Source organism: Nuphar pumila, chromosome 9 (assembly GCF_984573655.1).
Source record: "Nuphar pumila chromosome 9, dmNupPumi1.hap1.1, whole genome shotgun sequence".
Taxonomy (NCBI): Eukaryota; Viridiplantae; Streptophyta; class Magnoliopsida; order Nymphaeales; family Nymphaeaceae; genus Nuphar; species Nuphar pumila.
Window position 1 is genome coordinate 125,802,582 of NC_143257.1, and position 135,928 is coordinate 125,938,509.

Below are 135,928 nucleotides of genomic sequence, written 5' to 3' on the forward strand. Positions count from 1 at the left end.
TGGGCTAATTGGATCTAATAATCACCGTAATTGTATTAGAAAAAGTTAATGGCATTTCTCTCGTGAGAAAGATGTGATGTTTGTCAGGATCGAAAATACTCCACTCTACCAAGTACCTGAGGTTTCAAAGTATCTTAATCATTTCCAGGTCTATACATGGAACTACTCTAAGTAGATCATAACAAAGCCACTGAAAATGAAGGAGACTTAAGGCGGTCCTACTTGAACGTGCATTATTATTGACTAAGACATCCGATAATGTCATCTCTCTCTCTCTCTCTCTCTCTCTCTCTCTCTCTCCTTGATGTGTATGGGTGTGGAAGTGTTTTGGGCTTAGCATCTTAAGAACCATCATGACTGACCCCAGATGCAAAATATGCAAAATTTTCTAGTAGTGATCGCTGTATGGCTTTGCCAGCAGCCTGGTCAGAGCCTGACAGGCCTAAATCTGCTATGAAGTATCTCTGATTCATGATCCAGTCCACTAGTTCCATATCCAAACTAAATATATGTGCTATGCATCTTTTTTTTTGCATATGAAAAAACGATTCCTAATTAATTTCCTACCTTCTGATTGCACATGTTTGCAACACCAGTAATTTTGTAACTTTCAAAGGTTTTTTGTGATTCTGAATCACATTTTATAACTTTCATAGAGGTATTGCAAATTGAAGCCTCAAAACTTATGAAAGTTTTACACAAGTCTGATAGTGTATAAAACTTTCAAAAGCATTAATGCTTAGCTGTGAATGTGTTAAAGTAATGACATGACACGACACATTCTTACATGATAGATTTTCACACGTCAGATTCACAACCTAAAAGCAAACATGATAAAGTTACGACTGAGTGTGAATCACATAAATCACTTTCACAGCTACAATAACCTGTAATCAAAACAAACATTCCCTCAGAATTCTCACCTTTTTTTGTTTGAATAGTCGGGTAGCCTTAACGGTGTGTTTGAATTGCCTCATATCTTAAATCAGAGACAATGAATTCTTGGGATCTCAGAATCCCTGGTTTTCTCGCCCAACCTTCATATCAATCAAACCAGAAAACTGGGATTTGTGTGGTTTTCGGGATTTCAGGTCCTTATGTCTAGGATCCTCTGTCTGCTTGAGGGCCAGATCTGGGGAAAGTCCGTCCTAAATCCCATTTCGAGCCAGGAGTTTAGAAGATCTGCATGGTAATCAAATGCCCCCTAAATAAAGTTTTAGGGAGCTTTTTGTATGTGGGATGTAGAAGACCAGTATGGCTATCAAGGGCGGAACTACGATGGAAAATTCCGTCAATAGGGGTGTCAGGTCAAGGTGGGCACAACCTAGGTCCCCCTCTCTTTTGATACCCGAGTCAGGGCCTCAAGCTCACCGCCTGAACCATGCATCCTACTGTTTGCCATCCAGCCGCTTCCCTGACAAAACAACATGCTATTCTTGGTCTTCTTTTTGTAATTTTTTTTAGGATTTAAGGTTTTTGTATTTTTTTAATTAGCATTTAGGTATTGATTTTGGTTTTTTAAATGACATGAATGTTTAATTAGGTATTTAAGTGTTTCTTTCTTTTCAATCAACATTAAACAAAATTTCACATGCATGATTTTAGTTAGAAACTTAAAAGTTTAGCAGTTTTATTTTTTTCAATTAGCGTATATATGAATGATGTTTATTAGGAATTATGATTTAGGTTTTTATTTGCTTTTTTTAATAGCATGAATATTTAATTAGTTTTTAGGGTTTTTTGTATTTTTTTTACAATTACCATTTAGGTCTTTGATTTTATTTTTTAATAAGATTAATATTTCATTAGGTATTTCTATTTTTTTCAATCAACATTAAACATGATTTCACATGCTTGCTTTTAGTTAGAATTTTTGGTGTTTCATTTTTTTCAATTAGCCGTATATGAATGGTGTTGATTAGGATTGAGGCTTTTTATTTAGTTTTATAAATAGCATGAATATTTAATTATGAATCCTTGAATAATTAATAATGAATGCTTAATTTTAGTTAAAATGTTAAGTTTTTTATCAATTAGAATAAATGCATAATTTTTAATATTTGTATGAATTCGTGTTTTAATTTGGTGTTTTTCAAAATGAAATTATGCTTTTAGTGTTTATGTGTTTTTCTTTTTCAATTATCATTAACTATAAAACCATAAAGAATGAATACTTTATTTTGGTTAGATATTAAAACTTAGAATATTAAGAGGTTTGTTTGTTATTTTAACAATTAGCATAGATGCGAGATCTATAATTTTTGTTAGGATTTAGACTTTTTGATTTGCATCATTGCAAATGACATGAATTATTAAATTAGGGTTTTAATGAGTCTTCGTGATTCTATTTTCTATTTCTATTATGATTTTAGGATTTTTTTTGGTGTTTTTTCTGATTTGTTTTAGTATTTGATATATCTATATTTTATTGTTTGACTATTAAAATATATTTTCAATGTAAACGTTGGATTGATATTTCATACTTAATTTTTTATTAGTAATTAATTTTTTCACGGTAGTCGACCCTAGTTTAGATTCATGGTTCCGCCCTCATGACAATCAAATGCACCCTAAATAAAGTTTTAGGAAACTTTTGTACGTGGGATGCATGTGTTCTTTTACAGCTTAACGGCTATATCACAAATATTCGTGGATTAGAGCCATGTTTGATTTGCAAGCTTGAAACTTTTTAAAAAATGGGACATGAAGACACATTTTTTTTCATTTTTTAGCCAATGAAAGCTATTTTTGATCTCTTTTAATATTTGAAAATATTTTTATTGAAATATTACGAAAGAAGTAACAACAAATCCTAAATCTTAAATATTATAAAAGCGGGGTGGTCGTGGGGCCTCACCCGGGGTTTTCCTCACTTTGGGAAGGGTTCCTAATCATAAAAAAAATAATAATAATAAATATTATAAAAGCAGAATTAAGGGCAATAAGTACAAAAAATTAGATGCTTTGTAACTTTTTCTCAGTTGACAGTATTGTCATATGTTTTGACAATGTAATTAAAAATTTGTTTGGGCATTTTCTATATGGCTTTTCAAAAACCAAAGTCTTAGTTACATGGCATATTGTAATTTTGCACAATCTCATGAGTTGCCATTTATAACGCACACTTTCTCTAGAACGTTCCTCTTTCTGTGTATCAACAGTTGCCAAAGCAAACTGGTCAGGAAAATTTAACATTGCATGAGCCAACCAAAGGGCACTTCCCTCTAGCCAGCCCCATGCATAACACCTATTTGACCCCACGATTCACATTAACCAATCTCTTTCTCTCTCAGAAAAGCACTCATATATGGTATTGTCCAAGGGACGTCCATTTATCATTAATCCTTAATGCAAAATCAAACGGTACATCTAGCATAATGATTTTTCAATGCACATGATTGAGATTAATTAAAAGTTATGCTGTGATTTCTCATCTCACGTACTTGACACCCTCACACAAACAATCAGAAAATATAATCTTTTAAAAGGTAAGTATCTTTGTCTTCTGCATAACATTTTTAAAATTTTTATCATTATTTCTTATTTGATTAATGCTCAAGTGAGAAGGTCTATATATAATGGTGTTTTTGTGTGTATTTTTTGTTTATATAGTTGCCCATGTTTTTTCTTATTACGTACATATTTTTTTTCCTTCTCTAATTTTCAGGTATGAAATGTGCATATTAAATTAAATTAAAAAGGTAAACTTTTTCTTTATCTAATTTTTAGATATGCGATGTAGCTCAAAAAGAATTTAGATATGGGATGTACATATTTTTTCTTCTCTAATTAAGATAGTGTTTTGTAATTTTTTCTCAAACAGCCTTTGACTCTTTTTGGTTGCATGTTTTGACTTAAAAATAAATCATGGTGTGTTAATGAGGTCATATTCGATGTCTATTTACCTTATTAGTAAAAAAAAAATTAATTAATAACTTTTAGGAGTATTTTAATAAAAATAAAAAAGTAGTGTATGAGACAAATGTATGCATTTCCATTAGGGTCATATTCTATGATTACGATTTTACCAGATATGTTTTTAATTTGCATATCCATACATGTGTATGTGTGTGTGTTTTATTTAATTATCAAAGAAGATTAACATAAACATGATTTATTTAGGCCCAGCCCATCCATATGGCTGTTAAATTATGCTTAGTTTTAAAATAATGACCATACGAATCAGTATCTGAATGATCAGCGTGATGTCCGCTCATGTCATTACGGACACGCGTACGTGTCCCCTGTGACAGCCTAAACGCTCCTACTTACCACGATTATTTATGGGGAATTTTACATTCCATAAAGGGACCAACGCCATTAATGCCATTAATGTCATCTTCAAGCTTACTGTTCGACCATATCTTATAAATTATACACTTCAATCATGCAAACGCATTCTTTATTCCATGAGTTCTTATGAAAGAGTTACTAGATAACAATTACTTGCTCTTCACATATATATAAAATAATAATAATAATATATACTGTTTTCTACCATGCAAATTGTTGAAAAAGGAAAACTATATTATTCACTTAGCCTTTATAGAACTTGGACATAAGGGTGTCAATGGGTCGGTTTAACCAGACCTGACCAGTACCAAACCTTATACGGTTAGAGTTTGGTGAAAGGTTCGATTAGAATCAGGGTCAGATCCGAAAGATCTAATTAATATATGGAGTCAGGTATGGTTTGTGAAATTTCATAAGTCCCGGGCTTGACCCTAGTTCCGACTAAGATTCACAAATTTTTAATATAAAAAACATAAAAAAAGTATTATTTTATCAAGGTCGGGGTCTAGTTCATGTAATCCTTATAGGATTCGAGTATTGTTTCTCTTATGGTGAGTCCGATTAACCCAGATCCAGATCCGGTATCAATATCCCAAATCATGTCTGGGTTTGGTACCATCTGAATTTGATCTAAATCTGACCCGATGACACCCCTACTTGCTCATAGGGGTGTCAATGGGTCGGGTTTGATTCGGATGTAGGTGGAGCCAAACTTGGACCCAATTTTTGGTTATGGTATTGGGTCCATACCTGGGTCGAATCGGGTCCACTAAAGGAGAAATTATACCTGGACTGGATAAGAACAAAATAAACCAGACTCAGACCATACCCGCTAAAATAATATTTTTTTATCATTTTTACATTGAAAAAGTGCAGGTATTAACTAAGATTGGGCCTGGGTTTGGTATAAAATTTCACAAATTATACCCAGATCCATGTATTAATCGGACTTTTGGGTCCAGACTGGGGTCTTTGTCAGGTCTTCTTATTTATCACAGTGCTCGGACCGTATAGGGTTTGGTCTGAATCGGGTCCGGGTAAACCCTACCCGTTGTCACCTCTGCTTGCACTTCAAGGCAAACATGATGAATTAATGATAAAATGCTTACATCTACCACAAACCAACTTTTATCAAAAATGCTATTTCCTCGTTGAATTGTGAGGGAGAAGTGGCCCTGTCATTGGAGAGCACATAAGGTGATCTGTCAAATCACATAAAGTGATTTGACATCTTCACGGTCCATTGATTCATTACACAAGGACCTCATGGTACATTGTGGACGGTGAGGATTCCAAATCACTTTAAAGTGATTTGGCAGATCACTTGATCGGCTCTCCTGTCATTAGCTGGTGACTGTAAAGTGGTGGGATGTTAACAATGATTATATCCTCTAACACGAGAAATACGTGGGGTTGAGAGGGGGGAGGGGAGAAGGGTGTGTGTATGTGTATACAATAGTTGGTGTACCCTTCAATCAAATGATCAAATGGTAAAAAAAAAGGTCAATTTACATGGTTTGTTTTACAAAAATAAATTATATATAAATTCTCTGCTAAAGATGTGTATACGGTGTCAATGAGTTGAAATGACCAATATCTTAAAGATCATGTTATTTTAAGCTAATTTAACCTTATAGATATGATCTAGATGGTCTGTTTGGCGAGAACCCCGACTTTTGAATCACGGAAATCTGGTGTATGTACATGATTTTTTAGTGATTAAAAATCTAGTCATAAAATGCACCAATTTTTTACGGCTTTAAAATGTATTTTTTCAAAATAAATATGATCCAAGGGTCGATTTTTGACAAATTAACCATGTTGAACACATCTGAAGGGTCAGATTGAGTCAAAATGACTTACACCTATGAGTTTAAACTAATTCATACGGTAGGCACATTAGCACCATAGACTTATCCCACATATATATATATATATATATATATATATATATATATATATATATATATATATATATATATATATATATATATATTAGCTACAATTTTAGTACCACACTCTCCAGCTAAATTTCATAGGTGCAAGCCTTAATTGATGAATCAAACTTTACAAATGCATTCAGCATGGTCCATTTATCAGAAAACACACTTTAGGCTAAGTGGTTTCGACATAAAAATAAAATATTTGATTTTGTTAATCACAAAATTTTTAGGCATTGTGGACCATTGAATTTTGCAAAATTCAAAATATAAGTTTATACAACCCGATGACCAAACAAACCATATAGATCATTTTCATAATCTTGATTGAAAAAAAAATGAGAAAAATTGAGCTGTTTCTAATAGAGTGTACCGTATACTCGAAGGCGGCAACTATGAGAGAGAGAGTGTGTGTCAAAATTCACGAGGAGCCAGTTGACACCTCAAATAGATCCTGCATTATCTCCCGCACGCTTTCTACATACATAACTCTTCCCATTCCCCTCAGAATTCAGACCCCACGCTCCGCTTCCAAAAAGCTAGTCAGCTGCAGCATTTAATTCTCTCTCTCACTATCTCTCTCTCTCTCTCTCACTATACCCACCACCTCCGCCACGTTTTCTCTTCCCCCTCCTCTCCCACCACTCCCCTTCCTTCTTCCAGTCTACCACCACCACCACCCACCTCTCTTCTTCCTCCTACCACCACTACCTACATCTTCTCCTCCTACTACCTTCACCAAATGTCAAAATCTCTTCGCCTGAACCTCCACCTCTGCTTCCCCCGCCCCAAGAAATCCCACCACCACCATCGGAAAACCACCCCACCCACCACCGCCGCCACCACCACTACCATCCCCTTTGACTCCGACTCTGATTCCCCTCCGGAGTTCACCTCCAAATCCGCCACCACCCACTTAAGCACCTCCTCCTCCCTCGCCGATCTCTCCCTCGACCTGGCCAGCGCTCTCTCCTCCCGCCGCTTCTTCTTCTCCTCTGGCCGCTCCAATTCCCTACTCGACGACGCCCCCCCTCCGGTAGAGAAGCTCCCTGCGCCGGACAAGATTCCGGCATCCCCTCTGCTGGATGTCGTCGACGGCAGCGTTGCCGTCCTGACCTACTCTCCGGACCCCTACAGCGATTTCCGGGCATCGATGCAGGAGATGGTGGACGCTCAGGATCTTGACATCTCAGCAGACTGGGGTTACCTCCAGGAGATGCTGGCCTGCTACCTCAAGCTCAACAGCAAGAGGACCCACAAGTACATCGTCGGAGCCTTCGCCGATCTCTTGATGAGCCTCATGATGGGTCGCCGGAAAAATGGTATCTCCGGCGGGTATGAGGTTCTCCTGTGAGTTTGATTGGTGAGATCCCCTGATTCTTTTCTTCTGGTGATGGGAGCTTGCTTGATTTAACTAATAGTTTTGTTTTGTATTTTTCTTAGGTTTTGGGATCTTGGTTGTTTTTTTGGTGTATAATATATGGTTCTTGTATTGTACTCTGTACAAATCCAGATCTTCTGTTTTGTGGATTTTGTATTTTTTTGTTTGTTTTGTTTGGCTTTTGGTTTTTTGTGTTTATGTTGAACATGCAAATGAGTTTTTCTTAGTTGTCTCATTGATCTTGTATTATTGTAATTATTGATCATTTTTCAAACCAAACTTTTGTCCCTTTAGCACGAGAGTTTATGAAGGTTTATCTGACATGTTTTGTGGATGCACCTATTTACCTTTAAAAAAGGAAGGATATGGTGCTTGTTTTTCTGTTGTTTTATTTATCCAAAAAAACAGGATAAATTGGGATAATTTTCACTTTAGAATGAAAGTAAAACTACTATGATTCTTGTTTTTTGAATTATGATAGATGTATCCTGAAAAATATGATAAATGTGAAAACTGTGATGCAACTCCTCCAAAGAGGGGTGGCAAAACCTGACCCGACCCGCCAACCCGCCTCTTAGGCGGGTTCGGGTTGGGCTTAAGCCAACCCGTTTAATAAACGGGTCGACCCGCCTAACCCGTTTATTAAACGGGTCGGGTTCGGGTTGAGGGTATGCCAACCCGCCAACCCGGCTGACCCGTTTAATAAACGGGTTAGGCGGGCAGGTCAACCCGACCCGCCAACCTGAGAACCCGTTTACCCAACCCAACCCATTTATTAAATGGGTTGGCGGGTCGTGTCGGGTTACCCGTTTATTAAACGGGTCGGGTTCGTGTTTGCCACAACCGACCCGTTTAATAAACGGGTCGGGTTCGGGTTGAGGTATGCTGACCCGCCAACCCGATTGCCACCCCTAGATGTGATAGGGAGAGTTTTGAGTGCCCAAGCATTTTCTTGTGTTTGAAAAGTTTGCTTCTTAATAGAACCACAAATTCCAGAGGTTTGTGGTATATAGGGGTGGAAAAATCTGACACGACTCACCAACCCGCTTCTTAGCCGGGTTCGGGTTTGGCTTAAATGGGTTCGTGTCGTAAACGGATTGACCTGCTTAACCCGTTTATTATATGGGTCGGGTTCGTGTTAGGGGTGTGCCAACCCGCAAACTCGTCTGACCCGTTTAATAAATAGGTTAGACGGGCGGGTCAACCCGTTTACCCGAACCCGACCCACCAACCTGATCGGTTTATGGCAATATTTTAGTCATGGGTTGGCATTCTCCAGCGGCGATTGACATCAACCCTGTCAGAAGCAGCCCCTTCTCATCGTCCTTCTCTCGATCTCCCACCGGCACGCCTCGAGCTCGTCGAAGACGGGGCAGTAGCCGGCGAGCGTGATCTTGTCGTCGAAGGCGGCAATGAAGCCGAACTCAAAGACGGTAACGATGTCGGGCCTCGACACTTCCATGACACCATTCATCCCAGGGACCTCCTACTCTCCGGCCAAAATCCTTACCGAAAAAACCCTAGAAACCCCCAAAATCTCCTTCATACAAAAGAGTACAAAACCAATAACCCACCCCGAAGCGACACCGACCGTTTAGAAGACCACCCAAAACTGTTGAGGGTTCGACCCCGCAGAAGACAGGATCTCCCACTGTCACGCCTCGAGCTCGTCGGAGATGGGACAGTAGCCGGCGAGCGTGATCTTGTCGTCGGAGGCAGCGACGGAGCCGAACTCAAAGACGGTAACGACGTCGGGCCTCAGCACCTCCATGGCGCCATTCATCCTTGGGACCTCTTGCTCTCCAGCCGCCGTATCCATCGCAGGCTTCTCTGTTTTCCGCCCTTCCTTCCCCTTGTCGTCCTTGGACTGTGGCGCATCGTCCTTCCTTATGGAGAACCACCGGCACCACTCCGTTTTCGCTCTCCCTAGGGGTTAGGGTTTTGGTTGGGGGGAGAAGTTAGGCGGGCGGGTCAACCCGATTACCCGAACTGCCAACCCTTCCGCTAACCCGTTTACCCGACCTGACCTGTTTATTAAACGGGTTAACGGTGTTGTGTCGGGTTACCCGCTTAATAAATGGGTCGGGTTCGTGTTTGCCACAACCGACCCATTTAATAAACGGGTCGGGTTCGTGTTGAGGTATGCTGACCCGCCGACCCAACCCGCCAACCGGACCCGATTGCCATCCCTAGTGGTATACAACTGGGTACCAAATTGGAGGGTCTAGTTGGAACTTCCATAACCAAATTCGATTTTGTGCCAAAAGGAGCCGTTTCATGAAGTTCAGCTTGAAGGAGTAAAGTTGGTTTGCATTATGTTTTATCCTTTACATTAGCTCTTGCTTGGGCATCCATCAAACCAATGAGGATAAAGGGACTAAAAATGAGTAGATTTTTTGCTTGAGGACTGTGTTGATTGGATATTCAGGGACATAATTTTAAGAATTGATTAACTCTAAAGTTATAAATGGAAGGTGTAAATGGGGCCTGTAGAGGACCCAAAGCGATAACCCTAGGCGCATCCTAGTGGAGCTTAAGCCTTTTTTTTTCTTTTTTTCCTGACAATGAGAGTTTTTCTTTAGACAGAGAAAGCTGGGGTTTGGCAGACCCCTTAACAGTTATACAACCATATCATTGGGATTCGAACTTTCAGCGCCCCCAACACAAGGTGACGTGCACTAAATGCTCCTGCCAGACAAGTGGAGGTGACGTGCACTAACTGCTCATGCTAGACAAGTCGAGACCCTATTGGAGAGAGAGAGTTATTGGATCAATGAAATGTCCAGCACAGGGTATTCAGGTGGAATTTGCGAATACGGATCCCACTGTGGATCCCATTGTTTGACATAAGATGGGTTTCATCCCACAGTTAATCCTAGTGGTCCAATCAATGGCTAGAATTGACCCACATTCTCACCTGGATGTGAACTGATCCTAGTCGTCCAAATGCATCAGCTGGATCGCTAGGAAACGATGTAGGATCCTGTGTATCCTATGTCAAAGGATCGGATTTTTTTTTGGGAATTTGCACCCATGCATAATCATGGCTCAATACAAACGCCGGTGATAGACAGAATCAAAAGAAAACATGAGACTGTGTGGGTCCAGGAGAGCGGAGGAGGTCAGGGGTGCACCCGACGGGGTCCCTCAGATGCCTTTCATCCATGCAATGGACAGCATCCGACTACCACGCTTGTTTTAGACATTGCCATTCGTCAAGAGCATGAATGGCTCCAGATGAATTTATGGGACCCATCCTTGACAAGTTGACATATGCAACTCATCCATGGTGGCTAATAAATATAGACCCGGTTCTTTTGCTCCGCTCCTCTATCACTTTCTGACAATCGAATATAGGATCTGGATTTGAGCAAAGCATCAAACTCTGGGTTCAGCACTAGGTCCAACCTGCAGGAGTCAATGCCTAGGTCCATATATGAATCACATACAGAATGCCAAAGGAAGTAGAGCACCAACTAATCTAGTAACCCTGAACTAATATCCTTTTCCAAGCTGTATAAGCTCTGGAGATGGATCAGAATGGGTCTAACTGCTACAGTTTTGGATCCTAGCTTGCATAAACTTAATAGAACTCATTATTTGGACCTTGTCTTTGAGGTTGCTGGATTCTTGATGGCTAACAAATATGTTTGTTATCTGGGACTTATGATAGTAGCCTTAACCTCTGTGACAAATATCGCGATATTTATAAAAATATTGCCAATGTATCACAGAGAAATTGCCTGAAAGTTTAAAACAGCAATTTCTTGCGAGATTTTCAAACTGTGAAAAATTTTGTGAAATTTATATTTTTAAAAGATATTTATCATGAAAACCCCCAAGATTTTTATTTTTAAATGTGTTTTATTTATATTTTCTTATAAAAATGTTTTTTATTCCCAAGATTTTGCCCAAAAAAGTGCGAGATTTAGGAAAATTTTCAAAATCTCCCAAGGTTTTTGCCTGACTAGATTTTTCCGTTTTTAACTTTTGTCACTATGGACTTAGAAATAATTGTAGATAACTATAAAAGTTAAGTACAGAAAGACCTGGAGTTGTAGGTGAGTCATTTAAGCCATTAACATTCAATGAGAGAGAGTTGTAGGCGAGTCAATTAAGCCGTTAACATAGCCTTTCAAAAAATATTAAGCCATTAACATTCAATGAGAGAGAGAGAGAGAGAGAGACTTGATGTCCTTTTGAGTGCTGACAGCAATTAAAATGTTAATTGTTCCTGTAGTCTAGACTCTAGACATCGTAGCATTAGGGCCACTTTTTAAGCTGAACATCTTAGAAATTAAAAATATTTTCTGAAAAAGAATATGGACCGATGCATGTACTGATAAAAGAATAAACAACACAAGGCCAATAAAACTCCATAAATGGTCAAGGCTTGATGATAAATGGATTCTGAGTCCCCTTGTTATTCGTTGGCCGTATCTTAGCTTAGTGTCATCATAAAAAGGGCTGGAGTTTGTTTTCATCGGACTCGTTTTTGGCCAATTTGAGCTCTTGGTCCCGTATACAAGCCATCATGATTGTTACGGGGCGACGTTGCCTCCATAGATCTTAACATGGCGGTCCAGAACAATGATAATTTTGAGTATTATCCCCGAAAGAAATCACAATATTTACAAGTCCATCTATGTTGAAATATCATGGTATTAACCACCGCCATCATGAGGCCCCCTAACATTATTTTCGTAACTTGCTTACTAGCTTCTCAATATAATAATTAGCAGTTAAAATCAACACTTTTTGAAGTCCAGCACCTACTGGTCTATTTTCAGAATTTCCAATTTCTGGGGTTCGCTAAGAGAATCTGACAAAAAGTTTAAAAATTAAAAATAACAAAACAAAACAAAATTTAAATTAAGCAGAGAAGACCAAAGTTTTATTCTACAACACCGCTCATAATTGGGCCAGTAGAAACATGATATATTCAACATATCACTATTTTAAAGGAGTTAACCGCTATCGTATACTGTGTTCTCTTTATATTAATTTTTTTTTATAACATCACCCGTTTATGATTATGGCTGAACAAGCCGCACTGAGTACTTTATCCTGTGGCCCATTCGCTCACGGTATTCATAAAAACCGACAGTTCAGAAATAGGGATGATAAATGAGCCGAGCCTGAGCTCGTTACAAGCCGAACATGAGTTGGCTTGCTTTCTAAAAAAAATTGCTTTCAAGTGTTTTTTTAAAGCTTGATAAGATTAAAATATATAATATATGTATAATATATATATATATATATATATATGTATATTGATGATAAAAGAAAACCCTCACCCATAACCGGGCGATTAATGAGCGTCTCTCTGCAAGGAGCATTAATTGCCCCAACTGTAATAAAGCAACAACAGCTCCCATGCATGCACCAATGGGTTTTGATCCTCAGCCTTCAAAATTGAACCGAGCTCAATTTTGAGTTAGATCTGAAAGTAGGGGATGGTTCAACTCATATATATAATGAAAGAAAACCCTCACAAAAAAATGGGTCACTTAATGGGACCGTCTATGAAAAGTAAAATTTTAGGATGAGGACATGACCATCAAGCCATACTTGCCACAACTGTGTTAGAGCAACAACAGCTCCCATTCAGCAACAAAATTGACGGAACCTCGCTGATCACATGGGTAACCACCACTGTGGTCATGTATAAAATATATATGTAAAATAAAGCTATACGAGCCTGTCATGTTCGTTGGATCATTTACCTAAACGAGCAGCCTCGTAGCTCGGCTCTCTGGGCTCAGATTCTGAGCCGAGCTGAACCGCGAGCTGACCTACTGTCAGATCTAATCCAAAAATGCATGGGTCAGAGCCGGGCAATTATGTCCCACCCACATGACAAAGGTCATCACTTGTCAATACAGAAAAAGGAACGGGTTGTGCTGTCATTTACGTGCTAAGAAACCAACCCTCAAAACCTTATCCCCTTCCACTTCTTAGTTCTGAGAGAGACGTCCTTCACCTTACGCCTCAAATTTTAGAGAGAACCAAATTACACTACACAAACCCTCTTCATCCTTTCCTCCAAATCGAGTGAGAGACCCCAAAACCATTCTCACAGAAGACCAATTGGAGAGAGAGAGAGAGATGGCCACCCATCTATTTTTACCATCTTTAAAACCACCCAACCCTTCCTCCTTCATCCCCACTGCACCCACCAGGCTCAGGCTCGGACTCAACCCGAGAAGGACCAAGGCTGGCCCCTTACCGAGCGTCAAGGGCTACAAGGTGAGGATCGAGCACAAGGGGACGAGCACGACGATGGAGGTGGGCGAGGACGAGACCATCCTGGCGAGGGCGCTGGAGGAGGGGATGGAGGTGCCGCACGACTGCAAGCTCGGGGTGTGCATGACGTGCCCGGCGCGGCTGGTGAGCGGGGACGTCGACCAGAGCGAGGGGATGCTCAGCGACGATGTCATCGAGCGCGGCTATGCGCTGCTCTGCGTCTCCTACCCGCGCTCCGACTGCCACGTCCAGACCATCCCCGAGGAGGAGCTCCTCTCCCTGCAGCTGGCTACCGCCAACGACTGACATCTGCTGCTTCCCTTGGCTTCGGTCGCTTCCTTTTCTTCTTCATTTATTTGTCTTCTAAGCTTCATTGATGCTTGTTTGTTGGCTGCACTGTTTGGTTGTCTTGGTTGAGAGAGAGAGAGAGAGAGAGAGAGAGAAATTTTGGTGTGCTGATAAGATTTTGGTTCTTTACGGTTGATATTTAGTGCTTTTTCTTTTCAGTTTTTAAGACATGGATAATGTCGTCGGTTATTTGGTGGCTCCCCCTTGCCCAAATATGAGAGTCTGGTTCTGAACCAATACTTTGATGGTTCTCCACCGCCAATATAGATGTGGAGCTACTCCTGTTGTCTTCAGCAAAACTAGTTGTCGGGCTCTTTACAACAGATATGGTGACCATTTTGAGTGCATAATTGCCCGTCTAATGATATTGAGGGCATTTTCTTCAGATTGACCAGAGAAACCTCCCTCGTCTTTTTCTTTCACCTATAAAGTTCCAATAATGGTGGCACTCAAAAGGCAGTTCTCCAAGGAAATACGTAGGTCTTGAAGAAACAATTAGGGGTTTTCAATTGAACATTACAGAGAATTTTCGAATAGTTTTCCGAACAAGCTTTTAATTTGGTAGATAATATAAAAGAAACTACAGCGAAGGCTATGAACTTAAATCTGTGTACTGACTCCTAATAGAATTATTTGGATTCAGATATGAATGAAAACATTTTATCTACTGATAGCGACTAAATCAGAGTATTATCAAACGCACGCCCCTGTTGCCACGGCCATAGATATTGGTATTTAATGAATACGCCTCAACGACCAATATTTAACATGCCAAAATTGCCAAAAGATAGTCGTTAAAAAAACAAAGCATAGTTACCCTTTGTAAGGTTCCATGATAAAGTCATGTTCATAAACTTGACCGTACTAATGACATGTCTAATGCCTAGATAAACCTGGCAGAAGCAATTAGGGAACTTCACCTTGTGTTGAGACGTTGCAAGTTTGAATCCCTAAGGTAGTTATATCATTGGTAGGGGTCTACCTAACCCCAGCTTTCTCTGTTAAAAAAAAATAATGTGGCTATAATGAGAAAATAATTCCTAAACCTACACCAACGGGGACCGGCTCCTTTGGTAGGAGTTGTTAGTGCACGTCACCTTGTGTTGGGACGTTGCAAGTTCAACACCGAATAGTGCCTTGTATAACCGGTGGGGTCTGCCTAACCCCAGCTTGCCTATCAAAAAGAAAATCCTAAACCTATCGATCATGAACCGAGTTCCACTACGTTGGCAAAACTTCAGCAACACGCACATAAACTACGGGAACTTGAGCGTGTACTACTGCTGTGATATCCAAATTACCCAAGAAAAGCAAGAAGCAACTTGAAAGGTTAATCTAAAACCAGTGACTGAAATATTGCAACCCACTTTGAAATGGACCGGCCGTTACACGTTACATAAGCCCTGCAGATTTTGCATTCGTTATCCTGCAATTTGTGGCATCCCTTATAAAAAATAAAACCCTCGAAAGGCCACTCAGAAGGATGGAGTTCTCAGAGTACCTTCAAATGCAGCAGTTTGAAGGACAACTATGTGGCTATTATGGTTAAGACGATGGCCGGTAATCTCTTGTAACAACAAACCAAACAGGCTCCCCAAGAATCAGAGTTTCTGAGCAACTTACAAAAAGGACCAATGGATTCCAAGACTTAAGATTCAATAGTGCTGGAGGAACTACTAGATGCATAATGACTACAACTGAAATTGAAGCTTTATCAAGAACTGTAAAAGAAGAAATTGAACTCCCTTTTTCACAAATCCCAATTATTCTCACAATTTAGATGGTAACCTTCATTTTTCTAGCAGGAAATACACATGATTTCACAATCAGGAAAAGAAAAACTAGTGAAGAAATGAAGGGAATTTGAACTTAAGTTTCCCAAATTCCCCCATTAATATTATGGTATTCTACATTCCCGAGAATTGAACTCCATAATCCTCATCATAACCAAGGTAAATTAAAATTACGAAAAAGAAGAGAGAACCAAAGGCTAAAGTATGAAAATCATGCAAAGCTTTTCCAGCTTAAGCTATGACTAATATCTTACCCAGGCTGGTCTGCAAGCAGTCCACTTAAAAGTCGGATACAAACTGGCCAGAGCACTGATACTACAGCAACAAAGCACAGGAAGAATCAAACTCCTTCAAAACATGATATCAGAATCTTTAGAAGTCCCAAGCAAAATGAACTTGAAAAGAAGAGGGTGGGCCATTGAGAGGCAAATGCAGCCATCAGATAAAAGCAAAATGTATTCAAAAAGGGGAAGGACCGCCATTGAAAGGAAAACACGACCATCAGATAAAGCTAATCATCTAACAGAGCCCCACCAAGATTGATTTTTGCAATGGGGTACAAAGGAGCAGCAGGGTATTTTGAAAAAACAAGACACAATGGAGAAGAGAAACCCTAAATGCTAAGCATCTTCCCAGTACCCCGAGATTCCAAAGAAAAGAATACTTCAATGATGACCACAAATCTTTACACCAAAATACTAAAAATTTCCTGAAGGTTACATAACATCGAAGTAAATGATAGTTTGAGTGACATAAGAGGAAATGACAAAAAGTAGTGATACTTATGCTGAGTGTTTGGTGAAATAAACGTCTGGGTGGTGAACCCCCAGAAGCCTAGGGTTCTAATTTCACAAGGGCTTAAAACAATAAACAAATAAACAAACAAAAGAGAGCCATCCCAAAATCCACCAAGCAACTCATGTTCCTTTACATAGTCCAAAGCAAATCTGCCAAGGTACCAATTAGAGATACATGCATTTCTAAATAATTTAAACTGATCTATTAGTGAAGTATATCTGGCAAAATTTTAAAACAAGGCTAATGGTCTTATAGTGCTTAGGATCAAAAGCATCATTCCCTTACCCCCACAATCAATACTGACCATCAGTCTGATAGATCAAAATCACTTCTGCTCTTGATCACAGCCTTCTTCCGAAGATCAAAATCCACTTTTTCCAAGTCAAAAGCAGTACCAATGTACCCATAAAGGACACGCTTCTTCTCACCAGTCCGTTCATCCACTTTCACAAGCTCAGGATTCTTGTCATCATCGCCACCTGAATGTGACGCCTGTACACGTAACCACGCCCTACGCCCATGATTCTCTTTATCAAAGAACTCAGCAAGGTGCTCACACTCCCTCAGCCCTGCTGGAGTGGCAGCAAATTTCACCAGTGTGACACCAAGATGGCCATCCTTGCCATACATGGACTTTGATTTTCCACCACCGAAACCAAGTTCTAGAATATCAGAATCACAAAACTTGCATTAAACTACAATCAAGTGAAGACAGATAGACTGACCAATGCCCAAGAAGAGTATAACCGCAACAAATGATGCAAAGTAAATCATTGAGAAATGGATTCAATTTATGCAACAGAATGTAATGTCTCCAAAACAACCCTTCTCTCATGTACTTACTGCAGACTCCTGGGAGATGGCATTTCCACAAACAGTTAAGAGTGGAAAGATGGATGCCAAGGTTATCAGCTATCTTGGCAAGATGCCTAAAGATGCAGGGACACCATGACAGGTTTGTCAATATTACAAGGTGACCAAGGATCCAGAGACACTGACAAGATTGTATATAGTATATACCTAGAACTTAGCATACTATCATACCATTGAATCTTCACCTTGGTAAATGTATATAACTGTATATTTTGACATACACCATGTATTTGAGTGTCCAGTTCTGGAGAAAGGGAACCAGTTTCCTAAAGACCATATTCCAGCAGAGATGCTAGGATGATCACATGGTGACTCAAGGCAGACCATCTTGACCACACTGTAATGTGAAAACAGAAATTTAACTGCAAGACGTTGCTCTATGCTGAAAATACCTCCCAACTCAATTCGCTTTGTCCAACAGCGAAGCACTATGTCGAGTGATGCAATAAGTGACAGCCACTGGTCAATAACTGATTGCATTTATTTGCTTCATATATTCCAGTATCACAAAGTGGACTGTGCAAAAAAGGACATGCTGAAGCAACACTAATGGCAATCACCATCACCTAATCATTGGCTAATACGAATTGAAACATGCAATTCCCACAAGGACGAGCCCCTTATGCCTACAAATAAAAAGGCAGCAGGAACAACAAATGACTGACAAGGTCAAAGACCACTAAGGCAACATCACTCTTGCAACACTCAGGCTTGTTTATTTTCCCTATTTCTTTTGACCAGAATTTGGCAATCTTTGGAAACGAGCAGGATTACAAGATGGGAGCCTGCTTCATCTAAACTTGGAACAGAGTAAAGTGAAATGAAAAATTATATGCTGCATATCTGGTATTACAGATAGTTCCTACAGCAGATAACGGAAGTCAGGAATAATCATATATAGGATTCCTGTTCTAAAAACTCTTAACAGAAAATGAAGATGATTGACTAGGTTACCCGTACAACAAATGGAATGATAAGCTAAAAACCCTAAATATAAAAGATTGCCTATAGTTGTTAAAGTGTACCAAATGATGCATGATCAGAACAGAAAGGAGACCAAGTTCGCAAAGCAACACAAACAGTGGAACAACGGGAACAAGAAAGGGTTCAAGGAGCACCCAATAGAGTGGACTTAGTCAATTTGGTAGCCAGATCATCATAGGTCTGATTACAGATATACTAAATAAGAAGCATGAAGATTATTGTTTGCTAAATGAGAATCCATTCGCTATAAGTACCAAAACTAATCTAAAAAAAGCAATCTCAAGCTTGCTCATGAGGGAAACCTTGAACTGACAAGAAGGAAAAGAACCTTTCATGGTGTTGTATGGAAACAACAATATATAAACAGAAAAGGATGAAAGTAACACATGCATCCTAGAATTCACTCTTAGTAAATAAGAATAGATGCATCATGATTTTCAATAAAAAAGAAAATAAATCAAGGCAAGTAAAAAACTGTGACAGGGATATGGCGGAATATGAGGATATATCCATTTTTATGAAACTCTCCATTCCAGTGCTATGCAAGGGAATAAGGAGAGTAAATATAGAACAGTGTGAAAATGACCACAAAAATTAAAACAGATCGATATAGGATGAGATTCAAGTCCAAAAGGAGCTGAATAGAACAATGGTGGCTAAAATACAACCAAATCATCATAAAGATCTGTCTTTATATATAATTAAGCTTTCAGCACCATACCCCATTCTAAGGAACATCAAAAGGGACATAGATCGGAAGGAACCAACTTGGACATCTAATTAGCATTCTACAATTGATAGCAATAATCTTTCAAGGAACCAGGCATATTCCACACAAAGGATGTCTTCCACCAGAAAGCAATCTCATTGAATCAGCTTCTCTGACAGTAGCAGATAACAATTTCAACACTATCAAAAAAAGAAAAACGGAAAAGGAAAACCTACACAGCATAAATTCCTTCACCCAATCGTATTATAACAGAATGTGCTCAAACTAGCACAGAACCTTGCAAACCAGTATTGTCAGTCATGGATTGCATATATCTAGAGACCTCAGCACACTGCACAAATATATAGATGCAGGTGCAGATGTGGGCGCTGGTAATGGATGTGGCACTTTCAAAATCTTGGGTACAGGAGCATGCAGAGTATATATATATATAGTCTTATTTTACACACATTTCTACACTGATAAAATAAAAACAATTATCATCAATTCATCATCAACCAAACCTAGACCTGGATGCGTGGGCCCAGGTTCACCCGAACCCAGATGAGGAGGGGAGGAAGAGGAACAACAAGAGAGGAGGAGGAGGAAGAAAGAGAGGAAAGGAGGAAGGAGAGGAAAGGAGGAACAAGAGAGAGTTACCTCGCTGGCCACCGAGCTTGTGCCGAGGAGGAGGAGGAGCGTAGAGGGGAGGAACAAGGAAGAGGAGAGCACCAGGAGGGGGGAACCATGCCCGAATCCACTTTTCTGTGTTTTTTTACTTTATTAATACTAGAAAAAGGACAAAATTGGAATCAGTCAACTTGGACACATATAGCCTTGGGTGCAGGTTGACCGCACCCAGTGAGGCGAGACTAGTGTCCTGATGCACTGAGTGCTGCACTGGCAGGGTGTGTTAGGCTATATGAAGAGTCCATGTGACATAGCTGCCCAACCAGTCACCAATATATCTCTGTACATAAGTTTATCTAGCTAAGATTTGGTCAAATGTTGTCTTGTCGAAAATATTATTCATGGCTACATATAAAAGCATTATGGGTCATATAAGTGGCCACATATGGAGAACAAACGCATAAAGATCCATGAATCAATATGCAGACCATGACCTAAAAGAAGGAAATCTGGCAACCATGGCATGGAAATCTAAACCTCAAACAAAAGTCAAAATTGTAGCATAAGAAATATGCACACAAATGCATCATCAGAAAGCATGAGAATTGCTAGCAAACACTAGGCTGGTGGAATAGCCATCTAGTGTCAGGGAGAGTTCAGTAAAGTGTGCTCATTACATAGAAGTTGCAATTATCTAACACAAACAGCAAAAGATGTAAAACAAGGTATCAGATGTAAGGACAGGCATAGAGTCACCTTTGACAAGTGTTATATGAAAGAAAGAGTAGCTTTATATGAAAGAAAGAGTAGCTCTTCCATCCAGGTCGAAGTGATTGGACAACCAAAGCTGTGGAAGTGAGGAGAACGTGTCTTCGAAGTACTGGCAGTTGAAGGACTAAACCAACACTTTTATAGGCTCTTCATGTTACAGGATTTCGAGATTGTTAGAGATCAAAGTCGTTAGAATATGCAGAACTGGGCACGATAGGAGGTGCACCTTCACCAAGCCTTTCTAACATGGAGTTCAATAACTCCACAATCAGAACAAGCTGTTATATCATCTCATCAACTAGTGCTATCCGGTAGAAGAAAATTCCATGTATATTCCTTTCATAGAATCATTACCAAACCTACAAAATCACCATTTTCACCAACAATGCCCTAGAAGACACAGAGCCCAATTGCCCATTGTGTTGTTGTTATCAACCATAGCAAGTGCTTAACTTCAGATATCAACAGGCTCTTGTAATGAGTTTGACAAATCCACTTATAAAAAAATTCCCAGAACTTGTATCATGTTTCTCACCTACCTGGACAGAGTTGGAAATAATCACATTCACTCAGTTCCTCTAGGATGCAGTTGCTTGCTAACATAGGAGAAAGAGTTGTAAATCACATCACAAATGATGGATCGTCTTAGCCTGTAAGAGAGCTTGGTCAGAAAGGAATAACATCCTTAAGACAAGTTATCCCTACAAAGTAGAGGGTAGTCCATCTCAACTTATGGCCAAAAGAGAAGCCAAAGGCAAACACGACCTTTCTCGTGACACGACCGGCAGTCTAGCACCACCTTGAGGCTCGGAGTGCACATGCCCAGCCACTCCCACGTGCATTGCCAAGTCAGCCGCACAAGTGGCAAACTGCCCAGCTGAGTTGGCTAAGTGGTTTGAGAGTTTGTTTTGGTTTTTAAATTCGCTGGTTTTGTTAATAATGGTTTTGGTTGTTGTAATACCAGACTTGAGCTCTACAAATAGCTCCAGTCTGGCACCAATGGAGGTTATGGAATTGAATTGAAATTCTCTCCCATAGAGATCTTAGGATCTCTGAACCATCGGGCTCAATCTAAGGCCATCTCAGGCCGAGCTCATAGGCTAGCTCGCCCCATCGAAAGATCAAGCAAGCTAGATATAGGCTTAGCTTACTCGATCGGGTAGCTAGAGGTTACTTGATCATCCCTGGTGGGCAGTTTGCCAATTCTGGTGAGTGTCTCAGCAAATCCAGTGCCATGAAACGACAACTGATCCATCGTCACCCTGTAGCAGCTGAGGGATGCACACATTCAGAGGTTCAGCAGAGGAATCCAATGACTGTCGACTGGCAGGGCCCCTATCACACGTCCGGTTCTATGTCACATGGGTGCAGGTGCGGGTGCGGCGCAATTTCAAAATTTTTGGACATGGGGACACAGCTAGATATATGTATATATATTTTTAAAAAAAATATATCTAAAGACTGTGTTGTTGACTATGCAGCTGCACAATCTGCTAATGACTGTGCAGTCACAGTATATATATTTTTAAAAAAATATATAAAAGATCAATTTTTTTAGTTTTTATACATCTTTTGCACTAAAAATGGAGAAAAATAGACTCAGTCAAAGTTGACCAAGTCTATAAAGTGGACGGACTCGGCCCAGGTGCGTTGACAGAGTCTGACACCCCGTATCCAAAGCCGTACCGAGTCTGTGTGACATAGGTCTGGTGAGTCCTCAGTCTCGAGTTCTTTGCTAATTTCACATAATTAGTGTGCCATAGCCTTGAGATCAGAGATTCGATCTTCATTTTCGTTCTTTTGTAATTGTTTTGCATCAATCTGAGTGACACACTTTGTCTGATCATCTCGATCGGATCGGAGATACTCGCTGCAGCCGAGATCTAGTCGTCAGTGATGCAACAGAGATTTTGAGTGCAATTCCGGCCATCTCCAGACGTGATTGTGGAAGAGGATCCCAGATCGGTGATCTCCATCACCAGAGCTATCGATGTGAGTGCTCAAATTGGCAATCAGTCGATCTGCACAGTATGGCCATGTGAACACCTGCAGCACGAAGCGCAAGCGAGCGCCAGGCTACCGATGTGAGTGCTCGAGGCTACCGATGTGAGCGCTGGGCTACCGCAGGCTTCACACTCCTCTTTCGGCAAACCGCGCGCAAATTTTCCAGGCGATATCAGATCTGCCGGCAGACCTGCCCCTCCGCATTGATTGGAGTGATCTCTGCCGGAGAATTCTTCACCAGCGAGCCCTGCATCGGTGAACACACTCACTGCACGCCCTACAGGCTTGTAGCACCTCTGTCGCACAGACAGCATCCTACTCGAGCACTCTGTGTTTTCTGGCCGATCGCTGGAGTTTCCATTGGCAGCGACTCCAGATCAGTTGGCACACCACCACTTGAGCACCGTTTGGGCCAAGAACGCGGAGCGAATCCTCGCCAGTGGCCTCAGCGCTGGTGAGCCTCCTCCATCCTGCACATGTGGTGAAAACAGCAGCACAGTGACCGCCAGCCATATGTGGCAGCATAGATCCGACTTCCTCAGCTTCCACCGGCCGATCCGCACACATTTGCTGTGCGTTCTCTGCATTTTTTCCAGCAACCAACCTCTTCTAGAGCTTTTGGTCCCCAGATCGCCGGGAGCTTTGACATAGGATGAATAAACTGTCGGGCAGTTAGTACTGACCATGATTACCGCCTGTGCACTGCCAGCCAGCCGCAGCATCCCAGGCATGGAGCGAACACACTCCGCAACTGGGAGTTGCCTCAACCAGCTGTGGCAGCTCTAGCCCTCACGCCAGAAGAACCACAACCAGCAGCAAGTGCTGCAGCAGCCACAACACCAAGGAGCAACACCGCATGTGCAGCATCACATGCGCACTGCAGTACAGCGCACCACATCACTTGGCAACCACTGCAGCGCCTAAGGACCCCGCGTGCCCCAGCGTGCAGTGCCCTACTGAAGACCTCACACACAGCAGTGTGGTGCATCAGGCCCCGCAACCCCTTGTGCGCGCAACAAAGCACACAGCACACTCAGAGCCCACGCGCGCGGCACAACCACAGGGCCACTGTCAGCGACAGGGCGGCCCGAACACACTTGGACCCGCACCTAGCCAATTTGACTCATGGGTTTTTGGAAGTGTTGCACAGTGTTTAGGCATTGTTTTGGCCCAATATTGCTCAGTAGGGCCTTGTAAAACCGGGACTGCAAACCCAGGTAATTTGTGCTTGTAACTAGCCAAAGGCTAGCCAAGTCCCCCATTTTCAGTTTGTACTTGTTTTTCTGTTGTGTGAGGCCAACTTTGTACGGCTGGACCTATTCCCTAGTGTCCTACGTGCGCTAAGAAAACAAGCACACATTAGGGAGGTTCTACGCCGCTTTGGCCTAGTCTTGGTCCACAATAGTGTAGACTCCTACCTACCACGGCAAGCAGGGTCAGATTTACTTTACTTAAATATGTCTACCTCAATGCAGGTGAAAAGATAGGCATATATGCTAGTGCTTTAGTGTGTTTAATATAGTCTCCTCCACAAGTCAGAAGAGCAGAAAAAGTAAAATCGAAAAGCTAAAAGTGTTGAAGCATCTACATAAACCCATCTACTAAAATGAACTTTAGTGCAATTAAACTTCTCATAGATATAGCAATCGTCATGTACACCGAGCAAATGGCCAATGCGCAAAATAGAAAACAATCAAAGGCCACCTTGGACAAGAGGGAACTCCTCAACCATGTACAATTAAGAGACCAGATGATTAACTCGATCCTCAGAACAACAATATAGAGAACATGAACATTTAGGAGTCCAGAGTAGTTGTCTTCGTAAGATAAAATCTAATTACATTGAATGTTATTACAGAAGAAATCATCCAGTAAATAAGCACCAAGACAACTTTAACCATGTCAAAAAGGAAAAAGGATGTGGCACAAGTACTCATCAAGAACAGGTCAGAAGACTCAGAACAACATGGTTGCAGTGTGTAACAATGATGGGAAATGGGACAAACCAAATAGAACTCACTTTTGTGTACGTTGCAATTTAATTCAACAATCACAAAAAAGAAAAGTATTAAGAGCAAGTTGCAACAAACATAAGGCAGATTTCCAAGAAAAATTCCATGATAAAAAAGATAAGTATTTCACCTTTACTCATCAAGAACAGGTCAGAAGACTCAGAACAACATGGTTGCAGTGTGTAACAATGATGGGAAATGGGACAAACCAAATAGAACTCACTTTTGTGTACGTTGCAATTTAATTCAACAATCACAAAAAAGAAAAGTATTAAGAGCAAGTTGCAACAAACATAAGGCAGATTTCCAAGAAAAACTCCATGATAAAAAAGATAAGTATTTCACCTTTAAGTCTGGTATCCATCTCCCTGTTGCCCATCCCATCCGTGCGACCATCCTTTCTCTTTCCAGTGCCAGTGTTTTGAATAATGACTAGTGGTGGCCATATAACAAGATCGTCTCTGTTTGCTGCTGCATCATCAGGAGACAGAGATTGGTATACTTTTGAGTTTTCTGGTTGCTTTGCATAGCTCCATCCCATCAAAACACACAAAGCTTTGTGTAGGCCAAGGTGATCACTGCGCAAGTCAGCATTTTGTGCATTATATGCATGCATAATAAGACTATGCATATCCACAAAATCCTTTGAAGTCCTGTGCCGATCATATCACAAATAAAAGATTATTAAATATGATAAACATGAAAGTTCCTTGAGAGATTATAAACCAAGAAGGGAAAAAGGATGCCAGGTAACTCATAGTTAATGGGTATAAGAACATGGAAAATATACAGAAATTTCAAGCTAATAAGACCATAATACTTAAATCATCAAGTGGCAATAAATTGATTACAATCAAATGACACACATCTTAATGGAAGCCAACATAATTCAGTGTCGTAACACTATAGATGCACATTGTTCCCGACACACTCATCTGTACTTATTATAAACATGAATGCTTTCATACAAGAACACACCGCATTTTTTAAAGTCAGAATCCCGATATACATAAGCAAAAGGTTAGCCTAAGTTACATCATACAGGAATGACACCGGTGTGCAAGGCCATTGATGGATACTTCTCAAACTCCAAATAGTAAAGACAAAATCTAACATTACCAAAACCAATCAATTAAATCACCACATGAAGAGTGATCATCATCATGATGATCTTGGTACCTATTTCAAATAGTAAAGCTAACAAATACACATAATTAGTATAACATATCCCCAGTCATTCCATCACATTTCATCATTGAGCAAGGACTTCACGGAAGACTGAATACTTGTAAGGCCACCAATCAACATGTTCAATGTAGCACAATATTCAGGATCTAATATTGCAATGCCAAAAACTTCCCATATGTTACATATTTAATTAGATCATAAAAGATTTTCAAGTTTGAATCTAGCATAGCAAATCAAAGAAGATAAAATATCTGCCTGTGGAATTTTATTTGGCCTGGCAATAGTATGTATAGTTGCTGCCACTCATGGCAGAAATTGCAAATCCATCTGTTCACAACCAGCAAAAGAGAATTAAGGTGACAACATCACTGCAAACGTAAAGCAGTACTGCAGTAGTATAAGTACACAAAGAGGCATGCACAATCACCAACAGTTTTTTTTATCATGCAACATGATTACAAACATACATCTGCAGCACTCAGGACTCAACATCATAGTTATACGTACAGGAACACGACCAGTCTAGAACAAGATAAAAAATGTGAAACTTTCTATGATGCGACATAAGCACCCAAATACACGTATATGTGTGTAGGCACACACACATTCCAAAGACAGAGAAGGCATATAATATTTCTGCTACATCTTGGTGTGATTATGATTAAAACAGTAATCAATCTCAAGAAATAAGGTAAAACAGAAAAGAATGGAGGATTGTACACAATCCAGTAGAATGAGGAAGAATAAGGAGAAGGAAAGAGATGTAAGGCACGATTATACTACAAACTGGCATCAATATAAGATGTCCTTTTACGCATCCCACGGCAAGAACAAGAACAACCAGTAAGTCCCTGGTACACATCAAGTCTAGGCGCACATCAAGAATATGCTTTGGTAGGAGCAAAGAACAGTCTATATAAGATATTGTTTTAAGCCTGTAACAATTATATAAGTAAATCTGGTGTTTGCAATCAGTTAATCCCCAGTGCATATCAAGTCTAGACGCACATGAAGGATATGCGCAGCAGGAGAAAAGAACTGTCTATATAAGATTTATTTTCAAGTCTAAGAAATATATAAATGAATCAGTTAATCCATCCAAACATTAAATTGATTGTTAAATTACAAAAAGTATCTTTGCTTAGTAGATACATCCCTAACACATGAAATACTGCAAGAGCAAACAAACAACCAGTAACACGCTGGTTCACATCAAATCTATAACTCACCAGAAGATTATGCCTCCATAGGAGCAAAGAACAGTCAACATAAGACTTCTTTTTAAGCCCGTAATGAGTATATAACTAAATCTTCCCATCTATAACAATAATTAAATTGGTGCTTTAAAAAGAAAAACATCCTTGCTTAGTAGACAAATCCCCAACACATCAAATACAGCAAGAACAATAAAACAACTAGTTTGTCATGCACATCTAGCATAGACTAACATGAAGAATGTGCCTCAGTAGGAGCAAAGAATAGAAAAAGTTTCTAGAGAAGTACAGGAGACACTTCTGGAATGCTCAGCAAGAACCAACACAATGCATATTTGGACTATGCAGAAGATAGAATAACCAATCATCAAACAGTACAAACAAAGAAAGGGAGAAAGATGTAAGAAACAATAAATTGAGATAAATAGGACCAAGGACCCAATGTAAGTAAACAAGCAGCATCAAGATTACTTCTGCGTCATGTATATATATTGCATTGGATTTGAAGGGAACAAAGAAGGATGCAACATAAACCCAGTATGTGTTCACTTCAGATTGAATGAGGATTATGAAAAACTACCAAGAGAACAAAAATCCGCATCCATATATGGCATCCTGTAGGTTGAAGCCATCCAGCATGACAATGTGCTGCATTGCTTGAAAAATGAGATTACACAAAGAAATTTATTATTAGAAGTTGTTTAATGATGACAATAAACAGAGTTACAATTTTTATGCCATTCTGTACAAAGTTTGACACTGGCTAGTACAAACAAATTGGACAGGATGGGTTGTCTGCAATGTGAAAGCAAATGGTTGGATCAAATGATCACAGGAAACACCAATAGCTAGACAAGAGAAAGGGAAACTGAAGTATACAGCACATTGTTCTTTTGAAAATAATTTTAGAAATAACACATTTTCAAGCATGAAGAACAATCCAAAATTAGAACACCAAATTGAAGAAAGAAAATCAGCAAGATAAATGTAGAAGTCGCATAACAAAAATTGCCTTAACCACTCTATATAAACAGCAGAAACGACACTCAAACAGATGCACTTCTCCAATAACTGAAGAAGATGGCATGTCCAAGATATGAAGTCTGGTACCTATTTAAACTTTCATATACATAAACATTCACCAGCCCGTAAATATGCATGTGAATCAGATGTTGTCACGTGCTGGTGAAGGGTAATAGTGATTATCAGTAAAATACTAGCAGCAATAGCACTAAGAATAAAAGAAATGCTGCCCCAACGAAAACCACTAAGGTTTCGTTGAGGACCTTTAAGAATGTAGGTCCATGTGCATGACTATGGAAAGATCATGTGCATGGCATCCTCATGTGTTTATGCCATTCATGCTCACTGCCATCTTGCCTTTTTTCCTCAAAGCAATCAGCAGGCACTATCCATCTAACATTGTTTAACATGCAGTCTTGTGGTGTCTCAAACATAAAAGGACACAAAGAAAGCACTACATCACGACTCAACAGCAAAGAAAAAGACAGTAATGACATGGAAAGCCCCAGTTTCTTTTGCATAACCCGCCAAGAAACGCTGTTACCAATTCAAATAAATGCTAGACTATAATTGGAAGTATCCTCACAACATTGACATCTCCATTCCAATTTCACATGGCTCCGCATCTATACAAACCTTACAAACTTGCCTCCTGAACCCATTGATTTCACATATCTTTCCAACTTTCACCATCTTTTGAGGCCCACCGCCTCTCCAGAGAATAGAAGACATCCTCCCAGATTGTACAACAAGAATATTTTGAATCCAAAAAAGGATAAGTAATTCCCGTAACTATTACCACCAACCATGCAAATAGACCTGGACCTTTAAACGCAATTCAAGGGCCTGGAGAGCTTTGATTGTGTTTCTGTGATATGCGTCAACACTAACAACAATTTGCCAATAGAACACCAATCCTAAAACAAATTCTTTTATAAAACCTCCCGATTCTTGACCGCTTCATTAAAACCTTTTAATTGAATTGGGGACGAGAAATAGAAGGACAATAGAAAAGAGAAACAAATAATCAGTTCAAACCTATTTGTTTTACTAACAAACCTGCCGCAGACGATGCACCGTAAAGGACCTGATTTGCCATCGTCGAGATAATCTTTCCTCTGAGCCATGTTCTCGTTCACAACCTTTGTGAGCCTAAGAAAAGCCTTCCTTAAAGCAACCTTGTCCACATCCCTCAGTGCCTCCAACGTGCTCTTCCCCTCGCCATCAACATCACCATGCCTCGAAACCTTTGGCAAGAACAATTCAGTCATCCCCCTACCGGAACCCGGTCTTGGAGGGCTGCTGGAGGCCCCTGGGAAGCCATTAGGGTTTCCATACTGCAGAAGCTGCTGCCGCCGCTGCCGCGCAATCTCCTCATCCCGAAATCGTGAGCCATAGAACCTATCAGGATCGCCGCCGAAACCTGCATCGTCGTCCCCATACTTCCTCTTCAAAGGATTATCCAAGTTCCAGGAATCCTCTCGGTTCCTTTCTCGCAGGAAACCGGAGTCGAAACCTTCGGGGCTGAACCTCGGCGGGAAGGGCTTATCCATCCCGATTCGGTCCAGGCCACGGGGATCACCTAGGCCAGGGTGAGAAGGACCGTACGGGTAGAGCCTGTCCTCCGGCGGTGGCCGGCCAGAGGGGAGATCAGGGACACCACGCGGGGACGGGTAGTCCGGCGGGAGAGCAAAGTACGAACGGACGCTTCCATCAGCCAAGACGATGGTCCGGCGTTCCAGCATGTGGAATCCGTAGGCAGGGGGCAGGGGATGGAGCGAGAACCCGCCTGTGACGTCAGGGCCAGCATCCGAAATGGCGAATGGAGGGCCGCCGGAGACCTGCGGAGGCGAGGGATTTATGAGAAGCTTTGACTGGCCGGCGGCTGCAGCAGAAGCGGCAGCAGCAGCAGGGGAGCGGGCGAGATCCTCCTTGGAGGGTTTGAGATCAGCGGAGAACTTCTCCGTCGGGGGATTGTTGCCCTCCCAGCGGCTCTTCTGGTTGGCCGAGGAAGAGGAAGAGGAAGAGGGCGGGACCTTCTGAGAGGAGGATTTTCCGGCCATGATTCCGGCGAGATACGGCAACACGGACGCAAGGAAAAAAAGGGAGGAAAAGAACCGAAGAAAGAATCTATCTCAGCATCATCGTTTCTTGCCGAAGAAGGAGAGACTCTAGGGCATCGAAAGAGAGCCCTCTTAGAGAATAAATAGACGACGACGCGACGGTAAGACAGAAATTTTGACGGGTTTTCTGCAAAAAAAATCGTTTTACAGAAAGCAACCTCAGTTTTAGCCTTTTAGGGTGTACAAACGGGTCGGGTTTGGTCCCACACTCGATCCAAAATTAACATATTTCCGGATACGGATTCTTAAACAAGATTCGAAATTATGCATTTGAATCTGATTGGAATTTAGTTGAATTTGTGCTTATGTTTTATTTGCGTGGATTTTTCAAAAACTCATATTCATGTCCTATTACTTGGATTTTCAGATCTCCTACTCATACCAAGAGTGCCAACTTTAGTATATTGGATACCTTGTTTGTGTGTACCAGGAGGGGTAGCTCGAGTATATCAGTGAAAGATTCATAAGAAGAAACCTTACCCAGTAAAACCTTATGGAGTGGTCTCGCTGCTCTCGCATATATATGGATATCGAGAATATCTAAAAAGTCTTATTTTTAAAAAAATTGGATCTGTATGATGATTGTCTTGTTTTGTAACCTAGTGACCCATGCCTATGGCCAAAGATATAAAAAAGGATATACAATTGGATCCTCCTAAGAATCCAAACTATAAGAAACAAGACCTAGGTTCGAGTAACTTCGATTTTAAGACTAACTCTGAATCTAGTCAACATAATCAATCATGACCAATCACTAGGTTACAAAAGGTTGTCATGGATCACAAGATCCAAAAGTTAGGAGATGATCGAAATGATCAAGGGTTGAATGTAGTTATACCAGTGGATTTGTATGATTAGTTGGAAGGAGGGTTCACATATTGAGAGAATGAACAAGAATAGTAAGTAATACATCTCCTAACCTTCCAAAAAGGGCAAACATATCCAAGATGGATTTGGATAAGTAAGAGAGATATGTCAAGAAGATATAGATAGTGTTGGGTTTCCCTCCTTTGTGGGATCCATTGGTTCGATGCAGAGTCAGTATCACTACAAAATTCCAAGCACGACGCTTGATCTTTTCGAGGATGATTTGAAGTATTCGTTGGATAGCGATTTGTAGAAGTCCTCTCAGTTGAATGGTGATTCAGTTGTTCAGAGTTGATTTGTCGATGAGGATTTGTGGTGAGTGTCTTTAGCTGCATAGCGATTTGTGGTTAGCGTTATGTGCTTCAGCCGAATGACAATTTGTGGTATCGCTGGATAATGATTTGTGGTTATCACTGGATAGCGATTTATAGTATCGCTGGATAGCGATTTGTAATCAAGTGTTTCAGGCGCATCGTAAGTTGTTCAAGACATTTAGTCTTCTGCATTTAATGTGAGTCTCGTCCTCTATTTAAGGGATGGATGAGAGAGAAATCTGAGTCGCTCTAGGAAAAGAGCGAAAAGCAGGAAAGAGAGAAAAACTTTTTTAGGGCACCGAAGGGTGCGGTGACAACAAAGCAAGAAGTGTTGTTGCACTTCTTTCAGGACAGTTTCCTCAAGTTGGTTCTTCAGATCATTCATTCTTTGTTCTTCAGTGAGGTATATCTTCTCGTTCATTTCGTTACACTTTTTGTGTTTGTAAGGCTTATATCTTTTGACCACTTTGTAATCTTTGTTTGAAGATAGTGGAAGTTGTTGACCTATTGATCGTCGTTGTCGTACCTCAGTTGAGAGGAAACCACATAAATCGTTGTGTGTTGTTTTTGTTTTCGTTGTTGGTTTGTTTTTTGTGGTTTTAATTTATTACATTGTCATTGCTTTATTGTTTCTATCGATTCACACTTGTGGGGAGATCCGATACGTCCGTTTTAACCCCAACATCTGGTATCAGAGCTTTGGTTCTTATATTTGTGTGTGAAGTCATGGAAAACAATGTCGAACGTATGATCAGTTTGAATGGCACAAACTGAATGACATGGAAAAACTAAAATGGAAGACTTCTTGGTTTGTAAAGATTTGGATGGACCCATTGAGGGTGTCAGTGGCAAACAAGAAGAAATGAAAGACGGCGAATGGAGAAAGCTATACCGAAAGGTAGTCGATTTTATTCGGCAGTGGATAGATGACAATGTTTTTCATCATGTATCCACAGAAATTTCGGCGCATGGTCTTTTGGTCCAAACTAGAGAGTCTTTATGAAAGAAAAACGACAGTGAATAAGGTCTTTCTATTTCGAAAGCTTGTGAACCTCAAGTATAAAGAGGGTGACTCTATTGCAAAACATCTAAATGAGATAAAAAACATTGTGAATCAGTTGACCACAATAAAAATCGCTTTTGATGATGAATTAGAAGCTTTGTTGCTCCTTAGTTCTCTTTATGATATTTGAGAAACCTTGGTGGTCACAGTCAGTAACTTTGTACCTAATGGAACGGTAACGATGAGTCAAGTTACCAGCAGTCTGTTGAATGAAGAGACCAGAAGAAAGTCAGCAGGTCCTTCTACCTCCGAGGCGCTTGTGATTGAAAACAGAGAAAAAAGCAGGAGTAAGAGCAAGGCTCCGCACTACCGTGGCAAATCGAGAGGTCACTCATACTTGAGCTCAAAGAAAGACGTCGAGTGTTATTATTGCCACAAGAAGGGGCATATAAAGCGGGAGTGCAGGAAGCTCAAGTTCAAGGAGCAGAGCAGAGAGAAAAGCTTAGAAGAAAAGCAGGGTGCTACAGCCGCAGTCATAGTCATAGATGAAGAGCTCATGATTGTTTGTGATGACCCCAAAATAAATTTGATCGGTCAGGAGACTGATTGGGTGATTGACTATGGAGCTTTATTTCATATTACCTCACAGGCCGATTTTTTCGCTTCCTATTCGTAAGGTGATTTTGGGAATGTTCGAATGGAAAATGAAGATGTGTCAAAGATTATTGGCATAGGTGACATTTGCTTGGAAACAAACGTTGACTGCAAATTGTTGCTGAAAGATGTGAGGCATGTACCAAACATTCGACTGAATTTGATCTCTGCCGAAAAGTTGGATGATGAGGGCTACAACAACACCTTCAGTGATGGAAGGCGGAAGTTAACCAAGGGTTCCTTGGTGGTAGTCAGAGGAACAAAGGCACGTTTCATTTACACTTTTCAAGCGAAGATCTGCAAGTGTGTTGTGAATGTTGTGGAGACTGGCTTGTTCATAGAGTTATGGTATAGAAGGCTTGGCCATATGAGCGTGAAGGGGTTGCAAGTTCTGGTCAAGAAAGAGCTTCTGGCGGGTGCAACAGGTACATCTTTGGAACCTTGTGTTCATTGCTTCCATGGTAAACAGAATAGAGTTTCCTTCCATAGAAGCATTGCATATAGAAAATCTCACGTTCTAGATCTTATACATTCTGATGTGTGTGGACCTTTGAAGGTCAAAACACTTGGTGGTGCATTATATTTCATGACTTTCATTGATGATCATTCTAGGAAAGTATGGGCTTATACACTAAGAACTAAAAACCAAGTTCTAGATGTATTCAAGCATTTTCAGGCCATGACTGAAAGAGAAACTGGCAGGCAGTTGAAGTGTGTTCGCTCGGATAATGGTGGCAAATACATTGGGTCATTTAATCAGTATTGCACCAATCATGACATCAAGCATGAAAGGACTGTAAGGATGACACCTCAATAGAATGGGTTGCCGAGAGAATGAATCACACTATTATTGAGAGAGTCAGATGTTTGTTGTCACACTCTAAATGCCAAGATCTTTCTGGGGTGAGGCAATGAGGATAACAGTTGATCTTATCAACTTGTCTCCGCCTATTCCCTTGAAGGGAGATGTTCCAGAGAAAGTTTGGACAGGGAAAGAACCTTTTTATGGACACTTAAGAGTGTTTGGCTGCAGATCATTTGTTCATGTTCCGAAGGAAGAAAGGTTCAAGCTTGATTGAACAGCCAAGCAGTGCATATTCCTTGGCTATGGACATGAAGAGTTTGGCTACAGACTGTATGACCATGTTGATAACAAGGTAGTCAAAAGTCGAGATGTTGTCTTCTTGGAAGATCAGACCATTGAAGACATTGGTGAGTCTGAGCTATCATAGTCCAGTACAGGTGATCTTGTTGATTTAGATACCCTAGATGTACCAGTTGTTCATGATTTTGTGGAAGAGATGTCACCTCTCCATAATAATATAGAGGAAGGAAGTGCTGAGTTAGAAATTGAGGGGAAGCCAACACCCCAAGAGCCACTTCCTCAAACTCTGATAAAGAGATCCACTAGAGAGAAACAAACATCCAGAAAATACTCATCAAATGAGTATGTGATGATTATAGATCAAGGTGAGCCAGAAACTTTTGAAAAAGTTTTGGAGGATGAAAACGAATCTGAGTGGTTTAAGGCAATGAAAGAGGAGATGAATTCATTGCATGAGAATCACAACTTTGATCTGGTAAAGTCACCTAAAGGGAAGAAGGTGTTGAAGAACAATAGGTCTTCAAGCAGAAGACTGATGGAAACAACTCTCAACCTATATACAAGGTATGTCTTATTGTAAAATGATTTGCTCAGAAGAAGAGAGCTGATTTTGATGAGATTTTCTCACCAGTTGTGAAGATGTCCTTCATCCGAACTGTACTCGGTATAGCTGCAAGCATGAATTTAGAAGTTGAGCAACATGATGTGAAGACTGTATTTCTGCATGGTGACTTCGATGAATAAATTTATATGAAGCAACCTGAGGGCTTCATTAACAAGGGTAAATAGCATTTAGTCTGCAAGTTGAAGAAGGGTTTGTATGGATTAAAGCAAGCACCAAGGCAGTGGTATAAGAAGTTTGATTCCTTTATGACTGAGCATGGATATTCAAGAACCTCCATAGACCACTCTGTGTTTGTGAAGAAATTTTCAGATGGTAATTTTACCATTCTCTTGATTTATGTGGATGATATATTGATTGTGGGCCAAGACATCAGCAAGATAAGCAAGTTGAAGTTGGAGCTAAGTGAAACCTTTGCCATAAAGGATTTAGGTCCAGCAAAACAGATTCTTGGGTTGAGAATCGTTCGTGACAGATCACATGGGTTGATCTGGTTATCTCAAGAAAAGTATATCAGAAAGGTTATTGAGAGGTTCAACATGGACCAAGCAAAGCCTGTTAATTGCCCACTTGCAGGCCATTTCAAACTTAGCTCAAGATAATATCCTGCAAATGATGAAGAAGGAATCGAGATGCAAAAAAATCTTTATGCTTTAGCAATAGATTCATTGATGTATGCTATGGTCTGTACTCGACCAGACATAGCTCATGTTGTTGGAGTTGTTAGTCAATTTCTGTCAAATCCAGGAAAAGAATATTGGGCATCAGTAAAATGGATTCTCAAGTATCTTCATGGCACTTCAAAGATGAGTCTGTGCTTTGGAAATGGTGAACCTATTCTTGAACAGTTCACAAATTCTGATATGGTTGGTGATGTAGACAGTAGAAAGTCCACTTTTGGGTATTTGATTATTTTTACAGGGGGAGCAGTTGCATGACAGTCGAAAATACATAAATGTGTAGATGTCTCTACTACATAAGTTGAGTTCATCGCCATTACAGAAGTCAGTAAGGCATTGTTGTGGGTAAAAAAATTCTTGCAAGAGTTGGGCTTGAAGCAAGAGGAGTATGTTCTTTATTGTGATAGCCAGAGTGCTATTCATTTGAGTAAGAATTTCTTATTTCATTCAAGATCAAAACATATTGATGTTCGATACCACTAGATTCGAGATGTCTTGAATAAAAAAATATTGTAACTAGAGAAAGTGCATACTGATGACAATACATCAGATATGTTGACTAAGTCATTGCCCAATGACAAGCATGAGAAGTGTCGATTCCTAGCAAGAATGGAAGAAGTTTCCACATAAGTCTGGAAAGGAGAGAATTATTGGGTTTCCCTCCTTTGTGGGATCCATTAGTTCGATGCACAATCAGTATCGCTGCGGAATTCTAAGCATGATGCTTGATCTTCTTGAGGATGATTTGGAGTATTCGCTAGATAGCGATTTGTAGAAGTCCTCTCAGCTGAATAACGATTCAACTGTTCAGAGTTTGAGGTTCAGCAATTTGTCGATGACGATTTGTGGTGAGTGCCTTTAGTTGCATAACGATTTGTGATTAGCGTTATGTGCTTCAGTTGGATGATGATTTGTGGTATCGCTGGATAGCGATTTGTGGGTATCGCTGGATAGCGATTTGTAATAAGGCGCTTCAGGTGCATCATAAGTTGTGCAAGGCGTTTAGTCTTCCGTATTTAATGCGAGTCTCATCCTCTATTTAAGAGATGGATGAGAGAGAAATCTGAGTCGCTCCAGGAAGAGAGCGAAAATCAGGAAAGGGAGAAAAACTCTTTTGGGGCACCGAAGGGGTGCAGTGAGAATAAAGCAAGAAGTGTTGTTGCACTTCTTTTAGGACAACTTCATCAAACTGATTCTTTAGATCATTCGTTTTTTGTTCTTCAGTGAGGTATATCCTCTCGTTAATTTTGTTACACCTTGTGTGTTTGTAAGGCTTATGCCTTTTGGCCACTTTGTAATCTTTGTTTGAATATAGTGGAAGTTGTTGACCTATTGGTTGTCGTGGACGTACCTCAGTTGAGAGGGAACCACGTAAATCGTTGTGTGTTGTTTTTGTTTATATTGTTGGTTTGTTTTTTATGGTTTTAATTTCTTCCACTGTCATTGCTTTATTGTTTTCATCGATTCGCACTTGTGGGGAGACCCGGTACGTCCGTTTTAACCCCAACAGATAGGACAAGAAAAATTGATTAAAAAAAAAAAAACAAGAGCAAACTCAGATTTGCTATTCCAAGGTCCCGTCATCAATCATAGACTTCATTATGGGTCCATACATAACCTTATTATCAAGATCAAAAGATGGAAAATTGGAAAATATGGTTAGGGAGTTAAATCAATAAGTCTGTGATAACCAAGTTGGGAGATAGAACTATACCGTGGATGATTTTATCTTAAAGAAATATGATGAAATGATTGATAATGTCTCAAGAAAATTCATCGAGTTTAACAAGACAGGAGATCCAAGGACCCATTTGACCATGTTCTTGAGTGATTGCTATAAACATAAAAATAATGATGGAGGTTTGATTTGTTGGTTTCTAAGAAGCTTAAAAGGTAATGTCTTTGTTTTGTTTACCACCGTAAACCCTCAATAGATAAAATTTTTTAATGATATAATGAATTTATTCTTATAAAGGTTCATGCACAAGATAGATGTACTTCCTACTGTGAGTCATTTATATGACTTTAAGCAAAATGAAGACTAAAGTGTGTATGATTTCATACACATATGGAGATCGATATGCAATAAGATTGAAAGATCTCATAACAAAACCATATGCCTTAACCATCATCTTGGAAAATTTTGCACAACACTTGAAAGATCTTTTGACCGTCAAAGATATTAAGAGCTTTTCTGAGTTAGTTGATCATGCCAGTTGGGTTGAGATGGAAATTGAAAGAGGCCTTTATGAAGGTATGATTCTTAAGATTGGGTCGGAAAAGGACAATTAACCAAAGAATTATAAATCCAATCACCAAGTAATATTGTTAGATAAAAAAGGTCGGGACGTGATTAAAACCAATTTGAGTAATCTCAAAACTTGATAAAAAAAACCACAAAGTCATGCAACCCACAACAAACTTGGGAGCAAGGGCAATACAATCCTAAATGGACCCAATAAAAGAAGTTCACCATTTTTTGTCGGTCCTTAACAAAAGTTTTGTAGTTTAGATTGCAATTAAACATGATTAAACTTATCGCATTACAAGAGTTCTTCAAAGTTATACAAGTTTCACGTATTATATCAAAACCCTTTTCTTGGTCATCAACAAGTTTATACTATTGGGGCCATTCAAAAAGTGCATAGCCCATGCCAAATAATATTTTCTCAAGAAAAACAGTCTAATATGTTGGTTATACCACAAATCTATGTAGAGCTGGAAGATATGTAAGTCATTTCAAAGTGGACCTTGATACCTATCACTATGGTTGGTTCAAGGAAAAAAAAGTCAGTCAAGTCAAGAAGAGAAAGTCACTCCACCTCCCCATGTTTGCTTTGTCCTGACCATGCTTGAAAAAGTTAACTATAAACTTATGTCCACATAATCCTTAAGTTCTTTCACTATAGTATGAGAAGTCATGAGCCCCTATAATCGATTTTTTTTTTAAAGAAGATATACCTATCATCTCTACGATGAAAGAAGAAATGGGTGATCCAGTTACCTTTCTATGATCAACATGAAGATAGGCCCATGAAAGATGTCATAGAGGTTGTTATAGAGATGTTCAAGGATAATCTACTCAGCTTGCAAGACCTTTTTGTGGTTGTAATCCTCAAGATTTGGAATTCTAATTAGAAGATGCCATATCTTAGGACCTCGGAGTGGACCAAGAGGAAGACCAAAGGATGCTAGAATAAAAATACCCATGGGGCACCGGTTATAGGGATGAAACAAGTGATAAAAAATGAGAAGACCCTCATCAAGATCTTGAACCTCCATTGTTTCTCGATTGGAATGTCCTGCTTCATGCACACCCATGAGCAATAAGAGTGTAAGCTGAGTATGAGGAGTGGGTGGAGCAATAAAAGCATAAATTTCCTAGTGAAGAACAAGTCATTTCGTTCATAAAGGAGTTATAGAAGATGAACCAAGAATACAAGCCAAGACCACTCCCTCCTCCAAATAATCGTGATCCATGGTTGATTTTTGAAAGAGAAATTAAGGAAAGAAAGACAAATAACCCATATATTGAGTTTCTAAAGGGGCAATATTGGAAGATGAAGATGAAGACGGGGTTAGCCCCTGAACAAAAGATTCAAGAGCATTTAAATATCCATATTTCCTGGCACAAAATGCATAAAATTAAGAAAGCAAAAGAAATATAAATACTATGATAAAGCCCCACATGGGACATTTGAGCATAAAGGACTTGACTCGGAGTAGTATAAGATCAAATTCGAAATGTTTAACATATAATGGAAAAAGTTTGGATTGAAAAACATCTTCCAAGTAGATTGAAACCTCATCAATTTCACACAAGAAAGATTTAACAGGGGTCCTCGTATGCAAATTATGGAAAGCCAAGGATCGACTGATGTCTCGAACTATCTCAACTCTCTTCTTAATAACTTGGATTAATACCAAACAATGAATTTTCTCCTATGGTAGCTCAAGAGTCTAGTGAGCCAAAAATCTTGGTTAGATCCAATCTTTTGGATTTGGATGTATTTTTTTTTAGTATGTTCTTTATACAAGCCTATTGTGATTGGAGAAACTTCATCAACAATCAGGGTAGAACATGGATCACCTATAAATGAACGACCGGGTTGTCATGCCCAAACCCAAGTAATTGAGTTAAACCTCAATCTTGTAAATAGTTATATGAAAAACAAATAATTTTTTTTAAATTATAAGAAATAGTAGAATAAAAAATGTTCAAATATTTTTAGTTTCCTTTTTTAGGATGCCACAACTTTTTTCTCGAAACTTTCTTATGTATAAGGATGAGAATTAAGAGTTCGTGTTGACCCTCTTTTTCATTAATGTATTTGGTTTTTATCCAAAATCCAGAAAAAGAAGAAATTTCTAAAATGCCCCAAAAAGTGGTTACTTCTCTTTTTCAAACTTCATTAAACAAATCACTTTCTAGGTCCAAGCTTAAAAGGAACAAATTCATAAGCTCATATAATTTCTATTTTGTCATAAGAAAAATTGCATGATTGAATCATAAACATTTGATATAGTCATTCTTACCCATCAATTACAATTTCTTTTGAGTTAGTGCTTGAGAAGTCATCCCCTGGTGCGTGTAAATTGTTAGAAACCTAGTAGAGTCTATGCATGTCAAAGGGTGAGTGATATTATTGGGCAATCATTTCGAGCCAATGACTTGGTTTTTAATGAAAGTTATCGGGCATCCAAATTATAAAGGATAATATATTGTTAGACAAATCTTACATGAAACTCTTTTGATTCAATCAATGCCATGCATTTAAAAGGTTTATTTCCCAATATTAGGTCAATTTTGAAAATTTGAAAGACAACCCAAAAGTCTTGAGAAAAATGTTTTCTTATGAAGGTTGGTTATGAATGATGTCAATGAAATCAAAATCCAAATGGATAGGTTATCATAAAAAATGGTAAAATGGCAGTGAGGAGGAGTTATCCAAATCATTGTATCCCTAAATAAAAGCTTGGAAAGATGAATGTTGGAATTTAGGTTAACCATCCTATAGACCATTATAAGACCACATATGACATACTTTGGTGACTAACTCTATGAGCTTAAAATCAAGCTAAAGACACTTTTTGATTGGTCTTGATTCTCGGCTTCCTTTAGTCGATCTCAGAAAATCTCAAGTCATTAACCTTTTGTGGACCTCACCAATTGTCAAATAAGAGAGGTAAAAAAAGCCAAACAGGGCAAAATGTGAGATGTTTATGTGGACGTTATTAGTCCATCTTAGGTTCAGGTAACAATGGTTTGAGAGGTGGAAAGAGCCAAAGCGGTCACACATGAAAAGGAAAATAAAAAAGAGCCAAAAGAGACCACGTGTGAAAAGAAAATGAGAGAAAAGTGTGAACAAAAAAAAAAGTGTTAAAGTGAGGACATGGTGATGTTGTTGGTTGGGGAAAACCATGAAGAGCCTACGTGGCTTAGGGTATACTTGGACTTATCTTTACTATCTTCTCTTCTCTAGGGGCAACAAAAATTTCTTTGGGTGTTATCTTAGCTTGGCAACATATAGAGTTTTAGCCTTTGTATGACTCATTATGGCAGTCCAATACTATAGATTCTAACTAAGAACACCTATGACTAGTCATCTTTGAGTTTATATCAGGATCTATAAGAAAAATAACAAAGGATCCAAGTTGATTTTCCTGGCCTATGATAACCTCAAAAAGGAGAAAACAGATTCACATGACTAAATTTCAGAGTCAATATAGACTAAAATCATATTGGATCATAATAAAAGAGGCACACTTTTGCACATATAAATTTGATTTTTCGTAATTAATTTATAAAATTTTGAGTTGGATAAGTTTGAACCATGGTCTCGAAGCATTGCTCACTTATTCTCCCTCGCTCATTACTCAAAAGTCGCATGCATTAATACATTTTTTTTGTTAGATGCATAAAAAAATAATATGATGAAGATCATGAGTCAATAGTGCCAAGCATACATCGTGAGAATCTTAGACCTAAGGGTCTCATTTCTAGTGTCAATCATCATCCACTTCTTCAATCTTGCATGTCAATAGAAGAAAAAATCGTCTCTTGTAAACTCTCGATAAGCTCCTAAGTTGTGACACCAATTTTTTTTTTTCAAAACTTATTTTAAAAATTTCTTTTTGGAAAGGCAAGCACAACATAAGTCTTTTCCTTTAAAACCCTTTTTCAAAACATGGGTTTCAAACCAAGACCTCAATTATTTAAATACTTTACACATATTGCAAAATCATCATTTTCTTTACGTACCATTATGACACCAACTACGAGTCAGTATTACTATGTTCACACGTACCATTTCATTTATGACCTTAAGTCAATCCTAACATACCATTCTGGCATTAGGTCAAAACCCAAATTATTTCAATTTACACACAAGCTTTGTCACAAAAATATTTTTCATTCATTTCATAATGTATAAGTTAACAAAACACATATGTACACAACAGAGTACAAACACCCAAAACAACTCCCAGAAACAGTCCCAGATCTTGCTAAGCAAATGACATTGAGTCCACCATATAGTTTCATCTATCTGCCAACTAAGCATCTGAAAACGTCAAAGTAAAGAGGGATGAGACAACATTGATGTCTCAGTATGTTCCAACACTCAACACGAATCACAAATATAGCACAACAAGCTTTTAACTATTGGAAAGTTCATCATGATCAAAACTCAAATCCTAATATGGGAAGAGTCGACCATTCACTCTCAAGAGTCGACTTTCAACCACATTCAATATATCAAGAAAACATAAGATGTATCGGTCCTGTCATCCCAGGGGTCGACCCATAGGCTACACAGCACAAGCTGAGAGTCGACCCTCATACACAGGTATCGACCCAAATCCATCATTCTAAAATTCAATGGTTAACTCCATAATAATCTAAACATAGACTTCCCTACTCAAAGCATATATAAGCGAGTACAAATCATCCTAATCAAGGGGAAGATGATCCAATAAATGCTCACTAGCATATGGTGGTCCAATCCAATTGACACAACCTCACAACTATAGCATAAAATAGATCCATGTATCATATTCTTGTGGTTAAGATAGCCCGAACTAGCGCTTCATATATCATACTGTCACGGTACCAACATATTAGCCATGACACAACTACCACCGCAAAAAATGACATATAACCAACAAAACAACGTACCCTGTAGATACTAACACCCTAGGTCAAAGCTCATAGTAGTCCTCAAGTATGAGACACAAGAACAACGTCTACACACTCTCAGGTACAGACAACAAAACACCATAAAGTACCACATGGTACTTGACTAAGCCAAGACATGGCATACACAACGATACTCAACAAAAAGGCCAACTTAAGATACATGCTTGATGCCACATATCAACACCCAACACAGATCAAAAAGATCACAAGAGGTGTCTACCCTCAACAAACTCCCAAGTTAAACACAATCCTTCTTTTCACAACATAATGTACCCTCATGGTACCAACATCAAACTATCACCCAACATACATTTCTAGGTACGAGCATCGGGCTAAAATATAACATACCACCACAACTTCAGTGTAAAGCCAAACTCGCATTGTACCACAATCATACCAACATAGAGCCAAATCTTAACGTACCATCACGACACTGACATAAATCCAACTCATAGTGTACCACTATGACACTAACATAAGACCAACACACATCATACACTTACGATAGCTACATAAATCAAACACTCAATGTACCATCATGGCACCAAGACGAATCCCATACACATCATACAAGTACGACACCGGGGTCAACACCCAACAAGTCTCATGTAACATCCTATACGTAAGGTCATTACCCTCATTATTCAAAAATCCAATCATAGTAGGTTCAACACCTCAAATATGAGCTAGTCATACACAAACACCATTCATCTCAATCATATATTGCCACACATGCAACATCTCATATAGAAATAGCGAAAAATCCAAGCATCAACGCTGCAACCTATGCATTCTTACACAAATTGGGTTTCTCTTGGACCAATACATCTCGAATCAATGTCTTTTAGCTCAAAATCCTAAGTTAGAGCAAGATTAGGTCCTATTGATCTTCTCCACAATTGTTTCCGGGTTTGTTCCATCAATACCCAGGCTTAATGACCCCAACCTGAACCAAAACCACCGAGAAAATGCAAACATGCTACTCAAGAGTCTACCCTCTCCCTGCAAAGTTCACCCTCACTTTGCAGAAGTCGACCCTAGCAAAACAAGTGTTAACTCATCAACTATAGGAGTCGACTCACACTCAGCAGGGGTTGACTCAACCATTGTAGGGGTTAACCCTGACCTAACAAGGGTTGACCCACCCTCTGGAGGGGTTGACTCTCCCTAATGGAAGCCGACCTACATCCTATAGGGATTGGCACTAGCAACCGCAAGGGTGTAAGGATCGACTCCTGAATCCCAGAGGTTCACCATTGGGGCCAACCAAAACATGCCAAAACACAGGGTGTCGACCCCGTGCACTGCAAAAGTTGAACCCTGACAATCACCAACTTAGGTTTTCTCTCTCAAAACTCAAAAATCTCAAGGGTTCGAGCACTCAACTTAATTGAAAATCCACCCCAATACTCCTAGGGGTGTCTCAAAATGATTCAACAAAGTTTCAATGAATAACACATAATAATGTTAAAATCATCATATGAAAGCCTTGAATAATTACCCATCCTATTGCAATCACAAAATCAATATGCTAGCATGGATATTCCTCAATAATTATAATTCAAGAAGCTCTAAAACAGGTAGGATAGTCATATCATCACACATCATGCTAAAACTCATGAAATAAACATGAAAATCATGATTAATCATGCTATTATCTCAAAACCAAAACACCCTCACATGATTTCCCCAAAATCAACATCTTCTATACATGGTTCTCAAATCTTAAGCATGATATCTACTCACATGTTGCATGCTAGCAAGCAAAACACGGAGTTTTGAACCATACCTCGATAAATCACCCAAAACACCAAATCAATCCCTTGCTAGCACCATCCAAAAGGCTTCTTAAGCTCAACATCGTGGGAAAAGCTCCCAAGGCACCAAAAAAACTTTGCCACAAAGAAGAACTCCTCTATAATGCAGGTTATACAAGTTGTAGCCCCTCCTTTTTGCTGCAATCACAACAGAAGCGTGAGAGGAGAAGAGGAAGGAATTGAGTGAAGGTATGGGAGAGGAGAACAATGAAGAGGGTGAAGAGGGGGCATGCAGGTGAGGCTGAGAGAGAGGCTTAAGGGGGAATGGTTAATTAAAAATAAAAATATAATTAAGGGAGGGTTAACGTGGCTAAACCTCAAGGCAGGTGAGGCCACTTGGCACCCACCAGAAGGACAAGTGTTCAACCAAAATAACCATGATACCCCTATCAAAAACGTATATCCAACATGTTCATTTTATACCCAAACTGCCTTTGGGCTGAAACCAAATTGCTATTGTGCCATTTCTCCAAAAACCAAAGCTTTTCAACAAATAATAGGCATATACCCCTATGCCAAAAAACAACCTCTGCCTTTATCAAGAATTCTAAGCATGTCCTTTGCCTAAAAAGCTATTAACATTCTCAAAAGTTGCTACTATGTCCCCAAATCGCAACGTGTCTCATCCAAACAAAATTTTGACCATTTTAAGATCTAATTTCCATGATTACGCAATAATCGTCAATATTAAATGTCAATCTCAATGCAAAGACTCACAATTAATTGAATGATCGCATAAATAATGGGTTCAAAATTTCAGGGCTTTACATAAACAATCTGAAGTTGTGATTTTATGTTTTGTTAAGGAGAGAATGTATATGAGTGCTTCCTCTTGTACGTTTTATACTTGACATTTTGGAAAAATTGAGAAGCATCAAAAGTAAAAAGAAGTAATAATAAACAAAACATCAAAATAAAGGGTTAAAAGCAAAGGGTATGATCTTTGATGTCATTATCTTAAGAGCTCTAGACCAACATAAAAAAAATCATGTCATTTTATGCATTCATCTTTCATGCATAGAAGTTGTATGTAAACTTCATGCATATTCCATGCAATCTATGCATATTTTGAACTTGCATGCATGTTCAAAAATTTCGTTGTATTGCCCTTTATCTCCCAATGCACATTTTTATGTACTATTCCATGAGTATTTCATTCATTAATTGTATGTTACTAACATATTTTATTTACATAGTTTTTAAGAACTCAATTGTCTCATTAGGTAAGTCTTACCCCCTCATATCTTAGGATTTTATGAACTTAGATAGTTAGATATTAGGTCCTACCAAAGAATTTCCTACCAATCAGGCGAGCGCACAAATAGCTCAAGCATTTTCAAGAAAAGTTTGTTTTTCACATTTTGAAAAAAATAATTTCTAAATGATCATTTTAGTCCAGTAGCCCAGGCATTTTCAAGAAAAGTTTGTTTTTCACATGGTCTCTTTCTTAAGCAATCATATATTTCAAAATTTGTCAAGTCTTTTTTTTCATGCAATCTTATGCTTATAGGCACTTATATCTTCTTACAAATTCAACCTCGTCCTACTGCGGTGGGAAAGTTGGACTGACATTTAAAGATGAGGTACTTTTTTGTCAATAACGGTGACTTAAAGTCGCCGTTATACAAGCTAGTTGCTATTATAAGCTAAGTCGCCGCTGTTGGGGCGTACCCTTTAATGGCGACCTATAAATGTTGTCGTTATTACTCAACAGTAGCCAAAACTAGATGGCCATTTTTTGTTGCCATTATAGATTTATAGCAACGACAAAGAGAGCACTAGCGGTGACAAAAGTCCCCGCTATTGACCCTCATCCTTGTAGGGTGTGTCTTTGTCAAACAAATGTGAGCAAAGCACATGAAGTGTTAATGGAAGTCTACCAGCAACTGAAACAACTTCTTTGGATAGGTCCAGACAGACTTCATCAATTGGTTATTTTCTTCGGAAAGCATGATAAGTAAAGAGTTCAAGTGATTCAGTAGGATTCAGCTTTTTAGGCCGGTAGATGAACACTTTCTTTACTTTGTACACATTTAGGACATGTTCATCTCTCGTTGTGATGACAATCCTACTCCATTCACCAAACCGATCAAGCTCTCCAGCCAATGCTTTAAGTTTATCTTCATGATCTACATCATCAAGAACAATAAGCACCTTCTTGCTAGGAAATCTTTTCTGTATCTCAACCTTGCCACTACTGACATTAGCTATGTATATATCATCAGATTTTAAGATCTCACGAACAAGCTTCCTCTGTAAAGAGAGCAGTCCTTCGTGTTGCTTGGATGTTTCCCTGATGTCTGTAATGAAGCTACTGGCATCAAACATCTTATAGATTTGGTTGTAAATGCACTCATATATCATCTCTGGAAGGAAACCAATCTGGTGGTTTATATCAATTCATTGTCATGAGTCCATTTGCGTAAACAATTTTGGTGATTTGTAAAGAATTTCACAATGGATGAATCAATTCTCGAGTCATGAGATGGCGAATATACTTGGATAATTATATGATCGTATGACAATTGTATCAGCCAATTGGTCAATGAATGCATCAATATTCAAAAGTAAGAAGCTTCTGCCCTTTGGTTTGGTCTCAGTTTTAGGATGTTCAAGCTAACAGACTATGTTTTTGGTACGGCTTGTTTTATAATCTTCTAATTTCTACTTTTAAACAATATCGAGTACACATTCAACGTGTCAAGAACGAGCATCCTGCAGATCATATAAAAGTTTGGACCCCAAGTCTAGATAATTGTTGTCACAGTAATCAATAGACTCAGTACCCTAGTTTTGGTCGACTGCACTTCTTTTTTAAAGAAATCCACACGCACACACACACACGTGTATATATATATATATATATATATATATATATATATATATATATATATATATTTGGTGTCATTGGAGGCACCGAATTATATACAACTATTGAGTTGGAAATCATAGGTTTTGGATATTTTTTGAAAATTAAATCCTATGGATATGATCTACAAGTTTTGTTTAATGGAAAATGTGTTTTAAATCATATGATGGTGACACGTAAGTAGGTTTTTTAAGGGCTTCAAAAATTAACGGTCCATAATGCAATAAAATTTCATGACTCAAAAAATCATATTTTTGATCAAAATAACATGACCCAAGGTTTTGATCCTTAGAAAACAACCATCATGTATTCATATACATTGGATCAGATTGAGTTGATAAAGTTTGAACCCATATTTTCCAGCTCAATAGTTTTATATAATTCAGTGTCTTCAATAGCACCAAATATTAACCCATGTATATATAGTCGCTAGAATATGAAAACTAGAGTGTGAACTAGGCATTTCCGATATTTTTTTTGCAATTCCAACACTGCAGAAACATTCAACACCATCCATTTGCTAGAAATCTACTGTTAGATCATGCCTTTTCAATAAAAACATGATTTTTGTATGCTTGAATATTTAAAAAATTCTGAACTATCAGTTTTCAAGCCTTAAAAAACAGTGTTTATGCATAGAGCCGGTCCTTTTAAAACCAAGTGTGTGGATCATTTCCATATGGATAGATTTAAGGGAAAAAAAAAAGAATTATGAAAATCTTGATTCATACTCTAGTCCTAAGCATGTAACTAATATTTTAAGTTAAATAGCATATGATTATACCCGTTTGATTCCGGGACAGGGAATGGCAAGGACATGGTGTCCTGTCCAGGGGCATAGCCAAAAAAAAAATTTGGTGTGATAGTCTAGGGTTTGGGGGGCGCAAAATGCACGCCCCCAGAAATTTTCTTTTGAGATAAAATAAAAAATGACTACAATTATTAATAAAAATCTATTTCATATGGACAAATCAAACTATTTGCTCCGCCTATGATCCTGTCCATGTACAGTGTTGGATGAGAACAGCTCGGTTGCTCTCTTTTTTTTTTAAGTTGTCCTGTCTCGTATTGTCATCCCTTGTTCCAGGGGGGAGGGCAGAATACCTTGGGTCTGTGAAATGTTGTCTGCAAGACGTGCTGTCCTGCCCCTCCATGCATCCCATGTTTCTGTGGGCGTGCATTTTGCGTCCCACGGACGGTCCGCTGGATCAAACCCCCCTGATGACTACAAAAAGGTCATAGTTGATAAATCTGTAGGCACTAAATAATAAAAAATGTTTTGATGCGAAAAGAAAAATATCCATGATGTCAAATGCACCTAGACAGAAGGATGAATTTGTGCTAATATCAATCCTAAATCCCACTAATTACAATTACAAATGACATCTAGCTGATATTTTTCTTTTCCACTGTTAAATAAGGCCCTCTTAGTGTTATAAATTGGGTTTTTAATTTGGTCAAACTAAAGATGGATACAGATTGGTCTTCGGTTAGTTGGATCCAAGTCAAACCATTTATTTGTATAGTGGTTTCTGTTAAATATCGTCGGCTTCTTTTGGAAATTCATAAAATGGACTTCAAGCCCCAAAGAGGTTTGAAGCACTGGTATGGGGCCTAGGCTGCTTGGCAGGTGGTCTAGGTTCAAATCCCATGGGCATCACTCTTTGTGTAAGCCGAAGTGCTGTAACTCTATGGGGTCAAGGGGTAAGGCAAATTGAGTTTTACGTTGTCAGGATAATGATGGTAAGTATGGCAGGCAAAGCCAGCATGGTTAGGTCTATGATCCAGGGGGGCAGTTTCTTCGTGTAAATATAAAAAAAGCAGTCAAGATGCAAACCAAACTCATGAATTGGAATTAGATTTTTTTTCTCAATGTAAGCCAATTATACTAAGTGGATTATTATATAATATGTACTTAATTGCATTAATCTACACCACTCATTATAGGTAGTAATGGTATGCATGACAATGTATCATTCAAAATGCAGCCTTACACTCTTTTTTGAGCTTAGGATGATTCAATTGGAGATAGGGATGGTAGTGGACCGGGGCCAAGGTGGGGCACAAGGTCTCCACCCCCGTCTCGTCTCAAAATTCTGCCCTCCATCCTTGCCTTCATCCCCGCATGGGTTTACATTTTAACCTTCATCCTCGTTTCATGTCCTTCATCCCCGGCCGAAATGGGGTGAGGTGAGGCGGGGGCAGGGCCCCTTTTCTCCCCTGTCCACTGCCATCCCTAAAGGTATTTCTGTCAGTTCATTAATGGGGATCAGGAGCAGAGTGGGGCGGGCCGGAGGAAAACGTAAGTCCATCCCCGCACGGGTTTTGATTTTAACCTTCATCCTCACCTCCATCCTTGTTTCATGTCCTCCGTTCCCGGTCCAAACGGGGTGAGACCCGTGTTTTCCCCTGATCCACTGCCATCCCTAATTGAAGACCCGCGGTTTTGAGCTAGGACTCTTGTTTTTAACGCGATGATAATATTATATTACTTTGCTTGAAAATGTACCTAGACAGCACCATGAGGAGGATGCATAATACATGAGCAAGCTTTCTTTCCGCATCCATAGAATAATAGTAATATTATAAAATGAAATAATTAGCAATAATCATCACCATCAATGGAATTCTCTATTTGACTAACGTATTATTTAGTGAAAGATTGAGTTAACTGCGATATAAATTTGTTAAAAAAAAAGATAGACATAGAACATAGCCCATATACATGTTTTATGATGATGACAGTTGCACAAAACCACCGGAATCTTTTTTCAATCAACAGTCAAAGGAGATTTTGATATATAAATTTAAGAAAATAAAACTTTCAACTTGGCCAAAAAATCAATTTTTTTGAAAGAATGTAAAAAAAACAAAAACAAATTTCAAACAAAAGAAAATACGTGTATGCAAGGTGCACCTAGCCATTGGCACGTATCTACAAAAAAATGGCAATATTCAGACGTGAAAACAGGGCAAGTCCTTTATTTTCAATTTCAAGATAAGACCCTCTAGAATCATATGCAGTATTCTGAAGATTCCATATTAGGCCTCTAGTACAGTTGGCGCCAACCACATCACAATGACACGGCCACGCCATTTTTTGTGCCACTTTCCATTTAGTGTATCTTTATAAGTTGTCAGGACACGAGGGTAAGTTGGAGTATCCCTGTGACATGGGCTCCAAGTCAAGCCAGATACGTGTAATGGGGGCTACTAATTTCCCCAAATTTTTAATAGAAATGAATACAGTAGATTTCAAGTCCGGATTCCTATTGCAGATTTGAATGAATAATTTAAACATAATCCAATTATATCTATTGATTAACAAACTTTCATGTGCAATTTGACTCCATTAAACTAAACTTATGGTGTTAAGGTCTGCACAGTCGATAGTACCACATAGTTGCAGCCCCTGCATTCATTTCTAAATTTGAAACTTTTTAAGCTAAGCTATATCAAATTGTCGACAAAAAAAAATGATTTTATTTTGTTTTTGAAGAAAAAAACGTGATTTTATTATCATCTATTTTGAACAATATAATGATATCAATGCAACATTAACTCGATGAAAATGCCTCTTACAATGTTTACATTATATATTGTCCTTTATATTATAACATTACATATTTATGTTTTATATCCAGCGACATTTTTCTAAGATTTTTCTTGAAAAAAAATCATGAGATTTTTACCTAGCTGAGAAAACCCTGATACTGGGTTTGGACATTGTGTCATTGGCTAATTTCTTTTTTTTATCCAATATGAAGATGGCACAATAATTGTTTACCTGAAAATGCTCTTAGGGGTTTGCCATGCAACAAATACAAGAATCACACTTTCCTCAATTATAGAGAATTAATGATAACTAAATAATTTATGCTATTCAATAAAACCTGGATATTTTATCTAGATGGAGCCATCCGTATTTGAGGGAAAATAAAAACAACAATAAATGAAAACCGGATATTTCAATATTTGAGTAACTATTACATGTTATTCTTCTCTAAAAAAAAATACATGTCATTCTATATACTAAAATGATCGTATTGTCCTTGTAAAATGATATGGTTTAAGACATGCCTCACAATTTGCCGAAATCCTCTCCATGCCCAAAATTTTGATTCTCAACTTTTTAAAAACATTTTTACCCTTACGAACTTGATGATGTTAGTACTTAGATATATACATTATTTGAAGGTCACAACATCTCAATAAAAAGAGATTAACATAAACATTTGACCGACATGATTAAATTCACATAAAGTATTTGCAAGCATATTTAACTTGAATTTCAATACAAGAGATTCACAATTGAAATGCATGAATCCTCTCTTAAGCTTGATGTGAACTTTCTAAAATTTAAATGTTCAAGCTCAACAGATTTGATCCATACATTTGCGGCAGTCTTGACATTTGTGCAGAAATCATGTGCATCTCCTTTAAATAAAAGCTCACTCATAGTCAAAATCTATGTTCGCAAATATATGATTGACCTTCACAGATGTCTTTTGCGAACATGTTTGCATCACAAATTTGTGAATGTCACAACCTTCAAGCACATACCATGTAAATTTCTTTTAACTAAAAACCTGCATAAAGTATGAACTTACATCATCTATAAATGTATGTTTGACATTCATTTGTAAATGTTCTTACCTTCATGATAATAGGTTTGTGTTATACAAAGTAAAAATAGATTCGGTTTTGTTTTTCAAGCGTTCAATATGTCATAAAATAATATATATATATATTAAAGAAAGATATATAAAAACTTTGTAGAAGAGAAATACAAAACCCCAACCCACCGTTCATTTGACAGGGACAACTAGTGAATGTCACCAAGCTAAAAAGGACGTCATGAATTGTGGAGTGGCCAAAATTTGTTGGTGGACAAGAGGGACTTGGAGTTTTTACACCAACGAATTTGCAGGTAAGTGAGGTGGGTTTTTTCTCAATTATTAAAAAAATGATAATTTTTCCAATTATGTTTTTAGAATAATGATTTTTTTATTTATAATCGGAAAAACCACACTCAGCATGATGACCTGGGCGTACTGGCTCAGCCTGCAGTACATATGATCATGGTGTCGACGGCATAAAACTGTGAGGCTAGAACCCCTGCTCCCAGAGCCTAGATTGAGCGTTGGCTCGCGCAGAAGGGCCACACTCATGAAAATCGAACCAAGCCCCCCACCCACTATGCCGAACCCTCTCGAGGCCATTAGAATAATACTCTAAAATTGCAAAGACCTGCCGCTTTGAAATTCTGTATTGGCTCTACATAGTTGACTAAGGAGATGTCAAAAGGGGGAAAACAAATGCATCTGAAAACGAGCTGGCACTTTGAATCCAGTGTACACGGTGAAGTAATTCAAAACCAACGTTGCTAGACTATGGTTTGTTCACATCCCATCTAAAGTAATGCCTTCAAAGTTCAAACTCTATATTTCTGAACAGGTTGGGCATGTTCTAGATTATTGTTTGCAAAACTATGTTTAAATAGCTAATACGGATTTGGAGTCAGATTCAAATTAGAAAGGAGAAAGCCAAAACCAAATCCGAATCCAAATCCAACTAGGCTAAATAGCTAATAGGTTGCAATATTGGATTCTGTTGGAACTCGAATGAAATACTCTATACTGGGTTCAGATCTGATCCGACTTCTTTTACTAAAACCGATTAAATGAATTCAGATTCAGTCAGATATCCGAACCTGTCAGATTTGTGGAGAAATTGGGACCTCTATTTTGCCCAATTTGCAGAATTATTAATCGCAAAATATGATGGTCATGGACCGGTCTCCTCTTCACCGAGCTGACCGTCATTTAATAAAAATATTGGCAATTTGGCAGTTCGAAATTGCCCAAAGGAACCTTCCAAGATATCGAACCCATACCATCATTCTAAAATGATTAATATATCCCTCCAAATAACCTTACAGTCAAATAGGGTTATTTATTTTCAGTAAATTTTTTATTTGATATTTACAGGGAGAAACCATCCCCGGATCAGAGACCTAGCCGCGCTGGCTCTGCCTGATGTACTTACGATCACTGTCCCGGCAGCTTCAAACTCTATGGGAGTCAATAAGGATCTTAACCATGGATTTAAACTTGCTAGATACAAAAATGATATATTTATTAGAATTACACTATATATACTGACGTTGTGAAGTATTAGAAATCAGAGCTCATAGTTTTCTTGCAAAAAGGATTCTATATTCTGATATATGACATTAGAGGATATATGTTGATCCTAGCTGTCTAATTGATGCATATCATATGGATGCTAAGATTAGGGTGTGTTTGACTGCTAGTCCAAACTTGAACGAAACATATGTCCAGTACAGACAGAACACGTCTTGTTCTGGATATAACTCACTGTTCTTGTTCAGCATTTGATTCAACTGGGCAAGAACAGGGTGATGGTGGATACCAACAACTTCTCTCTATCACACGCAACCCTCCAAACCCACTGCCCGTCCCCGTCCCCGTCCCCAAGCACCTGATGTGGACTAATCCTAACCCTTGGTTAATGGGCTTAATTGAATTGTGGGATGGATGATAAGATCCAATTATATGTCAGATGATAGGAATATGTTATCTTATTCTTGTTTGGGTGAAATGAATAAATAGATGTACAAAGCCAACTTTCTCACTTTTTATAAAAAAAATCTAAATATTTTTTTTTTTTTGATAGGCAAGCTGAGTTAGGCAGACCCCAACCAGTTATACATCATACCATTGGGATTTGAACTTGCAAAGTCCCAACAGAAGGTGACTTGCACTAACAGCTCCTACCAAACAAGCGGAAAAAACTAAAGATTTGATTATAGTGAATTGTAAATTGGTATGAATACATGAAAAAAGTAACAAGTTATGCATTAGGGTCCATTTGTTTAATAAGAAAAGTGGAAAGTTTTATTTGGAAAGGCGACGATTTTCTGCAAGATGGGAAACAAATGGGTTTGACAGAAAATGTGGCACCACACTGGGCCTTACATTTTCTTGCAGGAACTTGCCATTTCATGTGAAAATCTTTGCCTACCCCGGGAGGTGGGAGGCCCTTTCCTATGGGAAAAGGACTCCATGGTTCTTTTTCTAATCGTGTGCCCTTTCACAATGAAAGGCGTATCCCTCCCTCTCCTGCGTAATTAACGAGTCTTGAGATTATGTGCAGCTGTTGATGGGGTTTTAGTTCCCCGGACTATCTAAAAAAAACTATCTATGTTTGTTAAATAAATAAACGGAATTGGATCTAGAATGGATTTAGGTATAACTCCATATAATTTATCCTAAAATCTACAATTTTGCAGATTGAACGGATCAAGTACCATAGCAGCTCACATGATATCCGTATTTGAAATTGGATTCACCCTTCCGAAATCGAATTCAGTGTCAGGTCAAGCAGACCCATGTCCGACCCGTTTGCATTTATCTGGTCCATTGCAATGGGGTTGGTCGGTTGGACTTCGCGCGTACGGGTCAATTGTTAAAATACAAGAATACGAAAGTCATACTGAATTTGATTAAGGGTATATTAGTCATTAGCAAGAAGCACCAAAAACCTTGGCGTTTCCGTAATTTCCTTCGTTGCCGTCTAATTTTTTTTCAAGATTTTTTTTTTTAAAATTTATTTTATATGATAACCCATCCGCCATCCGCCATCCGCCATCCGCCATCCGCCATCCGTCGTCGTCCCTTTTGTATCTTCTCCGAGTAAAAAAAAAAACTCAGAGAGAGAGAGAGAGAGATTTTAATAATCGTTTTTTTATAATTGCATTTGAATTTTTCACGCCTCTTGTAAGCTCGTTGGGTCGTTCTTCTTCGTCTATAAAAGGGGCGCTCCTGCAGAGCGCCTTCTGTATCAGAACTCGCTCGTCGTCTTCCTCGGAGTTGGAGATTGCAGAGCTCAGCAAAAATTGTAAGATTTTTGTGGATTTTTAGTGTTTCGTGAGGCAGATTTCCTGTTCTGGCGTTCTTTTTGAGTTTAACAGAGAATTTGCGTTATTTTTCTTTTTCGTTACGTAGGCAGAGCGCCTTCTCTATCAGAACTCGCTCTTCGTCGTCCTCAGAGTTGGAGGTTGCAGAGCTCAGCAAAAATCGGTATGATTTTTGGGGATTTTATACTGTCTCGTGAAGCAGATTTCCTTTTCTAGCGTTCTTTTTGAGTTTAGCAGAGAATTTGCGTTATTTTTCTTTTTCGTTGCGTAGGCGAAAATTTGAACCCAGAAGCAAAAGTCGAGAGAGAGGTTATGATCGAAGCTCGGGATGATCGGGAGATTTTTTTGCCTTTTAGTTGATAAAATCCTGAAAATTTAGCGTATTTTGGAATATTTTTGCTGTTTTTTTGAAGTAGCTAATTTCAGTGAAATTTTCTGTACATTTTAGAGAAATTCGGTGGGAAATATCTTATCTTTTCCGTTTTATCAACTCAACGAACTTCTGGGATATACCGTATCTCTACGTGATCCTTTGCTGCTCGTGCTCCCTAATCCAAGAAATGAAGAAAATTTGGCGTTTTTGGGCAAATTTTTACTATATTTTCCCTGAACGATTCTTTGCTATTTATGCTCTCTAATCCATGAAGCCAGAAAATTTAGCGAGTTTTCACTGATTTATACTGTATTTTAAGTAGCTAATTATAGTACATCTAAGAGGAGTTTGGAGGTTATCTTTAATCTGCGGGAATTTTGACTGCTGTGTATCGGGAAGGGATTTTTCACCAATGTTTACTGCAGAGTGCCGTCCAAAGAAACAGTTAATTCCGATTCAAAATCCAGTCCTTTTTCTTTTCAAATTGACCGAAAGATGTTTGGTTACTCTGGTTCATCTTTCTGTTCAATATAATCTTAGACGTTTCAGGAAATGAATACGGAAAAGAAAGTTAAGTTGTGTATATTGTATATGAGGAAAGAAACCTGTACGTTTATTTTTTTTATTTAACTCCTTGCCGTTTTTATCGTCTTCTGTACTTTTAAATATCCTTCAAGGATCATAAGGATTAGGGCTTAATTCTGGTTTTACAGTCTGAAGATGGCGGAATACCCAACCGCGATCGCACACGATGTCACCGAGGTGTGTCCTTTTTTATTGAATTCCCGTTCAAGTCCCTTCTTGAAGAATCGTCATCTTTTTTTGTTTTGTTTTGTTTTGAATCTGCCTTATTTTTTCTTTCTGTTTTGAGCAGTTGATCGGGAAAACGCCTTTGGTGTATCTCAACAATGTCGTAGATGGCTGTGTTGCTCGCATTGCGGCTAAGCTGGAGATGATGGAACCATGCTCTAGTGTCAAGGATAGGTACGATGGTCACCTATATACATTTTTTTTCTTAAGTTTATCCTGTGCTCACAGTTGTTGACTTTGTTTTTCACAGGATTGGGTACAGTATGATCGCCGATGCAGAAGAGAAAGGGCTTATAACCCCTGGACAGGTTAGGAAATTATTTTCAAATTCAGTATCGTATCTGGTGAATGGCCTTTTTGTATTGGGTATTTTCTGGAAAAATGCTGCAATATTTTCATAAAAAGATATTATCAACCATCTTTGAAAAAATACCGCCAATTTGAATATCTTGTAGAATTTATTTTCATGATCATCGTCCATATTTAGTTTCTTTGTTTTGTTGACATTTGTATATTTTTCCTAAGTTATGAAAATTTGTTTTTTCTTAGTTCCCGTTTTATACTTTTCAAGTTTGTAAAGATTTTCCCGTGATATTCTTGAGACTTGTAAGAAAAGCGAAATAATCATAAAAAAATCTCTGTGCCGAGGTATTGGCGTTAGATAACATTGCTTCCTTCTCACCACTTAGTACTTCATGCCTTTTATATCTTGTGACTTAGCCTTCTAGTTCCATTCTTTACAACATTATTTACACAACATTTGTTGGTATTTCTTTCCGGAGGCAAAATATAGCCTTGATATTCTCAAATCTTAACCATGGATTTAGCTGCTCAGCCCCGTGTAGCTTCAGCCATTTGTCCCATTGAATGTATCATTTTTTAGAGCGTTCAATTCTAGTTGTAAGGATTATGGCATGTTTGGGGTTTGAACTGACTCGATTTGATTGCTTCTCTCTCTGTGTGTGTGACATGTGCAACCTTTGTGTTTTTGTGAACACCGTAGAGTGTCTTGATTGAGCCCACTAGCGGCAACACTGGCATTGGGTTGGCATTCATCGCAGCAGCCAAGGGTTACAAGCTTATAATCACCATGCCTGCTTCTATGAGTCTTGAGAGAAGAACGATCCTTTTGGCTTTTGGAGCTGAACTAGTGCTCACAGACCCAGCTAAAGGCATGAAAGGTGCTGTTCAGAAGGCTGAAGAGTTGCAAGCAAAGACTCCCAATTCTTACATGCTTCAACAGTTTGAAAATCCTGCTAACCCAAAGGTACAAAATTGCATTTTTTTTGTTAATCTCTGAAAAAATGTTATGCAGATTGTGCTGGTTTTCAATAACCAGAAACTTGGTATCTTTGCAGATTCATTATGAGACAACTGGACCTGAGATCTGGAAAAACTCTGGTGGCAAAGTTGATGCCTTCGTTTCTGGAATCGGGACTGGGGGAACAGTAACTGGTGCTGGGCGCTATCTTAAGGAGAAGAATCCTGCTCTGAAGGTTGCTGTTATTATCATTTAAGAATGTCATGCTTGAAATCTTAGGATAATGGTGTTACCCATTAAGATAATTTTTTGAGGTGGTTCTGTTTCATGTCTTTCAGGTATATGGTGTTGAACCAGTTGAAAGTGCTATTTTATCTGGAGGAAAGCCTGGTGAGTGATTACCACTTATATGTTACACATCTGCATGGTTGTTTAAATATGGGGGATTTTGGCATTTGCATAGTTGGTCACTGGCAATTCCATTCTAGTTTTTAGCCATAATTGATTTGAAGTGTCCAGAAACATGAAATTTTAGCTGTATAATTTTTTCTCTTGTTTAATGACTAAGCTTTAAGTGTGCAATGGAAGGAAACAGATTTTTTGAAAATTTTAAAAGTACTCCAGATTTTTTTTGGCAAGTGACATGTTCGGTCTGAATCTATGGTTTTTTATGGCAACAAATTTGGACTCTTCTAGGTCTTTCAGCAGTCTGCATGATTCATGTCAAAAACTAGATATGTTATTTGCTGGTCCTCTCTTAGTCATTTCTAATTTTGATATGTTCCAAATTGTTAAACCTATTAGATGTGTGTTAAGTTTATTAGATCTAGGATTGAGGTGTGCCTAGAGAAGACTAGGGGAGAAGAGAAGAATGGATGATATTAACGGCCTGCTTCAGGGGGGATCCTCGATATGAATATCTAGTTCTCTGTTTATTCTGCAGCTGTGATATTTAACTTCCCCTGGAAAGCCGTTATCCAGCCCTAACTAACTTCATTGGATTCCCAAACATGCTGGGAATCCAATGAGGAGGGGAACCACCACTATCCTGGTGGTTCCTATCTCAATGGTCCACTACTTAAGTGGATCATTGGATTTCATGTAAGACCCATTTAGCTATACTGGATCCTAATACGGATCCGACAAAGTTGTCATTACACCATTGTCATATGCAGTTACTATCCAAGCTCTATAATCGTAACTATGCTTTTCATCTGCAATTCCCCTCTGGCATGACTGAACCATAGTTTCTTCCTTCAGTGAATGCTTTTCAGTCTTTTAGAGGTCTAACCTTTGCTGCCAAATGTTATCCAACTGGGGCTTCCTTAAAATATCAATATCGATTTTGAGTAGGTCTTACAGATTGAATTGGTGATTGAACTTTTAACAGAATATGACTAGAGGTATCATCGGTAATTTGCTATTAGAAAGTCAAAGAGTGGAAATTTAGTTGAAAACAACAGGGGATGAACAATTTTTTAGCCAAATGCAAGTCAGAGGTGTTAATGATCTAGATGACAGAAGCAGCATTAGACCAATTTATGTGTGCGGCTGAAAAGGATATTGTATCACACTGATTACATGGGATTGTGCCAATATTGGAGAAAAGATGTGCTACATATAGCTTGTCATGTGATAATCAATTAATGTTAAACCATAATATTTCTTCGGACTTTATTTAAAATGAAGAAGAGAAAAATGCAGTTTGCTAAAATGCCTATGCCTGTTTCTGCCATGCCTTTTATGTAGTAACTATTCCATTTGATTGGTTTCAATTCTTATTTGAAACTATCGAAGCTCTTCTAATGTTTGCTAAAATGTTTCAGGTCCTCATAAGATCCAAGGAATTGGTGCTGGTTTTATTCCTGGGGTTTTGGACGTCGATCTTCTTGATGAGATTATTCAAGTAAGTCTTTTTGTATGCCTTTCTAATTTGATTCATAAGCCTAACATGGATTTCCCCCCCTCAATTATTATAGTTATTGCTTATATTGATTACTTTTATTATCTTTTTGATGTGAGTAAAAAAAAAAATATTTTCCACAAATGTAAACATATTAAGCAAATATCTTTATCATTACATGAATACCGAAATGCTTTTTAAGCCACAGATGATTGCACATGTAATGGTGGTTCTTTTACAAAGAACATTGAATCGGTTCTACATTCTTGTATTTGAGTAGCAGTCCTGATATGCACCTTCCCTATTGTGCAGTATTGTACTATTAGATTTGCTTTCTCATTTAGTGTATTTATTGGCTCCATTTCTCAGATATCAAGTGAGGACGCTATTGAAACCGCCAAGCTGCTTGCTCTTAAAGAAGGTTTGCTGGTGAGTTAATTTCTTGTGCCACAGATTCCAACATTGAACTCCTGGTATTGAAGCCTCTGCTCTTGGATCTCCAATAATCACTTAAGAATAATGTTGTTCTTTTTCTGATTGAGCGAGGAAAATTATGGTTGGCCTCACTCCTTATTGGTGTGATGACTTGATGGTCTCACCGTAACGTGCATGCAATGCCTGGTTCCCATGCAAAACATGAATAAATTCTTGTTATCCATCCTTCAGATTAGGTGATATGCAGCAAATGTAGTTCTTGATCCTAAGGACAAGCAAATTGCCCATTCCATAAGAGGACTGTCCTTGATATCTTGTAGAACATAGTGCAGAAGAAATTATGCTAACTGGTTTATCATATCTTAATTCTGGGGCATTACTGGTTTATTCATGACAACAGGTGGGCATATCATCAGGGGCTGCAACTGCTGCTGCAATTAGGATTGCCAAGCGTCCAGAAAATGCTGGGAAGCTCATAGTTGTAAGTAAATGGTTTTCTTTTATTAATTACAAGTTTCATCTTTAGTATTTCATCCATGAACACAACCCCCATCTCATATAATAAACCTGTCTTAAAAAAATGTTTATGCAATGTGGATGTGACCATTGTCTTAATTTATCTGTTTTTTTCAATAAAATGGTACTAGTTAGTTTTATAACTGAAATGTGCCATGATAAGCTCTCTCTCTCTCTAGCTATATGCTTAACACATGCAAGTTGAACATTGTTTTGGGCAGCAAACCCGTAGTCCAATGTAATGTACTTGAGTCAATCTGTGTGCATGTGAGCTAGACGCCACACTGCTATGGAGAGATTTATAAGAGCATAGTGGTGTAATTGCTCTTCCATGGAGGGTGATTCAGCATTTGTGGGCTGGTTTGAAACTGATGGTTCAGAGGGCGGCCATCCCCAATCAGCCATAGTTTGGCAACTTATCAAGTTCCACTGTTGTGTTTCACACTTGATCCTGCATACGCTGGCTCTTGTATTCGTTGTCTTGCTTTCAAACTGCAACATGCACAGTGAAAAATGAAAATTGTGGGCTAATACAGTCTACCCACTTGCATTTCCTAATGACCTTTTTCTATTTCCTTTAGGTTGTCTTCCCCAGCTTTGGTGAACGCTATCTGTCCTCTGTGCTGTTCGAATCCATCAAGAGACAAGCTGACAACATGGTCTTTGAGCCTTGAATGTTAAAAATTTGTGGAGCTGGACACAGTTTTTGAGGGTTGCTCTCTGATTATTTGCCGTATTTGTCTTCTTTTGTTTTAATAATAATTTGTTATCCAAATGACGGTGGGGATGGACTCGTGAAATGTTAGTCATGAAGTTTGTTACATTTTGTTTTTAAGGAGTGAGATGCATCAGTTCGGTCTGGTTACATGGTTTTGATTATTTGGTGCTGTCCCCAATATGGATGTGGTCCCATGGTGGTGAATGAGCTTGTGTAAAACTGCTTTTATTAAAGTATTGTGGAAGTCCCTTCTCGCCTCGGTGGACCCCCATTTTCTTTCTATTATGATTGCAGGGCCTCTCAAATCTCTTGCAGTTTGAAAGGTATCTGCTGGGTTTTGGTCTGCAGGAAAGCCTGGCACTAAAATCTGGTCCTGCTAGTACCCAAGGAGGGACCGTAGCTTGTGTGGTTTTAAATGGATGACTAGTACATGATAACTTATCCCCATCTTCTTGGTTCACGTGCATTGATTTGAGACTTTGGATCAAGGAGCTAAACCTTGTTGACCCATCTAAATCTAGGTCCGTCCCATGAAAAACATATCGCGCACAAGGACACCCATGCGGAGTGCGATCTGCACATCCATAGTGTCACCCCTATTGTCATTAGGGGTGGCAAAACCTGACACGACCCACCAACCCGTTAGGCGGGTTCGGGTTTGGAAAAAATGAACCCGTTTAATAAACGGGTTGACCCGCCTAACCCGTTTATTAAATGGGTCGGGTTCGTGTTAGGGGTATGCCAACCCGCCTGACCCGTTTAATAAACGGGTTAGGCAGGTGGGTCAACCTGCCAACTCGTCTGCCAACCCGCCAACCTGACCCGCAAACCTGAGAACCCGTTTACCCGACCCAACCCATTTATTAAATGGGTTGGCGGGTCGTGTCGGGTTACCCGTTTATTAAACGGGCCGGGTTCGTGTTTGCCACAGCTGACCCGTTTAATAAACGGGTCGGGTTTGGGTTGAGGTATGCTGACACGCCAACCCGACCCGATTGCCACCCCTAATTGTCATACACCGTTTTGGGTTTCTCAAAGTTGCAAGGTGCTTGGATCAAATCAGACTATGTAGATGGATTCAGCATGACCAATTTGATAGGAAAACCCATTTTTTAAATCAAATAAATTTTCAGCTGTTGATTTTTGAATAGCTAGAAATTTAGGAAGGCAGGTCAGATTATGGTGATTCAAATGCTGATGTTCACTAAATAGACCATATAGATCTTATCTAGGAGGTTCCAATTTTTTCTCTTTTTATTTGTGACATGAAGAAACTACCCTCAAATCAGAGACCTAGTTGCACTGGCTTAGCCTGCTGTACTTAGGGTTGCTGTTCTGGTAGCATAAAACTTAGTTGATTTACGCCCCCCCCCCCCCCCCGAAGGAAGTGGCTTGCTTTGGCTCACGCAAGAGAGTGATGCCCATGAGATTTGAATCTTGTATGCTCCTCTTAGGGATGAGGAGATTCACTATTCATGCCTATAAATGACTAACGCACTATGCTTGGCCCTATGAGAGGTTACTGAGAGGTTACATTAACATCAAATTTTCCTTGAGGGATGAGCATTATAAATATTTGGTCTATGATGCACATGTTTCTGAAGATAATATATTAGTGTCATAAATTGTTCAATTTGAATCATGTCCTCCCCCAATTCACGTAAAAAAAAATGAAAAAGAAAAAAAAAGAAAGCACGTGATCTGCTGATGCAGCTGTTGCATTGGAGTTGAACTCATATCTTCTATGCTCTTGCAAGTTGACAAAGGGTATTCCGTGTCCTCCAGCCTATGACATGTATATTTATTAGATGTGGTGTACCAACAGCTACTGCACCCTGTTCAATAAGCAGGAAGCACCCCTCCCCACCCCCAAAAAATACAAATAAAAATAAAAGAATGAAAATAGCTTCCAAATTTGTTACATGTACAAAATGAAGCCAACAGATTTACCACCTAACCAGCCCTATAACAACAATCATATTCATATCTAACTTCCAAGTCTATGTGAAGCTAGTTATCTAGACGAAGTACGAAAATATTCACATCTGGTTTCTAAATCATTATCTAAATATGCACAAAATTAAAGCCAACAAATGATTCAATTACATTCATATCTAAACATCAGGAAAGATCCACGTGCCCTTAATTTGTCAATCAGCCATATGGCCTTCATTTCATCATCGATGAGTAAAAAGATTTCTGCCATTTTTTATCACAAAAAAGATCCATGGCCCTAATCTTTGTAGACCCGTTAACCTGTCCACCTTGCTCTAAGTCTTTTAGTACATAAACAGATTTTCCTAAGTTCCACTATGTTCTTAATGTGTACTTGCAAAGTGAACCAACAACCTTATCAAGTTCATCACAAAATTTGTCACCACTTTCAAGGCGCTTTCGAGTGCCATCATCTTGTTTAACTCTCTTTTATTGATTGAAACTAGAGGCTTCTTTAGGTATAACATCTATAATATTATTCAAACGTGAATTGTTATCCCCCATTAGAGTTTGCTTAAGTACCGGCGGCTCTTCCAGATCTATGCATGTCTCTTGTATACCAAATAATGAGCTGATATCATAAAGATTTTTGCTAAATAAAGTAAATGCTTCATTTTCAGTAGCACCGTATCCACAAAAAATAATAGACAGTTATTAGTACCAATCACAACCCTCTGTTCTAGAATTTTTTCTATTTGGATACCTCTACATAAAACAACATTTATATTAAAGTATATGTTGTCAAACAAAATATTATTAAGCAAAATTTTGATGTACCATGTACTTCAATATACGAGTTTCATATTTCATCCTCAACATTTAAACCTTTGGTAGCTTCATTCCACCCCATGCCACATGTATTGAGAATTCTTTTTAAAACGTTAAAATGCTTTTTAATTGTCGTTATGTGATTCTTTAGTTTGTCCTTCTCAAACTCCTTGCAATTCTTTTTATCAATTGTTTGCTCATCTCAATCTACCCCTTTGTACTAAACCCACCCGAAATTGAGTCTCTATTTCGACATGCCCCGGAATTGAAGTATCTATTTCGACATGCATCTAGCATGCAATGCATGAAATATTTGTCATGTATTGCCAGCCATTGCATATTTCTCTTTGATTCATCCTGAGAGACAACGCAACTTGTGGATGGAGGCATTCCTATGATAATTCAATGAAGTTAGTAATATATAAAAAAAAACTTAATGCTAACAAGATTCAAGCCAACATGTAATTTAAAACAAAATCATAAGCTAATGATGATATGAATAACTATATGTGTGTGTGTGAATGTTTTGTATGATATAGTAAAATAATCTAATCAAGAAGATACCACAAAAGAAATCAACATTGCAAACCAAAATATAAAATGAAAATGAATATAGGTTGCAAGTATGTAGTTGACATGCGAAGGATCAGCCAAAGAATCATCTAGCAAGATTTTACTCCATCATCTTTTGGCCTAGTCAAACAACAAAAAATTTGATTTCACTCCATTTGGAAGCACTTGATCGAACAAAAAAATCATTTATGCACCCTAACATCACAATAAAGTCCACATTAACAGGAAGGCCATACAAAACCTCAAAAAACTCAAGAGCTCCACATTCTATGAACCCTTCCAGCATAATCACAAGCCACGAGATGAAGAAGCCCCAACATCAGAGTAGAAAAACCCACAAAACCCATTTTTGATAGGCAAAAACCCACCACCATAAAACACCATCATACCAATAAAAAAAGATAAATCAAAGAGGAAACCACCTTCTCAATCACCAAAAAAAACTACAGAACAAGAGAATGATAAGGGGAAAATGATGGTCAGAGAGAGAGAGAGAGAGAGAGAGAGAGAGAGGCAAACCTGACTCAGATTAACATGATGCTCTGCTGGTCGGGCCTTTCTCTGATCCGCTCATCAGTAAAACCCACAAATCCCATTTTCGATAGGCAAAAAAATCCATCACTTTTTCTGATCCGCTCATCAGTAAAACCCACAAAACCCATTTTCGATAGGCAAAAACCCATCACCATAGAACACCATCATAACAAAAAAAACCCCAGAGAAATCAAAGATGAAACCACCTTCCCAATCACCTAGAACAACCACAAAACAGGAGAATGATAATGGGAAAAGAATGGTTCGAGAGAGGTCTTCACAGAGAGAGAGAGAGGGAGGGAGAGAGAGTTTTGATAGGCAAACCTGACTCAGATTCAGAGTTGGGTCAGGCTGATCTAAGGATTAACCCTTTACATCAAGTTTAGGCAGGACTTTACGATTTCTAATCACCTTGGAATCCTTATTGAGTTGAGTTTCTTCTACCTTAGAGTTACAGTTAAGAGAAGTCCTTCGTGTAGAAAAGTTTTTAAGGTTGGGATGAATTCTTTCAGAAAATTATTTGTAGATTAAGAATCTCCTTATTGTGAAAAGTTACATCGGAATACTTCATAAACTTGAACTCATTTTGACATCACATTGAGAGTTTTCAATGGTTTGAACTCGTCCTGAATTAACTTTGGATCTTGAACAACTATCCTAACATCCCCAACACCACCATTCATCCCTACAAAGAAAAAACTTGAACTTGAACAGAATCACTTTTTTCCATGAAAACTAATATATTTTGCCACCTAGCTTGTAGAGGTTGTATTTGGCCGAGAGATGGCAATCTCTCCTTGTACTCGTTTGCTTCATGCTAAATATGGTGCTCCTGATTTATCTAACTTTTGTCATGGAACCCGGGGGCTGGCGATCTCGCACTTGCGAAGCATGTGGCTGAGAGCCTTATCGTCCTTCAGAGATCAAATTGGGGATGCTGATCAGTGGTTGCATTGGGCTATTGCACCAAATGGTGCGTTCCACACCAATAAAGTGTATAGATAGTTGCTCCCCCCAGGGGCAGATTGGTTCCCTGAGTGTGCGTTATGGGGTAAGAGCTCTACCCCAAGATCTCAGGTCTTGGCTTGGTTAATTTTGCATGATAGGGTTCAGACTCACAGTTATTTAAAGAAGTTGGGCTTTCAGTTCCCAAGTTGGTGTGTGTTGTGTCAAGCTTCTGAAGAAACTACTTTTCATTTATTCTGGTCCTGCCCAATCTTCGTGGCCCTATTTAATAGCACGTGGAGATCTCCGAACGTAATTGTTAAAGAGGAGTCTTTTGCGCTTGATCTGCTCCTAGGTCCTATTGAAATTAGACGTTGTAAGCGGTGGAGACTGATCTGGAAGACATGGTTGCTTACTACTTGGTGGTTTGTTTGGATGGCACACAATGATGCTACTTTCCGTCAAATTCCGGTCATCCTTAACAATCTTGTCCATAAAATCTTGGTTGATGTATACGCGATTCTACGTATGCATCTTAGAGACCTCTCGTTCCGTCTGAACAATGTTCACTCATCGGTGGTTCCTTCTTATCCAGAGGATCCTGGTTGAGCTTGGCTTTGTTGTTTGTTGTTTGTTGTTTGTTGCTAGCCGGCTGTAGTTTCTTTTTCTTTTCCTTTTGCTTTTGTTTTTCTATATTTTAGTTTTGTTTCTATTTTGTTGGGTTCATGGGTTCAACATTTTGTTGATCTTCAGGAGTGATAATGTTGATCCTCTCTATATATATATATATATTAGTTGGGGGTAACTGAATATGTAAACCAGCAAAATATGTAAACTTGATATGACAAATGATGGGGTAGTAAAACGTGCTTCTTCATTGCTTGATATGACAAATGATGGAAAGTGGGGCCTTCTTCAGTTCTGCGGAGAAGAAAGAGGGTTGCAAAGGAGACAAAAAATGAGAAGAAACCTTATGCTTATGCGTGGATTCATTTGCCAACGGGGTGGTAAGGATACGAGTCCTTGCAAAAACGAGATCCTCGAGTGAGACTAACACGTTTTACTACCCCAACCCATAACCCCTGTACACCTACATCCGAACGAAATCCAAATCAACCAAGAAAGCTCTCTTATGTTCAGATAGAACTGATAAACTATAACTAATCAGATATGAACTTGGATTTGAATGAGATGGTTGGATTGGTAAAGTTGCACAGTTAAAACAGGTCAGATTTGGGGGATCAGATATCATTGGATCTGAATCTGAGTCCAAAATATAAATAGTAGATCCAAATCTGGATCCAATTCCAAATTATATCCCATAAGGTAAAGTTGAGTCGGAATCCAAAATACATGTGATAATATTGGATAAAAAATAGAACAAAAACAAACCATTTACATGTTAAAAAGTCTATCTAGAGGGATTTTGGTTCAGATCAATTTTAAATCTGACTTAAAATGCCCTTCCACTGTCATAACTGAGGGATCTCCATTTCGAGGTCGGAGCCATAACCTCCGTCCCATTGGAATGGATTCAACAAGATCGGATCTTTATTGTTAAACGTAAAACCCGAACAATTCAAGATCACTGACGAGCGTATATATTGTACTCAATACACTCGTACGATATACGGTCATACACCTTATCTTTATACAAAGGGCAAAGACATCGTATTTTTAGGGTTTTTCAGAGCTCCACTCTCTCCCTTTAAAAACCCTGCGCTTCGTTGCGGCCCCTTTTCTTCTGCAGAGAGAGATAGAGATAGAGAGAGATCCCCCTTCTCACAATGGTAAGCATCCATTCATCCCCCTCTTTCTTCTTCAAAGATCTGATGTTTTTGTTCTTCAAGCGTAGATAAGGTTTTGATCACGAAATCCTAATCTTTTTCCTCGTTTCTGTGCTAAGAACCGCTAGTTTTCTTCTTCTTTTTCTTCGCCTCTATTATTCTTGTTCTTGGCTGAGATACTACACCCTGATTTCTTGTTTTGTCTTCTGTACATTTGTTTACCTCTTTCTGGAGTAGCAAACACTAATTTCCTTATGTTGTTTGCGTTTGGTGACGGCAGTCTCTCATCTCCAACGAGGATTTCCAGCACATTCTCCGTATCGTGAATACGAACGTCGATGGGAGGCAGAAGATCATGTTCGCCCTCACCTCCATCAAGGGTATCGGCCGGAGGTTCGCAAACATCATATGCAAGAAAGCCGATATCGACATGAACAAGAGGCTAGTTTCTGTGCTCTCTCTTTTTATTCTTCAATTTTCCCTCATAGTTTCGGGATTTATTTTGATTGATTCGTTACTCCATCATTCGTTTTTTTCCTTCTTGTGAATCGTTGGTATGTGTTCGTGATTTGGTAGGAAAATTCGTAGATGAGTATGAGTTCCTTCTTTTTGACGTAACAAAAATATCAAGATTTTTGGATTAAGGTTTTCTTCGTTTATTTTTTAGCTGTGTATTGCTTCACCTGTTATGTTGTTGAGTAAGCGTTTGGTTGGCTGTGCTTGTTCAGCGTTTAGGGATTTCTTGATGTACCGTTTTTAAGAACGGTTCGTGGAAGAGAGTGAAGTCGAGGGCTAGAGTTTGTTGATTGTTACTCTTGGAAGAGGATGTATACAAGATTTTGTGTTAGCTGTCGTTTGGCTGGTGCCATTATCCGGAAAAGTAGGATAACTTGGGAAATTTGCAAGTCTGGATGAGTTGGTGCTTCCAAATACAATGTTAATGCTTCAAGACCACTTAGCTGTGGGTTATTCATCATGGAACTCTCGTTATGCACATCAGCGCATGTAACATTGTTGAGGAATAACGGCTTAATATTGTTCCATCTGTGCTTTTGGTTGATAAGCAGGACTGTTTGGGATGTATTTTCTTTGCAGAGCATGTTGTAAAGGGGCATGAATTTGTATTATCTAGGGTTTTCTTTTTGCCATATCGTTTATCTTGATCTTTAATTTTTTATTGAACATTCATAAAACTTTTAATTGGGATTTCTGATAGCTTTCTTTTTTGTTCTATTTAGCTGTTTTTTATGCAGTCTGTTATTTTGCTAGTCGGGGTCTAGTAATGTTGTTATTATTAGGGCTTTAACATGAACTCATAATTCTAGGATTTCTAGTTCAACCATTTGGAAAACAAGTGTCCAAAATTTAAAAGGTAGCATTCTAGATCTTTTTTTGGACAGTGTTCTTGTTTATGCAGTTTTTTGGTTGCTCATTGACATGCTGTTTTCGGACTTTATGGCTTTAATAACTATGTTTTGATTTTATTCATAACTTAAGCTTTTATGTAATTGTCTTGAATTTGTGTTTATTTATTGTGCCTTTTGTTAATTCATTCTTACAGAAGGGGGTTTTGTTATTTTATTATTTCTAAGTTGGTTTCCTTGCTCTTATAGGGCTGGTGAATTGTCAGCTGCTGAGCTTGAGCAACTTATGGTGATTGTTGCAAACCCCCGGCAGTTCAAGATCCCAGACTGGTTTCTCAACAGGAAGAAAGATTACAAGGATGGGAGATACTCTCAGGTTGTTTCAAATGCATTGGACATGAAATTGAGGGATGATTTAGAGCGTTTGAAGAAGATTAGGTATATTCCTTCTCTTTTCTGTATCTGCTATTTCTTTAATTCCCTTGTTATGTGTTTTGATTTTGTAAAATCAAACCATCATAAGTTTTCTAGTTTTATTTATTTTTAGTGTGAATTATGATCTCTCTCTTTCCCTCTACACACACATGTATGTACATAGTTCTTACAGTGTTTCTGTTGTCATTTCTTGTCTTTTGAAACATTGCTTTCCATTTTCCTTCCATGTTTATTTTTTGGGTAGTTCTGTTATCAGTTATAACTAAGAGGCTGGAATTGTTATTTGAGTATGATTGACTGCATGTTCTCCTGTGTACGAATTCCCTCTTCACAGAATTCTGTACCTGGCCTTGGTCTTGTGCAAAATCCTTCCTACAAAGGAAAGATGGCATGGGGGGGGGGTAGATATGTAATTGCTCTTGTTGTCTTATGAATCTGCTGATTTTTGTTTTTTCACACATCTCCCACCATATCATGAGTATTTCACCACTTTAAATTGAATAGCCTCATTCTGTGGAAGATCAGCACCTTCTGCGTAATGCTTTGAGAATGCGTTGTTGTTGGTTGTATGGAGGTAACTCCTTTGACTACTATGGTGATACTATATGTATGCTGCCATCTTTTCTGCATCAACCATTAGTTTGGATTTTTGTTATCAGGAATGAATTGGAGTATACAGCCCCTTGTCTGTCCTTTTCTGAATCTCTTGCTACTACTACTAACTTCTTCAAGACAGATGTGTTCCTTCATGTAAGCCATGGATCATGCGGTCTCTTCCCGTCAAGCTACACCTGCAAACTGGGATTTATCAAGATATATCTCCTTTGTCTTTTGTATGTTCTGAAAACTATGGAAAACCATTTGGTGCGTCTTGCTGATGATAACTAACTAACCTTTGGTTTGAGCGAGCCTGAGGATAAAACTTTTTCAGTTCCAAATGTGAGCCTGACTCCTCTTGATCATGTTGTCCTTGCACAATACATATAAGTTCATATTGGGGCAAAAGTTTGGTGATGTCTGATTTGGGTAGTCTTGGAAAGATGTAAGATGGGAGGTTGCCTACCAAACTTGAGTATTACCAGTTATCAATTCCTTAGCAGATATCATATAAATATATTGGTGCTGGTATAAAAATGTGAAGAGGGAGGAAATGTGCTATGAAAAAAGTGTCCTTGTGCATTAAGTAAGTTTCTTAAAAATATTAAAATCTTTGTTTTCTTAATAAAGAAAAAAGTGGCTTCTTATTTCAGTAGCAAAACAAAATGGCTTTGTAAGCTGATATTTTGTTTTGAATGCTAATGGACTCATTCCTTTCTGAATTACCGATACTTTTCTACTTGTGAAAAGTTTTGTTTTTAATTATAAATTTTCTTGTTCTGGTTTACTATCTTGCATTGTAGCATGTATTACCAAATGCTGCTGGCAGGGTCTTGCTCATTTTCTATGACCTTGATTGAATGCTACTGATATTCTAGATTTTCGTGTTTTATGATCTAGTTCTATGTAACATGGATACTGGGGTATGGCCATCTTTATGAAGTTTTCAATATTAGTATACAAGGCAACACTGCGCAGCCAAAATGGAGTATCTGTGTGACATAGCCCATATTCCATAGTTTAAGACCTTGACTAGAATCCTTTTTCCTGATGTGATGCTTTGAGCCGCTTATAATTATAATGGTGTAGTGGGAAGTTGGCAAGTCAGGATTTGACTTAAAAAAAATAACAGTCTGGTACATATCCATATAAACTAGTTCAAGGGCTTAATTGCCTTCTAGAGAACTGGATATATGCATTCCTTAGGCTGCCAGTTCCACATAAGGGTGGAAAAATCTGACCCGACCCGCCAACCCGCTTCTTAGCCGGGTTAGGGTTTGGCTTAAACGGGTTCGTGTCGTAAACGGGTCGACCCGCCTAACCTGTTTATTAAATGGGTCGTGTTCGTGTTAGGGGTATGCCAACCCGCCAACCCGTTTGACCGGTTTAATAAACGGGTTAGGCGGGTGGGTCAACCCATTTAATTATTTATGTTTATCTTGATGATTGTAAGACAACTTGGTGTATATGTTTGTAGTATGGTTGTAACTTGTAAGACAATTATTTTGATGTCTTTATGTTTATGATATATGTTGAAGTTTTATGTTAATGTTGGTAGTACAATTCCATATTGAGATTTGCAGAAAAAAAGTATATGTATTTTTTTGTGTTTCTAATTGTGTTGTTCGGGTTACTCGGGTGAGTTATCGTGTATATGTTATTGGGTCGACTCGTTTGATAAATGGGTCGCCGTGTCGTGTCGACCCGACCCGTTTGTTAAACGGGTTAACCGTGTCATGTCGGGTTACCCGTTTAATAAATGGGTCGTGTTCGTGTTTGCCACATTCGACCCGTTTAATAAACGGGTCGTGTTCATGTTGAGTTATTCTGACCCGCCGACCCGACCCGATTGCCACCCCTAACTTCCACAGGTACACAATTATCAGTAAATCCACCCCCCCCCCCCCCCCCCCTAGGTAGGTTGGACTGGTTTAAAGTTCTTTTGATATGAGTGATTTGGACACATGAATGCCCAACATTCTTTTTCTTCGAAATCCATGATGTAGTTTATCCTTTAAACGTTCTTGGCTGATCCAAAGAGTCTTGTGTCGTTTATATGTACAAGAATTCTATTTCACCCAGCCTACACTTACGATGGCGGTCTCAATGTTTTACATGCTTGTATCATGTTTTAATTCAGGGGACTGCCACAAATTTAAATGCTTTGCTGTTTATTTGTGGTTTCTTGGCTGGATAAAAATCCAACTTCTTGTTTTCTTCACCATGTTTGTCATCACAAACTTTGGGTTATTGGAAAGAAATATATTTGTTGATCATGCATTTGTAACACAAATCTTCCTGCTACTTAAATTTTTATAATTTATATTTACTATATTATATAGTTTTTTTTAAAGACCTATCTTTTGGTTTCATATATAAAATGAAGTTTAGTTTCCTGTTAATTCAAGGGCTCATCTAGTGTTTCTTTGGGGTTATCACATAACCACTTTGGATGGTCTCAGCCATAATTGCTATTAACATCACACTCAAGCAAATCCTCTATTGTACGTACCTGAATACCGGTTATGACAGCTTTTGTCTTGAATTGGTGATATGATAATAAATGCACATAGCCTATATGCAAAGGAGCCTTTTTTAGCCTTTAGTATGGGTGATGTAATTTAAGGCTTGTAGAAAGGGCAAGGATTTAAACATCTTGCAAGGGTAAAAGTTTGGACATGGATAAAAGCTCTGACAAATATAACCGAGTCTCAAAATGTGACAAGGTCTTGAAAAAAGGCAGAAGAGTCAAGCTCTATGATGCTAAATTATTTGATCAATTTGTCTCTGGCTGAACTGTAGCAATCTGGCCGAGGATTGGCCCTTTTTATTTTGATCTACCATAGTTTCACATTCTTTTTCTCCCTTCTTTTCCTGGAAGGGTGTCCTAAAACTCAACTTGATTGAGATGGGTGAGAAAATAATATTTGGATGAACTTTTTCAGTTGCCTTTTTGAAGAACTGGGCATGTACATTTGTATTGCTGTTCAGTTCCGTTGCAGGCATACAATGATCACCAGCTTCCTTCTTTGACCAAGCAAGAATGCCAATTTTTGTCCCTCTTGCTAAGACGTTGCTTGTACATCTATATAAAGTGGTTGACCTTTTGTTATTCATCCTTTTTTTAAATGAAGATTCGAGTTTTAGGCTCTGTTCGGAAACTAGTAGCTGGGATGGGAGTTAATGAAACTGGTAAAAACTTGGTCAAACTGCCTTTGGAAACTGGTTGCTGGGATTGGTGTTTTTGCATTTGGAATGGAAAGTGAGGTCCTCTCTCCTTTGTATTTACATTAAGGAATGAAATTGATAGGTACTACCTCCTAGATGTGGTAGCTGCCAAATCCAGGATTTGGCAATTGCCACTTTTTCAAATGCTAATCTCCATCCGACAACCAGTTTCCGAAGCCTTATTTTCAAATCAAATTCTCTATAACTGGTTGGAGAACTTCTGCGAGCAAAGTACATACATTCTTTTGCTCAAGATTAAATGTCTTTTGATACGAGGGATTTGGACGGGCATGTAGAGTTTTTTTTTTTGGGAAATCCATGATTGTGTTTACGCTTTAAATGTTCCAAAGAGTCTTGTGTTGTAATATGTGCACGAATTCTATTTCACTCTACCTACTTGCTGTTGCAGCCTCAAGGATTTACATGCTTGGATTATGTTTTAACTCAAGAGACTGCTACAAATTAAAATGTTGCTATGTGTTTCCCTTATTAGAATGGCTGCTAGTTCAGGCTCTGTTTGGGAACCTGTGTTGGAGGGAGTTGCAAGGAGTTGGGGGGAGTAGAACTACTGGAATTCAAGGCAAACGGATTTGGGAGGAGTTGTGAACTCCCTCTTTTGTTTGGAAGCATAAACAACTCCTTCAAGGATTGCAACTACTACTGATTCCTCACCTTGTTTGGGAACCCGAAGCATAGTATTTGGGTTGGGCTAGGGCTTATAAATTAGGCCTATGCTTGGCCCAAACCATGCTGAGCTGCGGCCCGACTCAGCTTGTGTGTGTATATATATTATGGATGCATATATATTATGTATATATAACATAAAAATATATGATTTACTGAGGTAAAATAGGTGAATATAGGATTTTTTTTCTTTTCTTTGAAAGGCAAGCTGGGGTTAGGCAGACCCCTACCTGATATCTCTTAAGCTCCATGTGGCTGAGGGATTCGAACCTGAGCCTTCAGCTTGGCACAGGACCCTGCTTACCACATGAGATACCACCTCGGTGAATATAGGATTTACTAAGGTAAATTTGTTTAAAATTTTGAACCATTGAAAATTTAGGAATCTCCCTGAATCCTTGTAATTCAAGGAGTTGCAAATACCTCTTTTTTAAGAATAGTTCAAATGGGTATTTAGGAGTTGGAGTCGGCTGATTCCCTGTCAAAAATCTGACTCCTTTGGACTCCTCCCAAACTTCAGCTAATTACTCATATTCAGTGCCACGGCTGTTTTGTGTATAGTATACTCTTTGCTTGGACTGCACCCTTTCATAATTTGTGTTATTGTTTCATTTCATCAGGAACCACCGTGGTCTTCGCCACTACTGGGGCCTCCGTGTTCGTGGGCAGCATACCAAGACCACAGGCCGTCGTGGAAAGACTGTTGGTGTCTCAAAGAAGCGATGAGAAGTCTTTGTCCTTGTGTTTTGATAGTTTACTGCGTCTGTTTTGGATTTCTTTCATACCTTGGGCAGACATGACACATCATCTTTGGATTACAATTTTGATTCGAGATTAGTACTTTCATAATTGCTATTCTAAATTAATATAGGTGAACAATTTTGTGAGCCATCTTTAAGGTCTCTCTCTCTATCCACCCACCCACCCACCCACCCACGTGCACACGCATTTGCATCCATATGCCGTTCTAGTTTGTTTCTTATATGTTAAACGATCTTAAGAAATAGGCGTGTGGAGATGTGTGTTGGCTCCTGTGTTTCTTGGTTTTGATTCTTGTCAAACCTTGTTTTCCATTTTAAGGGAGGTGTTCCTTTGGTTATGCTTTCCTCCCCAGCGCCGTCTCTCTGATTGTAAACAAGGATTGCTGTTTGTATGATTGTATATGGCACCCTATCGTGATACATTTAATAGTGAACTTGGTTCAGTCCTTGAACTTGATGTCTTCATCTGCCCCCCCCCCCCCCCCCCACCACCACACACACACACACACAATGTTGTGAGACAGACAGATCATTGTCTCTACTTTTAAAATTTTAATTTATGTTTTACCGAATTGAATAAATTATAGAGATCTTCCTTACATGCAGTTTTTATGGAAGCATTGAAAGCTTAATTTATACTAAGGAGATATGGGTTGCACGATCGATAGCCAATATCTGGTTAGTGCATCATATGGGTTGGCTTGTTGGTGTAAATGGTGGTAAACACCGCAACTCGTCTACCTCTATTCTATGTTCTTCCTAGAGGTTGATGCTAGGGATGTCAACGGGATGGATATGTAAGTATTCAGGTCAGAGCTGTAAGATTAAATTAGCTTTCTGGACAGGATTCTGATTTGAGTTCTGATTAAGATCGATATTTGTTTGTTTTTTTATGTAAAATATGAAAAACGGCATTATTTTACCGGATCTTGTTTGGGTCTTGTTTACTTGTCTTTATAGGACATGACCTTTGGTAGATCAGGTAGGACATGGACCCAGTGGACTCTGGGGCTGGGGACATGGTCTCCACCCCCACCCTGTCTCAAAATCTGAGCCTCCATCCCTGCACGGGGATGAATTTTAATCTCCATCCCCGTTTCATGTCCTCCATCCCCGGTCCAAATGGGGGCGAGGCAGGGTGGGGCCCCATTTCTCTTCGGTCTATTGTCATTGGGTGGGGATGGGGGGGGTGGAAAGCGTAAGTCCATCCCCACACGGGGATGATGAATTTTAACCTTCATCCCTGCCTCCATCCTCATTTCATGCCCTTCATCCCTGGTCCAAACGGGGCGGGGCCCATTTTCCCCCTGTCCACTGCCATCCCTAATGGACCCGGACCCAGTGCCAGCATCTCAGAGTTGGAACGGGGAAGGTCTGACCACACATGACACAATTTAGTTAGTATAAACACAGGTGACCAACCAATGGGGCTCCGCTTGTCTGGTAGGAAAAATTAGTGCACGTCACCTTGTATCGTGTCGTTGCAAGTTAGAATCCCAATGGTATCGTTGTATAACTGGAAGGGGTCTGCCTAACCCCAGCTTGCCTTTCAAAACTAAAAAAAACACAGGTGACCATCTTATGCAAGGGTATTGAAGCGGATAGACATAGGGTATAACGGTATGGATTTGTGTAGGTTAGCCCAACTAAGCCTGATCTAGATATCTGGATATGTACACAGAAATACTGATGGAATCTGTTTGGGCTAATCCTATACGTATGTTCAAGGAAGAACACATTTTACCATAAAAAAGAACATTTTTTAATCTTTAAATTGTATGGGTCGGGTTAGTTTGGGCTTCTATTTCTGACTGACATAACCCATAGTTAAAGGTTGGACATGGTTTTTTTTTTACCGTCATAACCCAAACCCAAACATGTTATCTCAAAAAGTTCTGGCGCAACTTAAGAGAGTGTTTGATGGCGCGTCCCATGGGATACTGCATCCTTGGAACAGTGTTTCACCCTTGTGACGCTGAGAACAATTAAAAAAAGGAGTCGGGACACTCTCTCATTTCCCCCTCTCCCCTCTGTACATCCCCCCTCCCCTACCCCTCTGTGAGCGTTCCCTTTCCAGCCGGCCGACGTACAATTAGAATCCTTCATCCTTTCGACAGGTTGATCTCTCTCTCTCTCTCTCTCTCTCTCTCTATATATATATATATATATATATATATATCAAACGCCTGACACAAATAACACAACTTTTTGTAAAGTCAAAGCAAACGCTGGTCATAATACAGTTGTTACATAACATGTTCTGTGTATTATGTTTTACTGTTCCATCCAAGAACAATAAATCAAACACATTGTACAGGTCAAGTTTTAAAGGCACACCGTGCTTTCTAATGCCTTTCTGGAAGTATTGATTTCGTGAACACTGCATCTCCTATTCACCATGGTGACAAAATTCAAAAAAAAAAAATCTTGACAAAATATTTTCTAAAACGTTGTTTTCTTCCTACTGACCTAAGACTTGGTGACACCAAGTTGGCACAATATTTTTCTATAAATTACCTTACTGGCATCCTTATCTAGGACACTTGTAATTATTTAGGGTTCAGCCAAACCCCAGCTTGCTTTTTTTTTTTAAGGTTCTAAATTTATGGTGTTCATCCATTTTACTAATAAAGTAATTTTTTCTTGACTTTTTTTGTCTGCCTAAAACAGTTCAGCGGTAGATTTGCGATGGATTAACGGTTGCGATGAATTAACGGCAGATAGCGTCTCGTAGAATTCTTGTAGTGTGAGTTGGGTGATATGTTATTCTAGATGTTCTAGTTGTATCATCATGATCCCTAATCTTGTTCTATCTACGTAGGGAATCTGCCTTTTTTTTCCTTTTCATGCACTTTACGTTTTATTATAATATTAACAAGCAAAGTGTAGCCGCTCCATGAATTAAATTCTAAGGCCATTTGTTAATTAAGTAATTAGTTATCCTGATGAGTTCAAAGCAAATTTGGTGCAGCCTTTCCACCATAGTTGCCGATTAGGATGCGGTCATGACGTCAAAATTTGAACTTTCTTAATATCTTGTAGTTCATTTTTTTTTCAATCTTTTTCTAAAACAGCTAAATATCAGGATAAAATCTTGATATTCTCAATCACAATAATATATCGTGATATTTTGAAAATATCAGTATATTTTAATGTGCAATACGAGTGTACCAATTTCACACTAATTTGAAAATATCTCAGGTGCTTGTCACTATGGTCTCTAGGCTCATTACTTAGGCACCCACCAACCCATGACCTACAAACTATGACTATTGAGTCTTGTTTCTGCTGATAACGGAAAAGTAGATCATGTGATTAATAAGCCTGGTCATATTTCTCATATAATGCCAAACATGCACCATTACTTTCAGGAAGTAGAAGAAACATTTGGTACCAAAATAATACTATTGCACTAATATATTGATTAATATGATATAGTAAATAATGATTCATGATAAAGTTGTTAGAAACGAAAAATGAAAGTTAAATTGTTTGTTTCCTTTCCAAGTTGTAGAAGTTATAGCCACAAGGGCTGCAATATAAATATATAGTTTAAGCATATGTATTTTTTTTGGGCGATAGGCAAGTTGGAGAATAACACTGAATTCAAAACCAAGACCCCTTGATTATGATAATACGATAAGCATAGAATAATGTGGCAAGATCATTTTGTAATCTGATTGTACTGATTCCATCTTTATTATAAAGAAAAAAGTCAAGCAACTTTACACAAAATTTTATCTTGGCAATCCTATTAGTTGTCATAACTGCTTAAACAATATTATGGATGCACTTTCTCTCTCTCTCTCTCTCTCTCTCTCTCTCTCTCTCTCTCTCTCTATATATATATATATATATATATATATATATATATATATATATATATATATATATATATATATATATATATATATATATATATATATATATATATATATGTGTGTGTGTGTGTGTGTGTGGTTGCTTAAAGAGGAGGCATCTAAAGGCTTGTTTAAACTATGGGAGTTCATTTATAGTGCAACTTATCTTTAATATAATGGTAGGGACTTGTCCCACACTGCAAGTTGCCCAAAAGGCAGCAAAATAAAAGCCAAAGGGTTGTATTAGCTGAATGATCTTGTTCACTGAGAGTTTTTCCTAAACCAGCCAGAATTTGGTCCAACCAGATCAGCTTGGTTTGGATTTGGTAGACATAAACCAAGTCATTCGGACCAAATATTGGCCTCTACAGTTAAGGGTCATTGATTAGTACTAAAATGCCTAGGCTGCCAGCATTCAAACATTATGGTGTTTGGTCACACTGGTCCTATTTTATCTCAAATAAAGTGATATAATTCATGAAGAAATAAAATGGTATAAAAAATTATAAATGAATATTTTCAAATAAGTAGTTCAAAAGTTCTTGAACAACAACAACAACAACAACAACAACTACGCCTTCATCCCAAAACAATTGGGGTCAGCGATATGAACCAAAAAAGAAATTCATTTTGGATCTTCCACATGAATCCTTTTCCTCCAATCATTTCTATCCAACGCCATGTCCTCGGTGAGGTTCAAAGCATTCATATCCTTTCCTATCATCTCCATCCAAGTCTTCCTAGGCCTACCCCGACCTCTTTTAACTAATATATTTTCCCATTTCTCCAACCTTCTAACTGGAGCATCATTAGGCCTTCGCCGAATACGTCCAAACCACCGTAAACGATTCTCTCGCATCTTATTTTCAATGGGTGCAACACCTACCTTCTTACGTATCTCTTCGTTCCAAATCTTATCTTTTATTGTATTTTCACACATCCATCTAAGCATCCGCATCTCAGCTACACTCATTTTTTGAATATGATGTCTCTTGGCAGCCCAACATTCCGTACCATATAGTAAAGCGGGTCTAATAGTCGTCCTATAAAACTTTCCCTTCAACCGCAATGGCATTCTACGATCGCACAACACTCCAGTAGCACTTTTTCATTTCATCCACCCAACCTTTATCCTATGATTTACATCTCCATCAATTTCTCCATACTTTTGAATGATGGATCCCAAATATTTTAAATAATCATTCACCGGTATATCTTGCTCACCAAGCTTCACTACACTCCCATCACTACTTCGTTGCTTACTAAACCGACATTCCATATATTCAGTCTTACTCTTACTCAACTTAAAACCTCTAGCTTCCAATGTCTGTCTCCATAATTCTAACTTAGCATTAACCCCAGCTCTAGACTCATCAATCAAAACAATATCATCAGCAAACAACATACACCACGGTACATTTTCTTGAATTGATCTCGTAAGCTCATCCATCACTATCGCAAATAGGAAAGGGCTTAAAGCAGATCCTTGATGTAACCCAACCGTTATCGGGAAATTGGTTGTCACCCCTCCACAAGTGCGGACATTGGTTACTACTCCTTCATACATATCTTTAATTATACTAATGTACTTGAGAGAAACACCTTTCTTCATCATTGTCCACCAGAGAACGTCCCTAGGTACTCTATCGTATGCCTTCTCTAAATCAATAAAAACCATATGCAAATCTTTGTTCCTCTCTCTATATCTTTCAATAAGTTGTCTAAGAAGATGTATAGCTTCCATAGTTGATCTTCCAGGCATAAAACCCAATTGATTCTCCGATATCATGACAACCTTCCTCAACCTAGACTCAATCACCCTCTCCCAAAGTTTCATAGTATGACTCATGAGTTTTATACCACGATAGTTTGTGCAATCTTGTATATCACCCTTATTCTTATATAAAGGCACCAAAGTACTCTTCCTCCACTCATTAGGCATCTTATTTGTTCGCCAAATCAAGTTAAAAAGATTTGTCAACCATTCTAAACCTTTCTCTCCCAAGCATTTCCAAGCCTCGATAGGTATACCATCTGGGCCAACTGCCCTTCTTGATTTCATTTTCTTCAAAGCCTCTGCAATTTCTTTCTTTTGAATCTTGCGCATGAAGTCACGATTTATCTCATGAAAAGGAATGGAGAAGTCTCCAAGATCTTGAGCATGACTATCATTAAATAGCTTATCAAAATAATCTTTCCATCTTTCCTTAATCTCCTCATCTTTGACTAAAACCCTTTGCGTTTCATCTTTGATACATCTAACCATACCCAAATCCTTCGATTTCCTATCTCTCATCTTTGCAAGCCTATAAATATCCTTCTCACCTTCTTTGGTATCCAACTTGTCATAAACCTCCTTATATACCTTAGCCCTCGCGTTTCTAACAACTTTTTTAGCTTCCTTCTTTGCTATCATATACTTCTCCAAATTCTCATTATCACGACTCTTACTTAGATTTCTATAACACTCTCTTTTAACCTTAATGGCTAATTTGACATCCTCGTTCCACCATGATGTATCCTTACCTAGTGGTGCACCGCCTTTAGACTCACCCAATACCTCCTTAGCTACTTTTCTCATACCACCCGCTATCTTATTCCACATTGATTCTGAATCCTCCTCGAGACACCAATCAACTTCCTTAACTACCTGCTCTACAAACATTCCTTGTTTAGCTCCTTTCAGTGCCCACCACTTAATTCTACGATCTATCCTATGTCTATCCCTTTTGCGGCATTGTCTAATTCTAAGATCTAAAATTAAGACTCTATGTTGTGTAGCTACACTTTCTTCTGGTATAACCTTACAATCGATGCAACAACCCCTATCTCTCTTTCTAAGTAGGAAAAAAACTATCTGACTCGTATTAACCCCACTTTTAAATGTTACTAGGTGAGACTCCCTCTTCCTAAACCAAGTGTTTGCTAAGATCATATCATAGGACAAACAAAAATCTAAAATCCTTTCTCCACTTTCGTTTCTTTCTCCTATACCATAGCCTCCATGGATATTCTCAAATCCATCCCTACTAATGCCTACATGTTCATTAAGGTCACCGCCGATGAAAAGCTTTTCTCCATAAGATGTCTCTTGTACTACTCCATCTAAATCTTCCCAAAATTGATGCTTAATGGAATCATCTAAACCTACTTGAGGTGCATAAACACTAATAATATTAATAATATCCGTACCTAATACTAATTTAATAAGTAAAATTCTATCACCCTTCCTACGGACCTCAACTACATTATCTATAAACTGACGACTCATAACAATCCCTACTCCATTCCTATTCCTATTTATTCCTGTATACCAAATCTTATATCCCCAAGGTTCCATCACTTTAGCTTTCTCACCTACCCATTTGGTCTCTTGAAGACATAAAATATCAATCTTTCTCCTACACATAACATCTACTAACTCTACCAACTTACCAGTTAAAGACCCTATGTTCCAAGTGGCTAACCTAATTTTATGGTCTTGGACTAACTTCTTTACCCCCACCCGTCCAACAAAGTGAGGGAACCCTTGCCTATTTGACACCACACCCGGGCGCCGGTGTGACGCGTCGCTTCTGGGCGACGACCTAGCAACCCTTGCACATTTATCACTGCCTCCGGGCCTAGAGAGTACAACGCGTCGCTCAGTAGGGAACGCCCCAACGAAATTCTCATATTGGTTCATTTTCATAGGATATGACAAAGTTTTTATGCTGGCTGTCACAGGCCTACCGCAACCCTCCTCCTTTATCCGGGCTTGGGACCGGCAGTGTATAACTACACAGGCGGAGTTCAAAAGTTCTTGAACAACTTTTTTAATTTTCCTTTATAGCATGTTGGAGACTCTGTGACAAATATCACGAGATTTATAAAAATCTCACCGATATATCACGAGAAATTGCCTGAAAGTTTAAAACGGAAATTTCTTGTGAGATTTTCAAACCGTGAAAAATATCACGATATTTATTATTTTAAAAGATATTTATTGTGAAAGCCCCCGAGATTTTTATTTTTAAATGTGTTTTACATATTTATATTTTCTTATAATAATTATTTTTTACATTTTTTAATTCCTTTTTTATTCCTGAGATTTTTCCGAAAAAAAAAAGCAAGATTTATGAAAATTTTCAAAATCTTCTGAGTTTTTTTCCTGCCGAGATTTTGCCGTTTTTAACTTTTGTCACGGGTTGGAGATAGCTCCAGTTTCATTCGAACCCAAGATCCCTCAGTTGCGATGGTGTGACCTAACCATTCAGTTGTCTCATTCGATCCACTCTTGAAAATTTAAACCAATGGGAGAATAAACCAAGAAGGCAAGAAACACGTTTCAGACCCAAAAACCAGTTTACAAATTAGAGTGAAGGATTTTTTTTTTTTAAAAACCTGCAGAATAAAGATGGAACATGATGGATATTTTTTCTTTGTACTTTTATCCTTCCATAACTAACCCCCCATTTCCCATCCCATATCATTTGAAAACGCCAGAAAATTTTGAAAAGGTAGAAAACAATTTAAAAAACATGTTCTTTTCCACGTCATAAAGACGTGGATGCGAGGAAATGGGATGTGTTTGATTGACAAATTTAAATTTTAACATTAAAAAATGTTTTTATTGAAATATTATTAAATATAAGTAAAATATTAAAAATAGTCATAAAATTCCATGTCCAGATCAACATGCTGTTGCCTTGCCAAGAAACTCTATGATTCCAAGAAGTTGATTCACCGTCACTCAAGACTCTTTTCAAGGCAACAACACATGCATAAAGGCAAATGCTAGGTAGTCTGATTCCTTAAACATGATGCTTCATCCCTAATGAGGGGCAAGGCCAGACAAAGAAGACACTTTTTTTTTATAGTCAAGCTGGGGTTAGGCAGACCCCTACCAGTTCAATGAAAAAACATGAAAACTTTTACATTCATCTACACAAAAATGGGATCTTTCCAAGATTGGATCAAATCCCCTCCGGCAAGAAGAGCTAATTTTCTACTCAGATTGGTAGCTGTTCAAGAATGGTATCAAATTTTTAATTTGTCAACACTATACAGATAATCAATCAAAACTGAAGGGATGAGGACTGAGCTATCTTTGCCTTCGACCAGTCGCAATATCTACCCTGCTGGTTTCAATGATAACTTTCTTATCTATTCCGGATTCTTTGATTATGTCTAACCAAAAGCTCCACTCTTTTTCCTGTTGTGAGCCTTCTTTTCTGATTCAACCTTCACTTAACACCTTGCCTTCATGAAACCGCAGCATATACCCAACACACTGCCCTGCCTCATATATGCTACTTATATTCAGCTTGGACCATCCTTGGGGTGGTGGTGACCAGTCTCTCAGGTGTCTTCATTTACATGCTACCTCTGAAACAGAGGCCCCCATAATTACGACAACCTGCTCTCTCATTGTCCTGATCATTTTTTGTAAAAAATGTTCTTGGGATTTACCTTTACTTCCAAGTATACTGTTATTATCTATCACCATATTTGTCACATGACAATGTGAAATGTAGCAGCCCAACTACACTGCACTTTTTTATTTTTAAATTTCCTGCCAGCCCACCTAAGCAAGTCTTCTTCAATCTTGATGCCCGGTTTTCATTTTTCTCCAAAAGTTCTCCATACACTAGCAGGTGGGGTCATCCATTTCTTCTTGCTGCTTGCGGAAGACACACCTATTGGCTAAATGGTATATAATTCTTTTAAGGCGGTCTTGGGTCAACAATCTACCCTCTATAGCAAGTCTTAGAGTGAAGATCGCTCTCAATGGGGCCTTACTTTTCCATATAAGATTAAAGATTATGTCGAACTGCCCTTTCTCACAAATTGCTTCCAATACACTTTTCAAGAAAAAACCACCCTTCTCTTTCCATTTTAGTTCATTCCTTTTCCCCGGTCCACCTCTTGCATGGTCAATGGAGGAAGACTAACCCTTAAATCAATAATTTTAACATTAGGAAAACTATCTTTGTCAATTATATTCGTGACTTGGATATTGCATAATGTATCATATAGTACATTTTGTGAATTCATCGAGAGTTGCAACAAGAGAGGACCCTTGTGCAACCAAGGGTCAAACCAAAACTCGGTATCTCTACCTTCTCCGAGGGACCCATTCCAGTCCCTCCATAAGGGCCTCAGCCCCAATTCTCACTCCCTTCCATCAGTATGATACCGTGTGATTCTTTTTGGGAGCCTATAAGGATTCTTTGGACATGTAGTTCGTCCTCACCAATATACACCAAGGGTTGGATATATCATGCCACACTTTCAAAGATAATTTTGCAAGAGGTGCTTTGTTTGACTCATCCAAGTTCTTTATTGCCAAGCCCCCTTCTTCCTTGGGTTTACATACTACTGCCCATTCGATGAGATGTTGATGCTTATGGTTCTCATCATCGTGTCATGACAATTCACACATAATTTTCTCCATTTCTTCGATGATAGCCATATGAAGTTTGAAACTCTCCATCCAATATTACGGAAATGATGCAAAGACTGATTGAATCAAGCCAATCAGTTTACCTTGCCAGGACTCCAACATGTTTTGAAACCTTGCCACCAATGGAGAATACATTCCTCTTTTTAGTCTGCCCTTGAACAAAGGTAAACCAAGATAGGTAATGGGGGGAAGCTTTTAAACTGCCATCCACTCAACTGATTAATCCATACTGATCTTGCTTGTGATAGATTAAACAGAAAAATAACTGATTTTTCTTTATTTGAAGACCCAAACATCTACTGAATTCCTTCATTAATCATATAAAATTCCTCACTGAATCTCTCTTATCTTTTAATAAAAACAATGTATCATCTGCATAGAAACTATGATGCCATCTGAATCCTCTCACTTGCACTGAGATTATCTTGCCTTCCTCTGCCTCTTCGTCATGTGTTGTGCCAATCTTTCCTTGACTAAGATGAATAAGCATGGTAACATAGGATCTCCATGTCTGATTCCTCTTTTACTAGCAAACATTTTTCCTGCCTCCCCATTAATGATGACTGCAAATTTAGGAGAGGTCACACATTGCATGATGGTAGATATTCATTTCTCATTTTCGGTTGCCATCATATCCACTAACTCGTGAGCGAGAAGGTTACTTTCAGTGATAAACCTACCTTTCACAAAGGCCATTTGATTTTTACCAGATCGGGTTCGACGAGGTGACCCGGTGACAAACCCAATCCAAACCCATTTGGGTGGATAGGGTCTGCCATTTATTCTTGGATCTGACCCGGACCCATAATGGTTTCGGGTCTGGATCTAGTCTGGAAAGATCCAGGTCCCTCTTGGATCGGGTTAGACTTGATCCATTTAGGACCGGTTCCGATCTGGGTTTGTTTCGGACCGGGTCTAACCCGGTTCCAGTTCGGACCGGTTCAGACCTGGGTCTCTTTCGAACCAGGCCAGACCTGGGTCCAGTTTGGACCGGATCGGATCCAGTTTTATATTTGAACCAGGTTGGATCCATGTTTAGCAGGATCCATGCACCTTTTAACCTAAACCGGATCAGGAACCTGATCCGCCCCCTTCCAGAACCGGTTCAGAGCCATTTTTGACCGGTTCCTTCCAGTTTTTCACCGGTTCCGAGATACTAAGACCCTGTTTTCAAGATTCTATGACGGTACGGGGATTTTGACTTTCAATCATAGAGTTTTTATGAACTTTTGTTCATATTTAGTATCGGTTCATAAGGTTTAGAACCGGTTCAGACCCTGTGGTGATCGGTTCGGGGCGGTTTCAGACCAGTTCATGGTGTTTTCAGACCGGTTCCTACTTGGACCCTTGGTTTTACCTATATGAGCATGCTTTTGTTATTTTCCATGCTTTATAAAGTGTTTATTGTGTGAAAGCATGACTTATGCGCATTAATTTATGTGTTTCATGTTGGTTAAGTTATGCATGATGGTTTTAAGTATGAATTATAACTGAATTTATGACAGTTAGTTTATGTATATTAGTTGAAGCATGAACTTATATCATGTCATGAATATACATGCATTAAAATGTGTGCATAGGCGTGCTCCATAATACAAATAGGTTTTTGGTAAAAGATGTTGATTGACTGATTCATGTAATCACCAAAGTGATCCGAGTCGTGTTAATTGAGGGTTCTTTGGATCATATTTAGATTCGTCATTATGATTGTGTGTGAATTTATGAAACATCGATTCTACCCAAAGGTAGGTCGTTGTGTTCCAAATTTACACAGAGTATCATAGTATATGTGTTTTTCAACCCATGAAACATGTTCGTACCTAAATGTACAATGTTGAATTGCCTCTGGATACATGATCTACTAGTTTCACCAACTAAAGTCAATTCCTTGAGAATTGAAGAGACGGAGCAACTATCAGTATTATCGTTTTCACCAAAGTGGAACGATAATGACTCAACTATACTTGTCTCAGAAAAGGTGAATAATAAGGGGTCTCATATTTACCTTTTCAATATAAATCTCGTATAGAGCGATTTATCCTCCACTCATACGAAGAATAAAATAACCGTTTTGAAGGTTGTCTATGAGAAGTGGGAGCGCTCAAAAGGATGTCCATGAGAAGCGAGAGTATTCGAATAATCTTAGCCTGTTACTTTTGCAATTTTGAGTGACTCAGAATATTCGAGGTGTTATCTCTCACTGCAAGACAATGAAGGAATTTCTAAAATCCATTGGGACAGAAATTATTGATTTTATACGAGGTTTTATCTGAGGCCATTTGGATAAGAAACTTCATTATGAGTCTTGGTATAGTGGACTCTATTAAGAGACCACTAAAGATCTTTTGTGATAATGAAACAGCCGTGTCCTTTTCAAATAACAAGAGCTCAACATCATGTTGACACATGGAGTTAAAATATTTTGTTGTTAAAGAAAGAATTGAGAATCATCTGGTATGTATTGATACAATTGGGATGAAGAAAATGACTGTGGATCCCCTTACTAAAGGGCTAGCACCAGGATTGTATTCCCAACATGTAAAGGGGATGGGTCTTTTTGATTCCTTCTGATGTATGACAATACATTATGTGATCACATTTGTGTTTATATTTTAGATTCTCCATGGCTTTGTGTTATTGTTGATTTTGCATAAAAAATCTCTTATATGGGTTAGAGAGAATAGCAGAATAACAATATTAAAGGACCAATAGAATAGGTAAGAGACCAACTTATTCATAAAGATAATTTCAATATGCTTAAGCACTGAAGGTGAATTATAGTGTAGTACATGGGAATACAACATTTCATAAAGGAATGTTCATCTCCATAACTCATTTGATTCATCATTGTGATAAAGAGTAGCATGTGAACTCACATGAAGAATTAAATTGATATAATGGTATAAACCTCGATTTAGTACACTTTTAGTATCAATGGGTCAAGTGGGAGAATGTTGGACATTTGGATCGGGTTCAACCCATTGAGTGACCCGGTTTGATATTAAAAGGTAGTGGGGTAGTGGGCGTAATGGTGGATGGAGGGCAGTTAATGCCATGAAGGGGGGTTACGTGAATGTGGAGTGTCCACATTCACTGTACAACCTCCCCTTCCTCCACTATATATATAGTGTAGGCAGGCTGCAATGGATGATGAGAAGCCATTGCATAACTTCAGCCTAACCCATGTAATCATCATTGGGTTCAGGGTCCTGCTCACCGACGACTTGTTTGGCCTGGACTCATCGTGGGCGTCGTTCGACTGAGGAGAATGCCAATTTCCCTACATGCAGTTGCGCTCCATGGCGAATTCAGATAAACTTCCTGCATTTGTTTTACAGGAAATGCCAACACTGCATTATGCACCAGAATCTTTGCAGTCTCCTTATCGATCCCCTCACCCTTCCGTTGACTCGTAACACTGGCTCTGATAACTTGCAAGTGATCTCTTCTATTTGGTTTCGCCCTTTTCGATGTTGCTTTTGTGCCTAGGCAAGGGCTGTCTTCTTTTGATCGTCATTTACAGAGGGTTCTTTGATCTGATGAACACTCATCTTCATTGAGCATTGATTCTCCTCAAAGCATTGTGAATCTATTTATTTACGGTGTATTTGCTCGATTGAGACCCTTCTTTGGACGTCGACTAGCAATTTTCACAACACTCCAACCCTCTTTATTACTGTCCAGTGGGGCGTCTCGGACTATTTTGGTGAGTAGGCACACTTGCCATTTAGTTTGTGGTATTAGACATATGGATCGAGTCCAACCTATTGGGTGACCCGGTATGACATTAAAAGCATGGTGGAGTAGTGGGTTGCATAGTGGAGGGCAGTTAATGCCACTAAGAGAAGAGGTTACGTGAATGTGGATGTCCACATTGACTGTATCCCCTCTCCTTGCCCCACTATATAAAGAGGAGGTTGGACAACGTATGATAGGAGACATTGCCATTCAGCCCCAGCCTTGCTTACATTCAACACCGTGGGTTCAAGGTCCTGCTCACCATCGACTTTAGGCCTGGGCTCATCGTGGGTGTGGATCGACTGAGGAGAACGCCAAATACCCTGCACACGCTCTATGGCGAATACAGGTACACTTTCTATGTTTATTTTATAGAAATCGCCAACATTGGGTTATGGGACCACGTTCCATGCATTCTGCTGCACATCAAGGCGCGTTGGGCTTTTGGGCATTTGTCTAAATTCTGGCCACACATCGGTACTACTGACCGGCATGCCGCCGTGGGGTGACATGGGTCACCGGTCATTCCGACAATCTGTTGCAAACAACGACAGATGATGGCGATGCCTTATTTCCTGCGTGACCGTCACCATGGGGGCGACAGTCGCCATGGGAGCGACAGCCTTTCCCAGCATCACATCCACAAAAACCTCTACCGTTGAGCGATGGGATTTTTCGTCAGCGCAGTTGCCGTGGGGCGACAATCACCGGCGGAGATGGTCATCGTGGGGCAATAAACCTCCTCGATGGCAGATCAGATCCATAAAAAAAAGGAGGATCGCAGTATTACCTGTGGTTGTTGGGCTGCAAGGAGGTTCTGTCAGGGCCGGGATCGTCGCAGGATGCATCACGGGTAGGGGTTGTGATCGCCGGATTGCCAACGACAGAAAATTCGGAAAGGGGTTTGAAAACCCCATTTTCCCTTTTCTGGTTCCCACGATTGTCGGGTTGAGGATTCAGTCAATGGTTTCTCGCCTGGAAGATGAGAACGTCGTGGATGATGGCGGCCTTGCCGGCGCCGATGGCTGCTCGACGGCATCGTCGGTTTACCGACAGCTTCGGTGACAGTTATTAAAAAAAAAATCCTTACCTATTTTTCGGATGTCACCGGAGCTGTCACCTTCATACATCACCGGGGCGGGTGTCGGATTGCCGGCGTCCGTCTGGCGATGCATGGCATCCGGGGTTTAAAAACCCCCTTTCTCTGCTCTGCTTCTTTAACCGATCGGGGCGATGGCAGTTCTGCCATGGGTCGTCGGCAGGAGCGCTGTCGTCAGAGGTGCATTGTCGGGGGAGGTGACCATCATCGGTCGTCGTACGACGACATGGGTTGTCGTACGGTGACGTGGATCACCGTGGAGCGACGACTTTCGATTTCTGTTTTTATATAAATCGAAAGCCAGTTTTTTTTAAAGAGCAACCTTAATGGGTCTGCCATTTTGGGTCGGTCCGAACCCAGATCCATTCAGGATCCGGGTCTGGGTCTGATCTGCTGGGTCATGACCAAGGATTTGACCAGGGTCCATTCAGAACCGGGCCAGACCTGGGTCCATTTCTGACCTGGTACAACATGTGTCCTTTTTGAACCAGGTCAGACCCGGGTCCATTTAGGGTCGGGTCAGACCCAAGTAAAGTTTAGACCGGGTCAAACCTGGGTCCAATTTTAGATCGGGTTAGATCGGGTCCAATTTGGACAGACCAGGTCAAACCCGGGTCAAGTTTGGACCGGGTCAGACCCATGTCAAGTTTGGACCGGGTTAGATCGGGTCTTATTTGGACTTATTGGATCCATGTTACTGCAAGATCCAAGCACTATTTGGCCTGAACCAGATCATGAACTGATTCGGCCCTTTTCGAGACCGGTTAAGAGCTATTTTTTACCGGTTTCTTTCGGTTTTTCACCGGTTCTGAGATGCTAAGACCCTGTTTTCATAAATATAAGGAGATACAAGGATTTTGGCATACAGTTATAGGGTTTTATGAATTTTTGTTCATATTTGGTACCGGTTCATAAGGTTCAAAACTGGTTTAGACCCTTAGATAACTGATTTAGGGCTGTTTCAGACCGGTACAAAGTATTTTCAGACCGGTTCCTACTTAAGGACCCTGAGTTTTACCCATATAAGCATGCTTTTGTTATTTTTTATGTTTTATAAAGTGTTTATTTTAAATAATGCATGATTTATGCATGTTAATTCATGTGTTTTATGTTGGTTAAGTTGTGCATGATAGTTTTAAGCATGAATTGTGACTAAATTCATGAGAGTTAGTTTATGTATATTAGTTGAAGCATGAACTTGTATTATGTCATGAATATACATGCATTAAAATGTGTGCATGAGCGTGCTCCATAATACGAATATGTTTTCGATAAAAGATCTTGATTGACCGATTCATATAATCACCAAAGTGATTTGAGTCGTGTTGATTAAGGATTCTTTGGACCGTATTAAGATTCATTGTTATGATTGTGTGTGAATTTATGAAACATCGATTTTACCCGGAGGTAGGTCGTTGTGATTTAAATTTACACAGAGTGTGACAGTAGATGTGTATTTCAGCTCATGAAGCATGTTCGTACCCAAAGGTACAATGCTGAATTGCCTCTAGATACATGATCTGCTAGTTTCACCAACTGAAGTCGATTCCTTGAGAATTAAAGAGACAGAGCAACTATGAGTATTGTTGTTTCCACCAAAGTGGAACGATAATGGCTCAACTATGCTTGTCTCAGAAAAGGTAAAAATAAAGGGTCTCACTTTTACCTTTTCAATACGAGTCTCGTCTGAGTAACAATACTAATACCTTTTCGTTTTTGTTCCTTGTTTTATAAGGTTCTTTCCTTATCGACGGTTCGAGTAATATCCCCCTTTTAGACAAATCTATTTTTTAGATTGTAAAGAAATCGTGTTATTCACTTTGGGATATATGGATTTAGATCTGACCCTTAAAATTGACGAACCTCTCGCTCTTACAGAGCAGAGTATAGTCGATCAGAAGGTTGCCTCTGAGAAGTGGGAGCGCTCAAACAGACTTACCCTATTGCTTTTTCAATCTCGGGTGGATAAGAATATTCGAAGTATCATTCTTCACTACACGACAGCCAAGGAATTTCAGAGAGCCATTGAGGCTCAATTCGTCACTTTTAATAAGGCAAGGGCCAATACGCTCATGTCCAAATTGGTGTCTATCAAATATGTTGGTGACAGTCACATCCGACAACACATTTTAGAAATGAGGAATATTGCGACTCAGTTGAATGATATGAAGTTCACCATCTCTGACTCCTTCTTGGTTCATCTAATCTTAACCTCATTACCTACTGAGTATGGACCCTTCAAAATCTCCTACGACACACATAATGATGAGTGGTCTTTTAATGATCTTTTAGCCAAATGTGTTAAAGAAGAGAAGAGATTGAAGGGTGAGAGGGTGCCAAGTGCACATATGACCTCTCATAAGAATAAACAAAGGTCGAGGCCAAAGAAAAACTCCTTCAAGAAGAAGAATCTGAAGAAAGCCACTAGGGAGAGTTCAAACTCTCAGGTGAAAGCTAAACCCCAGTCATGAGGTTTTTCTATAAAGTGTTTCTTCTGCAAGAAAAAGGGGCATAAAAAGGTGGAATGTTTGAAGCATAAGTGACTTTAAAATAAAGGTAATGAGTCCTTTGTTTCTCATGAGTGCAATTTAATTCATGTTCCATTGCATATTTGGTGGATTGATTTTTGTGCTACGGTATACATTGTCAACTCTTTGTAGGCATTTCTGAGCAAGAAGAAACCAAAAGAGCATGAGAGAAGCATCTTTTCTGGAAATAGGATGCGTTCGCATGTCGAGAATATTGGGACCTGCAGAATTGTGTTGGAGTCAGGATTCATATTAGATTTAGTCGATACATTCTATGCTTCATCCTATAGTCGGAACCTGATTTTAATTTTAAAATTTGATAAGTTTGGCTTTGTATTTAAATTTGAAAATTTTAAACTTATTATTATGAAAAATTTAATGAATATAGGTTCTGCATATATGTGTGATGGTTTGTATCGATTAAGAACCAAATTCTAAATTCAAAAATCGCACTCCATTGAGAACATAATGATTGGCAATAAACATGGCCTAAAGGATGATCAATCCTATCTGCTTTGACATCGGAGGTTAGGACATATCTCAAAAGAAAGAGTCTAAAGACTCGTGAAAGAGAAAATCCTCGGATCCCTTGATTTTATGAATATAGAGTCATGTGTTGACTGCATAAAGATTAAGCAGTCTAACACGTATAAAAAAGATGTCAAACATAACAATAAAAAGTTAGAAATAGTGTATACGGATGTGTGTGACCCTTTTTCACCGTGTTATACGGGTGAAAAATATGTTGTCACCTTTATAGACGATTACTCACGGTATATGTATCTCTACTTATTATCTAAAAAATTAGAGGTTTTTAAGGACTTCAAGAAAGAAGTAGAGAAACAAACCGATGAAATTATTAAAGTTGTCAGGTCTAATAGAGGTGACAAATATTATGGTCATTTCATTAAGATAGGACAAAAGGAAAGTCCATTAGCGCAGTTTTTAAAAGAAAAAGACATTGTACCTCAGTATACCATGCCTACTAGTGCTTACCAAAATGGTGTAGCTGAAAGGAGAAACCGTATGCTTAAAGAAATGGTTCGAGCGATGTTGAATCACTCAAACCTGTCTTTGACCTTGTGGGGTGAAACTCTTAGGACAGTAGTGCATATTCTGAATAAGGTTCTTACGAAGGCTGTTCAAAAGACTCCTTACGAATTATGGACAGGTAGGAAACCTTCTTTGTCATATATGCACATATGGGGATGTTCGACAGAAGCTAAATTATATAACCTGCATATAAAAGCTTTTGATCTTAGGACAACTAGTGGTTTCTTCATTGGTTATCCAAAAAAGTCAAAAGGCTTTAAGTTTTATTGTCCATCTCATACACCATAGACAGTGGAAATAGATAAAGCAAGATTTCTTGAAAATGGTTCTGTTGGGATAGATGCGTCTCAAAATATTGATTTTGAGAAAATACAGGATTCAAGTTTCACACCTGCTAAGGATAAAGACTCGATTTTTTCTATCATTGTCCCTTCGGGTAATGTAAGAGAAAGTCTCGTCAATGAACATCAATCCCAACTAGATTCGATTATTGATGAGGATATATAATAACAACAGGATACAGAGGCTCATTTTAAACCATATGCAGCACCTGTATGGAGGTCCACCAGAATCAGAAAATCTACTATCCATCCAGACTATGTGGTGTATTTACAAGAGTCATGATTTCATAGACATTGATGAAGATCCCTTCACATTTGCAGAAGCCATTGAAAGTGAAAGATCAACACATTGGATCAATGCCATGAAAGAAGAGCTTGACTCTATGGCAAAGAACCAAGTGTGAGATCTTGTACCTCGACCTGATGAAGTTAGACCTGTTGGTTGTAAATGGGTTTATAAGACCAAAACAGACTCTAAAGGTCACGTGAAGAGGTACAAGGCTAGGCTTGTTGCAAAAGGTTTCACACAGATAGAGGGCATTGATTATAATGAGACTTTTTATCCTGTCTCAACTAAGGAATCATTGAGGATAATCATGACCCTCGTAGCTCATTTTGATTTAGAGCTACATCAGATGGATGTGAAAATTGTCTTTCTGAATGGGGATCTAGATGAGGAGATATACATGCAACAACCTCCTGATTTCAGTATAGATGACTCAAATAACTTAGTTTGCAAATTGAATAAGTCAATTTATGGACTTAAACAGGCCTCCCGCCAGTGGTATAAGAAGTTCAATCAAGTAATTATGAACTTTGGATTCACTGAAAACATTGTTGATCAGTGTATTTACATTAAGACTAGTGGGAGTGAGTTCATAATTTTGGTTTTATATGTTGACGATATTCTTCTTGCAACTAATTATTTGAGTCTATTACATGAAACAAAAGATTTTTTTTCCTCTCATTTCGATATGAAGGATATGGGTGAGGCTACTTCTGTCCTTAGAATCGAGATCCATCGCAACAAAACTAAGGGTGTTCTTGGCTTCTCTCAGAAATCCTATATCATTAAGGTTCTTAAAAGATATGGGATGAAGAATTGTTCTCTTAATTCAGCACCTATAGTGAAAGGGGATAAATTGAGCTTAAAAGACTGTCCTTAGGATGATATTGTGAAGGCTCAGATGGATGTTGTTCTATATGCTTCAGCAGTTGGAAGTTTGCAGTACGCGCAGACCTGCACTCGACCTGATATAGCATTTGTTGTGGGAATGCTTGGTAGATATAAGTCAAATCCAGGCATTGCGCACTGGAAGGCAGCAAAGAAGGTCATGCACTATTTACAAGGAACAAAAGACTATATGTTGATTTAAAGGAAAGCTGACCACCTAGAGGTCATTGGATACTCTGTTGTAGACTTAGGTGGGTGTATTGACAGTAAAAAATCCACTATTTGATACATTTTCCTACTAGTGGGTGGTGTTGTCTCATAGAGAAGTGGAAAGCAGTCTACCACTACTGCTCATACCATGGAGGCAGAATTTATTGCTCTATACGAGACTTCGGCATAGGCCATTTGGATAAAAAACTTCATTATAGGTCTTGGTATTGTGGACTCTATTGAGAGACCACTAAAGATCTTTTGTGATAATGAAGCAACCGTGTCATTTTCAAATAACAACAAGAGTTCAACATCGTGTCAATACATGGAGTTAAAATATTTTATTGTTAAAGAAAAGACTGAGAATCATCTGGTATATATTGATACAATTGGGACGAAAGAAATGACTGTGGATTCCCTTACTAAAGCGCTAACACCGGGATTGTATTCCCAACATGTAAAGGGGATGAGTCTTTTTTATTCCTTCTGATGTATGACAATACATTAAGTGATCACATTTGTGTATATGAATTTGATTCTCTATGACTTTGTATATTGTTGATTTCGCATAAAGGATCTCTCATATGGGTTAGAGAGAATAACAGAATAACAATATTAAGGAACCAATAGAATAAGTAAGAGACCAACCTATTCATAAAGGTAATTTCAAACATGCTTAAGCACTGAAGGTGAATTTTAGTGTAGTATATGGAAATATGATATTTCATAAAGGAGTGTTTATCTCCATGACTCATTTGATTCATCATTGTGATAAAGGGTAGCATGTAAACCCACTTGAAGAATTAAATCGAGATAACAGTATAAACCTCGATTTAGTGCACTTTTAGTGTCAATGGGTCAAAGTGAGAGAATGTTGGACATATGGATTGAGTCCAACCCATTAGGTGACCCGGTATGACATTAAAAGTATAATGGAGTAGTGGGTTGCATAGTGAAGGACAGTTAATGCTATTAAGAGAGGAGGTTACGTGAATGTGGATGTCTACATTCATTGTATTCCCTCTCCTTGCCCTACTATATAAAGTGGAGGCTGGACAATGTATGATGAGAGACATTGTCATTCAACCTCAGCCTTGCCTACATTTAATACCGTGGGCTTAGGGTCTTGCTCATCGTTGACTTTAGGCCTGGGCTCATCGTGGGTGTTGATAGGAGAACGCCGAATACTCTGCACGCGCTCTATGACAAATACTGGTACGCTTTCTGTGTTTGTTTTACAAAAATCACAACATTCAGTTCAACCAAACCTTATCTTTGCATGTAACAGGGAGGGGCCAAGATTCTTAGAATAATTCCCTGGTAAAGCTAATTGTGTAGAGCACACTGAATTTGAAGTAGCCTTTTATGTCTACCAGCTTTGTTAAGACTTTGTTTTGGTGAAGATACTATTATCTTGACAAGCAGCGTGTGCTTTGTTTTCCCCAAAACAGGCTTTTATATCAATATCTTTAACATCTTCAAGTTTGAGGCAAAATTGGCAATTTTATGTTTTACAGTTTTAGTGTTCAAATTATATGCAGTGGCGCTGCATGATAGCCACCGTCTTGGCATTTATCAGGATAGGCGTCTGACGGTACGACATTTATGACAAATGCTTGTTACTAAAGCTAAGCGGTTTGACTTGTACATCAATTATTACAGACAGCGGGGATCCCCTAATGGACTGATATTGTCCAGTCAAATTTTGTACTATCCCGTAAATAAATTCTTTCACTAAATCTATTTTTTTCATAACAAATTGTTAGCGCTACACTCTCAAGCATTTTAGTACAGCGACTCTGTGCCCTTTGTGTTCATTCGAGTTTTAGGACTTTGTTTGAGTGAAGACTCTGTATTTAGTGCTTTTTTTCTTTTGGTACGAAACCCATCTGAGAGAAGCTCAAGAATTTGGCTTTGCTCTTCTTGTTGGCATGGCGGTTGTTTTCCTTCTGTTATTGAGTGAATTGATAGGTGCTGGTTCTGTTTTCAGGCTGTTGGTCTCTCCTGAGGTTCGAAGATGAATGCTTTAGCTGCCACCAGTCGGAATTTCAAGCAAGCGTCTCGTATCTTAGGGTTAGATTCCAAGCTAGAAAAGAGTCTGCTCATCCCTTTCAGGGAGATCAAGGTAGCATATAAGCGTGAGGAGAAAAAGAAAAACCCACCTTGGTGTTTTTGATATTTATGGAGAGGAGTTTTCATCTCTCTCTCTCTCTCTCTCTCTCTCTCTCTCTCTCTCTCTCTCTGTAACATATTAATTGAGAGGAGAAAAAAAGAAAAAGAAAAAACCACCTTGGTGTTTTTGAGATTTATGGGGAGCAGTTTTGATCTCTCTCTAAAATCGGGTTTGCACTTTCATGGGAGAGATGAGCCTTATATCCATTTTATGAGATTTCAGATGATAGTAAGTGTGATCCACTGAGTGATCATCACGATGGTCGAAAGAATGGAAATATTTTATTAGAAGCACGCTGCCTAGATCATTGCAGTTTTGTGTTTCTTTGGATGGATTAAGAAATCTGTATGGCTGAAATGCAGGAGGGTGGTTTAACATACAGAGAGAATTTCGTTAGGGAATATTTCTTCCGCTCTGTTGTTATCTTGTTGTTGGTGTCTTTAATAACTGTGCCCCTTGATTTGTGCATTTCAATGGCTTATGTTGGTTTACGTTGTTTGAAGTCTCACTATAGATGGATGATCCCAGGTTGAATGTAGTATTCCCATGGACGATGGCACATTGGCATCTTACGTTGGTTTCAGGGTGCAACATGATAATGCTAGAGGACCCATGAAGGGAGGGATAAGATACCATCCAGAGGTTTGTCGATAGTCTCTTCCTTTTACTTGCCTTGAAAACAAATGAGCAAAATTCCCCTGTTTCCCCCTATTGTAGTTTAGAGGTTGGAGCTGTACTGTAAGTCCAACTAGAAGGGCCTGCTTAGTTTTGATTAAGTTGCTGTCTTCCTAGAGATATTCCATTCCGATAGTTCGTTAATAGACTGCCTCTCATTGGATTTCAGAAATTGCATGAGCGTTGCACTGTTGGATCTGTTTTGCTGTTCCCAAGTCAGGAAAGGATTTTTTTTTTTTGCATGTTGCAGGTTGATCCAGATGAGGTGAATGCTCTAGCACAGCTAATGACATGGAAGACGGCGGTTGCAAACATACCTTATGGAGGAGCAAAAGGTGGTATAGGCTGTGATCCTGGTGAATTAAGTGTCTCTGAGTTGGAGCGTCTCACACGAGTTTTCACTCAAAAAATTCATGATCTGATTGGGGTTAACACGGATGTTCCTGCACCTGATATGGGAACCAATGCTCAGGTTTGTATGGTTGGATAATTCCATTTTATAGTGTAAAAAAAAGAGAGAAAGAATTGCTAATTTTCTCTTCTTTTCTTTTTGATTGTTGAGCAGTACAGATTAATAACCAAAAATGTTGTTGACTTCAAGATTTATAATGATGTCTGGTATGAAAATTTTACCAAGTGACTGATGGTTGGAATGTGTTGAACAGACAATGGCCTGGATTCTAGATGAATACTCAAAATTCCATGGCTACTCACCTGCAGTTGTGACAGGAAAACCTGTTGTAAGTGTGATTTTCAACATTCTGGTATTAGAGCATATGAGTGATAAAGATTAAGACTTTCCTGAATTTTACTTGAGTTGTTATATTGGAAATATATGTGCATATCAGGAATTAAACATCTCCATTTAACTTCATTTAGGATCTTGGAGGATCTCTAGGTAGAGAAGCAGCTACTGGCAGAGGGGTCCTCTTTGCTACCGAGGCATTACTTGCTGAGTATGGAAAGGGCATTGCAGATCAACAGTTTGTGATACAGGTGAAGATCCTTTCTTTCCATATCCCTTTAAGCTGTGGAACAATGTAAAGCTGTACAAGAATGGGCATACTTATTAATTATTTTGCATGAACTAAGCATTGAGATAAAACAGGGGAAAGTAATTTTTCTACTAATATAAAATTGTTAGTTTTCTAAGAACTTTTGACATGGAAAAAGGAAACCTACTTCTTTTGGTGGTTGGAGGATAACATGAACCTTGCCATGAAAGGTGAAGCAGAATCAAGGGTGACCAATGTTTGATCAACTGAACATGTGAAACCGCAGGAAATGGGTTCCTACTCCAGATCCATGGATGTAGACAAGAGTTGAATTAAACCAAGGGAAATTTTAATTATGATCCATTTAGGAAATAAACTTGTAGTCTCAAAGTGATGAACACGGAAGCTAGAGGCCGAACAGAAAGTAAGGTTTGTAGGAGTTCCCCAGGCGTAGGCTTTCTATCACGCGAGCTTAAACTCTTGGCTTAATTTCTTCCTTGCCTGCATTTTTCTTGGAACAGATATGGAACCTACCCTAGCTTGTTATTATAAGAGAGTAGTGTACTTGCCTAGTGCAGGACCTTTTACTTGGGATGTAACGCTTTGATTTTGTGTCACAGGGACATGTTAAATAAGGTTGAAATCATGAGTGCTTTTTAATATTTTTGATATTTTCTCTTTTCAATTACTTTTATATTTTGCTTAATGATTTTGACTTTCTTTCGTGTGTGTGTGTCTTTTAAGTACATACTTGAAAAAGTGAATGTTATCTAATAGTAAATATATTTTCATGTAAAATTATCAAATAAATTTTTTGTGAACTAAATATTAAAAAATACATGTCCTCATTCCCTAATATTTATAAAAATTATGTATTTGGGTCTTATGCCCATATTCTATCTGTATCTGCATCCATATGGACCATATCCATGTGACAGGGCAAATATCTCATGATAAACCTCTCACATGGTATCTCTACAAAAGGAAGGTTGAATCAGCACAGATGCCTCTTCTTTGAGAGGCTAAACAGATATGCAGTCATCTCTTCTTTCATCGTAGCATCTTCTTTAGTCTATGGAAGCTTTTGTTGCTGAGTTAGTGGCTTTTATTCCTGCCAAGGTTTGTGTTAGGATGATATTGACAAGAAAAGATTTAGTTTATAACTAATCACCTTAAATTTCATTGTTATTGGATCTCATAGAGAAAACATGTTTGGTTTCCTATTTATTGATCAAGACTACGGCTAGATCTATTAAAACATATGTTTTGAAAGTGAAACATGCTTGTCTGAATGAAAAGAGTGTTAGAATTTTCACCTGTACCTGTATTGAGAAATGATAGAGAGAGAAACGAAGATGAGAATGCAAGAGGGGTCTGCGGCTGTCACGATTTCTAACTTTATATTTATATTTGGATGTACAACATGGGTCTAGATCTATTATAATATCCAGACCCGAAACAAAAGTAACAAAACGTACATACAAGAGATAGCTATGGGTCGGGTTTGGACCCGAACACCTAAAACACCTTTTTCACCCCCCCCCCCCTCAAGTTGATCATGGTTTTGAATCATGAACAACTTGTCTTTAAGCATCCAAAAACAATCTTTTGTCAAGCCCTTTGTAAATATGTCTGCAACTTGTCTTTCAGTGTTGACAAACTCAGGCTCAATCTCTTTTTCTTCAACTTTTTGTCTTACAAAATGTTGGCCAATCTCAATATGCTTAGCACGACTGTGGTGAACTGGATTGAATGACATGTTGAGAGCACTTTGATTATCACACAGCAAGATAGAGCGAGCAATCGTTTCGCCTACTTCAGTTAGGAGATGTTTGACCCACGTAGCTTCGGCAGTAGCTGCAGCCATAGATTTAAACTCTGCCTCAGTGCTTGATATAGCAACAACCTTTTGTTTTCTACTGCTCCAAGAGACTAAATTCCTTCCAATAAAGACACAATATCCTGATGTAGATCTTCGTTCATCGGGATCCCCTACCCAGTCTACATCATAGTATACAGTAAGTTCGCACTCCTTCTTGCCTAACGACTGCGGTGAATATATCAATCTGTCTCCAACGATCCCTTTCAGATATCTAAGTATCCTCTTAACCGCTTCCATATGTTCAGTACGTGGTGCATGCATAAACTGAGACGATTGACTGAATAAACAATATCAGGTCGAGTGAATGTGAGATATTGCAACATTCCTATTAGACTGCGATACCTGGTGGGATTGTCACACAGATCTCCATCATGAGCACTAAGTTTTTGGTGAAGCACACTTGGAGTTCCTAGAGGTTTGCAGTCTTTCATGCCTGCCTTGTTGAGAACATCCACGATATACTTGTGTTGAGTGAGCGTCAAGCCATGAGCCTGGTTATCAACTTCTACACCAAGAAAATAGCGCAGGACACCAAGGTCTTTCATCTTGAACCTCTGACCTAGTAAGTTTTTTACTTCTTGGATGTGAGCTTCAGAGTTCCCTGTGAATGATATCATCAACATAAATTAATAGTATAGTAGTCACATTCTGACTTCTAAAAATAAATAGTGAGTGGTCCAACACGGAACGAGCAAATTCATGTTTTTGAATCTCAAGCGAGAAGCTATCAAACCAAGAGCGAGATGCTTGTTTTAGCCCATAAATACCTCTCTTTAGCATGCACACGTGTTTTGCAATTGTGTTCTTGATATCCAAGGGGTTGTTCCATATAGACTTCCTCCTTCAAATCCCCATGCAAGAATGCATTTTTCACATCAAGCTGACTCAACTTCCATCCATGTTCAACAGCTAGGGAAAGAATAATTCGAATTGTTTCCATTCTCACCACCGAACTGAAGGTCTCATCATAGTCTTGCCCAACTTCTTGAGTGAACCCTTTTGTCACAAGTCTTGCCTTGTATCGTTCAATGGTCCCATCTAGCTTATACTTTATTTTATAGACCCATTTGCATCCGACAACATTTTTGTCAGGTGGTCTGGGAACAACTTCCTAGGTTCCACATTCATGCAATGCCTGCATTTCATCATTCATGGCTTCTACCCATTTGGTAGAAGTGACTGCCTGATAGTACATAGTGGGCTTATCTTCCTTATTGAGTGTAGTTAAAAAAAGCTGAAAATCCAAGGAGAAGTTGTTATAGCTGACCCACCTGTCAATAGGATGTCGTATGCGATTTGATTTCCTGACCTCAAGAGTATGAGAGGGAGTAGGATCGGTGACTGAGACATGATCTGGATGATTTGATGCTTTCGGTCTCTGTCTAGAATAGGAAATGCCTTTGTATTTGCCCGATACGAATGATGGTGCTTCCTCCTCATTCTGCGATCCTGATGTCCCAGTGTTCTCAAACATCTCTTCTTCTTGTTGTACACAATCTGGAGAACAAGCTTCATTGGAACTAACAAAAAGTTCTGAACTCAGCCAAGGATAGTAAACTTCAGTTGTGTTAGGGGACATATTCATTGTGTCGGTACCATGATTAATTTTTTTTTATCAAAGACAACATTTCTTGAGATTCTGATGCGCCTGTTGGTTGGATCATAACACCTATATCCTTTGTAGTCATCTGTGTATCCCACAAACCTACACTTCTGAGCCTTGTCCTGAAACTTGTTTTTCAGGGACTGATCAATATGTACATAACAAATACATCCAAAGACACGCAGATCGTGATAACTAGGGTGAGCTCCAAAAAGATAATAATAAGGAGACTTGTTTTCCAGAACAACCATAGGCAGTCTATTTATCACATGAATGGCAAAATGAAAAGCTTTTGTCCATAGGTTGATGGGAAGATTACTATCATGAAGCATACTCATGGCACTTTCAACAATATGCCTATGTTTTCGCTCAGCAATCCCATTTTGTTGTGGGGTGTGTGGACAGGACACCCTTCTTCCTATTCTGTTATTTTGAAGAAAAGAAATAAAATCACGAGATGAGAACTCCCCACCTCCATCACATTGGAAAAATTGATTGGACTCAGAAAACTGATTTTTAACCAAGGAAAGAAAATTTTGAAACAAAGTGAAGACTTCCGACTTATTTTTTATAAAATATATCCAAGTGTATTGAGAATAGTTATCAATAAAGATCAGGTAGTATCTGCTCCCGGATCCAGAAACAATTGGGGCAGGTCCCCATACATCGGAACAAATTATCTCAAAAGGTTTTGAAGCTCTCTTATTAATGGAATGAAAAGGCAATACATGACTTTTGCATGAAAGACAACTAGGACACTTCTAACCTCTCTCATCCCCATTGAGGCTTTCTTTTGGAATGAGATTATTAGAGACAAGTTTCTCAATAAAATGACTCCCACAATGTCCTAATCGACTATGCCATAAGAATGGCTTATTATATTCAGAAATACTAAAAACATTAGCAGAAGAGGATGAACACGACTCTAATGAAGACTTCGAATCCAGATGAACAGGGCAGACGAAATGACATGGAGCTTCTTCAAAGACATACATATTGCCTCGTCTCTTTCCTTCAGTGAATGTTTTCCTCATGCGTAGGTCCTTGACCTGCACAGAGAAGAGAGTGAATTCCACTGAAGCATTATTATCATCAATAAGTTTGGAAACAGAGACAATATTTTTCTTGATGTCGTGAGCATGAAGAACATCAGAAAGTGTAAGAGTGGAATATGACATGGGAATGACAGTTTTTCCAACATGGGAAACAGGATAGTGGAATCCATCTCCAGTGACAATCTTACTTTTTCCAAAATAAGGAATAAGATTAGAAAGTTTACCTGCATCGCCTGTCACATGAGTCGCTGCCCTTGAGTCGACAAACCAAGTGCCTTCATCACTCTGTTTCAATTTCAACTCTGAGAAGGCGGATATCAGCAGATCTTTAATCTCTCCACTGTCTCTGATATTTGTGAACTTTCTTTTGGTTTCTGTCTGTGGACCCTTTCCTTTATTCTCTGGATTATGCCAACAATTCGCCTTGATATACCCCCTTTTGTTACAAAGGAAGCAAGTGGGGATGGATCTTTGTCCTTGCGCATGAGCTAACATATTGGGAGTGGGAAGCAGACCACGTCCTCCGTGTCCACCTCGCCCTTGTCCTCCTTGTCCTTGTCCTCTACCATAAGTCACTCCTGTGGCAAAAACTTCTTGGGAATTTGTGTGAATGTGAGTTTCTTCAGAGAAACCCTTCAGAGTCATTTCATATTGAATCAATTTAGCTCGTAGCTCATCAAAGGTAGGAAGGACATGGAGGCACAATAGTGAAGTGACTATCATATTGTAGTCAGATCCTAATCCACTCAGAGTTTGTTGCACCATGTCATTGTCACTTACCGCACATCCTATAACTGCAAGCTGATATGTGATAATCTTTATCTTGTTTAAATATTCCATGATGGTCATGGAATCTTTTCTTAGCAACTGAAATTCTCTTTTGAGAAAAACCATCCTCGCTCGTGAAACCTGCGAATACGTCTGAACCAGTCGCTCCCAGAGTTGTAGTGTTGTACAATTGTTAGGGATGGCAACAAGAACCTCTTGAGACAGGGTTGAAGTGATGTATGCAACAACTGATTGATCTTTCATTTTCAAGTTGAGAAATTCTACATTTTTGACATACACGATCGAACTTGCCCCTTTATCATCTTTCTCTTTTCTCAGGACAAATTTTGGTGGGACTGGAGTGGTTCCATCCAGGTGACCTAAGAGACCTTGGCTCCTTATAAAAGGAATAATTTGTCTCTTCCAAATCAAGAAGTTTGAGGTATTCAACTTTTCAGAAACGAGTTGGTTGAGAAAACTTGAAGAAAGATTTGATGGAGAGGAATAAGGATCCATTGAGAATGAAAATCAACAAGAGTGTTCACGAAATGCTCAGCCCCCCCCCTTTTTTTTGATGAACAAAAGATCGCAGGCTGTCAGATTTAGAGAATAGAGAGACTGAACCTTTTTCTATACACTCCAAAAAATGAGATTGACGTGATGAAAAATACTTTTACACGTTAGATGTATTTTCAGACAAGTATAGAAATGGATAATCAAGTAAATTGCACAGCAAAACAATAAAGAATCACGAGAAAAGTTGTAATATTCGAATATGCAAAGGTAGATTCGTGGAGGAGATTGGGCAAAAGGAAGATCAAACAAATAGTACCAACAAAAGAGATCAAGCAGATAATATTAAACGAAAACAGATTTGAATTAGCAATCGTGATTGGTTTGGTGTTTCACGTGAATCGATTTCAGCGATTCACGTGAAATATTGTCACCCCTTTTTCACGGTCTGGGTTCACGTGAACAGGATTCACGTGAATCTCAGATCCACTAGAATATAAAACTCACGCGAGATGTGGGTACACAGGAAATTTCAGAAAGAGGGGAAGAATGAGAGAGGAAGAAAAGAAATGAAGAAGAATAGAAGAGTAGAAAGGGAAAGAACGAAAAACCTCAAATTTCTGATCATCACACCTGTCGGAATCCTCTTCGGCCTTTAGATGGATCTCTGCTCTGATACTATGTTAGAATTTCCACTTGTACCTGTATTGAGAAAGGAGAGAGAGAGAGAAACGAAGAAGAGAATGCAAGAGGGGTCTGCGGCTGTCACGATTTCTGTGTTAAAGAAATTGTGACCTAACTTTATATTTATATTTGGATGTACAACATGGGTCTGGATCTATTATAATATCCAGACCCGAAACAAAAGTAACAAAACGTACATACAAGAGATAGCTGTGGGTCAGGTTTGGATAGCTGTGGGTCGGGTTTGGACCCAAACACCTAAAACACCTTTTTCAAAGAGGTTTTCCACAGGAAGATGATAGGTGTCTCTTGGTGGTTTCTACGCAGTTTTGCTGCACTATGCTGGTGCAATGTTGTCAGTTTTCAACTTAATCGTAATTTATTTTCATGATGAATCACGAAGATTGTTAGAGGAATGAAAAAAAAAAGTAGAGCTAACATCATGAAGTTCATCCAACTCTAATCCAGTGCTTCTCTATTCATGTGAATAGTCACTTACACTTGCTGATCACATGACACATTGATACCGGGAGTAACTGAGGTCATCTTTCACAATTACTTTTTTCACATTGTTGGACAGGAGGATTTGATCAATAAGTGGTATTCACATTTATTGGCATGCTACTACCTTTTGTTTTTCGTACATACTAGCTGCTATTGGAGCTGGAAAGACCAAAAGATAGCATGTATTACCCCGTGAGATGTAACAGCACTTGGATAGATATATGCATGGTGGTGCAAATAGGCTTGGAATTACTGAAAACAATGTCATTTCTTCCTATTTATGTTACCTGATAGACTCCTACATTCTTTCTGCACTAATATGCGCATAGTTCCTGTGTATTCCAATTACTCGCTGGGATATGTTAGAGGAATATCTAGACTGAACAAGACAACTGATAGATCTAGTTTTTCTATCCTTGCTTTCTCATTGTTCCTGAATTCTGCTTTAAAATATTATTCCTGGATTACTATATGATATATACATTTATAGGATTGCTATGAAATTCTAGGGATTTGGAAATGTGGGTTCCACGGCAGCTCAATTTATTAGTGAAAAAGGAGGTAAGATAGTTGCAGTAAGCGATATCACTAGAGCCATAAAGAACAGCAGTGGTCTTGATATCCCAAGACTGCTCAAGTATTCAAAAGAACATCGTGGAATCAAAGGATTTGATGGGGGAGATTCAATAGACCCCAAGATGTTATTGGTGGAAGATTGTGATGTCCTCATTCCAGCTGCTCTTGGGGGTGTTATTAACAGGTTTTCTATCATTTCCTTTCTGTCTTAGGTTTTGTTTTTAGGAAAATCTACCAAATTTTGGCTGTCCATGATATTGTCAGAGTAACATGTTTCTTGTAGTCCCCTATATGATTGCAATTGTTATTTTTGAGCAGGGAAAATGCTAATGAAATAAAGGCCAAATTCATTATTGAAGCAGCTAACCATCCAACTGATCCGGATGCTGATGAGGTACCCCTCGTATCCATCTGCTTAACTACATGAGCTCAATCTTGAAACAGTTTGTTCACATGTTGATGATAATTATGGATTTTTAGCTTTGCAATTGTCTTAAGTGTGCCCTATATTCTTTTTGTTCTTTCATACTACGATATCAGCATCTTCATTTTGATGCAGATTTTAGCAAAAAAAGGTGTCATCATCCTGCCTGACATATTTGCAAACTCTGGTGGAGTTACCGTGAGTTACTTTGAGTGGGTTCAGGTAAATCCTGAGAGCAACATTTTCTGCTCCAATTCTAATCTAGGAAAGGAAGGTAGATAAATGAGAGAAGCACATTGGCTGCAGTTCTTCATGAACTGCAATGCTGTGTGTGTGTGTGTGTGTGTGTGTGAAAAGGATAACAAAAAAATATCTCAGATTTTGGTGATTCTGCACCTGATATCCACCTCAAACAGGTATATAGCGGCCTCCAGTTAGGGGTCTCATAATTGTCCCATGTAGTTTTAATTTGTTTATGTGTGCATGTTATGTCTTCCTGATCTTTTTGAGAAGTGGCCTCTCTTTTGATTTTCTCCTTGTACACTTGCTTTCAGAACATTCAAGGATTCATGTGGGAGGAGCAGAAGGTGAACTGTGAACTGAAGAATTACATGACAAAAGGATTCAGTCACATAAAAGAGATGTGTAAGACCCATAATTGTGATCTACGGATGGGAGCCTTCACCCTTGGAGTTAACCGTGTTGCTCGAGCGACTGTTCTCAGAGGCTGGCAGGCTTGAGAAACTGTTTTTTTTTTCTCTTTTTTGTTTTCTCCACATGAGCAAGCTGAACTTAAAAACCTTTTGCCTACAAGAGTATGGGAAATAAATGCGGTCTTATTCTCTGAGTTTTGTTTCTCACTGGTTTTTTGTTGTCAATGAACCAAGATTTGGATCTCTCTCTCTCTCTCTCTCTCTCTCTCTCTCTCTCTCTCTCTCTCTCTCTCTCACGCACCCATGTCCATGCATACACAGAGATCTTGGCTCTAGACCAAGTTGAGAATGGAGTCAAGGCAACTGGGCTTGTCTATGAATGACCAAGTGGAGAAGGACCAAACATCAATCTTTCTTAGGAATCATCTACTTGACCAAGCTTAGGTCCTCTAAACAAATGGCAAAAAAGGTCAGCCGCTCGGTGAGCATTTTAGCAATCTAGGAAATCTTCACAAAAGATTTGAACTTGAAAGAACCTGGGAACTCGAAAACTGGAAAATTTTTACTACACCCAAATTTCAGTATCTCGAATCTTCGAAGAACCTGGAGTTCTTGTCATGAAGCCACTTTTCACCTAAACCATTTGGGGTAGGAAAAAAAAAACTTTTTACCAGATTTTAAAATTGTCCCCTATGGCGCAATTGTCAAGTGCTGGAAACATTAGCTCAATTTTAACAGAAACTTGTTGCCAAAAAGCAAAAGGTTAGGGACCAATACCCATCCTCAGCACTCCAAAGGGCACGGACTGCAAAGAGTGGCCTTTTTTTCTTTTTCCTAATGGTTGCATACCCTTTCAAACACTTTTTCCGGACACAATTGGCTTTACTTTCCTAGGCGACAAACATGCCATTAGAAGTGAAATTTAAATCTGGTGCAGAGGAATAATAGCTAAACCATTGGAGTTGCATTATCTTAACCGAGAGTTCTCGGGTTAAAATCCTGTTTGGCGAATCCCAAAATGTAGCTACCCCGACCAAAAAAGAAGAAAATGAAGCAATAAGAAAGGTCAGGATGGCTTTGGCTGTAAGATTCACTGAACAGAGCTCTGCAGAATATTGATTCAACAAGAGAGACCATGCATTGCTAGAACAACAAAAGCGCCTCTCCGAGGCCTGGACCATTGCACACTGCAAGAGAACAGGCGCAAGGCATATCAAATGAACTACTGTGAATGTCGTAAGTTCCTCTTTCAGGTTTAAGCCGCAATAAACGTTGCAGAATGAGAACAGAGACAGAAAAGTTGAGCATGAAAAAAACTATAATGAACTTTTTATGATCTCCCGCGGCCCCTTCCACCACCACCTCGTCCACCACCTCTAAAAAAGCCAGCTCTGCCTCCTCTAGGAGCACCCCTTCCACGGAATCCACCACCACGTCCCCCACCACGAGGACCACCTCTTCCTCCACGGCCACCACCTCTGGCATATGCTTGTGGCTGCCCCCTGTGATGCGTGCAGGACAAAAGAAGATATCAAATAGAGGAATACAAATAACAGGAACTATCACAATGCTCAGAAACAGCCCAAATTCATGGATCGGAGATATCTCAAGCTAAGCAGAAAGTCTATCAGCCAATACGATTTCCAAATTCCAAACCATGCAATTTGAACCCAAAGTTTTGTTAGAGTTTTGACATTTTCAATCAGTAAAAAATGGGTGCTCAACTGCTGTAACTACAGGTTCAGGCTTTCATCAAGTTGGGTTAGTTGGTGAAAACCAAATCGCTTTAACCAGCCTTCTTCAAAACATAAACATTGAATGGCAACAAGTCAACATCACCACATAACTAAAGTAATAAAGGATTGCATACCAGCTACAAACAGAACAGAAAGATAAATATCAATACAAGTATCACTATTGCGACAGATGCCAAGCTTGAGACATCTAACATTATACAGTTATGCAGAATATTCTACATGCATTCCCATTATATATGATATATTTATATTGTGCTAGGAGTCTAGGCATAAAAACAGTTAGTCACATGATACCTTTAAGATCTTTAGATACAGTATGAGCTTATGTATAAGGTATTGCAGGAAGTCCCAGTAAAAGTTCATTGGTGCACAATAACCTCCATACCCAAGTAATCTAGTTCATAACCATCAGGTTTGCAGAAAGAGAGTTGCCAAATACCAGGGACCTCAGTATCCACTCTAGGACAGCTTGAACCGTAAAGGCCAAAGCATGTTGGGGTATGTTGTATCAAGCATCATACATAAAACTTTCATTATTCTGTGAGCCAGACCCTAAAGTAGGTGGACCAAACAGAATAATGCTGTATACAAATAGAATATAAAAGATGATAATATAGCCTCCTCCCAACTGTAAGATGAGGCAGCATAATGTTGTCTTAGTTGGACTGGATATTGTACCATCAGAAAGGATTCCAGACATGCATTCATAAAGTTTAAACTGTACATGTTTGTGAATATGAAACACTATCTCAGACCATGAATCCGCATAACACATCCTTTAGGAGTTAAGCCGGTTCTTATGTAAGGAGGTTCAAGTAAAAACTTGCGCACCAAGGTGCTCATTTTTGAGAACACAAACACTTGGCGCTTCCAACCAATAAGAATGGTTAATGGAGTTATTGACTTACATGATAAAAGCATGGGTTACAATTTACCACTACTCTAATAAGAAAAGTTATATTTGACTGCAGTGGAGAAAGCAATTTGACAAGAATAATGATGCAAAATATAGTACATGATGCAGCCTTAGAATAGACAAAAGTATAGTGGTTTCTACGATGAAACAGATCAGGCCGCCTTCATTAAGCAAACACATCAAATAATTCTGGAGGATAGCTCAAAAGGAAACGTGAATGACAAAGGCAACATAACCATGGAATGCCTTTTGCATTGGCCCAATGGAGAGAGGGTTAAGTAGAGGTTTCTTTGATAAAAGGGATTAGGCCACATTCGTCGAGCAAGCACATTGATTAATTCTGGAGGACAACTCAAAAATAATCGTGGATGACGAAGGCAACATAACCATAAAACCTTTTGCATCGGCCCAACAGTGAAATTGTTGAAGGCATGATGTTTGAGGACGTCAACCAGTGCAGAGATTTTTCGAGGAGCTACGTGACCAAAGAAATTTGCAAGGTGAAGATGGCACTCAGCAGCCCGCAACGGGTGACAATGGTTTCTGTACGACACTTTGAGTGAAATGCAGAAAGGGGTTTGACTAGAGTTATGAAGCAAACTATAGTACAGGATGCCGTTTTGGAAGTTGATTCCCAAGTACTGAACTAGAGATTAAGGAGAGGAAAGGACAAAGGAAGAAATCGAAGACATGATTGTTTCAGATGGAATGTCAGAATTTTTATGGGTTTGGAGGACTATTTTAAGTACAACCTTCAATTTAATAGTTGATTGTTACTGCACATACAATAAATACAGAACTGAATTTCAAATTCACAATTAAAGGTAAAGTAAGCTAAGTAGATTAAAAGTTTAAGATAACGAATGAAAAAAGGTCCTTTCTGATAAGAAAAGGTAGTGTTTTAAGGAAAGAACCCCCTATCGCCCTTCACCCCAACTGTTTCCAGTTTCATACAAGTGTGTGCTGTCATAAGCCTCTCTGTTCAAATCCAACTAGCTAACATGAAAGCATCAAATCCCTAGAGAGAAAAATGGGGTATCAATGCAATTCAATTCCAATTCATATACAGCAGGTTCTGTCCCATAATGCACTCAAACACATACATTCTTGGTTCCAAACAGAGGCGTGAATGAAAAGAACATACTTTGGCTGGGGAAGAAATCTCTGCAAAGGTAATAACTTTGCTGGGTCGATGTAGAACTTATCTCCCTCAGAATACGAAGTAGCAATAATTCCCTCCATCGTCTTAATCGAAAAGTACTACATCTCCAAAAGAAAATCACCAAAACTCCAGTTAGGATAAACCCAACAAAAAATCACAAAAGAAAAAAGAGAATGAAAGAGCACCCACAGCTTCGTTGATGGGACCGAAAATCTCATCTACTTTTCCGATTTGGGTCTTGTTCTGAAGATAAATCGGGGCGTTAAAATACGGAATTTTCTCATTCGTGAGCTTCGTGACCGCGTCTCCCTCGCACGCATGGAGGAAGGAGGAAACCTCTAATTCATTTGAAAAGAAGAAATATCATCATACAAATAACCAAAACACTTAACGCCGACTTTACCAAAACGACATCACAAAGATATCCAACGCACTATATGGATCACAGCGGGGGGGAAAGAAGACCATAAAAGAAGAATAAACGATCTAAGACTGGGGCATCTTAAGATCAACGGAAGTAGAGAAAGGAAGAAAGAAGACCTACCCACGACTTCTTCAGGAGGGCCCTCATCGCGGAATCCGCCACCACCTCCTCTGCCGCCGAAACGGCCACCGCCTCCTCTGCCGCCGCCTCGACCACCTCTGAAACCGCCGCCACCTCGGCCCCCTCTGAAACCGCCTCCGCCTCTAATAGGAGGTCTCATAATGCTAGTTCGTAGAGGAGAAAGCCCCCAGAAATCGCAGAGAAGAAAAGCAGAAGAGAAGTCTCTCTGTCTCTCTCTCTCTCTCTCTCTCTCTCTCTCTCTCTAAAGGGGGAGAGGGAGGTTTAGGGTTTAAACAGTCTCACCCAATTGAAGATCAAATGACCAAAATATCCAAGTGTTCAGTACAAAATGACGATTATACCGTGAAAAATATGAGGAATGGAAAATGTGCTCCAAGCCGTCCATCACAGAGATGGGTGGTCATTAGCATCGTGCTTGAGTCCGTCATCGACCATTCTGTCTTCTTCATGTCAAAATAATGGCTGACTAGCAGCACATATCGCGATAGTTTAAAAAATATCATTAAAATGTTACACTTTTGGTAAAGATAAAAACCATAGTTAAAATCAAGACAAAAATATCAGAATTTTATCTTTTAAAATAGTACAATGAGATTTTATTACGACAAGTATTTTTATTGAATATTCTTATGAACTTGTCTACTTATTTTTACATTTTTAATGTATACTAAAATTTTAAAGTGTACTTATTTTTGCGTATCGATTAACCGAGCTGAGCTCGAATTCAGTTGTTCAAGGTTGAGCCCTTAACAAGTTTTTCTGTTTTCTTATTACATAGAAAAATTACACCTAAAATTTGACAAGCTTAGTGTGCTTAGGGATGTCAATGAATCAAACTTTATCTGATATCTCACCGAATTTGACTCCGTTTAGTGGAATTTGGTAAGCCAAAACTCTATCCGATTATAATAGATTCAGATATGATTTTGATTTTGCTACCAAATCCAACAGATATCCAAATCTGTGTTCATATGTAAAAAGTGGATCTGGTATAAGCTTTTCACCATCCAAATTCAAATCTGAGTTTGAGTCTAATTAACCAACATCCAAATAGTTGAATATGGTATTGATCACATCCAATCCAAATCCGTTTTACATCCATTTAGTAACCCAAAACCTCCCCAATGAAAACGGTCCCACACCTACCAAATAGAAAAATTTTGGTGTTTTTTTTCAATGTTCTGACCATACACGTGTTCAACATGATTAATTTACTAGAAATTGATACTTGGATCATTGAATTTTGGATAGAAAAAATGGTATTCGGAGTCTCAAAATTTTATAAAAATTGTAGGTTGTTGTTTTTTGAAACTTATAAAAACCTATCCATGCATTGGAATCAAATGTTACTATAACTAATTCCTATAAAACAAGCATATAGATCACATCTGTACAGAATTTAAAAAAAAAAACACCAACAATCCAATAAAACATCCATTTGGGAAGTTTGAGAGGATTTTTCATTGGGGAGGTTTTCATAATAGTTCGATGGGGATATTGTATTGGCAATTTGCTACAAAATCTAACAAACATCCAAATTTGACGGATATCCAAATCTGTTTATACGTAAAAAAAAAAAAAAGAGGATATGGAATGAGCTTTTCAGTGTCTACATCTAAATCAGAATTCTAATGGGTTTAGCCAACATCCAATTAGTTGGATATGTATCATAGACACCCAACACAAATCTAACATGTTTACTTTATTAGTTAGATTTGTATACTTTAATTCAAGATCATGACAATGTACACACGATCACAAAATTTTGTATTATCTTTATGTCTCGTGGTCAACCATCCACTACATGGTACCAAACTCAAACAAATATAGCCATGATTAGATGTATCCTGGGCCGATCTTTCAGAATAGGACATGTGCAATGCGGAGCTCTAGTGAGTGAAAAATACATTGAGTGTAGGAACGTGCGGTATGTGTTCGCTTGATCGATGATGTGCGATGATAGCACGACATGCGATAGGCATCAGTATCATCATTAGTGCATTGCTGTGTTGCAGCACAGACGTGGAGCGTTGTTTGGTTAAACAGTGCCAATGGATCAGAGGATGTTGCCTTTGAAGATTTGGTTAAGGACATCTCTGCTTGCAAGACTTTTTCCACGCATAGCGGTTGGATGCACAAGGGTGCATGTGGGTTAGGGCTAATTCTCTCAGAAATCACCTTAGATGGTTCCAACCGAGTATGGTGACTCAGAGCTAGGCGAGTGAATGCCTAGGCATCGGCGAATGAGTCTAAGTGGTGCTCTTCATTATGATGTTCAATCATCAACTGGTCTTTGAACTGGAGGCTGCATGGTCTTGTTCCTTCGGTGGTAAGGTTTTGTTGTGTCGTATGCATGGAGTCGCAATACGCTTCATGGCACGTAAGGCTAAGGCAAAGTTTGTGCTTCTTTCAGAAGTGATAGCTGGTATGGAACGGCTATGCACTAAGCGATATAAACTATATGGAATGCACATTTGAAAATGGGCTTGATCAACTTTCGCTAGGCAACTGTGCAAGGGGTGGTGTGCAGGGCTAATGAAAATGATTCAGCACATGGAAAGGTGTTGGTACACAGCCTTTGGCCGTTAGGCTGGGCAGCTTGGCACATCATGGGTTTGTGAAGCATTCTATGCTCGTGACAGAGCGATAGATAGGCTTGCGGTGGTAAGAAATGATCATCACGCCACACTAGCTTATTGAAAAAAGTAAGCCCGTGACAAATTGGCATAAGAGTAGAAAGATTCATAGAGACCTTGTTCTTCATTGTGTGCGATACTGAAGAGAACAACGATAGTTTATCTTTGTTACGTAATTTTGCGCAGCTGAAGTGTGGTTGACTAAGCACAGAAGCAGGATATTGGCAGGATGGTATGAGATATCTTGTCAATGAGAAGCAAAAGTGTAAGGTTGTTATTCAGTTGGCTAAGTGAACATAGATAAACCAAAGATTCCTACTAGTTGTGTGTTAGGCTCACAGATGGAGCGTGGCATTTGCCTTGTGCATGCAGAGAATGCACGTTGGATTCGGTTTGATGGATTTGCACATTTGGGTATGGGATACTCAATTAAACTTCTAGATTCTCTCCCAAGATTATGGGTTAGCGGAGTGCCCATGTTGAGCAGGATGCTCATTGTTTTGGTCTCTTGAGTTAACAGATCTTCAATAGATTGCGCGTGTAAAAAAAGTTATTGTTCGTGGCTCGTTGGTTCCTATGAAAATATTTTGCTGACTCTAAGCGAGAGTACAACGTGCTGGTTTCAGGAGGGAGTGTAGCATTGGGGCAAAGTGCCCTTGTGAGGACGAGTGCTCAGGAAGACACTTTAAAGGACCGCATTGGGGTGATATGTAAGCAGATGTCCCTCACTTGAGGACTAGTTTGGACAATTAAAAAACCCTAAGTTGGTGCTTAAGGGAGTTGATATCCCTGCAGCATGCATTGATGGTCGTCTTTCTCTGTGAGAACCATGAAGGGCTTGGAATTGCCCTTGATGGGGTTTGAAGACACCCCATTCATGAGCATCAAGACGATAAGTTTATTGTGCGAGCGAGAATGACCTGCTTGTGTATGAGACTACACTGGGGTCTCACGAGTAGAGAATACTCGATATTGATAAAGCAGAAGACCGTTGTCTAAATGATCGAAGATGCGTTAAAGGTATGGGACTTGGCGTGTTAAAGGTTGCGGCGACGGTGGATGTAATCCAGAACAAGTTGAGTAGGCTGAAGAAAAAGAGTAAACCAAAGATAAGTACAAAGATAATCTGGCATATCAGTGAAGACTGTGTTCTTACCTACACCAACATTGTTGAGGACGACACTGGTTTTGGGTGGGGGAGAATGTCCCAGGACAATCTTTCAGAATAGGACATATGCAATGTGGAGCTCTACTGAGTGGAAAATGCATCGAGTGTAGGAACATGCGGTATGTGTTCGCTTGATCGGTGACGTGCGGTGGTAGCACGACATGCTATAGGCATTGGTATCATCGTTAGTGCATCGTTGTGTGGTGGCATAGACGTGGAGCGTTGTTTAGTTAAGCAGTGCCAACTGATTAGAGGAAGTTGTCTTTGGAGATTTGGTTAAGGACCTCTTGGCTTGCAAGAGTTTTTCCACGCGTAGTGGTTGGACGCATGAAGGTGCATGTGGGTTAGGGCTAATTCTTCAAGGAATCACCTTAGGTGGTTCCAACCGAGTATGATGACTCGAGGCTAGGCAAGTGAATGCCTAGGCGTCGGCAAATGAGTCTGGGTGGTGCTCTTCGCTATGGTGTTCAATCATCAACTGGTATTTGGACTGGAGGCCGCAAGGTCATGTTCCTTCGGTGATGAGGTTTTGTTGTGTCATGCGCATGGAGTCGCAATACGCTCCATGGCATGCAAGGCTAAGGCAAAGTTTGTGCCTTTTTCGAAAGTGATAGCTGGTATGAGACGACTATGCACTAAGTGGCATGAACTATATGGAATGCACATTTGAAATTGTGCCTGATCATCTTCCGCTAGGCAGTTGCGCACGAGGTGGTGCGCAGGGCCAATGAAAATGATTCAGCACATGGAAAGGTATTGGTACGCGGCTTTTGGCCGTTAGGCTGGCCAACTTGGGTAGCTTGGCGCATCGCAGGTTTGCAAAGCATTCTATGCCCATGACAGAGTTATAGGTAGGCTTGCGGTGGTAAGGAAGGATTGTCACGCCACACTGGCTTATTGAAAAAAGTAAGCCCCGCGACAATATGCTTGTGGATAGTAAATAAAACACTACATCATGCTGGGCAATTCTATATTTGGATTAATGTGTCTAGGGGTGTCAATTGGTTGGGAAGGTGTTGGAGATCGTCTTCAGTTGTCACTGGATGGGTTTGATTATGGGTCGATTTTGAGGCAATGGTGCGAGTTACGAGTTGTCGATCGGGTATGAGAAGATTTTAGTGGGGATTGCGGGGTGGTTGTTGATTAAGGGGAAAGGGGAGGTCTATGTGTGGATGGCCACCACTGAGGGGTGCTTGGTGGTGATCATGAATCGGCGCTGCAAGGCGATTCATGCCTCTGGCTGGGTGGATTCGGTCTGCGTTAGGGATGGGGTGAGCTGCGCGCAGCGAGGAGGGCCACAGAGCTCCATCAAGTGGCAATGCTATTCAATAGTTATGTTCTTGTTTTTTTTTTCATAGTGGGTTGTTTCCAACTGCTTATTTGTGGCTTCTTTACCTTACTTTTGATCCCAAAGTTTTCCAAGGAAAAAGAATGTTTTTCTTATGGTTATGTTTTTGCGGGACTTTTTTAATTTATTTTTTAATGGATTAGTGAAGCTTGATCTTGCTGGATATGGTGTTGAAGGAATTAAAAAATGTGATTTTGGTTGCCAGATCTGAGTTGTTTTCATGATTGTAGTTTGAGTTAATCGAGTTTGACTTTGTTGCTCAATTTGGGGTCCACTTTAGTGTAGCTGATGAATGTCAGATTTGAAGAATGAAGAATGAAGAAGAAGGGGGTATTTGTTTCCAATTTAAGAAAAAAAAATTAGATTTTGGTTTTTAGATTCAATTCTAGATTTTATGTTTTAAATATTTTTTATGTTATGGTTTTTAGATTAAGTTCGAGATCCATATTCGGGGTAAAAATCTGCAATAAACTTGTTAAAACAGGTATCAGGTCATATGATCCAAAAAGTAATTCAACCCATTATCTATAATTGTCCAAGTTGCACATCGTCATCAAACAATGAACATTTGAAACATAGCATCCGAGTATAATCCAAACAAACATTGGACTTGATGTATCAGTTGCTACAAAATGAATAAAACTATGTTCCCTCTTTTTTGTTCATTTTGTTATGCTTATGCACATTATTAGTCTATACGGATACCATTAGGATCTGCAAACTCTACGTATATATCACGAAGCCATACAAGATAGATCTTTCTGCCAAAACCAGAAGGGCGCCTCCCAAACAACTTTAGGAACACCAAGTGAGGATGCTCATTCATATCAGCTATTGTCGGCTCACCCCCATAAGGTAAACCCATGATATGGAAGATATCTAAGGGGGTAATGACAATCTCTTTCCACGAGAAGTGAAAAGTCCATGTCTCCGCTCGGTATCTCTCTGCCAAAGCTGCCATAAATTGAATGTGCAGGTTATGAGGCTGTTAGTGGGCTATAAATCCAAAGCCTAGGCTGTCTAAAATCGACATACTTGAATGAACCACCGAGTTACCCACTTGGATGAGGAAAAGGACAAATTCATTCACATTTATCACGTTCCATGGAAAGAGAGTATACAGTAAATTGACAGATTAACAGAAGGGATTACAGAAAAAATGAAGAACAATAAGTAATTTTACAAAGCAGGTTATATGTTCTCCCCCAAAACACATAGATGTGTGTTCTCGGGTCTGAATGAGCATCACGTATGTAAGCACTTGGGGCTCGTTTCCCTGTGTGTGTCTGCGTCACTTAGCATCAAAGTTTGGTGCATTTGCAAAGACTTAAGTACCCTTTCCCACCATTAGCGCCATGAAATGATGTTTCAAGTAAAAAACAAAAATGTCCTCCCACCAGAAAGAGTTAAAATCATCATCGTTTTTGCCCTAAGGAGTAAACTCCTCTGCTTTAACAGGAGCTTCTCGCAATATGTCACCCTAAACATTTCGGATCACCCTTTGACGACACACCATCTACTATAGCAGGAGCTCCCTTTGACGATGCAGTCTTTGCCATTGTCTATTGTCATCGGAGCACCCTTTATCGTTGTCTGCTGCCGTCGGAGCACCCTTTGTTGTCGTCTGCTGTCGTTAGAGCGTAGTCAGAGCACCAATGCCACCATCGGCTGCATCTACCTTCTAGGTGTTTCTCCTCCACTATCGGATTAGCAAAACTTGTGTCCTAGAAGGGGAGTTTTGTGTAAGTTTTTGTTATGTAAACAAATCGATTTGTAAATCCGAATGTTAAATCTTACAAGTAGTTGTATTATAAATGCTAAATAATACCTATTTTCATACTCAAACAAGAGTCGTGAAAGGAAACGATATGTACTTATGAAGGCTAAATTTCTACAATAATTTGTAAGTTTGAAGTTAACAAAGAGTTATACATTTAATACAGTAGCAATTTGTTTGATGCAACAACGATTTACACGTTTGAATCAGTAGCGATTTATGATTTATGATTCATGATTTATACATTTAAAGCAGCAACGATTTATACATTTAATATAATAACGATTTATGATTTACAACGATATGTACTTATGAAGGGTTTGATTTCTACAATGATTTATATGTTTGAAGGAGCGCTTTGTACGTTCGATGCACCAATGATTTATACGTTTGAAGCAATAGTCATGTGTATTTATGATTTATGAACTTACTACGATTTGTACTTAAGTTTGCTAAATTATACTATGATGTTTACTTAAGAAGCAAAAATGTTACAACGATATATACTTGTGAAGGGTGCGATTTGTACAACGATTTATACGTTTGATGCAGTAGCCATGTGTAAATATGAAGTTACCTCGATTTGTACTTAATTTTGCTAAATCGTACTATAATATTTATTTATGAAGCCAAATATTATGACGACTTGTAATGTTGGTGATTGTGTAACGAATGTGATAATTTGTAATAATATATACTTGGAAAAGTGGTTGTAACATACAATGATGCAGTTAAATTTATGTGTTGTGCAGGTTAGCAATGACTACAATTCGTAAGACAAGAAAGCCTTCGCCGTTTGAGGGGATGACTCTTGGAGAAATCATCCGCCAATCCGATATATATGAAGGTTATGTAAAGAACATTGAGAATGAAAAAGATAGGAACAAATTATTGGATATTTATTATGCGGAGCCTGAACCATCAGATATTGAAGATGAAAAGCAAACAAAGAAAGATGAGGAAGAACTAAAGAAGAAGAAGAAGAAGGATGACGAAGAGAAGAAAAAAACAAAGGAAGAAGGAGGAGGAGAATGAAAACTACACACACTTATGAGGCAAAAGGATTTCTTCCTGCCAACCATGCAAAATTAAATCTATATGCACATCATTCTTCATGTTATCTGTCATGATCGTCAGTTGTATCGCACTATACTATGCATCGAGTTGTTATTTACCGTGTCAATAAAAGAAATGACTTATCGTACAATAGCGATTCAAGAGACAACAATTTAATGACATCTACGACGCTGAGAAGCGATTTTAATTTTAATCGCTAAATGAACAATGATTTGAATACGCACATCGCCACCGTAATCGTGCAACAATGTAAATGTTGCACGCACACATTTCAATATCATAATACAAATATCATACAAATCGACATTAGCAAACACATAATATGTTACAAATCGATATACATATCGCATAATATATTACAAATCGATAGAGAAATTCAACATAATAGCTTACAAAACGATATTAACAAACAAAACAATATCTTGCAAATCGATAGTATGTTACTACAATTGCGATTTGCGTTATACTATTCCAGTATTTTCTATACAAAGGCAAATCGTTGTTGCTTACATAGACGTCATTGCTTAAATCACAAACATCACAACCAGAATCCAGGTCTCACAAGGCATATCAATTTTTGACAATGAGCGAGATGTGAAACGACATTTCTTTTACAAATGAATGACACATATTTTCGTAACAAAGGCAAATCGTTGTGGTGATTTATGATTTATGATTCAAAATTTACACATTTAAAGCAGCAATAATTTATACATTTAATGCAATAGAGATTTATGATTTATAAAGTTACCAAGATTTGTAATCAAGTTTGCTAAATCGTACAACAATGGTTAATGTTGAAGTATAAACGTTACAACTATATGTACTTATTAAGGGTGCGATTTCTACATTGATTTGTACGTTTGAAGCACCGATTTGTATGTTCAAAGCAGAAACCCTAAAACCCTTAATGCCTAAACCCTAACCCTAAAACCTAAAAACTGTAACCCTAAACCCTAACCCTAAACCCTTAACCTAAACCTTAAACCCTTAATATCTTACTAAATCATAACACTAAACCCTAAACCCTTAATATCTTACTAAACCCTAACCCTAAACCCTTAACCTAAACCCTAAACCCTTAATATCTTACTAAACCCTAACCCTAAACCCTTAATATCTTACTAAACCATAATGCTAAACCATAAACCCTTAATATAACCCTAGACCCCAAACCTTAAACCCTAAACCCTTAATATCTTACTAAACATTTGCCCTAAACCCTAAACCCTTAATATCTTACTAAACTGTAATGCTAAACCATAAACCCTTAATATATTACTAAACCCTAACCCTAAACTCTTAACTTAAACCCTTAACCTAAACCTTAAACCCTTAATATCTTACTAAACCATAACACTAGACCCTAAACCCTTAACCTAAACCTTAAACCCTTAATATCTTACTAAACCATAACCCTAGACCCTAAACCCTTAATATCTTACTAAATCCTAACCCTAAACCCTTAACCTAAACCCTTAATATCTTACTAAACCCTAACCCTAAACCCTTAATATCTTACTAAACCCTACCTCTAAACCCTTAATATCTTACTAAACCGTAATGCTAAACGATAAACCCTTAATATATTACTAAACCCTAAACCCTAACCCTAAAACCTCTAAACTAAACCCTATACCTAAACCCTCAATTATGAAGATGATTCGTTATATCGATTTATAAGCTATAAACAAGAATTTTCATATCGATTTGTATGATATTTGATCATCGATTTGCGTTATACTATGACAATATTTTCGTAAAAAAGGTAAATCGACTAAACATTACAACGATTTTTATGATATCAATAGGGTTTGCTATATTGATTTAAGAAAATATTTTGATTCTTAATATCGATTTAAGATACTGTTTTGATTCTAAATATCAATTTTTAGGATATCAAAACGAATTTTCAAATCGATTTAAGATATCGTTTGGAATCTTAATATCAATTTTTTTACTGATTCTTGATATCGATTTAAGTTATTGTTTTGATTCTTAATATCGATTTATATGTTATTGTTATGATTCTAAATTTTGAGTTATATGCTGATTCTGTATATCAATTTGTAAGCTATCAACAGGAATTTTCATATCGATTTGTATGATGCTATGACAATATTTTTGTAACAAAGGCAAATGGACTAAACCGTTGTCACTGAACAAATCATTGTAATGATTGGCGTTCGTAAATAAAAATCAAATAATTGTTTAGCATTTTGTACAGTGAAAATGCCACTGATTTGCTTTTATAAGTTGTTCCTATCCCGATTTACACAGTTGAGTTAATAAACATCTGAAATGGTGAATTATGAAACGTAAAAGCAATCTACTAGTAATGAATCATTTTGCATAAATTTTGATAAACGGCTGAAATGATTTGCACAAACGTGCTTTACATGTATAAATCATTATAACAGGTATCAATCATATGTATAAATTGTTGTCTCATCTAGCCTATAGAGCTACAATTTTGAAAGTTATGTTGATAGTATCATACAAATCGATATGAAAAGTCCTGTTGATAGCTTATAAATCAATATACAAAATTAGCATATAACTCGATATTTAGAATCATAGCATATAAATCTATATTAAGAATCAAAACAATAACTTAAATCGATATCAAGAATCAACACATAAATCAATATTAAGATTCAGAACAATATCTTAAATCGATTTGGAACACTAGTATAGATATATATATAAAACTCTACCCGACACGGCCTGACCCGTTGTCGAGGTGTAAAACCCTAGTCTATTTAACCTCTCTTTCGCTTTTCTACGGTAGCGCAACTTCTTTTTCTTCTTCTTTTTTCTCCTTCGCATTCATCTTCTTCTTCTGCTTCTTCGATATTTTCGTTAAACGCATATTTATCTTTTAGAGACTCCAATTTTTACAGAAGAGATCACCAAAACATCCATAGCATTCATCGTTGAGTTCATTTCCTGCTGCAAAGTGATTCTATGTGCAGCTCCGGATACATCTTCTCCAAGAAAACAAGCTCGTTAGTAATGGCATCCCACTACACCATTTTTCTCGGGCTGAGGTTGATAGAGACTCTAGCAGTGGTGCACTCTTAAAGAATATGCTTCACAAATTTCAGCTCAGGCACTATCCCCTTGAAGGAGTCGATGGGCTACATCATAAGTCGCTTTTACGTATTTGTCTTCAATATACTTTATGACAAATATGTAAAAGAGATTTATGATATAGCCCATCTACTTTTCAAGGAGACAGTGCCTGAGCTGAAGTTTGTGAAGCATATTCTCATGGTGCACCATTGCTCGAGTCTCTATCAGCCTCAGCCTGAGGAAAATGGTACAGTGGCATGCCATTACTAATGAGCTCATTTTCTTGGAAAGGATGTATCCGCAACTGCAAATAGAATCGCTTTGCAACAGGAAATGAACTCGACGATGAACGATACAAATGTTTTGGTGATCGCTTCGGTAAAAATGGTAGTCTCATAAAAATAGATATGCATTTGATGAAAATGTCCTCACATAAATAGCTTTCCACAGTCTCGCACCTGGATTGCATTAGAAGCTCATCACTAATTTGGACGTGGGTTTCATACTTGTGATGATATCTATTTTTTTTCTTGATGATGGTCATGTATTGTATCTAAGCCAAACCATTGGTCATGATGTATTGTATCTAAATTCTAATATTTTATGTATATGAATGTGGTTTTAAATCATGTGGATTTGTAGTTACGAAATTGTGGCGAGAACGATATGTGTTTATAAAAGCAAATCGCGATAGCATGTGCATGTGGCCTTCATACATCATTGTGTAAATCGTGATGGTACATGTCATTCACTTAGACAAAGCTCATTGTCTAAAAGACAGACGTCATTGTGTAAATCATGATGGTATAATGATTTACACAATTCTATTTTCGTGGCTCACGATTCATGAAAATGGATTCATCCCAAAACTCTTTCGTTGTGAACGACATCGATATGGAAGTTTAGCCTAATAGCTTACAAATTGACACTACAAAACACATAAAATCTTATAAATCATTGTACATATGGTAAAATATATTACAAATTGTGTCATATCTTACTAAACCCTAACACTAAACCCTAAACCTAAATCCTAAACATTATACCTAAACCCTAAACGATGTGTATAATGATGTGTAAATTTGAAGGCTAGATGAGACAACGATTTGTTTGTGTAATTATATCATGATTTGTACTTATGCAAATTGCGATTTTCATCCAGTTGTGGCTGGCATAAACGTCATTGTGTAGATCACGATAGGACGATACATGGTATAACATCTTATAAATCGATACTAGAAAATACCTAATATCTTACACATTGATATACATATCGCATAATATATTAATTAGTGTTACAACAATTCAGCATAATATTCTTAATATCGATTTAAGATATTGTTTTGATTCGTAATAGCGATTTCTATCGTGATTCTGTATATCGATTTAAGATATTGTTTTGATTATTAATATCAATTTAAGATATTATTTTGATTCTAAATGTTGATTTTTAAGATATCAATACGAATTTTCAAATCGATTTAAGATATTGTTCTGAATCTTAATATTGTTTTTTATGTTGATTCTTGATATGGATTTAAGATATTATTTTGATTCTTAATATCAATTTAAGATATTGTTCTGATTCTTAATATCGATTTAAGATATTGTTTTTATTCTAAATATTGATTGTTAAGATATCAATAGGAATTTCCATATCGATTTAAGATGTTTTGATTCATAATATCGATTTAAGATATTGTTCTGATTCTAAATATCAATTTTAAAGATATCAATACGAATTTCCAAATTGATTTAAGATATTGTTCTGAATCTTAATATTGATTTCTATGCTGATTTTTAATATCGATTTAAGATATTACTTTGATTCTTAATATCGATTTAAGATATTGTTTTGATTCTAAATATCGATTGTTAAGATATCAATAGGAATTTTCATATCGATTTAAGATGTTGTTTTGATTCTTAATATCAATTTAAGATATTGTTTTAATTCTAAATATCGATTTTTAATCAATACAAATTTCCAAATCGATTTAAGATATTGTTTTGAATCTTAATATCGATTTCTATGCTGATTCTTAATATCGATTTAAGATATTGTTTTGATTCTTAATATCAATTTAAGATATTGTTTTGATTATAAATATCGATTGTTAAGATATTAATAGGAATTTCTATATCGATTTAAGATGTTTTGATTCTTAATATCGATTTAAGATATTGTTTTGATTCTAAATATCGATCTTTAAGATATCAATACGAATTTTCAAATCGATTTAAGATATTGTTTTGAATCTTAATATTGATTTCTATGCTGATTCTTAAAATCGATTTAAGATTTTGTTTTGATTCCTAATATTGATTTAAGACATTGTTTTTATTCTAAATATCGATTTTTAAGATATCAATAGGAATTTCCATATCGATTTAAGATATTGTTTTGATTCTTAATATTGATTTAAGATATTGACTTGATTCTAAATAATGATTTCTATCCTGATTCTGTATATCAATTTATAAGCTATCAACAATCATTTTCATATCGATTTGTATAATATTTGATCATTGAATTGCGTTATACTGTGACAATATTTTCGTAACAAAGGCAAATCTTTGTGGCCAACAATGACGTCATTATAAAATCTTTTATTATAAGACATGAACCACCAAAAGTATGAACCGACAAAAAATCTTTGGCAGGTCCCATAAGCATTAAACTCCTCGGCTATAAAAGGAGTTCTTCATAATATTTCCTCCTAAACGTTCCACAAAAAATCAAACGCTTTATCTTCTTTTGCCGGAGCACCCTTTGTTGTCTCAGTAAGTTTTTGTGTTGTGCAGGTTACCAATGGCTTACATTCCTAAGAGAAGAAACACTTTATCGTCAGTGGAGAAAACTCTTGATGAAATCGTTCAACAGTATGCTTTGTATAAGAAATTAGAAATGTACTACAAAATAATGAAGATTGAGAATGATAAAGAAAGGGAGCAATTGCTGGTAAAGTATAGAGTGGAGCCTAATCCTTCAGATATTGAAGATGATAATCCAATGAAGAATGATGAGAAAGAAGTACATATGAAAAAGAAGAAGAAGGATGACGAAGAGAAGCCAAATAAAAGGAAGGAGGAGGATAATGAAAAAGAGCAAAGGAAATCAAGGCAAAGGAAGGAGGAGGTGGAGGATAGGGGAAAGCAAAGGAATAATAAGGACAAGAAAGAAGAAAAGCAAAGGCAAAAGAAGGAGGAGGATGAGAGAGAAAAGCAAAGAAAGAATAAGGAGAAGAAGGAGAAGCGAAGGCAAAAGAAGAAGGAGGAGAAAAGGGAAAAGCAAAGGAAGGAGAAGGAGGACGAGGAAGAGAAGGAAAGACAAAGGAAGAAGCAAGAGGAGGAGAGGGAAAGACAATTGAAGAAGAAGAAGGAGGAGGAAGAGAATGAAAGGTAACTAATGAAGCAGAAATATTTTAAAAAACAAAGGAGGATAAGGCAAATGAAGGAGGAGGCAGAGGAGTGAGAAAGACAAAAAATGAATAAGGAGGAGAGGGAAAGGCAATTGAAGAAGAAGAAGGAGGAGGAAGAGAATGAAAGCTAAATGATGAAGATGAAAGAGGAAAGGCAAAGGAAGAAGCACCAGGATGAGGAAGAGAAGGAAAGGCAAAGGAAGGAGAAGAAAAAGGCGGACGAGGAAGAGAAGAAAAGACAAAGAAAGGAGAAGTAGGACGAGGAAGAGAAGGAAATGCAAAGGAAGAAGAAGGAGGACGAGGAAGAGAAGAAAAGACAAAGGAAGGAGAAGGAGGACGAGGAAGAGAAGGAAAGTGAAAGAAAGAAGCAAGACAAGGAAGAGAAGGAAAAAGAAATGAAAAAGCATACGATGGACGCGAAGGATGGAAGTAAGAAAGAAGTACAAAAGCAGAGAAAGAGAGGGGATGAAGAGGAGAAAAGTGTGACTAAGGTACGTTAATCGCTATTGTATGTCGCGGTGTACTGTTGTAGTATTATTATGTATAGTGATTACTATGAATAGCGATTTCTATGTATAGCGATTATTATGTATAGCGATTAATGCGATAACGATTACTTTGTATAGTGATTACTATGTATAGCGATTAACTGTGATTTGATATTTTGTGTTACAGGCAAGTCAGAAGAGAAGCAAAGCAGCAAATGAAAAGCTGAGAGGGCGGTGTTAGTGGCCTGTAGTTCTATCGTGGTTCAGAAAGCTGAGTGAATATCAGAAGGACTGATTACGAAAGATACACTTCAGCGGCCTTCTGGATTAATATTATTTTGAAAATTGCTGGAACACCATGACCCACCTGGTCAATAAGTGAAACCATAAGACGATCACATTCCAGTTTGGGGGTTTTGAGATCACCATGACCCTAGAAGATGTGACACAGATTATGGGTCTTAAGTGCCATGAAAGTGTTGTCCTAACACGAGATTCAAACTATAACCCAAGGGACAATTGCACGACCCTTCTAGAAATATCGATGGAGGAATGGCGTGAGTGTATTTCTGGTGGAGGCAATTCCTCAATGATGAAAGTTCATTTTTTCCATAATAAATGGGAAGGTCAGTCTGTTGCATGTGCATATGAAGCAACTGACCAAGAGTTGCGTGACTTCCTTTTTTATTTTTTTGGACTTACTTTATTTTTCGATTGTTCTGGTTCAAGAATAAGTTACTTGTGGATGTAGTTCCTAGAAGACTTAGATGAGATAAAAAACTGGGCATGGGGTGTTGCCATGCTCGCACACTTATACAGTCAACTTTACCGTGCGAGTAGGGGTACGAAAACCGTCGGGGGGTTTTGGTCATTTGTTCAGGTATTTGTTTATTACATATTTAGTTCTTACGGACTAAGCTCATTGAAGGTTTTAGTCTTGCTAATATATTGTTTTTGTAGGCCTGGACATGAGAGCATATTGTTGACTTGCATCCTCAATGTGGCCCTGCGGTTTGTGGTTTTTCCAGGATCAGCGAGTGGGCTTCAATAAATGTCAAGGAGGAAAATGCTCAATTCATTTTAGATGGGCTGCAATTAAATGAGGTAAATGGTTTAAAATCATTATAATGTTTAACATTCTTAAGTAATTATCGCTTTAGGATTTTGTCTTCCTTAGTACAAATTGTTATCTCATTTGCATCTAACTTTCATTAGCGTAAATCGTTATAATGTTTAGCATTTTTAAGTAATCACCGCTTTAGAATTTTGTCTTCCTTATTACAAATCGTTATCGCATTTGCATCTAACTTTCATTAGCGTAAATCATTGTAATGTTTAGTATTCTTAAGTAATCATCGCTTTAGGATTTTGTCTTCCTTAGTACAAATCGTTATCGCATTTGCATCTAACTTTCATTAGCGTAAATTGTTGTAATGTTTAGCATTCTTAAGTAATTATCGCTTTAGAATTTTGTCTTTCTTAGTACAAATTGTTATCGTATTTGTATCTAATTTTACCGTAAATCATTGTAATGTTTAACATTCTCAAATAATCATCTCATTCAACATTTCATCTTCCTTAGTACAAATCGTTATCACATTTGCATCTAACTTTCATTACTGTAAATCGTTGTAATGTTTAGCATTCTTAACTAATAATGACATTCAGCATTTTGTCTTCCTTAGTACAAATCATTATTGCATTCAACATTTTGCATGAATAATTATGTCTATATCTAAACCATAATCTCGATTGTACAAGTTGTGTGGAGACCTTATGAGGATGGGGAGGACGAGGACGATGAGGTTGTTGCCGAGGTTGCGAGACTGTCTGTCTGTAATATTTGGCTCTTTAGCAAATGTGAAGCCGAGTTGCAGCATGGTAGTCGAGTGCTCCTATAAGCTGGCCTGGGACAGTCGATACCAAAATTGTTTGTGGCATTGAAAAGAAAGATGAATAGTGGTGGGGCCAGAAATGTGATTGACACGAACGCTTCCGAAAATAATTGGATAGCTGGAACAAAGGAGATGTTTGTGCCATACCATATGCTTATAAAGAATGACAATATGACCCCAACTATTTCAAATAATATTGGCAACCCATGCGTGGAAATTGACAGATTGAGGAGAAGCAACCTGAAAGTGAGTTCACTCTTGTCACTGAGCATGTCGTCCTCCAGCATAGACGTAACGTCCATCATGTCTATTTGGCGGATACTAGGATTTTCTTTGTTGCAGTACACGATAAGGAGCAAACACAACTTGAGAAGGTATCGTCTGACCAAATGTTAGCGATGTTGGAGAGTGAGAATATATTGTTATGGAAGGACGTGTAGAATTTGAGTAAACAAATTGGGTCACTGGTTTAGATGATTATCAGTGGGTTTAATAAGATCAAAGGAATGAAGAGGCCACCGAATAAAGAGACTCCACCAAGTCCAAGAAAGAGACGATTTCTATGTCCATCTAAGTCATCAAGTACAAGTGAATAAACATATGTGATTTGTGTATCCCGATAATTCTATGTTGTAATTTTATCATTCTTTGTTATAATTATATAATTCTTTCCTTGATAAGTGTAACACAAAAGTGTCACTGAAAATTTGACAAGACTATATAAACTTAGGTTTGTAATTATATAATTCTTTCATGATTTGTACTTACGTATAACGCTTACTAGCTTAGGGTTTATTATATATTGTGATTCCTGTGATAGTGATTACTCTGTATAGTGATTATGAAGTTACCACGATTTGTACTTATGTTTGCTAAATCGTATAGTGATTACTAGTTTTTAGTTTATTACTTATAGCGTTTTTTGTGATAGCGATTACTCGGTATAGCGACTATGAAGCTACCACGATTTGTACTTACTGCTGCTAAATTCTATAGTGATTACCGGTTTAAGTTTTATTACTTATAGTGTTTCATGTGATTACTTAGTAGAGCGATTAATAGGTATAGTGATTATGATGTTACCACGATTTGTACTTACGTTTGCTAAATCCTATAGCGATTACTAGTTTTGAGTTTATTTTGTATAGTGATTTCTGTAATAGTGCTTACTATGTATAGTGATTATGAAGTTACCACGGTTTGTACTTAGGTTTGTTCAATCGTTAAGCGATTACTGGTTTAGGGTTTATTATTTATAGTGTTTCCTTTAGTTGCAAGAAACACCACATAACATTAGTTTAGGGTTTAGGAGTTAGAGTTTAGGGAGACATTATCTGACACACTACTGATGTTATGTGATGTGTCATTCATTTACATGTACTATCATCGTTTCGATGATACTAGCAAATGAAACAACATCTTTTAATTAATGCACAATGTAATTTATTTATTTGTTAATATTCTTTTTGCGTGCTTTTTGAAAACTGACGGGATGTAAAACGATGTGAAGAATAAATGAATGAAGCGCTGTGTTCCATAAGGAACACAATATGTTTCCTTTAAGAGCATGAAACCGGTGACTTTTCATTTAAAGAAGAAAAGAATCCTTTTCTATAAACTGCTTCATGAGCAACGAACAGAAAAACCGATGTTTCCTCTAACCTCCTTCATTGCAACAGTTGTATCGATGTCGAAGAAGGATGCTACGATTCAGTCAAACATCCACAAAAAAGGGTACCTTCGATTCCTATAACCTACTTCATCTTTTTACGTCGTTTACTGAATATAATGCTACAGTTATTTTACTGAATGTTCAGCTAATTTCAGTGCAACATTTACAAAACAAGGTGCCAGAAAACTCAGCAAAGTGCTCGAAAAGAACATCGACAGGATGCGAGATGAATTTGCAGAAGGATACACTATTAGTAATTTTGTACGTATGAAACCACTATCAGTTTTACATTTACGTATGCCACGGGTATGTATATTAACAAGTACACATTTATTGTAAACAGACTATACACAATTTTATCATGTATATTCAAAGCAAGGAAAGAACCATGTCGGTCAGCGTCGCCACCTCTTATTTTATAGCATATCGGTTATCTTATATGTTTATTTTCTTTTTTTATTTACTAATGTACCTTCGTGTTTTAAACTTACTATTATTATTGTTTTGTTCAATAGAGTATTGTCCGCCGAATGCCATACGCGGTTGGATTTCTAGACGAAATACAATACTGAGGTAACGATGACCAAATAACATACTTTTATTCAAGTGAAAAGGTTTGTGACCATATCGATTTGTAAGATGTTAAATCTATTTAAGATCTTGTTTTGATTCTTAATATTGATTTTTAAGCTATCAATAGGAATTTGCATATCGATTTAAGATATTGTTTTGATTCTAAATATCAATTTTTAAGGTATTGTTTAGATTCTTAATATCGATTTAAGATATTGTTTTGATTCTTAATATCGATTTCTATACTGATTCTAAATATCGATTTTTGAGCTATTAACATATCAATTTAAGATATTGTTCTGATTCTTAATATCGATTTCTATGCTGATTCTTAATATCGATTTAGGATATTATTTTGATTCTTAATATCATTTTTTAAGATATCAATACGAATTTCTAAATTGATTTAAGATATTGCTCTGAATCTTAATATTGATTTCTATGTTGATTCTTAATATCGATTTAAGATATTGTTTTGATTCTTAATATCGATTTCTATGCTGATTCTTAATATCTATTTTTAAGCTATCAATAGGAATTTTCATATCAATTTAAGATGTTCTGATTCTATGTTGATTCCTAATATCGATTTAAGATATTGGTTTTATTCTTAATATCGATTTATATGTTGATTCTTAACATCGATTTTTATGGTATCAGTATGCATTTCCATATATATTTTTTAAGATATTTTATAAACGATTTGTAGATATTGATTCCTATATTGTGACAATCGAAAAAACATTGGGTCTTATATGTGTTGGATGTATGAGAACAAAAATATGACTATAAAACTCCTTGGACTATGACATTTGTGTAGGCCGTGACATTGTGCATTTGGTAAGTTTCTATCTTTAAGATTATTGTATCTTGTACCGTGCCCAGAATTTACTTGCTTTTGCATAAACCACAGGTTGGATTTTTCAGAGACATGTTGGGTGTCGACATTGGCCCATGGAGGCTTCACGTCGCAGAGAATGCTCCTTTACAAAATAATGGCGGCGATTGTGGCATCTTTGTAATGAAGTATATTAAAGTAATATACTATGGACGAGCACCAGAATTCACCGTTGTATGCTGTACACTTAAACATGTTTTATTATCCTATATTATTAGTGACTACATTTTTATATTGGTCTAACTTTCAGTTTTTTTTTTCAGGATGATATACTTAGATTTCGCACAGAACTATGCGAAAAATTGAAGAATTTTCTAGTTGAGGAAGATACAAAAACCCAGACTGCAAGATTACCTAGAAAGCTACGAAGGCGTGAGGCCCCCAAAAGTAAGTGGAAGTCATTTTAAACGTCTACCTGTTCTCAAGGATAACATGAAGAGGGTTACGTTCTACTGCTGAGAGAGAGAGATAACAATTTTTGGTTCAACTTTTAATTTCCAAGTTTTTTGTATACAAACATTTATAAATTTTGTAAGACTGTGTACAAAATTCATATTGATCCATAAACCAAAATTATGAACCTGACACACGTGTGTTGAATACGCAAATCGTCACCTCAAGCGCCTAAATCACAATAATGTAAATTTCGCAGGCACACGTTTCAAAATCATAATACAAATATCGATTTGTAATATATTATGTTGAATTGCCTTATATCAATTTTTAGAATATTATGCTCAATTAATGTATAACGATTTGTAATATATTATGCTGAATTGTCGTATATCGATTTGTAAGATAATATGTATTTTCCAGTATCAATTTGTGAGATATTGTTTTGGTTGTTAATATCGATTTATAATATATTATGCTGAATTACCGTATATCGATTTGTAAGATATTATACTGACTTATCATATATCGATTTGTAAGATATTATGAGTTTTCGAGTATCGATTTGTGAGATATGGTTTTGTTTGTTAATATCGATTTGTAAGCTATTATGTTGAATTTTCGTATATCGATTTGTAAGATATTATATGTTTTCTATTGTCAATTTGTGAGATATTATTTTGTTTGTTACTATCGATTTGTAATATATTTTGTTGAATTTCTGTATATCGATGTATAGGATATTATGTTGAATTGCCGTATACCGATTTGTAATATATTATGCTGAATTATCATATATCGATTTGTAAGATATTATGTGTTTTCGAGTATCGATTTGTGAGATATAGTTTTGTTTGTTAATATCGATTTGTAAGCTATTATGTTGAATTTTCATATTGATTTGTAATATATTATGCTCATTTACTATATATCGATTTGTAAGATATTATGTGTTTTCTAGTGTCATTTTTTATGATATTTATAGTATGATTTCTATTGTAGAATTACAACAATGAATTATAACATTACAACACAGAATTATCGATTTACAACAAAGAATTATAGAATTGCAACAAAGAATTATCGATTTACAACAAAGAATTATAAAACTACAACAAAAAATTATAAAATGCTAAACATTATAACAATTTGTAAGATATGAAAGTTAAATGCTACAACTATTTTGTAGTTGAAGAATCCACACACGATTTCTGTGTTGCGTTGCTCACTTTTGAATTAAACAGAGCCTGCCATGAAACAAAACAATATCAGATACTACATTAAGTTCAACAAGAAATGCAAACATCCTCCCAAAATTGTTACATACAAAAAGACTTGTCAAACTCATGCCATCGTTCCATTTAAACACGTCGGGTGGATTGCAGGTTCTAACATTATAGTGTACGTCTGTATGATATTACTACATGTTGAAAATTACATAAGTTAGATATTGATATGTTGCATGTAATACAATTTACATAGGAAGCAATATATTGTATTACATACCTGTTCATGCGAAGGGCTTGGTTGCTTAGGGGTTGGTTGTTTCATAGACATTTTCTTGCCAACCAATTCCAGTGCACCCTTTGTCCTCCGACGTCTGTGATCAAAGGCATGTTTCCGTTTGATACCCTTCGTTAGGTGAATATTTTCATAATAATTTACAACGTTTACTCCTGACTTGTCAAAGATAATGTTTACGCTTTGGTGCAACTTCTCACAAGGGTCAGGGGAAGCCTGATTTTCACCTATGTTGTTCGATCTCATTTTCTTAGATTGGTCTTCACGAGCTACAATGAACTCATGGTAAATTAACTGCACTTTTTTAAGTAATTCCCTTGACACTTTTCTCATACATGCATAGGTTTCTTCTCTTTTTTATACCAAATCTGCAACATGCATAAGTGATCTACATAGTTGTTGGTAACAAGAGGCTATCAGATACTTATCAATACTATATGGACTGACATTATTTGTATCTAGCAGTTCAATCTTTGCTTGTCTCATCCATCTTCACATTATATATGACTCAGATATTTCTTGTATCTTCTCTTGATTAAATGTCTTTAATGCATGACGACATAAAATACCTTTAAATTCAAATATTTTGCACGTATATTCAACTATTTTGTTGTCAACATTATACGTAACATGTGCTTTTTGCCTTTTTTGGATGCTATTCGCCCTCCCATACAACATGGTATTTGTGCATATTCTCATATTGCATACGTCCTTCTATGTTGCAATTCATGACCTGTATAACCTCCTTCTTAGTTCATTCAAATACAGTTAGTGTATACAGATCTGCAGGTCACATTAATATTTTCATGCCCAAAGTTGCAGGGTGGGTGTTGAAGCTTTAACATCTTGTTCAAGCTCATTCTGTCTAAGACCGTCTACAAATAATTCATATTGTTTCATGAAACGAAACATTGTTAAACATGAATACAAGTTTTTTTTCAGTGTGACATGCATAAATTCAGCTCTTTGTGTGCTTATCATACCTACACAAAAGTATTGTCTTCCATATATCAATGCCCACTTTTCTTTGTCTACATATAAATGTTGTAACCACGCACAGTCTTCAAGGTCATATATCTGAATCATTTGCTCCCAATCAGATATAAAGGTGACCTCGTCTATGCTCTCAAGTACACACTGTCTAAACTTTTTATCAAACCCTGTCTTCTGATTAAAAATGTGTCCTATGTTATTTGCTGCATTTTAAAAGATATGCCACAAACATAGGCGATGATGTGCATATGGCTATACATGAGACACTGCAGCTGCAATTGCATGATCACCATATGTAAGTACAGCTTTAGGGTGTTTCCCATTCATTGCTTGTGTAAATAATCTGAACAACCACTCAGAGGTTGCCTTGGTCTAGTCATACAAAAAAATGCCGCCTAATATACAACTCCGTGAGTGATGGTTCACTCCGACAAACTGCACAAATGGCCACTATTCTGTATTAATCTTCACTGTTATATAAAAAATAAGCACATCATTAAAGCATTCATTATTCACTCTTGACTTTGAATCTGCCCAAAACATATTCACAG

General features: G+C 38.2%; 8 protein-coding genes across 10 annotated transcripts; 5 read left to right on the plus strand and 3 right to left on the minus strand.

The window, feature by feature from the left end:
- Positions 1–6,915: 6,915 nt before the first annotated feature.
- Positions 6,916–7,815, plus strand: LOC149829316 (transcription repressor OFP16-like). Its single transcript, XM_090017344.1, has one exon. The coding sequence runs from the start codon at positions 6,976–6,978 to the stop codon at positions 7,585–7,587; it is 612 nt and encodes a 203-aa protein (XP_089873470.1). The 5' UTR covers positions 6,916–6,975; the 3' UTR covers positions 7,588–7,815.
- Positions 7,816–13,583: 5,768 nt separating this feature from the next.
- Positions 13,584–14,366, plus strand: FDC1 (2Fe-2S ferredoxin-like superfamily protein). The gene has a single exon (XM_090018030.1). The coding sequence runs from the start codon at positions 13,723–13,725 to the stop codon at positions 14,164–14,166; it is 444 nt and encodes a 147-aa protein (XP_089874156.1). The 5' UTR covers positions 13,584–13,722; the 3' UTR covers positions 14,167–14,366.
- A 2,510-nt stretch (positions 14,367–16,876) lies between these two features.
- LOC149829318 (uncharacterized) lies at positions 16,877–30,386 on the minus strand. Its single transcript, XM_090018036.1, has 3 exons — positions 29,267–30,386; positions 25,128–25,435; positions 16,877–17,461 (listed from the first exon to the last, which is right to left on the minus strand). The coding sequence occupies exons 1-3, from the start codon at positions 30,268–30,270 to the stop codon at positions 17,106–17,108; spliced, it is 1,668 nt and encodes a 555-aa protein (XP_089874162.1). The 5' UTR covers positions 30,271–30,386; the 3' UTR covers positions 16,877–17,105.
- A 16,136-nt stretch (positions 30,387–46,522) lies between these two features.
- Positions 46,523–46,954, minus strand: LOC149829319 (disease resistance protein Roq1-like). Its single transcript, XM_090017249.1, has one exon. The coding sequence runs from the start codon at positions 46,952–46,954 to the stop codon at positions 46,523–46,525; it is 432 nt and encodes a 143-aa protein (XP_089873375.1).
- Positions 46,955–55,356: 8,402 nt separating this feature from the next.
- LOC149829320 (cysteine synthase) lies at positions 55,357–61,666 on the plus strand. 2 transcript variants are annotated; one of them, XM_090018038.1, is made up of 13 exons: positions 55,357–55,382; positions 55,490–55,564; positions 55,673–55,710; positions 56,488–56,536; positions 56,649–56,758; positions 56,835–56,892; positions 57,588–57,851; positions 57,943–58,080; positions 58,184–58,235; positions 59,672–59,751; positions 60,118–60,177; positions 60,584–60,664; positions 61,281–61,666. In XM_090018038.1, the coding sequence occupies exons 4-13, from the start codon at positions 56,495–56,497 to the stop codon at positions 61,371–61,373; spliced, it is 978 nt and encodes a 325-aa protein (XP_089874164.1). In that variant the 5' UTR covers positions 55,357–55,382; positions 55,490–55,564; positions 55,673–55,710; positions 56,488–56,494; the 3' UTR covers positions 61,374–61,666. The 2 variants fall into 2 exon arrangements, with proteins under 2 accessions (XP_089874164.1, XP_089874163.1); XM_090018037.1 differs by lacking the exon at positions 55,673–55,710.
- Positions 61,667–67,912: 6,246 nt separating this feature from the next.
- Positions 67,913–75,218, plus strand: LOC149829321 (small ribosomal subunit protein uS13z/uS13y/uS13x). Its single transcript, XM_090018039.1, has 4 exons — positions 67,913–68,022; positions 68,300–68,460; positions 69,633–69,821; positions 74,948–75,218. Exons 1-4 carry the CDS (start codon positions 68,020–68,022, stop codon positions 75,051–75,053), a joined length of 459 nt encoding a protein of 152 aa, XP_089874165.1. The 5' UTR covers positions 67,913–68,019; the 3' UTR covers positions 75,054–75,218.
- A 22,133-nt stretch (positions 75,219–97,351) lies between these two features.
- Positions 97,352–108,232, plus strand: LOC149829322 (glutamate dehydrogenase 1, mitochondrial-like). 2 transcript variants are annotated; one of them, XM_090017345.1, is made up of 10 exons: positions 97,352–97,412; positions 97,527–97,661; positions 98,238–98,351; positions 98,635–98,856; positions 99,050–99,124; positions 99,264–99,380; positions 106,898–107,148; positions 107,283–107,358; positions 107,524–107,610; positions 107,943–108,232. In XM_090017345.1, the coding sequence occupies exons 2-10, from the start codon at positions 97,554–97,556 to the stop codon at positions 108,126–108,128; spliced, it is 1,236 nt and encodes a 411-aa protein (XP_089873471.1). In that variant the 5' UTR covers positions 97,352–97,412; positions 97,527–97,553; the 3' UTR covers positions 108,129–108,232. The 2 variants fall into 2 exon arrangements, with proteins under 2 accessions (XP_089873471.1, XP_089873472.1); XM_090017346.1 differs by lacking the exon at positions 97,352–97,412 and having other exon boundaries at positions 97,429–97,661.
- A 924-nt stretch (positions 108,233–109,156) lies between these two features.
- LOC149829323 (putative H/ACA ribonucleoprotein complex subunit 1-like protein 1) lies at positions 109,157–112,677 on the minus strand. The gene is made up of 4 exons (XM_090017347.1): positions 112,421–112,677; positions 112,066–112,214; positions 111,859–111,974; positions 109,157–109,543 (listed from the first exon to the last, which is right to left on the minus strand). The coding sequence occupies exons 1-4, from the start codon at positions 112,578–112,580 to the stop codon at positions 109,372–109,374; spliced, it is 597 nt and encodes a 198-aa protein (XP_089873473.1). The 5' UTR covers positions 112,581–112,677; the 3' UTR covers positions 109,157–109,371.
- Between the last annotated feature and the right edge of the window lie 23,251 nt (positions 112,678–135,928).

Bases quoted from the DNA above. Each gene is read 5' to 3' on its own strand.
- LOC149829322 (XM_090017345.1), top strand. From the start codon at position 97,554: ATGAATGCTTTAGCTGCCACCAGTCGGAATTTCAAGCAAGCGTCTCGT. The intron at 107,149-107,282 runs GTTTTCTATCAT...ATTTTTGAGCAG, and splicing joins CTTGGGGGTGTTATTAACAG to GGAAAATGCTAATGAAATAA. The intron at 107,359-107,523 runs GTACCCCTCGTA...ATTTTGATGCAG, and splicing joins CTGATCCGGATGCTGATGAG to ATTTTAGCAAAAAAAGGTGT.
- LOC149829316 (XM_090017344.1), top strand. From the start codon at position 6,976: ATGTCAAAATCTCTTCGCCTGAACCTCCACCTCTGCTTCCCCCGCCCC.
- LOC149829321 (XM_090018039.1), top strand. The intron at 68,461-69,632 runs GCTAGTTTCTGT...TTGCTCTTATAG, and splicing joins GATATCGACATGAACAAGAG to GGCTGGTGAATTGTCAGCTG. The intron at 69,822-74,947 runs GTATATTCCTTC...TCATTTCATCAG, and splicing joins GAGCGTTTGAAGAAGATTAG to GAACCACCGTGGTCTTCGCC.
- LOC149829320 (XM_090018038.1), top strand. From the start codon at position 56,495: ATGGCGGAATACCCAACCGCGATCGCACACGATGTCACCGAG. The intron at 56,893-57,587 runs GTTAGGAAATTA...TGAACACCGTAG, and splicing joins GGCTTATAACCCCTGGACAG to AGTGTCTTGATTGAGCCCAC. The intron at 60,665-61,280 runs GTAAGTAAATGG...TATTTCCTTTAG, and splicing joins ATGCTGGGAAGCTCATAGTT to GTTGTCTTCCCCAGCTTTGG.
- FDC1 (XM_090018030.1), top strand. From the start codon at position 13,723: ATGGCCACCCATCTATTTTTACCATCTTTAAAACCACCCAACCCTTCC.
- LOC149829323 (XM_090017347.1), bottom strand. From the start codon at position 112,580: ATGAGACCTCCTATTAGAGGCGGAGGCGGTTTCAGAGGGGGCCGAGGT. The intron at 112,215-112,420 runs GTAGGTCTTCTT...CAAATGAATTAG, and splicing joins CCCTCCTGAAGAAGTCGTGG to AGGTTTCCTCCTTCCTCCAT. The intron at 111,975-112,065 runs GTGGGTGCTCTT...TTGGAGATGTAG, and splicing joins TCGGTCCCATCAACGAAGCT to TACTTTTCGATTAAGACGAT.
- LOC149829318 (XM_090018036.1), bottom strand. From the start codon at position 30,270: ATGGCCGGAAAATCCTCCTCTCAGAAGGTCCCGCCCTCTTCCTCTTCC. The intron at 25,436-29,266 runs GTTTGTTAGTAA...TGATCGGCACAG, and splicing joins CGGTGCATCGTCTGCGGCAG to GACTTCAAAGGATTTTGTGG. The intron at 17,462-25,127 runs GTGAAATACTTA...CTGATATTCTAG, and splicing joins GATGGATACCAGACTTAAAG to AACTTGGTTTCGGTGGTGGA.
- LOC149829319 (XM_090017249.1), bottom strand. From the start codon at position 46,954: ATGATATATGAGTGCATTTACAACCAAATCTATAAGATGTTTGATGCC.